The following is a 125,617-nucleotide window of genomic DNA, read 5'->3' as shown; positions in this document are numbered from 1 at the left end:
ATAATAATAATAATAATACATTTTATTTATATAGCGCTTTTACAGCTCTCAAAGACGCTTTACATTTAAAACAAAGAAAAGAAGTACATATAAAAAAGGGGGGGTACATGAGAAACAGAGAATGAAAAGCTAATGTTTAAAGGTTAAAAGCGGATTTGAAAAGGTGGGTTTTGAGGAGTGATTTGAAGGTGGATGGATCTGGACAGTCACGGATGTGTATAGGGAGGGTGTTCCAGAGGGAGGGGGCGGCTATGGAGAATGCTCTGTCGCCCCAGGTTCGGTGCTTGGTCCTGTGTAGAGGTGAGAGGAGGTTTTTGTTGGATGAGCGAAGGTTGCGGGAGGGAATGTGGTGGTGGAGCATGTCCGTGAGGTAGGAGGGGGCCTGGCAGTGGAGGACTTTGTGGGTGAGGAGGAGGATCTTAAAGTTGATTCTGTACGGGACAGGGAGCCAGTGTAGGTTTTGCAGGACAGGGGTTACATGTTCACGGGAGCTGGTGTGGCTGAGGAGGCGGGCAGCAGAGTTCTGGATGTACTGAAGTTTGTTGAGGACTTTGGATGATGAGCCGTAAAGGATGCTGTTGCAGTAGTCGAGTCTTGAGGTGATGAAAGCATGGATGAGAGTTTCAGTGGCAGAGAAGGAGAGTAATGGACGGAGACGGGCAATATTTCTGAGGTGAAAGAAGGCAGTTTGGGTGAGGCGGCTGATGTGATGTTCAAATGAGAGGTTATTGTCGAAGATGATACCAAGGTTGCGGATGAATGGGGAGGAAGAGAGGGGGGTGTTGTCGATGCTGAGGGTGAAGTTTTGTGTTGATGTAGAGAGGGATTTTGGGCCGATGAGTATTATTTCAGATTTGTCACAGTTCAGTTTGAGGAAGCTGGTGTGCAGCCATGATTGGAGTTCAGTCAGACAGTTGGTGATGGTCGAGCGGGTGGCCGGGGTGATGGATTTTGTGGAGATGTAGATCTGGATGTTGTCAGCGGAGCATTGGAAATGGAGACCATGACGACGAATGATAGAACCAAGGGGGAGTAGGTAGATGATGAAGAGGAGAGGACCAAGCACCGAGCCCTGAGGGACACCTTGAAGCAGGGGGACGGTGGAGGAGGTGCAGTTGTTGACATGGATGAACTGATGTCTGTCAGTGAGGTTTGATTTGAGCCAGGAGAGAGCAGAGCCAGTGATGTTCAGGGAAGTTTGTAGGCGGGATAGCAGAGTGGTGTGGTTGATTGTGTCAAAGGCAGCAGTGAGGTCAAGGAGGATGAGTATGCTGAGGTGGCCAGAGTTGGTAGAGAGGAGGAGGTCGTTAGTGATTTTGAGGAGAGCGGTTTCGGTGCTGTGTTGAGGGCGGAGTCCGGATTGAAATGGTTCATATAGTTCATGATAGCAGAGGTAGGTGATTTGAGAGGCGACAACATATTCCAGAATTTTTGACAGAAAGGGAAGGTTCGAGATGGGACGTAAATTTGAGATGATGTCAGGGTCCAGGCTGGGTGTTTTGAGGATGAGGGTGACAGCAGCCAGTTTCAGGGATAGAGGGACAGAGCCAGAGGTGAGGGAGGAGTTAATGATGGTAGTGATGAGTAGGGAGATTGTTGGGAGGCAGACTGTGATGATGGGGGATGGTATGGGGTCCAGGACAGAGGTGGAGCTCTTCATCTTGGAGATGATGGGGAGGAGTTCCAGGGGGAGACAGGGGAGAAGTGTGACAGTATTTGAGTGGTGGTGGAGGTGGTGAGCAGCGGAGAGACTGAGATGGGGGGGGGGGGGGGGGGGGTTGCTGAGTTGAGTGTAAATGGTTTCGATCTTTGATTGAAAAAATGCCAGAAAGGAGTTGCATTTGTCAGTTGTGATGGAGGAGAGGGTGTTGTTGCAGTGTTTGAGGAGTTTATTGACAGTGGAAAAGAGAGTCTTGGGGTTTTTGGACCCAGAGTGAATGAGTTGTGAGTAGTAGTTGGACGGGGCGGCAGTGAGGGTGTCTTTGTAATTTGAAAGGTGGTCTGTATAGGCATGGAGATGGATTGTGAGACTGTTTTTTTTGCAAAGTCTTTCAAGCTGGCACTTACAGGTTTTCATGTGACGGAGTTCAGTAGTGTACCAGGGAGATGAGTGAGTGAATGAGACAGTTTCGGTCTTTAAAGGAGCCAGTTTTTCGAGGCAGAGGGACAGTGTGTTGTTGTAGTGGGTGACCAGTCAGAGGGGTTTGGGGTCAGCGGGGTGGTGGATGCGGACAGCGTGTTTGCCAGTGAGTCAGAGAAAGCTGAGGGGGAGATGGACTTGATATTTCTGAAGGATATGTTGCGTGTGAGTTTTGGGGGAGGGAGTGGGGTCTTGAAGTCCACAGTGATGGCCAGATGATCCGAGATGTGGAGGTTGGTACTGGAGAGTTGGTGGAGGGTGAGACCGGTGGAGCAGACTAGGTCCAGGATGTGGCCGCGACAGTGGGTGGGGAAGTTGACATGCTGGGTGAAGTGAAGGCAGTGGAGCAGTTCCAGGAGGTCTATTGCACTTTTACAGTTTGGATCATCAATGTGGATACTGAAGTCCCCAAGCAGGAGAACTGAGGAGGATACGGCAGATAGCTGGGTGAGGAATTTGGCGAGGTCTGAGAGGAAGGAGTTGTTAGGTTTGGGAGGGCAGTAGATGATGGTGATGACCAGGGAAGTGAGACCAGACAGTTTGAGGGCTATATGTTCGAAGGACTAAGCAGGAGGTATGGAGATTGTGGACATTCTAAAGTATTTCCTGTAGATGGCAGCAACGCCACCACCCCGTCCGTCTGGGCGGGGTTTGTCAGTGTAGGTGTAGTCAGTGGGTGTGGTCTGGTTTAAGGAGAAGTAATCCAGGGGTTTGTGCCAGGTTTTGGTGAGGCAGAGGAAGTCCAGTTTATTGTCAGTGATGAAGTCATGTAGGATGGCACTTTTGTTGGTCAGTGAGCAGGTGTTGAGTAGAGCCAGTTTCAGGTGTTGTAGGGTTTGAGTAGCACAGGGGGTGGCAGGAAAGCAGAAGATGGGGCACAAGTTTTTGTTATTCACAGTCTTAGTGCGGTAAGGGCGGGGTGGTCTGTGCTTTATGATGGACTGTATGGGGAATGTCTCAGGTGGGAGGGTTAATGATAGATATGGTCAGATGGGGGTGCTGGTGAGGGGGCTGTGCTCTGTGCTGCTGTTTGCACGGGGAGAGGAAGAGTGTCAGTGGAGGGGGCGTGTGATGTAAATAGTCATGCATGTGGCGCGTGATGTACAGCATGCTGAATATTGGCTGCCAGTGTGCAGCTTCCCAGGGTGGTAGGGTGAATGCCATCGTGTTTGAAGAAGGAAGGACGGTTCCAGAAAAGATTAAAATTGTCCACGAAGCTGAAGCCTCAAGCGTAGCAGGCAGGCATGAGCCAAGTATTCAGCAGGAGCAGTCTGGAGAAGTGCGCGTCCCCGCGACCAAGTGTGGGAATGGGACCGGAGATAAAAACGGACTTTCCACAAGTGCGTAGGAGGTCCAGGAGGGAGGTGAAAGCACTTTTGGTCAGCTCAGAGGCACCCCGAGCCAGATCGTTGGTCCCTACGTGCACCACGATGCGGGTAATGGAGGATGGGAGTGACTGCAGCAGCCCAGGGAGTTTTCCCAGGATTACCGGGACTGTGGCTCCGGGGAAACAACAGGTGGTGGCGTTGAAGAAGCGGATATCCCTTGTGATGGAGTCTCCGATGATCAGGGTGGTTGGAGGGAAGAGCGGGCGAGGAAGGGTTTTTGCTGGGTTGGATGGTGTCAAACCAGCGTCCGGGCCGTGTGCTGGCCGCGGGATCGGTGACCGTGCACAGCCAGACAGGTGCGGCGGTGATTCGGTCCCAGGAGGAGGAGAGTCTGCCGGCGGTGTGGGGTGGAGAAAGCCTCCAGAGCATCTGAGGACGGCCTCCTTCAGGAATTTGCGACGTGTGGTAGAGGTAGTTGTCCTGGAGGAGAGCTGGCGATCCCGGACCGCAGCAGAGCCACTCTGGGCACCGGCAGGAGCTGGCGGGGAGGAGGGCTCCACGTCACCCATGGGCGCTGGGCCATTGGGGCGGTGAGCCGCGGGGACACCAGCAGCTGCCAGTGTGGAGCCAGCCGCAATGATCCCAGAGGCAGGGCAGCTGGAGCGGGGAGACAGCTCACCAGAAGCCGCTGAGGCACCGGGGACCGTGGGGCCATTGGAGCGGGAAGCCGCGGGGATGCCATCAGCTGCAGGTGTAAGACCAGCTACCCAAGACGTGGAGCCACCTGAGCCCGAGGGCGAAGCACCAGCCGCAGGTGGAGAGGGGCCAACGGCCTTTCCAGAGCCAGGTGTTGCACAACCACCAGCAGCCGTGTGCAGAGAGGTAGCGGTGGGGCTAGCACATTGGCTAGCTTGAGCTATGCTAACCGGGCGGAGATCTGGTTTTTCTGCTAGCGCCTCGAAGCAGTTGGAGAGGCTCAGGCGAGGAGGAGAGGCAGTCGCATCGTGGAGTCTCTTTCTGTTGCAGATCGCAACTTCAGCCCAGGATGTCTGGAGGCTGGGTGTGGAGGAGGAGGAAGGCCGCGGACATGTGGAGGTATCCCATGGGACAGTGTCCCGGAGGGCCGCTTTGAGGGAGACAATGTGCAAGGACTGTTCGTGAGCCAGGTCCAAGCAGGTCAGCATGGCCTGTTTATCTTGCAGTTCCTGAGAGTCGGCGGATGTCTTCCTTAAAGTCTGTAATCTGTTTGTTTGCTTTTGTGAGCATTGTGCTGTCACAGGCCATGGATGTAGCACGTTGGCTAGCTTGAGCTATGCTAACGGCTAGGTGCAAGGGTAGGAGGTGCCGATAGTCTAGGCTTACCAAACGTCCTCTTTTGCCCGGACATGTCCACTTTTCAAGTCCCGTCCGGGGTGTCCGGGCGGTTTTTATAAACTGATGATAATGTCCGGTTTTCCGTGTGTTTGTGTGTGTGTGTTAGAGTGCGGCACGGGCAGCATATTTCTGTCCAAATCCGAACCGAGCCCAACATTATTTAATGACCGAAGTACTGAGTTTGTGTCACACAGTGGTAACAGTCTATTTAACAGGCTGGGCGTGCGCCTTGGGTGCTCAGCTGCGGAGAGGGAGACCTCCGTGTTTGAGACGGGAGCGGGAGGCGTGAGGTCCGACGCTTCTAGCGAGAGGAGAGGGAGAAATAAAACAAAATAAGATAAAATAGGAAAAACCTGTCTCCCTCTTTTATTTTATTTTCAGCGTTCATTCAAGGCAGAGGTGGGCGGCTGGAGGTCCGAGACTTCCAGAGAGGGAAGAGGTAGAAACAAACAGCCACTGTGTGTCTGTGTGTGTTATGTTCAGGTGTTGTCACATAAATAACAGTGCCCAAGCAATAAACAGGACAGACAATAGGATTTTATTTATTTTTACACTACATTTTAACTGAAAGCTGACCGAATCCGACCCGAGCCCGAATACAATTTATAGCTACATTTTTGACCAAACCTGGACTGACCCGTCGGGTACCGTCGGGCTCAGATCGCCACACTCTAGTGTGTGTATGTGTCCGCTATTGGGGCCTATCTGAATTTCTGTCTTTGAGAGATATTATTTTGTTATATAACTGAATTTTCTATCCATACATATAAATTTTAAATATATTAAAATTATAAGGCATCTTTGAGTAAACTGCGAGTATCATTTAAGTAGGCTATGTCGTGGCCAGCCAAGTGTCCTCTTTTTTGGAAATCAAAATATGGTCACTCTACGGTAGTCGGTGGATAGATGCAAAACTAGGACAACAGTCAGTGCAGCCAGCAGGGTTGTGATGAGTCTTTAAGTCTTAACAATGACACTTTGCTCAGAATTTAGCAGTCTAGAGTCTTGTTGATGATCCATGAGCTTCACGTTTTCAGAACTGTGTGTATAGTTTCATTTTTGTGTGTGTGTAATAGAGAAATACTAATGTAAGCACATCATCTAAGCGGAGAGAATGTGGCTCAGAGGTAGAGCAGGTCGTCCACTAATCGGAAGATCAGCAGTTCGATCCCTTGCTCCTTAAGTCTGCATGTTGAACTATCCTTGGGCAAGATACTGAATCCCAAATTGCTCCTGATGGCTGTTCCATCAGTGTGTTAATGTTTACTGAGTAGCATGTGTCATCATGTATATGCACCAGTGTCTGAATTTGTGTGTGAATGGATGAATGTCACATATAGTGTAAAAGTGCTTTGAGTAGATGAAAGAATAGAAAGGCACTATTTAAGTGCTGGACCATTTGTGTTTTTAATGTTATTGCCCTCTATTTTATACAGTATTTTTGGAAATGTTATATCCATTTTGACTTGCATCGTTGTCTTTGTCTGATTTAATTTCATAATTTCATTTCAATTTCAGGATTTTTCTGATAAATAAGCTCTATTTTGATGCTTTTTAATGCACTCTAGCACTTTATTTACCCAAAACCCCCCCGCTATATATTGAACCTTACATTTTAAAGCCCACGAGTCCCACATTTTGTTGATTGACTTTTCCAACAAATGTTTACATTTTTTCTTGAAGTATTCATTATTAAATCAAATATCTGATTCAACGTTTCTACTAAAATCTGCTAAGTAGTTCTTTTAGCCTGTCGAGGCAATTTTAGGTTTTATTTTTTATTTTGTTTATTTTTGTTCAGAAACAATTGTTATAATATATGTAAACGGTTTATCACATTACAAGCAAAAAACAAACAAATCCACAGAATTACGCAGATTGTCATTTTGGATAACCACTGAAAACAAAACAAAAAATCCACAGATTCCATTTGGGCCTGGTAATTAATATTAAGTAGAAACAGAATACTTAACAACTGCTATCATTAAAATTTAGAGAATTATGAGGTGTTTGTACTTGAGTATTTCCATTTTAAGATACTTCATACTTCTCTACATCTCAGAGGGAAACATTGTATTTTTTACTCCACTACATTTATTTATCTGCTTTAGTTACTTTGAAAACTTAGAGAGTTAATACAAAATATAATCAACTAATAAAAGATAACGCATTATTATAAAACTACCCAGCAGTATTTATACAAAGCCTTTAACATTTAAGTGATTACTGGTGCACTCTCTTTTCTTGCATGTTATCACACAAAATGAACTGCTTAAATGACACAGAGGACACAAAACTTGCATCTGTGATCACCGTTGGGGGGCTTTGATAAATGAATTAAATGACAAATGATCTAGTAGATCAGGGGCTTTTTGTTTTTATTTGGGCTATTCTTATTTTTGAAATAGCCTATATATTTAGTTTCAGGGCTATTAATAATACATTCAGGGCTGAAGCCACTGACACCCAGGCCCAACAATGCCACTGTCTGCTATTAATCACACTGCTGTCACTTTACCTTGTCATTTTGTATTCAAATGCTCTTGCAACCAAATTTCAATAAAGGCTTATCGTAATGTAAGGATTTAGTACACTGAGTTTGTCAAATAAATTGACTCTATCTCATTGTTTTAGATAAAAATTCCCACAGACACCCCCAGATTTTGTGCAATTTGGATTGCAGGAACCTCGTACGCTAGTGGGGTGGCATAGCTATAAAATGGTTCATTTTTGTGATAAAAGCACCAAATTTGGCAGATGTGTTGACAAATATATTTAGAACAAATCTTGATACTGGGGCATCAGAAACTCGCCCCCTGGTGGCCAGAGCAGGCAATTGAATCCTACCTTGCCCATGGACCCATCCCATTAAAGAAGCAACAGACAGCATTTTTGCCTATATATATCATTATGAAAATAATGTGGGTTGCACAGGGTAGTATACACAGTAAAATCAGACTATCAGCGTTTACATAGGTTACTTAGTGACTTTGTAATAAGCTTCTGCCACCAGGGACGAATTTTCGCGTAAAAAAATCTGCTTCATGGCAGGAAACGCGTCATGTTTTGCCAAACTGGTCGGTCAGCCAATCAGGGACTGGAGCTGGTCCTTATGAGGAACTGGCCGTGGCATGAGATAGTTGAGTCAGGAGCACAATGGCAGACGGACAAAGTTTGGAGATAAGTGAAAAACGGCCTCCCAAAAGAAAACGAGCTAATCTGTCTGAGGAGGAGAGGATGCACAAAAAGGAAAGTGATAAAAGAAGAGGAAAAAAAGAGTAAACCTCAGTCAGGCGTACAAGAGATGGAGGGAGTTCCGTGACCAAAGAGGCTTCAGAACTGATGTCCAGCTAGCTTTCTTTCTAATGGATCAGTAAGTAACACGGCTAAATGTTAGCTAGCCGAGAGAGGACTGTACCGTACTGGCTGCTAGTTCATTCCTAGCTGGCCATCATCGCAAATCGCTGCAACCAGGGACCGGGTAGCGAGTGTTGGTCGGCTGACATCTTCGTTGCCATTCTACGGCAGCCCTCGGACAGTGGGCACCCAGCCTCTCCCACTGGGAGAAGTGGAGTAAGATCCTCTCCTCCACTCTCGTTTGTCTGGTGAACACCTCTCCTCTGTCAACACACTCTGCCAGCAGTTTAATAATACTGATGCCAGTTGTAACATTTGAATGTTTTAGTAGTGAGTGTGTGTGTGTGTGAGAATGTATAGTGAGCCGGTGACTGTTGAAAAATAACTCCGCTGTGCGTTGGGGTTCCATTCCCCTGTCGGAATTATTTTTCAACAGTCACCGGCTCACTATACATTATCCCTTAAGTGTCTACTGTTGTTTGAACTGATACTGTGCATATTGGTATCATTTACTGTGAGCTGTTTGTACTGGTACTGTGCATTCTGGTATAATTATTTGCATTACTATTTGTTTTTTTCTTCAGATAAATCTGATAATTGTTGCTCGGTCTCTTTACTCATTTATTTAGTAGAGTGTCCACACACACTTTCTCATTCTACATACACATAGAGGTATACTGGTGGCTTTACAGCCTACATTTTATTGATTATCTCTGATCCCCACGGTCAATTTGGTCTTTGCGACAGTGCGAGCAACACCGCTGATGCTAGGTGGTGCCAAGCTAAAAAAAAACCCGAATCCTATCTGTTGCCTCTTTAAGGTCTGCTCAAAGATAATCAAAGTCCAGCAGAGAGACTGAAGCTGTCTTTGGGATAAATATGAAGGCCAGAAAGCAAAAAGAATTACTAGCCAATCTAATCACGTCCTGTCTAACGTGCCAGTGTGCATCTTTTGCCCATGTATCGATCTCTGACATATTACTACTGCTGCTGCTGCTTGTTTCTGCCTGTGAGTTTGTGTATGGTCTGGGTAGACTGTAAAACAGAATTGCCCTTCTGGGATAAACAAAGTTGTCTGAACTGAACTAAACTAAATAGATCTAATCTCACAGTAAGGCTGCAGGTGCAGTTTAATTTCTTCTGGTAAACAGATAAACAGAAACCAGACAAAGTAAACTTTACTTATTTACTAAATATCATTAATCTTTCAAAGCCATTGTACAATCCAAGTAATCCAATCAAAGTAATTTGTGTTGACAAAACACAGATTTTAAAGTAAGAAAGTTTACAGTATACAATCCAGTAGTTACTGCTGCACACATTTTCCAGTGGCAGTGACAAAAACACCTGTAGCAAAGGTCTGAAGTTAATCACTCCTTAAAAACATGTCTGATCACAAAAGCTGCCATGGCCTAAGAGGTCTGCAACAAAGTGTTATTCTGCATCATGTCACATACAGATGTGTATAAAATAATATACTCTTCAATTACTGAAGTGAAATTATGAGCCTATTACATTTGATCACATATGTGAGGTATTAGCAAAATTACCATGATACATGCTACCACATTTGTTCAAATACCTAGACAAATAATAGTCTAGATTATACAGGCTCATCAGTAAAGTTAGATAGAACTGACCTCCACTAAAGTCAATGTATGCAATGAGTAGCATGCATCCGCTTTAACAAAAAAAAACAAAAAAAACCAACAACAATCCATTTAAACCTTTTTATAAATTCACGTCCGTGTTTTTTTTTTCTCACATACAACTTCAATAAATTTTAAATTTCAGTTATCATCTACTGTCCTGAAAACTCTAAGTGTGTGTGCCAAAAGTACCTGATTGTGAATCTAAAGTGATTTACTGACTCACACCCACCCTGAGCATCGACCTAAGACCAATTCATACGAAAAAAAAGTGGAAGATTAGTGTATGTGACAGTGGTTTTGTTTGGTCAGATTGGTGTTGTATTAATGTACAGTAGTACAAATTCCATCTCGTCACAAAACAGGACATCAACAGTTGGCTTTGTTCAGGAAGATAAATTAGTCCATTTTCTCTGCAATTCGTCCCATTTTGGTACGCATGTTTCGTGCTAGGAAGAAGCCAATGGTGGCCATGGCCATTATCACCTCGGCTACCCAGAAAGCAAAGTCCCAGCTGTGCTGTTTAGCAATAGTGCTGAAGGGAAGCCCCGCCATAAAAGCCCCCACTGCAACAAAAGAAAGCTTGTTTAATAACAATAACAATAACAATAACAATAATAATAATACATTTGATTGATGGGCTCGTTTCAAAGCACTCAGACACCTTACAAGACACAGTTATAAAACAAGCAGCAATCTAGCCATGTATCATTAAGTCAAACAAATCAGTAATATACAATAATAAGTTATAAAATAACTAGACAAAAATATAATTATGAAAAATTAGGTATAAAATCATCACCATAAAGTCATCATCAGTGGAAGTCTAAATATGTGTGTCACCATTAAATCAGACCGAACAGGCCAGTTTGAAAAGGTGTGTTTTCAGATGGGATTTAAAAGTGGAAATAGAGTCAATATTGTGAATGTCTTGTGGGAGAGAGTTCCAAAGGCTCTAGACCCCATGGTAGTCAAGCAGGCAGATGGTGATGTGAGCTGGATTGCAGAAGATAAAGAGTACGGGAGGGTGTGTAGATATGATAGAGTTCGGACAGGTAGGAAGGGGCTTGATCATGAAGGGCAGTAAAGGTGAGACAAAGAAACTTAAAATCGATGCAATATTTAAGAGGAAGCCAGTGAAGCTTCTGGAAGCAGGATTGACATAATCTTTGGAGGAGATGATATGGTCGGTTGAATTATGGACCAACTGGAGTTTATGAAGACACTTGAGACAAAGACAGAGATGCAATAATCGATGCGAGATGTAAGAGTGAACAAGAAGGGCGGTGCTGTTTCGTGTAAGAGATGAGCGAAGAAGACAATCAATATTATGTAGATGAAAATATGTAGACTGAGTAACATTATTGATATGAGCCTCAAATGACAATGTACTGTCCAGGGTGACACCCAGACTCTTAACCTGAGAGGCATGATGGACTTTGGAGTTGTCAGTGGTCAGGGCAGTGCCAGCAAGTGGCATAAGCTGTATGGGCAAATGCTTAGCTGTATTGTTGTCAAAATGACAAAAAAACTCTCTGGTGCCCACTCAACTATCACTACACTACTGAGAGGAGTGGATGTGGAGAGAGAGAGAACATGAAGAAAAAAATGGGCAGGAGGAGAGCTAGTTACTGTTACCTATAAAGCAGCCAGTGGCCGCATCCAGCAGCTCACAGAGGTTACATTGATTTTCATTGTGAAGCATTCAAGCGCTATTCAGTAAAAATAAGTATTGGGTGAAGGTAAATCATACTGCTCTCATGATGTGTTCACCATAATCTTGTAAATTTAGCTTTTGGTGAGAAACTTAAATAAATCCAGCTTTTTGAAGGAGGAATTTGTGGGTGTTTTCACAAGTACTATAAAATAAGTAAGGATAAGGAAATTATGATGTAACATATATAGTTAAAAAGGCTTTTTATTTTTAAGATGTTTTTCATGACAGAAGATTATGTTAAAGGTTGTTTCATAAATGTGTATCATTGATTTTGTGCCCATTCAAAGGTAGTGTAACAAAGGACTGAATGACTTTAAAACTGTTCATTTATTTTTTATAGTGTAGATTTCTGTTTTTTCCCTGGTACAAAAGAAGAATAAATAAAAAAAAAACAAAGAAAGACCAATATAAAAACATCAGTGTCAGCTATTGGCCAAATTGTCATTTAAAACACTGGTATCAGTATTGGCCCAGAATTTCAAAATCGGTGCATCCCTAGTTCAATTAGTTAATTAATTAATGTGTATATTTTATTATTATTCTAAAATGTTATATATCATTTTATTTATTCTTCTGAGTTAATTTGAAATTCTTTTTTTATTTATTATTGATTTATATGATAATTACAACACATGTACAACATGTTACTGAAAACAAATTAGAACATATTTTAATTAGAACTTATTTTTTTATTGTTAGCTAAGTTGTTTATTTACTTTTTGGTAAAAAGCGTGCAATAGTTTGACTGTTAAAGGGGGCTCACATAAGGCACTAAATTTGCTAGAACCGCCACTGTTTCAGGGAGAGACTATGCGGTTAAGCAAAAACAAATGTAGTACCTACACACCTCCCAACATTCAAGACCATGCTCAAAACTCACCTTTTTAAATTAGCTTTTAATGTATAAGTTTGTGTTTTACACTGTTTTATTGCTTTTTCGAGTTTTATTTTATTCTGACTTAGCTCTATTCTATGGTTTTTCAAAACTGTAAAGTGTCTAGTAAAGTGTGAACATTTGTAAAAGTGCTTACAAATAAAATGTATTATTATCATTTATTATTATTATTATTATTACTACTACAAGGAGTCATATGAATCTATGAATGCTGAAATACTACAGGACATGATACAGATGTTTCTACTGGTCATGTGAATCTGTAGCTTACCATTAGCCATCAGCGCTACAACAGCATGAGAGGTTCCACAAAAATTTGAAGGAGCACTTTCACTGGCTATCACCCCAAACAAAGCAATTGGTCCGTAAGAAGAAAATCCAAACATTGCACCAAGGAACAGGATCCAGATCTGTGTAGGACAATATGAAAATGTAGAACAGTGCTCTTGAAAGCTACAATTTTGATACCCATGAACCCAAAACATTTTTAACATACCTCTTTTTCTGGTACACCAATGAGAATGGAGACAGGATGAAGGACTTGGACCCAAACAGGAGCCTCCTGAGCAAACATAATAATCTCTCATGATATTTTCAACATGGACAACACGATTTCAAGCATTTTACACAGTAATAAAAGAAACTGTGTTGCAATTACCTTCGCAATTTCAGGTGTGATAGTGACCCTGAAGAGGTACATGGACACATACATGCCAGCCATCATGAGAATGAGCAGGCCATGACGAGGGTTGCCGTAAGTGTCCAAGCCTTGCTGGAGGGAGTCAAAGAGAGGATGTTTTTTAACACTGACCCCGGCTGAATAAACCCAGTCATATCTGCCCAATTCATCCCAGCCTATCACTTACCCTGGCTACAGCTCTGTCAGAGAGGAAGCCTGCTGCAAGGCTGCCCACAAAACCTCCTACCTCCAAGGCACTTGTGTAGGTACTGCCTGTGAGCAACACAGCTGATGTCAGCACCCATAACCAGTTAGACAGAGTGAAAATCAGTGAGAAGCAATGGACAATTAAAATGCATACCCATCAGAGCAGTCTGGCCTTTCTCCTGCATGAGGAACAGCTGTCCCCAGTCAGTGGCAGCTGTCTTCACCCCAAACACCACCAAGTAGCCCAGAGACAGCACCCACAGAAAAGGAGAGAGGATGAACTCACTCAGGGTGCTCTCATTGTTGCCTGGTGAATTCAAGTACAGACAGTGAGTTACTAACATGCTCAAATAAACTAGACATCAGCAGTGGGTCAATATACAAGCAGTACAGTATACAGGAAATGCAGTAGTATGTGTGTGGGTTAAAAACATATTTCAGTTATATTCTATACATCCCCATCACATGGTGTAGCCAAGTCCCATTGAAATCAGTACAAATTATGCGTATGGACTGGGTACTGCAGTTGTGTGTTGATGATGGTATCTGGCTGCTTATACTGTACATCAGTTCTGAAAGATTCAATCTCAGAGAGTCACACAGATCTGTTAAAAATTTCAAAAACATAGTAATGTCCAGCCAACCACACAGAGACTGAAAGATCTGTTTGTCACATACTTATATGAACAATATGGTCAGTAAAATGCAGAGGTGGCATACTCTTGAGCAGGGGCACTCAGATACAAGTCTTTAGGTCCACTTGCAAAATTTCCAGTGTCACAGTTCCAAGAAGGAAGGATTAAATCACTGATATTTGAAGTACCAGTGACTCTAGGACTATGTGCACAATATAAATGTCTATATTCAATGAAGAAATGACACCTTTGTGTCATAGCTAAGTCCTGGGCACAAAAGGTATGACAAAGGAGAAACTGATCTCATTGTTCACTGGTGATTTACTGCTGTAAAACTTTTTCACCGTATTCATGGTGGAAAATGCCATTTCTCTTGATTTTACAATTTCTACCAGTAGCTTGATGTGACAACTTCAGCTTGTGAAATTTTGTGCTTTTTACATGTGAGCTCTGCATTATTCAAAATGGCCAGAGTTACATTAAGAAAATTGGTCTCTTGCTTTTTCCATGGGAAAATGAGCACGTACTTCTGGGCAGTGGTGTAAGGTAGTTACAACGGGCCCCAATGCATGCTATTATGACAGGCTCTAGTGAACTCTAATTACTGTTTATGCTCCTAAACTAAAAACTGTGTAATCTTATCATCTTGTCACATGATCAAATGGAGACTTGATAACACCAACATACCCAGATATAATCATTGCATATATGTATATGAGAAAAACACCAAAGAAATTAAGGAATTTATCATTTAATTGAATCTTTTTCTTATAGATTATTTATAGTTTCTGTATAATAAGCATATATTTGATAACATATTTTGTTATAGATTGCTTCCGACTGTTAAGAAGTACAACAAAGGAAAACCATGATGGGGATGGGCTTGACATTTCAAGCAAGAGTACCCAACTGCAGGCAAGATGGCGCCATATACACTGCACCGCCATATATCCAGTCCATACCGGAAGTTAATCTTCTTCGTGTATACATACCGGAAGTCAGTTTTTTGTTTTTTTTTCCCCAAGAAGTCGGTTTTCAGTCTGTCTTTTTTTCATATATATTTTAGCAATGTATTTACAAACTTTGAAACAGTCAACAATTATAAATATATATATATATATATATATGTAGAGCGAGAGAGAGAGAGAGAGAGAGAGATAGATAGATAGATAGATATGTGTGTGTGTGTGTGTGTGTGTGTGTGTGTGATAAAAATAAATAATGATAATAATAATAATAATAATAATAATAATAATTAAAGCTGCAAGCAGTTGTGATCAGGCCCTCGCTCCCCCATACAACCGTGGGGGCCTGATGCACGTGGGGGCTGTGGTGCGAAACGAGAAGGGAGAAAAACCTGGCAGGAGCACAAAAAGGCAAAGTTTCGTTCATCCACCAGGTGGCGCTACGAGCGTAACAAGATGTGTTAGAAGTTGACACAGTGAAGTTGATGTTCCCGTGGCCGCCACGGCAGCCTGCAACATGACAGCACACGTGTGTCACTGTGGAGATTCATCAACTTGATCATCGTGTAGCCACAAAATGTAGTTGATCAGGTCAGGAGCTTGAGGTTGGTGTTTGTCGGTGTAAAAGATGGCATTTCCTGTTTCCACAAGGGGGCGCCATGAGCAAGATTGCCTACGAGCATATGGAGGTGTTGAGGGCGGGGCTCTTACCATGTACAGAAATTTTTAAGCAGTTTGGATGAAGTATGTGGGAGAGAGAGCTGCTTCAATATGCATGGCGATGCATCAACAATGGCAGTGCCATAGCAGCCACACCCTTTGACCTACAGACATGCAGAGCACAACTTTTAATCAGCATGGTCACTGGATGATCTGTAAAAAATTTGAAGTCGACTGGATGAAATCCCTAGGACTAGTTCGTTAAAATACAATATGTGGAAATCACGCCAAAATGACAAGTCAAAATCAAAATGGCCGACTTCCCTTTTGGAGTAGACCATTGGTGCCAGAGACTTTTATGTGCGTCTGGACAATATACACATGTGTACCAATTTTCATGTTCCAACTATAAAAAAAACCCTATGGGGAGGGTTATTTGAAAATTTCAAGGGGGAGCTATAGAGGCATTTTATCCACCCCATGGGCGACGCCCCTATCAGATGCAAGCGCTCGCCATTCTTGACCTGTGTATCAATTTTCATGAGGATATGAGATCCCTGAAGCCATCAAAAAGCCAAACGTATTTTGTGGCGAGGGATCGACAGTCGCCACGCTGCCACACGGACACCATTAGACGTAGGTTTACAGCGTTCATAAGGTAGCTTCACCAACTTCTTCTGCATGCATTAGAAGTGGAATGAAGTTGATGCAGTCAAGTTTGTGTCATCAGTACATGTAAAAGTAAACTGGTCACTTCCTGTTACCACCGGGTGGCGCTATGAGATAGATGGGATATTAATATATCTGGCCGTTCAGGGCGGAGCCATCATCATGTCCAGCAAGTTTGAAGCTGCTGAGATCAAGTATGTGGGCGTGAGGTCTGTTCGAAATTCGATGGCGAGAAAACGAAAAGTTGCCAAAGTTTGTCATGCCCTAGCGGCCACGCCCCTTGACATAGTGTAAAGCTTTTAATAACTTTTGATCAGCATGTTCTCAGGATGATCTGTACCAACTTTGAAGTCAATCAGACGAAATCCCTAGGAGGAGTTCGTTCAAACATGTCAAAAATTCAAATCAAATTGGCTGACTTCCTGTTGGATTTACGGCATGGCTCCAAGAGGATTTTTTGTGCGTCTTGGCATGTTCTATGAGCCCACCAATTTTCATGCCTGTAGGTGAAACTCACAGGCGGGGCTCGAGGCACAAAATTTTCTAGGGGGCGCTATGTCGCCATTTGGCCCCATCCACATACAACACTGCCAAAATATCAAATTTTTCGCCAGACCAAACGCATGCCAAATTTGGTGAGTTTTTGAAATTGGGAAAGGGGCCAAATTGGAGATTACATATTTGTAATAATAATAATAATAACAATAATAATAATAATAATAATAATAATAATAATAATGAACAGCGTGATTATAATAGGGTCCTACACGGACGACTTTGTCGTCACTCGGGCCCTAATAATTAAAACTGCAAGCAGCAATGAACGGGCCCTCGCACCTTCACACAACGCAGGACGCCTTCTGATGCGTCAGTTCATTTCTGTCAAAGTTAGACATCGCATGCAGGACTGACTCTGCATATCCTTGATACAGTGCTGGAATGACATATTTCACATTTTGTGTCACTTCCTCTTTCCACTAGAGGGAGTTGGAGAGAGCACAAATTATACATCATGTTTGTGTACATCAAATATACACCACAGCATGTAACTTTCAGATAAATTGAAAGTTAAGTGTTTGATGAGACCTACTTCCTGTTGCCACTAGGTGGGTCTATGAGTATCAGGAAATATGGTAATGAAAATGTGTTCAGGGCGGGACTAATATGAATCATGTGAAGTTTGGTGGACAACGGACCATTTACTCCAAATTTATAGCAATTTCCTGTTTCATAGCAAGACATCAAAAGTAAACCCTCTGCAGCACGCATCAACACTAATGATATGTCATGTTTGTGTACATCAAATACACACCACAGAACTGAAATTTCAGGTGAATCTAAAGATAAGTGTCTGGTAAGAAGTACTTCCTTTCACCACTAGGTGGCGCTATGACGATCACGGAATATTGTCATATAAATGTGTTCAGAGTGGGACTAATATGAATCATGTCAAGTTTGGTGGACAACGGACCATTTACTCCAAATTTATAGCAATTTCCTGTTTCATGGCGAGACATCAAAAGTAAACCCTCTGCAGCGCGCATAGACACTAATGATATGTCACGTGTGTGTACATCAAATATAGACCACAGCACTGAAATTTCAGGTGAATCCAAAGATAAGTGTCTGATAGGAAGTACTTCCTTTCGACACTAGGTGGCACTATGATTATCAGGAAATATGCTAATGAGAATGTGTTCAGGGCGGGACTAATATGAATCATGAGAAGTTTGGTGGAGACAGGACCATTTATGCCAGAGCTACAGCAATTTCGTTTTTCATGGCGAGACCTCAAGATTCAACGCTCAGCAGCGGGCGCGCCATTCAACATTGGGCAAATCCTGTGATAACTTTTGGTCACAACGTAGTCACGCTTACATACAGCAAGTTTGGAGCCAATCTGATTAAATCTGTAGGACAAGTTTGTTCATTTACAAGCCCTGGAAATGCACAAAAGTGGCACAAGTAAATTCAAAACGGCGGACTTCCTGTTGGGTTTGGAGCATGGCTCCAACAGACTTTTCTGTACGTAATAGAGTGTTACAGGTGCCTACCAAGTTTCATACATGCAGGTCAAAGCAGCTTTGGGGGCTGCTTAATTGAAATATTCCAGGGGGCGCTGTTGAGCCATCTTGGTGCATCAAAGCACAAAAATCACATCAGACAACAGGACTTGTGACCTGTGATGTGTATGCCACGTTTGGTGAGTTTTCAAGCATCCCTTGTCCCTTCAAAACAACATCGTGTTTGATGGCGAACAAGGTGGCGCCACGGTGACAGTGTTTGATGAAAACTCAAAAGCTTCATTTTTAAGCATCATCAAGGTCTAAGGACTTAGACCAGCAAGTTTGAAGTGGGTCTGATTAACCTGCTAGAAGCGGGACATCAAAGAATGTATAAAGTAGCTTTCTGTTGCCAGAAGGTGGCGCTATGGCGGTGATTCAAAATTCCTCTGTGACTGTGTTCAGGGCTGGACTATCATCATATGTGTGAAGTTTTGGCAAGATATTCCCATGTGGAGTCAAGTTACAGCAACGTTTATCATCATGACGAAACATCAAAGTTCGCCACCAGGCCGTGGCCACGCCCTTCGACGAAAACTCAAAGTTTCCACAATAAAGCGTCATCAACGTCTTATGACTTTTTTCACCAAGTTTGAAGTGGATCTGGTCAAGTCTGTAGGAGATGTACATTAAAGTCTAAAACATGACATTTCCCTTTGCCAGTAGGGGGCGCTATGTTTAGCTCTAATTATTGGCATGTAGATGTGTTCAGGGTGGGACTGTCATCAATCCTGTGAAGTTTGGGCAAGATTGGACCATGTATGCTGGAGTTATAAACTACTTCCTGTTTAGTGGCGAGACCCCTAAATTTGACGCCATCCCACGGTCACACGCATTGACGAAAACTCAAGCTTTTGATAACTTTTCATCTTCAAGGTCTTGGGATGGGACAGACCATGGTTTGAAGTCGATCGGATGAAATCTCTAGGACTAGTTCGTTCATTTATGACCCCTGGAAATGGCCAAAAATGCACCAAAATTGCACAGTAAATTCAAAATGGCCAACTTCCTGTTGGGTTTAGAGCATACCTCCAAGAGGCTTTTTTATACATCTCTGGGCGTTACATAAGCCTGCCGAGTTTCATACATGTAGGTTAAATGAGCTTCAGGGGCTGTTTCCTCAAACTTTTGTAGGGGGCGCTACTGAGCCATTTTTTGGAACCCACACACGAGACCATTAAAATATCAAATTTTTCACCACTTCTGAGATGTGTGCAAAGTTTCATGAGTTTTTGGGTATGTTAAGCCTCCCAAAAAGGCGATTCATTTGGAGGAAGAAGAAGAATAATAATAATTAAAGCTGCAAGCAGCGATGAATGGGCCCTCGCACCTTCACGCAACTCGGGGGAGCTGGCAGTATGCCTTCTGACGCGTCAGTTCATTTCTGTCAAAGTTAGACATCGCATGCAGGAGTGACTTTGCATATCTTTGATACAGTGCTGGAATGACATATTTCACATTTTGTATCACTTCCTCTTTCCACTAGAGGGAGCTGGAGAGTGCAATAATTATACATCATATTTTTGTACATCAAATATACACCACAGCATTTAACTTCAAGATAAATCAAAAGATAAGTGTTTGATGAGACCTACTTCTTGTTGCCACTAGGTGGGTCTATGAGTATCAGGCAATATGGTAATGAAAATGTGTTCAGGGCGGGACTAATATGAATCATGTGAAGTTTGGTGGACAACGGACCATTTACTCCAAATTTATAGCAATTTCCTGTTTCATAGCAAGACATCAAAAGTAAACCCTCTGCAGCACGCATCAACACTAATGATATGTCATGTTTGTGTACATCAAATACACACCACAGCACTGAAATTTCAGGTGAATCCAAAGATAAGTGTCTGGTAAGAAGTACTTCCTTTCACCACTAGGTGGCGCTATGACTATCACAGAATATTGTCATATAAATGTGTTCAGGGTGGGACAAATATGAATCATGTCTAGTTCGTTCATTTATGACCCCTGGAAATGGCAAAAAATGCATCAAAATTGCACAGAAAATTCAAAATGGCTGACTTTCTGTTGGGTTTAGAGCATGCCTCCAAGAGGCTTTTTTGTACGTCTCTGGGCGTTACATAAGCGTCCCGAGTTTCATACATGTAGGTTAAACTAGCTTCAGGGGCTGTTTCCTCAAACTTTTGTAGGGGGCGCTCCTGAGACATTTTTTGGAACCTGCACACGAGACCCTTAAAATATCAAATTTTTCACCACTTCTGAGATGTGTGCAAAGTTTCATGAGTTTTCGGCTTTGTTAAGCCTCCCAAAAAGGCAATTCATTTGGAGGAAGAATAATAACAATAATAATAATAATAATAATAATAATAATAATAAATCCTTGCATTTCAATAGGGTCCTCACACCGCTAGGTGCTCGGGCCCTAATAATAACGATAATAATAATAATAATAATAATAATAATAATAATAATAAATCCTTGCATTTCAATAGGGTCCTCGCACCGCTAGGTGCTTGGGCCCTAATTACTGTTACATGTAGAAGTATATGATCTCAAACAGATACTTCTCATCAACATACCATGGAAATGAACTGCTTTTTCTGTATGGTTTTTCAGGTGCCTCTGGATCGCACTCTCATTTTTGGTTTTAAATTTGGGGCAGAGAGGACACCCAAACTCGGATGGTGAAAGGGTTGTGTGCCCCAGACTGGCTTTGTCACTCAAAATAGAGGGGTGCATCTGAAAAAAGGAGAAGTCAATCAACATTGATAGCTGGAAAACATATTGCACATCAACCATATTTTACCGATCTGAAGGACTCACGGTGGGGGAGGCACTACAGCTATTTATGTATCCACGTGTATGTGCACTAGTGCTCTGCATTACTAAAACATAATACAAATGTATTTTTTTGCAGACACCCAGGGCTTTGTTGCTATTAATGAGAGTACAGTTTTTATTTATTTAGTGTTGTTTTTAAATTCATATTCTGGTTATTATAATGGTTTTACATGCCCTTTTTGATCCTGCACTTTGATATGACGCACTGATGGCACTTTACCTTTTTACTGTTATTATGTTACTGTGTCTGACCTGTTTGTCTGTTTTGTGTGGATGAAGCCAAATCACTTAAACTGTGAACCAAATCTACCTTTGGGTACAAATAAAGTTACCTTACCTTACCTTATGTATACGTTATTTATCTGAACCGGTTAAATCTCGGAGGTCGCTCATGACGACTCTCGTTACTATTTTTAGAATATCTCCAGAAAAAAAGATGTATAGAACTTGATTGAGCAGTACAGGATTGAGGTTATACAAGCATTAATACACAAGGAGACCAGGCGAACCAAAAATTGTAAAAAAAAATGGCTTGTGTGCAGTGAGTGGGTGCACAGATGTTTTACACCACAACACACCAAAAATCAGAGGAACACATATTAACACTGCTGCAAACTACACATCTAAATTAACCAACACATCAAGCGAGGGCAGTAATAGTCTCTGACCAGCATTAACACTCTTTATACACAGACATTGATGAAGGGGAGCACAACAGACCTTGAGCAGCTAACGTTAAGTTAATGCCAATCATGCCCTTGTTTTTACACAACAAATGTGGCCAAACCCACCATCTGGTAGTAGTAATTTGTGCATGCCGAGATTCCCCACATAGAAGTCCCCCTAATTATTTGATACATTACGCATTATTGCATCTTACAGAATATAACACACGTGTTTAAAGATAATGAAAATGGCGGTTTGTGTAAAGACTGCGGTTTGGTAGTCTGTGCTAGTGCTAGCTACTAGCTAGTACTGCTAGTGCTAAGTACCGAACAGAATTTTGTTGAACAATGTACAATGACAATAAAGTTGTCTAATTCTAATAATTAAAAGACTTGTTCCCTTACCGTTCTTTCTCTTACTTGTGCGTGTATTGTTTGTATTCTTCTCTTCTTTTTCTTCTGCAAATAATATACATAAAGAAGACCAACTTCTGCTAGGGACTGTGGATATCCATCCCATCCCTTGTCTGCCATCTTGTCTGCAGTTGGGTCCCTCTCTTTTCAAAGGCATATAGCCCAGCAAATGGCACCATTTTTCATTATATGTGTTTTGTTTTGTTTTTTAACACAGGCATTATTCTAAGGTGGCAACATGAATTACCCACGAGGCCCCATTTTTGACCCTACATTTTGTAAGAGAGCTTGCTCTCTCTTTGGGCCCCTTTATCTCACGGGCCCCAGTGAAACCACCCTACCTGCACTGTCTATATTTACGCCCCCTGCTTCTGAGTGTATGTTTTTTTTTTTTAATCCAACCTTCCAACTCTGATAATGTTCTTGCAAATTCTGGCATACTAGCAGCTCAAAGCTGTGTGATTGAGGTGACATGATAGCTGTTTGTCACTCGGAAGTGATCAAGCAGGTTGTGCTGAAACTTTGCAAATAAATTTTACTTTCGTCTTGATCTGTCCCAGAGTCGGCATATTAGGTATGTGAGCTTTGTGCTAAAAGAAATACATGTAAAATATAAGAAATGTAAAGATAAAAAATCAATGATAAAAATTAAAAATATATCTTTGTATGAAAATGTTTAAGTGCATATTTTTATTGTAGGAAAAATGCCAAATGTAAATAGGTAACAATTGTAGGCAGACTGTATAATCAAAGAAATTGTACATACTCAGAGAAAGACGCTCTGGACAGAGATAGTTATCCTATTTGCCTTAGAGGAGAAGCTTTTTTAAGAAGTCTCTCTGTTTTGAACTTGTGGCTACACAGGCATTGGAGTATGGAAGCAGAAATTGTCCATAAGTCAGTAAGAGATCTGAGCTGCATTTCTTAAAACCCTTTGTCACCCAACGATGGCCCTATATCCACTTAGAAGAACACAATTTTTGGAGTTTAGGCATCTCTGACAACTATGCCTGAGATGTAATTACTGTTTGTGATTGGCTCAAGGGTTTTAGTTTAAAGCTACAACAGGTAAGTTTTATAAAAAATATAACTTTGTGTCATATTTGCTGACACTGTCACTGTATCCTAACAGAAGTAGCCTACATAAAACAGATAATCTTTGAAAAAAAAAAATCAGGTTCGCATGGCTCGCATGTAGTGTTCCTAATGGTATTTGCAAGAATCCACAAACAAAAACAACCAATCAGAGTCAGGAGTCTCTAATGTAATGTCAATCATGTCAGCATTTTTGCCTATATCAATCAATCAATCAATCAATCAATCAATCAATCAATCAATCAATTTTATTTATAAAGCCCAATATCACAAATCACAATTTGCCTCACAGGGCTTTACAGCATACGACATCCCTCTGTCCTTAAGACCCTCACAGCGGATAAGGAAAAACTCCCCAAAAAAAACCCTTTAACGGGGAAAAAAAAACGGTAGAAACCTCAGGAAGAGCAACTGAGGAGGGATCCCTCTTCCAGGACGGACAGACGTGCAATAGATGTCGTACAGAACAGATCAGCATAATAAATTAACAGTAATCCATATGACACAGAGAGAGAGAGAGAGAGAGAGAGAGAGATGCAGGTAATGACAGTAGCTTACAACAACATTAATGAAAGTAATAATATTATAGTTATAGTTCTGGTTACTGCGGTACAATATGTTGAAAGTATGTATTAATACCTGGCAGTATACATGTGTGACAATAATCATATGTGTATAATAACAGAAGAAGTATGACTAATGACTAATGATGGCAGCAGCAGGAGGCATCTGGCGGGACCACGGCAGCAGCACAACCACACACGTCACGCTGTCCAGGCACCGCTGTGATATGATTTAATCTGAGAGACAGTGGAGCACAAAGGCTCCGGAGAAGAAGCCGAGTTAGTGACATCCAGAATGGCCGAGTTAGCTAGATGCAGTAATAGGATACGAGAGAGAGAGAGAGAGAGAGAGAGAGAGAGAGAGAGAGAGAGAGAGAGAGAGAGAGAGAGAGAGAGAAGGGGCCCGGTGTATTATAGGGGGGTCCTCCGGCAGACTAGGCCTAAGTCAGCCTAACTAAGGGCTGGTACAAGGCAAGCCTGAGCCAGCCCTAACTATAAGCTTTATCAAAGAGGAAAGTCTTAAGTCTAGTCTTAAATGTGGAGACGGTGTCTGCCTCCCGGACTGTAACAGGAAGATGATTCCACAGGAGAGGAGCCTGATAGCTAAAGGCTCTGGCTCCTGATCTACTTTTGGAGACTTTAGGGACCACGAGTAACCCTGCGTTCTCAGAGCGCAGTGTTCTGGTGGGAAAATATGGCACTATGAGCTCTCTAAGATATGACGGAGCCTGACCATTTAGAGCTTTAAAGAGTAACAGTAGGATTTTAAATTCAATTCTGGATTTTACAGGGAGCCAGTGCAGAGAAGCTAAAACAGGAGAAATATGATCACGTTTCTTAGTTCCTGTTAGTACATGTGCTGCTGCATTCTGAATTAGCTGGAGAGTTTTTAAGGACTTACTAGAGCTACCTGATAATAGAGAGTTACAGTAATCCAGCCTTGAGGTAACAAAAGCGTGGACCAATTTTTTTGCATCTTTTCGGGTCAGGATAGGCCTAATTTTCGCAATATTACGCAGATGAAAAAATGCAGTCCGTGAGGTTTGCTTTAAATGAGAATTAAAAGACAAATCTTGATCAAATATTACTCCGAGGTTTCTTACGGTAGTGGCAGGGGCCAGAGCAATGCCATCTAGAGAAACTATGTCATCAGATAAAGAGTCTCTGAGTTGTTTGGGGCCAAGAACAATAACTTCAGTTTTGTCTGAATTTAACATCAGGAAATTGGTGCTCATCCAAGTTTTTATGTCTTTAAGGCAATTATGGAGTTTAGGTAATTGATTTCTTTCTTCTGGCTTCATTGATAAATACAACTGAGTATCATCCATAACAATGGAAATTTATAGAGTGATTTCTAGTGATGTTACCTAAAGGAAGCATATATAGAGTAAACAGGATTGGTCCGAGCACAGAACCTCGCGGAACTCCAAAACAAACTTTGAAATGCGTAAGGATGGTTCATTGCGACGTCAACAAATTGAAAGCGATCAGATAAATAAGATTTAAACCAGCTTAGTGCTGAACCTTTTAAGCCAATTAAGTGATCCAGTCTCTGCAGTAGAATTTGATGGTCAATTGTGTCAAGCGCCACTAAGATCTAATAAAACAAGTACAGAGAGTCCTTTGTCTGAAGCAATCAGAAGGTCATTTGTAATTTTAACTAGAGCTGTCTCAGTGCTATGATGCACTCTAAATCCTGACTGAAATTCCTCAAATAAATTATTATCCTGGAGAAAATCACACAGCTGGTCTGCGACTAATTTCTCAAGGATCTTTGACATAAAGGGAAGATTAGATATTGGTCTATAATTGGCTAACACCTCTGGATCCAGGGTGGGCTTTTTTTAGTAGAGGTTTAATTACAGCTATCTTAAAGACTGTGGTACATAGCCTGTTAATAAGGATATATTGATCATATCTAATATATGAGTGTTAACTAAAGGAAAGACCTCCTTAAGTAGCCTAGTTGGAATGGGGTCTAAGAGACACGTTGATGATTTAGATGAAGAAATCACTGCAGTCAATTCTTGAAGAGAAATTGGAGAGAAGCAATCTAAATATATATTAGATTTTACAGCTGTGTTTGAGGTTAGATAGGTACTATCTGAGGGCAAGAGGTCATGAATTTTGCCTCTAATAGTTAGAATTTTGTCATTAAAAAAGCTCATAAAATCATTACTGCTAAGGGCTAAGGGAATACAAGGCTCAATAGAGCTTTGACTCTCAGTCAGCCTGGCTACAGTGCTGAAAAGAAACCTGGGGTTGTTCTTATTGTCTTCTATTAGAGCTGAGTAATAGTTTGCTCTGGCATTGCGGAGGCCCCTCTTATAAGTTTTGAGACTGTCTGTCCAGATTAAACGGGATTCTTCCAGTTTGGTTAATCGCCAATTCCTTTCAAATTTTATATTTGTTTTAACTTACGGGTTTGACAGTTATACCAAGGAGCGAACTTTCTTTGCTTTTAACTTCTTTTTAAGAGGAGCTACAGAGTCGGCGTTGTTAAGTAGCGAGCCTCACGGTGCTATCAACAAAATGATCAATTCGGGAGAGGTTAAACCTCTGTTACTGAAGGTATTGGTATTGAATTTAACGACGAAGTAATCTTTTCCTTAAGTTTTGCGACAGCACTATCTGATAAACATCTAGTATAGTAACTGTTGCTGAGTGGCGTGTAATCGAGTAAAAAGTAATCAGATAATGATCCGATAGCGAGGGATTCTGTGGAAAGACTTTTAGGTTATCAATTTCAATTCCATACGTCAGAACTAGATCAAGGGTATGGTTAAAACAATGAGTAGGTTCATGTACACCCTGACTGAAGCCAATGGAGTCTAATAAACGCGGTAGCCAGGGAGTCATTATCAACGTCGACATGAATGTTAAAATCGCCTACAATAATAACTTCATCTGATTTAAGAACTAAACTGGATAAAAACTCTGAGAATTCAGATAAAAATTCAGAATACGGGCCAGGAGCACGGTACACTATAACAAATAAAAGTGGCTGCGAGGTTTTCCAGGTCGGATGTAAAAGACTAAGAACGAGGCTTTCAAATGAATTATAATCTAGTTTAGGTTTAGGAGTGATTAACAGGCTAGAGTTAAAAATGGCTGCAACTCCCCCTCCTCGGCCGCTGCCTCGAGGAATGTGGGTATTATTATGACTGGGAGGAGTGGACTCATTTAGACTAACATATTCATCTTGACACAGCCAGGTTTCAGTGAGACTGAGTAAATCAATATGATTATCTGATATTAATTCATTTACTGACACTGCTTTAGACGATAGAGACCTGATATTTAACAGTCCGCATTTAATTCTCCTGTTTTGTCTTTCTGTCACAGAAGACGTTTTAATTTTTATGAGGTTGTTATGCACAACTCCTCTTTGTTTAATTTTAGATTTAGATAATTTAGGCGGTCGGGGGACAGACACCGTTTGTATAAAACTATTAAAACTATGGCTGGGTAACTGAACTAGAAGCTCAGAGAGGCGTTTAGGACTGCGTATATATATCATTATGAAAATAATGTGGGTTGCACAGGGTAGTATACACGGTAAAATCAGACTATCAGCGTTTACATAGGTTACTTAGTGACTTTGTAATAAGCTTCTGCCACCAGGGACGAATTTTTGCGGAAAATATCTGCTTCATGGCAGGAAATGCGTCATGTATTGCCAAACTGGTCGGTCAGCCAATCAGGGACTAGAGCTGGTCCTTATGAGGAACTGGCCGTGGCATGAGATAGTTGGGTCAGGAGCACAATGGCAGACGGACAAAGTTGGGGAGGCGAGGATGCACAAAAAGGAGAGTGATAAAAGAAGAAGAAAAACAAGAGTAAACCTCAGTCAGGCGTTCAAGAGATGGAGGGAGTTCCGTGACCAAAGAGGCTTCAGAACTGATGTCCAGCTAGCTTTCTTTCTAATGGATCAGTAAGTAACACTGCTAAATGTTAGCTAGCCGAGAGAAGACTGTACTGTACTGGCTGCTAGTTCATTCCTAGCTGGCCATCATCGCAAATCGCCGCAACCAGGGACCGGGTAGCAAGTGTTGGTCGGCTGACATCCTCGTTGCCATTCTACGGCAGCCCTCGGACAGTGATTACCCCCACCCCCCCGCCGCAGCTACTGGGCACCCAGCCTCTCCGACCGGGAGAAGTGGAGTAAGATCCTCTCCTCCGCTCTCGTTTGTCTGGTGAACGCCTCTCCTCTGTCAACACACTCTGCCGGCAGTTTAATAATATTGATGCCAGTTGTAACATTTGAATGTTTTAGTAGTGAGTGTGTGTGTGTGTGTGTGTGTGTGTGTGTGTGTGTGTGTGTGTGTGAGAATGTATAGTGAGCCCGTGACTGTTGAAAAATAACTCTGCTGTGCGTCGGGGTTCCATTCCTCTGTCAGGAGTTATTTTTCAACAGTCACCAGCTCACTATACATTATCCCTTACGTGTCTACTGTTGTTTGAACTGATACTGTGCATATTGGTATCATTTACTGTGAGCTGTTTGTCTGGTACTGTGCATTCTGGTATAATTATTTGCATTACTATTTGTGTTTTTCTTCAGATAAATCTGATAATTGTTGCTCGGTCTCTTGACTCATTTATTTAGTAGAGTAATGAGTTTGATCATTTTGTCGATAGCGCCGTAGGCTCGCTGCGAACAACACTTGACTCTGTAGCTCCTCTTAAAAAGAAGTTAAAAAAGCAAAGAAAGTTCACTCCTTGGTATAACTCTCAAACCCGTAAGTTAAAACAAATATCGCGAAAATTTGAAAGGAATTGGCGATTAACCAAACTGGACAAATCTCGTTTAATCTGGACAGACAGTCTCAAAACTTATAAGAGGGGCCTCCGCAATGCCAGAGCAAACTATTACTCAGCCTTAATAGAAGACAATAAGAACAACCCCAGGTTTCTTTTCAGCACTATAGCCAGGCTGACTGAGAGTCAAAGCTCTATTGAGCCTTGTATTCCCTTAGCCCTTAGCAGTAATGATTTTATGAGCTTTTTTAATGACAAAATTCTAACTATTAGAGGCAAAATTCATGACCTCCTGTCCTCAGATAGTACCTATCTAACCTCAAACACAGCTGTAAAACCTAATATATATTTAGATTGCTTCTCCCCAATTTCTCTTCAAGAATTGACCGCACTGATTTCTTCATCTAAATCATCAACGTGTCTCTTAGACCCCATCCCAACTAGGCTACTTAAGGAGGTCTTTCCTTCAGTTAACACTCATATATTAGATATGATCAATATATCCTTATTAACAGGCTATGTACCACAGTCTTTTAAGGTAGCTGTAATTAAACCTCTACTAAAAAAGCCCACCCTGGATCCAGAGGTGTTAGCCAACTATAGACCAATATCTAATTTTCCCTTTATATCAAAGATCCTTGAGAAAGTAGTCGCAGACCAGCTGTGTGATTTTCTCCATGATAATAATTTATTTCAGGAATTTCAGTCAGGATTTAGAGTGCATCATAGCACTGAGACAGCACTAGTCAAAATTACAAATGACCTTCTGATTGCTTCAGACAAAGGACTTGTCTCTGTACTTGTTTTATTAGATCTTAGTGCAGCGTTTGACACTATTGACCATCAAATTCTACTGCTGAGACTGGAACACTTAATTGGCCTAAAAGGTTCTGCACTGAGCTGGTTTAAATCTTATTTATCTGATCGTTTTCAGTTTGTTCACGTTCATAATGAATTATCCTCACGTACCAAAGTTTGTTTTGGAGTTCCACAAGGTTCCGTGCTCGGACCAATCCTATTTACTCTATATATGCTTCCTTTAGGTAACATCATTAGAAATCACTCTATAAATCTCCATTGTTATGCGGATGATACTCAGTTGTATTTATCGATGAAGCCAGAAGAAACTAATCAATTAACTAAACTCCATAACTGCCTTAAAGACATAAAAACCTGGATGAGCACCAATTTCCTGATGTTAAATTCAGACAAAACTGAAGTTATTGTTCTTGGCCCCAGACAACTCATTGACTCTTTATCCGATGACATAGTTTCTCTAGATGGCATTGCTCTGGCCTCTAGTACTACCGTAAGAAACCTCGGAGTGATATTTGATCAAGATTTGTCTTTTAATTCTCATTTAAAACAAACCTCACGGACTGCATTTTTTCATCTGCGTAATATTGCAAAAATTAGGCCTATCCTGACCCGAAAAGATGCAGAAAAATTGGTCCACACTTTTGTTACCTCTAGGCTGGATTACTGTAACTCTCTATTATCAGGTAGCTCTAGTAAGTCCTTAAAAACTCTCCAGCTAATTCAGAATGCAGCAGCACATGTACGAACAGGAACTAAGAAACGTGATCATATTTCTCCTGTTTTAGCTTCTCTGCACTGGCTCCCTGTAAAATCCAGAATTGAATTTAAAATCCTACTGTTAACTTATAAAGCTCTAAATGGTCAAGCTCCATCATATCTTAGAGAGCTCATAGTGTCATATTATCCCACCAGAACACTGCGCTCTGAGAACGCAGGGTTACTCGTGGTCTCTAAAGTCTCCAAAAGTAGATCAGGAGCCAGAGCCTTCAGCTATCGGGCTCCTCTCCTGTGGAATCATCTTCCTGTTACGGTCCGGGAGGCAGACACCATCTCCACATTTGAGACTAGACTTAAGACTTTCCTCTTTGATGAAGCTTATAGTTAGGGCTGGCTCAGGCTTGCCCTGTACCAGCCCCTAGTTAGGCTGACTTAGGCCTAGTCTGCCGGAGGACCCTCCTATAATACACCGGGCACCTTCTCTCCTTCTCTCTTTCTCTCTCTCTGTCTCTCGTATTCTATTACTGCATCTTCCTAACTCGGCCATTCTGGATGTCACTAACTCGGCTTCTTCTCCGGAGCCTTTGTGCTCCACTGTCTCTCAGATTAACTCATATCGCAACGGTGCCTGGACAGCGTGACGTGTGTGGTTGTGCTGCTGCCATGGTCCTGCCAGATGCCTCCTGCTGCTGCTGCCATCATTAGTCATTAGTCATACTTCTACTGTTATTATACACATATGACTATTGTCACACATGTATACTGCCAGATATTAATACATACCTTCAACGTATTGTACCACAGTAGCCAGAACTATAACTATATTATTACTTTCAACAATGTTGTTGTAAGCTACTGTCATTACCTGCATCTATCTCTCTCTCTCTCTCTCTCTCTCTCTCTCTGTGTCTCATTGTGTCATGTGGATTACTGTTAATTTGTTATGCTGATCTGTTCTGTACGACATCTATTGCACGTCTGTCCGTCCTGGAAGAGGGATCCCTCCTCAGTTGCTCCTCCTGAGGTTTCTACCATTTTTTTCCCCATTAAAGGGTTTTTTTTGGGGAGTTTTTCCTTATCTGCTGTGAGGGTCATAAGGACAGAGGGATGTCGTATACTGTAAAGCCCTGTGAGGCAAATTGTGATTTGGGCTTTATAAATAAAAACTGAATTGAATTGAATTGAGAGTGTCCACACACTTTCTCATTCTACATATACATAGAGGTATACTGGTGGCTTTACAGCCTACATTTTATTGATTATCTCTGATCCCCACGGTCAATTTGTCTTTGCGACAGTGCGAGCAACACCGCTGATGCTAGGTGGCGCCAAGCTAAAAAAAAAACAACGAATCCTATCTGTTGCCTCTTTAATTCTCCTGACAGACACCGTTTGTATAAACCTATGGGTGGGTAACTGCACTAGAAGCTCAGATAAGCATCTAAGACTTCAACTCTGAGTCCTGGTCTCAACTCTGGGTTGTCAGGGTTTTGAATTACTAATAAACTTGGCCAGGTTCCTAGATATGAGAGCAGCTCCATTCAAAGTGGGATGAATGCCGTCTCTCCTACTAAGACCAGGTTTTCCCCAGAAAGTCTGCCAATGATTAACGAAACCCACATTGTTTGCTGGACACCACCTTGACAGCCAGCGATGAAATGATGACACGCAGCTAAACATATCATCAGTGGTCAGATTTGGGAGGGGTCCAGAGAAATCTATGGAGTCCAACATAGTTTCTGCGCAGAATTTATCTGAAATAGGGACCACGGAACAAATGTTCCAATTCATTAAGTTAAGAACGGAAAACGATTATCTGTTTACTGGGGCTACAAATACTGCAGCTGATGGATACAGGTGAGTAGTTTGCTCCATCATTTCTTTTGATTGATGTCTTTATTTCGAACATGACAATTATTACAAAACAGTAGTTAACTTATTTAATCCTACCCCTTTTATTCACTAATTAATAATCTTTAACTTTCCTTTAGATATCCAACGTAGTGTTATATATGCCAGCATACTGACTTCCTTAAATGCATGTAATGGAAATATTTAATGAGAGGGTATTCTTTACTGTTACTGCCATGAGAGTGATGTGGTCAGGAATGATGCTCTTGCATTAGCCATCTTTGAAGAAGGAACAGAAACTGTTTCCTGTTTAGACCATTTCTGTACTGAAATAAGTGAAAAAATAAGTGAAAAAATAACTAAAAAAATAAATAATGGTAGAAATAATGGCCTTGATGTATAGGACAGGCAGAGCGTACTTGCTGTAGCTCTGGTTGAGGGTGAGAGGCTGCCAGCAAATAGTTTGTTGGGCACAGGGAAACGGAGATCTGTGTGGGTACATGAGACCATAAAAAGAGGGTGGATCACTAGGAGTACCACCAGTTGGTCCAGGAGCTTCACCTCCATGATGGCCATTTCCTGGTGTATTTTAGGATGACTTGGGGGCAGTTTGACAACCTGCTGTCTATCGTCAGGCTACAGCTCTAGGTATCCAGCAACCACTACCACCTGTTTCTCCTCCATTGTTTAACAACTGTAAACTTGTTGTCATGACCACCACCAGAAAGCAAATCATCTGATTGAACGATGGGAAAAAAGTGGAGATGGCCTGGGGCGTGTTTCCACGCTGAGTTTAAGATTTTTCAACTCGAGGAGTTCAGTGCATTCTAGCAAAAATGCCAGGCGTCTAGAGTGCTGAAACATGAGGCGTGTAACAACGCCAAAACAGTGAACAAAAGCTTCATTCTCATTAAAAACAGTTACAAAAGGCCACCTCCAGCTACTAAAATGCTTTCTCTTTAATCAGGGCCTGAAGAGGTACTTGGGTCTGTGGAAGTTACCAGAAGTTGTCATACATACTGATCACATATATCATAACTTTGGATGTTGGGGCACACCCATTGCTAAGATGTTATAACCAAAAGGGAGTTAACATGGCACCATGTGATTGACATGCTTTGAGGTTACCATTCTCAGCTACACAGGGAGTGGCCTATATATCAACTGTAATCCACGGACTCACCAACTCTATTTACTTACCTCCCTTAGCCCCCTTGTTGGCTGCTGCCTCGATGCTAGGCAGGCCCACATTTTTTGGCTCATTCTTTACAAACACCAAACAAATAAATGAGAAAGCAGCACAGATAATGCCTGACATAGTCAGGATATTCCTCCAGGTGTAGTACTGCAGAAGCACTGTGACCAGGATTGGTCCCAGACTTCCAGCTAGGTTCATACTGCAGGACAGCACAGACCACCATGTTCCAAACCGGGAGGGCTCAAACCACTGTTTGAAAAGAGACACAGGAGAAAACAAAGCAGAGCAGAGTAAATATTTCTAAATTACTACAATGCAGGCAGAGAATGCAGACTTACTTTTCCTTCACATGGATGTTTACCACTATCATATATTGTAACATCTACGGTTACTTTCCATGTTGCACTTTCCTGAAGAAACCCACAAGTCATGTTCCAAAACAAGCTTATTCACATCATTTAATTATCTTTCAGAGAGGGGAGGCAAGACTTTGATTTACAGCACTCTCTTTTGAGAACAACACTGTTCAGATTCTTCTTATATTTTACTGCTGGCACATGCAGTCACGCACCTTCATGATGTACTACAGCTGAAGGCAGCAATAAACATTTGTGACAGCATACCTAACAGAGGAACCAGTAACTCGAGAAGCCACGAGGCAAACACTTAAAGCAGCCCACAAGCTGATTGAACACTGTGTTGATCCAAATATTGTGGATGCCAAGCCATGAAACAGGAGCTGCACAACTGCAGCAAACTGGTAAAAACTTAAAGTTATGAAAAATAAGTCACCAAATAAGAAAAAACATTTAGTCAAAATAGTTTTTCTTTTGTAAAGATCTAATGAGGACAGTCTATAAATACTTTCTCCTGCAATCTGATCCCTTTCACTCATTGCATATATTCCAAAGCCTATTTATTCTTCACCTTTTGAACACTCCTACTTTTAAGCCAGCTTCTCACAAGCTTCAAGTTGTCTCTAAGCATAGAATAGCTGAACGTGTTACGGTTTGCTCAAAGAGTATATGCTTTCCAAGTTCTGCCTATAATATAAACCATTCACAAGATCTTTACGATCCAAAAGCTATTTGTGAATGAGCCCTTGCAGATTGTTAGCAAGGGACCGTGTACTTTGTGGCCATTCGTTATTTGTTTTGAAGTAGGTAAACAAAAAAAAGGGAAACAATCCTATTTTCCTTTTTCGTTTTGATGTAGGTAAACAAAAAACGGGAAACGAGTCGTCTCCCATTTCTTGTTTGGAAATTGGAAATTGAAAAACTAAAAACAAGTCTTTACCTGATTTTCTATTATGTGTTTATTAACCACAAGTCGGGAAATAAAATACGACCGTAATTCTTTTAAGCAAACTTGCTCTGCCTTAACCCGGAAACCATTCTTATTCTTCTCCTTCTTTGTTTGCGATGGCAGACTAGACTACGAACCCTGCTGATACTACTGGTTTGCCGCGCTTGTGCCGTGCCCCGTTACAGCAGCCTACAAGCATGCTGTGTCAATAAATCAGCTCAGACATTGTTAGAAATGTAGTATTTAGCCTAATAACATCATGCCACAGCAGTAATAACGTCAGCTTTAGTCAAATGGCTCTAGTAGGACCGCCAGGATTACAGCGGCCCTCCAAGCGCTGCAACCGTCATATCTAACTTCACTGTCTGCCCGTGCGCTCAGAAGCACACAAAAAATGCATTTTTGAGTAATTTCTGAGAAGTTATGATAAAATAAAATAAAAAATGACATATAGGACTGACAAACTCTCCAATGTCTCATGTCAATTAATTAACACTATTTGTCTGCTATTTATAATGTAGGGATATCCCGATCCGAATCGGCCGCCGATATTAGCAAAAAACAGGCATGGGCATCCGATTGGACTGCATGGAAAAATGCAGATCCATGAACTCTGATCCAGTTTTTTCACGGAATCCGTGCCAGGTTTTCCAGCCCAGCGCTCCGTGATTCAAGCAGTCTATTCCAGTGATCCGCTCCAGCTCTTACTATCAATCCACCAGGCCAGCATGCAGACGGCAGATACACAGAGGGTAGGAAGAGTAGCGGTCAATTTAGTTAACTGACTATTTGTTTTCTGCTCTGGTTTTTTGAGAGTGATATTTTTATTTGGTTTACACTCTTACTGTTTAAGTAAAGAGCACTGATGGCATTGTTTTGGGCACAACTAGTGAAATTGGAGCCATGGATGGACTTTTGCCTGTTTAAACAGTTGTACAATATGGTGTGTGGTTTTTTTGTCCCCTCTGTTGGTCCCAGGAAACAGCAGCACCAGGCTTGCACTGACACTACTAAAATAACTGAAAAGGAAAGGCTGCATTGTTTGTTAAATGTCAACAATGTCTTGTGGTGTTAATCTATTTTTTTATTTATTAGGGGGCAAAGTGTGTGGAGTCTCGCTGCTGTTTTAATTTCATTGTTAGACATTTTAAAGATTTCTTGTGTTGATTCATTTTCTATTTATTAAGGGGCCAAAGCAGCCAAAGCACACTAGCTATATTTTTTAATTAATGTTAATGTTCAAGTTTAAAGTTTATTTATTTAACCCTGTTAACAATAAACAGGTCAGTTTCTCATACCAACTGTTGTGGATCATTCTAACTAACCTGATTAAGTAGTTGTTCTTTGCTTGATCAAACTTTTTCTAACATGACTGACAACAAAATAAGTGAATATGTATAATATGTGCTTGGATCGGATCGTATCGGGATCAGCCAAAACTCAAGGCTGTAATATCGGTATCGGATCGGAAGTGAAAAAGCTGGATTGGGACATCCCTATTATAATGTTTATTTTTTGTTTGTTTTTTTGCTGCTGCGCTGCTGCTGCGCTGCTGCTGCGCTGTGTCTCCAGTTGAAAGTGGTGATTTGCTAAATACATTCTGCAATAATAAATAACATTAACTTTTGGTCTATAATATTGTTGACTATAATATTTTAATTAAAAAAAAAACTTAAGAATAAAAGAAATAAACACCGAAATAATTAGTGGAAACTTTTTTTTATTGATAATAATAAGACGAAAATTAAGTAGGCTGTGTGTGACTTATGCGCTGATGAAGTGGTGGGTGATCATTGTGCCTGACATCGATTGATTTCGAGTTTCAGCACCGCGGTAGTGGCCAGCTCCTGTTAAGATATAAACAGAATGAAGGCGGACAAGGTAAATACAGAACTTGTCTTGAGAAATAACTTTCAAATTGAATCAGAGATTAAATGCATTTTCAATAGAGGCTTTTTAAATTAGGCTATTGCTTTCTTTTCACTTTCTGCATCCATTTAAGATTTTACTTGAGATCACTCTTTAAGAAACTCTTAACAAGAGGGTTACACCAAGCAGCAACCTCCAGAGCTGAAAAATGAGGCCAATGCAGAAGTGCCAAAAACTACAGTCCCTCAGACTGCCACTTGAGGCTGGCTCCAGAAGCGAATTAATACCCATAGACCTCCATGTTAAAATGCCAAACTTTACAGCAGAAATTAACATGTTTACAGCCATGGAGTTTGTATCGAGTATAGTCCTTAAATCAGATTAAATTTTTATTGTGGGTAATTTAAATGTTCATGTGGATGACAGTTATGCTGCATTTATCTCATTATTAGACTCAACTGGCTTCAGTCAGGTTGTAGCTGCATAAACCCACTCACTGTTTTAACCACACCCTCAGTCTTGTTCTATATTGAAGACTTAATAGTCTTTCCTGAGAATCCCTCTTCATCAGACCATTTGATATATTTGATTTCTTATTACTCGATTACACGCCACTTGGCAAAAGCTACTATACTAGATGTCTACCTGATATTGCTGTGGCTAAATTTAAGGAGGTGAATCCATTGGCTTTAAATTAAATACCATGTCTCAATGTCAAAGAGGTCACCTATACTAACGTTTGTCCCTCCGTAATTGATTATCTTGTTGACAGTACTGCAGGCTAGCACTTAACTCTGTCGCACCTCTTAAAATGAAGATAATGAAACAAAGAAAGTTAGCTCAGTGGTATTACTGCCAAACCAAAGTTAAACAAATATCGCAAAAAAATTTCAAAGGACTTGGCATTCAACCAATCTGGAGGAATCTCGTTTAGTCTGCCAAGACAAAAAATAAGGCTATCAGCAGTGCCAGGGCAAACTATTACTCATCATTAATAAAGAAAAATAACAATTTTTTCAGCACTGTAGCCAGAGTCACAGCTCTGTCTTGTATTATTTTAGTCCTCAACAGTAATGACTTTATGAGTTTCTTTAATGACAAAAATCCAACTATTAGAGTCAGAATTCATCACTTCCTGCCTAGGCTTTGGAGTACCAACCTGTCTTCCAATACAGGGACCTTAGATACAGCTGTGAGACCTGAAATATATTTAGACTGTTTTCTCCTTTCAACCTTCAACAACTAACCTAAATGATTTTCTCATCTAAACCATCAACATGTCTCTTAGATCCCATCTCAACTAGGTTACTTAAATAAGTTTAATCCTTAGGTAATACTTCTTTATTAGATATGATCAATGTTTCTTTATTAACAGGTTACAAACCAATCTTTTAAAGTAGCTGTAATTAAAACTCTTCTATCATTTTTCATGTTTTGATAACTATTGTTATAATTGTTTATTATCAGTGGCGACTGTTCATTAGGGGCAGGTGGGGCAGAGCCCCACTTGTTACAATGTGCAGACAGACTGTTATTATATTAATTATCAATGGTTATTATTTTCTATAATTTATACGAATATATAGCATATTTCTAAATTGCATATAATTTGTGTTAGGATTTTAGTTCATGTTTATTGGTCCCTGCCTTGCTGCTTCAGACTGTAGACCCCTGATTTTGCCTTTGTAGTATGTCTATGGAAGCGCGAAGGTGGGGCACTGCTGGGAATGCCCCTGGCTCTCGATGCAGCATACTGTACATGGGAAAACATGAATGTGCATGCTCAGAGTGTTTGTATTAATTTATATCACACGAATCTGTTGACCAGTGGGGCAGTCAGCCCGATGCCCCAGGACAGCTTCATTTCATATTTGATTGGCTCTCCGTCTGTGACGTCGGGCATAAACACTTTTGTAAGTGTAAAGTTACAGCCGGCAAGAAGAGGAAAACTGTAGCTAACCAAAGTGAACGAGGTGGACTCTTTACTGAACCGGAGGTTTGACAGCCTTACTTTGGAGGAAAAATCGGAGATAAAGCGACTTGGTGCCCATCAGCCGAGGGATGTTATTATCACACAGACTGCCGGTAAAGTTAACCGTGGGTTTAACGTGGAGTGGTTTTCGAGGAAAAAGTGGGTAATAGTTAGCATACAAAAGAAGGCGCTCTTCTGCTTCCCCTGTCTGCTATTTGGTGGAGATGGTACATGGTCAGGGACGGGTTTCAAGGACCTGAAACATCTCTCTGAGAGGATTGCAAAAAAGTAGCGGGAGTCATCTGAATAATGCTGTTAAACTGGGCTTACTTGGAAGAGTAAATGTCGCTGCGCAAATTGACAGTGCGTACAGGCGCTCCATTGAGCAGCATGACAGACAGGTGGAGGAAAACAGGTACGTCCTCAGTCGGATCATAACATGTATTAAACTATGTGGAAAATGTGAGACAGCACTGTGGGGCCATGACGAGTCGGCAGACTCTCTGAATCCGGGAATATTCAGGTGCATTTTTGAGACGATGTGCGAGGGAGATACGAGGCTCCAGAGGCACTATGACGCACAACCGATCTTCAAAGGGACATCCAGCATTGTACAAAATCAACTATTAGACTGTATGTATGAAGTGTACAGAGATGAGATAGCCAAGCAAGTGGACAAGACATCATTTGTCACCATACAAGCAGACGAGACAACTGATGTCTCTTGTAAATCCCAAATGGTGGTTGTGCTGCGTTACATGTTGCCCAACAATACAGTAACAGAGAGGTTTTTGGAGTTTGTTGAGGTCAAAGATAAAACTGGACTGGGACTCTGTAATAGCATTAAAGATGTGCTGGAACCACTGAAGTTGGGAGAAAAGCTGATCACTCAAACTTATGACGGAGCGGCTGTTATGAGTGGGAACGTCCGTGGGGTACAGACACTCATGAGACAGACATACCCACATGCCCAGTTTGTTCACTGCTACGCCCACCAGCTGAACCTGACCTTGCAGCAACTTTGTTCAGCATGGATGAGCATCCTGAAGGTGTTTTTTGCTGATTTAACTGCTTTTGCCACATTTTTTTCTGGCGCCCCAAAACATGTTGCGGCTCTTGCAGAGGCAACCCAGGGACGCATCCCAAGGCCACCGGCAGTGCGCTGGAACTTTAAAAGCAGAACTGTCCGTGCAGTTTGGGAGAACCGTGCTGCGCTGCTATAGTGTATGGAGGACATATGCACACAACCGGGATGAGGCCACTATAAGTGAAGCTTATGGCCTGTCAAAGAAACTTCGGGACAGAGCCTTTCTGCAGCTGTTGGAATTCTTTTCCATGCTTATGCCAGAAGTGGATATTTTGTACAACACTCTGCAAAAACGGAGCATTGATGGACCCGGGATTAACAGTGCGCTCTCCCTTTTCGAGGAGAATGTGCAGAAGATGCGGGAGCAAACTGATGAATTGGCTGCCACCGTGCACGATGGAGCAGACGAGTCAGGCCGACGAGTAACCAACACAGCGCCGGTGATGAAGGAGGCATGCGACACAGTCATCTCTCAGGTGGAGCAGAGGTTTTCACAGAGTGATCACCTGATCGCTGCAAAGCTGGTTGACACCTCGCTCTTCCCAGACTTTGTCCAGTCATTCCCTACACCTGAGTCTGACTGCTGTGAAAATATGGCCTGTGGGAAACACGGAAAAGTTGAAGTCTGAGCTGACCACTCTGTACCGCCACACTGAGCTTCATACTGGTAAGACTGCCTTGTCTCTGTTAACGTCCATCCACGACAACAACTTAGAGGAGGCTTTTGCTGAGACCGTCACTCTGCTGAAAATTATCATAACAACTCCCATGACGACATCTGAGTCCGAGAGGAACTTTTCCACTTTGAAAAGGATAAAAACTTTCACTCGCAATACAATGGGACAGCCGCGACTCAACGCTTTGGCCATGCTGTCCATCGAAAACCAGCTGATTCAGCAGCTACCAGACTTCATCCCCAAAGTCATCGAGAAGTTTGCCCAGAGGAAGAACCGCTGGGCCGCCTTTCTCTTCAAATGAGTCCTCAGCTTTGGTGAGTGAAAGCATATTTTATCATCCTCCCTTTGTGGTGCTGGTCTGTGCATTGGTAGGCTAATGTTATTTATTTTATTTAAACAGAACAACACATAGATTTATAGCAGTGTGATAATTCACATCTTTAATTGTAATCCGCTATTGTTGTGCTGGATCGCTGCAGATGGTAAAGAGTGTCATGGGGTTGTTGTCGTTGTCAAAAGGTTGTTGTTGTCCTAAGGTTGTCGTCATAGAATGGACCCGTATCCCTAAAAGTTGTCTGTGTGCTTCGTTGTGGCCTTCAGTGGCATTGAGCTCCTTGCTGTTCCCTCCCTGTTGTCTCATTTGCTCTGAGCTTGGTTTTGTCAGTTTATGACATGGAATATTGCATTGTTAATTTAGGTCACTCACTCACTCACTCACTCTCACACACGCACACACTCTCACACACTCTGTACAAGATATGTAAGACCTGCTAGAGGCAAGCCATTTTGTCTTAAAAAAAAGTGTTTTATGGAGCCATGCTTGCAATGCTGTATCAAGAGAGAGCACTGTAGTTTTCCTGGTATCATTAAGTGATTGGTGCCCCACCATTTTTTTACATGTAAAAACGCCACTGTTTGTTATATGGATTACTGTCATACTTCTATTTTTCTTTCAACGTTCAAAGGGTATGTTGGAGAGGGAGTTTTTCCTTAACTGCTATTAGGGATAAAGGGATGTCGTGTGCTGAGCCCTCTGAGGTAAATTTGTGGAGCTACATTTGTTTCTTTATTATTCAATCAAACAGAGTAGGTTTTGCAATCAAAAAAAAAGATTTGAGAGCAAAAGTATCAATATTACAATCAAAAAATGTTTTATTGCAAGTAAAAAATGATTGATTAAAAAATGCAGATCATAAAGTTTTGTTTGCAAATCCTGAAGTTTTGTTTGCAAATCCTAAAGTTTTATTTGCAAGTCATTTTTTTTTTCGTTTGCAAGTCAAAAAGTTTTGCGAGTAAAAAGTTGAACCTGGCGGGCGGGGCCTAAGCTAGGCCAGTCTCAATCGGAATGACAGCATGCAAAGCAATTTTTTTTTTCTTTTTCTCTCGGTTTATTGGCAGATTGCAAACAATTTAAAGGTGAATATCGCCATCTACTGTACAAAATTGTGCAACATCATGTCATTTAGCCTGTTTCTTAAATTCTACTCATCAGCCTAGTACGCCTGCAGAGCAACATGGGAGTTCTGTAGTTCACGTGGAATTCAGTGCGGGAGCTGTGGCGAAAACCAATTCTGAAACCGAAGTTTTTCGGGCTGCGGTTTAAAAAAAAAATTCATCCACACGAGTGGTGTGATGATATCCACACGAAACTGCAAAACCTGCTACCAAGTGATGTAATACACATGCCAAAGCACTAGGTGGCGATGTAACTTCTAATGGAAAGGCCATTTTAACCAATCAGGAGTCAATACCAGAATAGGGAAGTGCGGAAAATAAAAACTACCCGATCCACAAAAATGGCCCGACCTAATTCAACAACAGACGCGCCTGAACAGCCAAATACACTACCACGAAATCAGCGGCCCGTCGCCTGTAGTGTATTTGGGGTAGCAAGCAACAGGAGCAGCCTCCTTCGTTGGTCGTTAGGTCAAGCAGCTGGATATGCCATCCAAAGAGAGCAGATAGCATGCTCACAAATAAAGTTAGTGTGACATATAGGGTATTGATGTGTATCCACCCGCTCAATTGTGACATTATTTTATGCATATGATATCGATTTTGTATCTTTACAGATACCATACAGATACCCCTCATTCAATTTAAAGCATAACTGACTTTGAGTAAAGGCATGAGAGCAAATCTGGGTATATAAATGGGTGGTTTGCGCTACCTTCTTCAGTTGGCAGTTACATCTAGAGTAAAGCTACTGAAGACCAGCAAAATCACTGTTTGTTTTCATTTATTTTTCAGGTGGCTAAATGTCACCAAACACCTTCAGAATTTAGTAGTGTACCCTTAATAGATAATTTGTTTATAGCCTATAGTTTGTATTGTGCTTCGTGATATTGTTTGAGGGAACTGTAACATAAGGTTACATACGAGTGGATGCAACCGTCACCAGTGCTAGCGTAGGGATTTAAGCTGTTATTACTGTAATTTTGACAATCTAACCTGTGACAACACATTAGCTGAGGTTGTAAGGACTGTAACTGTTGGTAGCTGTTGTTGATTTTATTTAAATATGTTGAATTATAATTTTATGGGTTATTGTTTGTCGGACAATTGAGCTAAGCTAACTAACGCTAACGTCAGCTGTCAATTGTTGCAATAGCAAAGGTAAACAGTCACATACAGGCTAAGTGCAGAGTGCAGAATCAAGCTTCATTGTAAAAATAGTTAAGATACATTGTATTTAACACAGGATGTGGGATTTTAGTAGTTTGTAAACTTTTAGAAAAGAGCTATTTACCGTCGCTCCGACGTCAAACAATGGAGACAGGTAATGAAATACTACGGTTATCCTATCTACACACAACCGCTGGCACCGGAGTCTTCCAAAAACTTCACCCTGGAATCCGATTTCAAAGAATCGTGGTTTCGGAGGCCCAAAAGTGCAGTTGCGTGTGGCCAAACAGCCAAATCGCATAGAGTAATACACAGTTTCAGAAGTACATGGGTCCATGTGGACTGGAATGTTTTATTTGAACTGGTGCATGTAGATTGCTTTTGTTTAGCCAGGGAAGAACTATTCAACAGCATAACGGTCAGTACCGTTGATGCCCCGGGGAGTAGCAGTAATGCCGACTGTCAAGCGTTTCCAGTGGGAGAGAGGGAATCATGGGTGTGGCCTGCTCTGTATGTAGCCACGTCAAACCGACCAACAGAAACTCTTCTCTCATCCATCAGCGTAGGCCCCGCCCATTAAGTGCAGTTGAACTTGCAAACAAAACTTTAACTCGCAAGCAAAGAGGTCTGATCTGCAAGCAAAGCTTTTTAACTCGCAAGCAAAGAGGACTGATCTGCAAGCAAAAGTTTTTAACTCGCAAGCAAAGAGGACTGATCTGCAAGCAAAAGTTTTTAACTCGCAAGCAAAGAGGACTGATCTGCAAGCAAAACTTGCAAGCAAAGAGGACTGATTTGCAAGCAAAACGTTTTAACTCGCAAGCAAAGAGGACTGATTTATAAGCAAAATGATCATGCATTTTTACTTACAAACTTGATTTTTGACTGAAGTTCAAGAAATATGCTCTCAAAACCGTTTTATATGATTGCAACAAAAAGACACAAAAATACCCCCATATATATTGTGATTTGTGATATAGGGCTTTCTAAAAATTGAACTGAACTCAATAGGTGAGTCATTACAGGATAGAGGTGTCACAAAACTGGAGTCACTTGAATTAGAGCTCGGAGATATGGCTGCATATGTAGCCTATTAAAAAGATATTTAAGTCCCAAAATAATTATCTTGGCTCATAATTGAGTCTAAAAATGCATTGAGGGAGGCCTAACGTGGAAATGACAATGATTTTATCTGTTTCCAGTATTTTGTGGGATTATAGATTTTCAATAATATTCTGACTTGAATATCTAATTTTAGATTGTGCATTTATTTCTCATAACTATAAAGGCAGTCCAGTCAGCAAGGGAGTTAGTGGATCTAGCTTTGGCCCAGGAGGCATTCCTTCCCCTGATCAGGTTAGAAAGTTCCTCTGTGAAACAAGGGTTGTTCCTCCCAGAAATCCTTGCAAGTCCACATAAAGCACTGTAAAAAGTATTTCTAAGTATACTTAACATCATGGATTATACTTACTGTGACATCTCAATGAGATCACTTATATTGTTATAAAAAGAAATGTTTCATGTTATATTGTTGTTATAACATAGAATGTCTTACGTTTAATGTTATAACATATTGTTTTAAACATGTTTGAATAAGGAAACAATGTGCAGAGAAGGATAAATTGAGAAATGTTGAGTAAAACATGATTTGATTGTTCCACTTCATGCATCGGTTGACACATGGTGAGACTGCGCTGTTATTGAGCGCGGTGGATGATACTGTGCCAAGGATGCATACTGTAGGCCTACACCAAGAGGGATTCTAACAATTCCCTTTTAAAATTAGCAGGGGAAGGCATGTGGAAACAGCAGTGTCTAATGGATTTTTGTTGGCAGGGACTGATAAAGTGATAATGTAACTTTTCAAAAGTGTAATTCATTCATTCATTCATCTTCTAACCGCTTCATCCTCTTGAGGGTCGTGGGGGGGCTGGAGCCTATCCCAGCTGACATCGGGCGAGAGGCAGGGTACACCCTGGACAGGTCGCCAGACTATCGCAGGGCTGACACATAGAGACAAACAACCATTCACGCTCACATTCACACCTATGAACAATTTAGAGTTACCAATTAACCTAGTCCCCAATCTGCATGTCTTTGGACTGTGGGAGGAAGCCGGAGTGCCCGGAGAGAACCCACGCTGACACGGGAAGAAGTTGCAAACTCCGCACAGAAGGGCTCCCACGCCCGGGATCAAACCGGCAACCCTCTTGCTGTGAGGCGAGAGTGCTAACCACCACACCACCGTGCTGCCCTCAAAAGTGTAATGAGCCATAAATTACATTTTTATGAGTCATAAGCCTAATCCTGGTGCTGTGAGTGGGACTTTTATTAGATCTGAACATTACACTGAATGAGTAATCTGTGTTGCATCAGGTGGCCGAAAGGATGGAATTACCTTGCGCAGCACTTTCCCACATGGAGGCCAGCCACAGCCTTGTCCCAGGCCATTGATGAACCAAAGCAGAGAGAACATGAAGACAGTGGAGGACCAGGAGAAAGCTACGTTAATGCCCCCCACCAAGAAGAGGCCGATGGAGAAGAGCCAGCGGGCACTGATCTTGTCCGACAGCACGCCGCTGATGAATTTACTGATGGCATAGGCCATGGTCTGGCTGCTAGTGATCAGACCTGCAGAGAGACCATGAAGGTCAGTATTAATGCAAGGATTATATAAAAGGAAACACAAGCTGTAGCTTTGTACATATGCAATTTAAGAATTTGAGGTTTTCTTTGAAGAAATAAATAATGCATATCCTGAAATTATCTATTTTACTGATGCTCAGAAAGTGCCCTTTCTATGTAGGGAGAAAAGCCAATGTCCAATAGTAGCTGCAAACTATGTTGAGTAATGCCACACACACTAAGAGAAAGCTCTGTAGTAACTGTATCTATGGGGTAAAAGAATATGGTACAGATGCTGCCGTGTTAACTTGTGCTAACTGGGTTAGGAGTAGCGCTGCATGATTAATCTAATCGCAATTGCGATTTCAGGCTGTGCGATTACATAACTGCATAAAAGGCTGCGATTTGCGATTTAATGTAGGCTAAATAAATGTTAATGTGTGTGCCTGTGAATGTGGCTGCCACTCCTGTAGTGTGTGGAGTTTGTTGACATCACATCCACAAGCTATCCTGGTGCGTGCAGCCAGAGTTGGTGTCGAAAAACATCTGTTACATGGCGATACTTTAGATTCAGGTACGGCCACGTTGAACAGAAAGATGTGCCGTGTAAGTGTAAAAGTTAAAGTCGCCACGTCCCGCGGCAACACGACCAATCTATATCAGCACTTGAGACGGGACGTGGCGACTTCAACTTTTAAAGTTTTACACAGCACGTCTTTCTGTCCAAAGTCGCCGTACCTGAAAGACGTGCTGTGTAAAAGTTTAAAAGTTGAAGTCGCCGCGTCCCGCAGCAACACGACCAATCTATATCAACACTTGAGACAGCACAGCACAGGGAAAAGTAGGAAGAGTGCATGCGAGAGAAAGACAATGTTAAAGACAATGAGACAACTGAAAGCCGCCAGAGCCTCATAAAACAACATCCAAGCACTGTTAAGCAAACATTTGTAAGTGTCACAGGGAGACATATGGACTCCATAACAAATGAAAAATTGAGCAATCTGCTGTGCGAGCAGCGTGTTTGACTGTGCTCAGTCTGTTGATGGTCATTGACACACTGTCTGTCCATAACAATAACTATGTCAGGTCAGTGCCCCCCTAATATAATGTAGGGGAAACTCTGAATCAAGCAAAAAGACTCATGATACCATTTATTTATTATATTTTATTGTAATTATATTGTAATCGCAATCGCAAATCGCGATATTGTCCACCATAATCACAATCGCACAATCGAACCGGTTCTGTTCATAACTTTTATGGACAGAATTTCTAGTCGCAGCCGAGGGGTGGAGGGTATCAGGTTTGGTGACGGGAGGATCTCGTCCCTGCTTTTTGCGGATGACGTGGTCCTCCTAGCTCCATTGAACAGTGACCTCCAGCTCTCACTGGGGTGGTTCGCAGCCGAGTGTGAAGCGGCTGGGATTAGAATCAGCACCTCCAAGTCTGAGGCCATGGTCCTCAGCCGGAAAAGGGTAGATTGCCCACTCCAGGTCAGGGGGGAGGTCCTTCCTCAGGTGGAGGAGTCTAAGTATCTTGGGGTCTTGTTCACGAGTGAGGGTAGGATGGAGCGGGAGATTGACAGACGGATTGGGGCAGCGTCAGCAGTGATGCGGGCGCTTAACCGGTCCGTTTTGGTGAAGAGGGAGCTTAGCCAGAAAGCGACGCTCTCAATTTACCGGTCAATCTTCGTTCCAACCCTCACCTATGGTCACGAGCTCTGGGTAGTGACCGAAAGAATGAGATCGCGAGTACAAGCGGCCGAAATGAGTTTCCTCCGCAGGGTGGCTGGGCTCAGCCTTAGGGATAGGGTGAGGAGCTCAGACATCCGGGAGGAACTCGGAGTAGAGCTGCTGCTCCTCCACATCGAGAGGAGCCAGTTGAGGTGGTTCGGGCATCTGGCAAGGATGCCTTCCGGACGCCTCCCTTGGGAGGTGTTTCGGGCATGTCCAACCGGGAGGAGACCTCGGGGCCGCCCCAGAACACGCTGGAGGGACTACATCACCCGGCTGGCCTGGGAACGCCTCGGGGTTCCCGCGGAAGAGCTGACGGAAGTGGCTGGGGAGAGGACTGTCTGGGCTTCTTTGCTGAGGCTGCTGCCCCCACGACCCGGACCCGGATAAGCGGAGGACGACGAGCAGACGAATCACAATTGCACATTTTTATCAAATCATGCAGCACTAGTTGGGAGGATTACCTGTGTAACACCAGCAACAAAAAGTTTGCTGATGTGGTACTGCAGGGAATCAAACCCCGAGCACTCAACCCCCCCAACCCTACCCACTGAGCTAACCATCACAAACAGTTTACATGACATTAGAGAAAATTGATTTGTTGCGCTAGACAGAATAAAGCAAGACTTTTAAAATACATGTGCACATGTTAATCCGACCGAAATCATACTAAATCAAAAAGAGAAGAAAAGAAAAAGTAAAGTATACAGCATGTACGTAGTGTACAGTGCTGTAAAGTTGTCCACCATTGTCCCAGTTTGCCACTAGCTAACTGTAGCTAACTTGTTTGTCGATTGTTTGGTCTGTGACGTAACAGGTCAACCAGAAAAAGGTCTAATACTAACAAGCTGCAAGGGGGCATATCGCCACCTATCGTAGCTGGACATACTTTTGTCAATAAATCGGTTCTCCTGCCGTGATTGTATACTGGGACAAGGACAGTACTCCAGTTAAATTAAATTAAGTTGCCTAGTTGAGCTATAATTGTAGCTCGACTTAACTGTGCATGTAAACGTACTGACTGAGTGCACAAGAGCTTCACTGTAGACCTAATGGCCTAATGGCTGACATTGCTACTTACTTACCCAGGTCATCTTTGTCCAGTTCAATCTCATCCATCACAGAGGGCATGACAAAGGAGAAGGTCTTCCTGTTAAAGAAGTACAGCGCGTAGCCAATGAACATGCAGAGGAAGATGGTTGCACGATAGTAGCCATAGCTCGAAGCCCCCATTGTTGCAGTCGACTGAACAAAAACAAAAGACACACAACTTTAGGGGTAATGAGGACAAAAAATTATTACATCCTCAGTTTTTCCTTTGGTGAAGTCTTGTGTTTGGGTCCTCCGGCATCTAGATTATAGCCAATCGAGTTGAGAACTGCACTGGGACGATGGGGATATGAAACAAGATGTAGCATTGACTGGACAGCACTGATTAAATCTTTTCCATGAGGAGTAACACTCTTCATGCAGGCTGGATGCTCAGTCTATCCATGAGGCTGCTGCTTGAAATGTCAAGGACAGAGGAAGGAAACGTTACACCGACCTGAAAATGAAAGCAAAGTAATAAATACCAGGAGTATTCGAAAACTGTAGATATTTTACACATACTATGGTCACTTAGTTTTAATAGGCTATAAATGGGCAAATAAATGAGGCATCCCTGAGAGCTCAATGCACTGCAAATTAAGAAAACACATTTAACTAGACAACACAAGAAAATGAATAAACATTTTTACCAACTTGGCAGCACATGGGAGCATTTAGAAAACATTCACCAATTTGCTGATACGACAAGGCATTTACACTGTAAGAAACTCACAACACAATAGACAAAACAACAAAACTGTTTGCTGTGAATACTAAAAAGTGATGCACATGGCTGGGATATGCTTGGGGTACAGCCCAAGGTTTTAATTTGATATTTTCTCGCTCCTTGATCCTTCATTGAACCGTAAGTCATTCTGGTGCACCTTTTTTCGAAAACCATCCCAAAGCTCTTCTTCTTCTGCACTGAGGAACGTGGAGCAAGGAGGGATCTCTGAGGAGCGAGGACAGACAAGAGCAGCCTTCACGCAAGTCTTTACATAGCCAAAACGCCCCGCAAACATTTAGCCCAATAAAAAAAGTACCTACAGATACTACTAATGAATAAATCACATAAGATCATTCTGCACCTCGAGACAGGACATATTATAGATTCAGAGTCTGTTAAACAGAGAGAAAACATTGTTCCTCTGTCAGTGATAACTGTGTGCCTTTATTAATAGTAGCTAGGGTTGCAGTGGTATACTGGTTTTAAGTGATAAAGTGATATGAAAGTTGACGGCTATCATACTGTGCACATTTACACAACCCTAACACTAGCAGTGCACATGTGACACAAACTCCATTGAAGTTACAGTCTCAACAGCTGTTAAAGATGACTGAAAGCTGATCCAGCTGTGATCTGCTGCCGCCATCATTAGATGATAGCCATCGCTTCACCTGATGCTTCTGAACAAAGGATGTCTCATTTCTCGTAAAATATATTACATATTTCCTCGATTCTTCTATTCTCACATAGTTTCCTTGCGTTTCTCCTAAAGGCTCATTTATGCTCAGTGTTAGATACGGAGATGGGGTCTTATGTCTGTAGCCTTTGCTCATTTTGTCTGTATTTGTGCACCTTTTTTTTGGTTTTTGTTTTTTTTAAAAAGGTTCATTTATACTCCCTTTACATACAAAAACAGATGACTGTAATAACGGAAACGTCAGTATCCTCATACTTCCATACATCCTTTATGTTGGCAAAGATACAGCCAATAGATGGCAATAGAAGGCGGAGTCAAAAGTTTAACACAACAACAAATGAGGCAACAGTGGAGGAGGTCATAATATTGTACCTTTAAACAGAGGCAGCGTTGTAGACGGTGAAGGTCTGTGAGGCCATTAAATAAATTGCAACATGTGGACGGAGGATCCTTTTCACTATATTCCTTTCCACCATTATTTAAATTTCATCTCCTACAGTCATATCACACTTGAACTAGGCTACACTGCCTCCATGATCTCAAGTGGTTCTGCTCAGTTTTGTCTATACCTGTAAACTTTAAGAAAGTGATTTGATTTATTTATTTCGAACATTTAAAAAAAAATAAAAAAACAACCAGGGCCGCCCCTCCCTAAACGCAGAACACGCATTGTGCGTAGGGCCTCATCTTCCATGGGTGGGCCACATTTTGCGCGAGGGGACGCATTTGCGCATATGCGCAATGGATGCACACATGCGCTACCATGAGGCGCGCGTAGAATCAGCGCGAGGAAGGAGAGAAGAGACCTGACCGCCCATGTGTCGCTGCAATGATTGACAGCAGAGGGAGAGAGGGAGAGGGAGAAATATAGCTAAATAAGATGAAAATAGAAAATAATGTCTCTGCGTTTTATTTCTGTTTTCAGTGTTTAATTAAGGTGGGAGAGGCGGAGGGCTGAGGGAGATCAGATGCCTCCAGAGAGGGGAGAGGGAGAAATATAACAAAATAAGATTAAATAGGAAAAACCTGTGCCCCTCTTTTATTTTATTTTCAGTGTTTAATCAAGGGTGGGGGATTGAAGTGGTGGAAGTTAATTTCTTTTGATGAGTAATTGATGGCTATTTGTGACTCAGATTTGTTTATTTATTTATTTCAGTTTGAAGTTATTTTTATTTAATATTTATTTATTTATTTCAGGTTGAATTTTTTATTTTATTTGACTCATACAGCCAAACTACTGTATCTACAGTACATTTGTTATTGCCAGTAAAGGTTGTCAAGTTAAATGGCAAGTTGTTATACGGTCATTTTGTACCTATGATACATTTGGGATGGTGGCCTCCAAATAAAATTTCACTTAGGGCCCCAATTTGGTCAGTGGCAGTCCTGAAAACAACAAGAGTATCACCCTGAGTGTGTTTTACCTTCTCTCTAATCATTTTTGTACCTTACGAAAATACTGTCTTTGTACCTCATTTTAAACTGTTATCTTTACTTTGTTTGATTTCTTCACCCAGTGCATTCCACAAAATCACCCCACAAATTGATATGCACATACTTTTCAGAGTGGTGCGAAAACGATCTCAAATTTAATTTTCCTCTGAAGTCATACCCCCCCCCCCCCGTCCAAGAACATGTCACAACACACAACTAGAGCAACTTAAGTCTGTCTAATACATAAGATTGTCACATAGTGGTGAGGTTTGTCTCGTTCTGGGTTTTTGTTTCGTGGCTTCCTGTTTTATTTTGAAAAGTAACTCTCCTCTCGTTTCAGGTCACCTGCCCTTCCTCATGTGTCACCGGTCTGATCGTCTCCCCTGATTCCTGACTGTGTCCACCTGTTCCCCATTACCCTTATGTGTCTTATAGTCTGCGTCTCCCTTTGTCCTGTGCCAGAGTGTCTCGTTCTACTGTGCACCCCAGCCCTCGTCTCGTCCAAGTCGTGATCTCTTGTTGTTAATTCTGTATTCTTTTTCCTCTTTACGAGTAATTTTTTGTTTGATAGTTTTATAGCGCAGCTCTGTCTCGCAGTTTATGTTTATAGCCTTTTCTTTCCTCCGTTGGAGTGATCTTTTGTTTGGTAAGTTTCACAGCTCGGCCTATAGTGTAGTTTTGTTTCATAGCTGTTTTGCTTTCCTCCGTTGGAGTGATTTTTTTGTTGTACATTGTTCATAGCCTAGTTTTGTAGTGCAGTTAGATTGTAGTTTTCGTGCGTAAAAGTGCACGCAATTCCTTGTCCTCTCACCACGGATGCTGTGATTTAATGGCGGGTACTCATTGTAGCCCACTCTTATAAGACCCAACAACAATAATAATAATAATAATAATAATAATAATAATAATAAGCTACTGTGGACCTATATGCCATGCCTTTTAATAAAATTACCAGAGGAGTTGAAAAGCAGGTAATGTCAGCCTGAATTACTTGCGTGCGTCCCCAGTGAAAATCGCTGACATACACAGGAAATACGGCTTCTACAGGCTCGCCATAGCTCACTTTCAGGACTCAGGGACCAGAATTCGAGATGGTGGACCGTCGGAATGGCGATATTTCAGTGTGGCGGCCTGTAACCGTTGGTTAAATGGCCCGTTTGGTTGATATTTGGATAACTGGGGCTTCACTGGTATAATGCAATAGCACCACCCAGTGGTGAAACCCGTATACACGCGTGTACATGAAAAAAATGACCCACTCTAAACGTTTACAGATTTTTATACAAAAACTCACCTCTACCTTACACAGTATTTTTACACTTAAAACATACTGGACAGGAACTGTAACCAAATAACGGCCTGGTGCAGGTCGGTGCAAAAAAAAAAACAAAAACAAAAAAAAAAACAGTTGGGACTCTGGGTGCAAGCGATGCAGTAACGAGACGTCAGTTTTTTTGTCTTTCATGTGGCTCAGAATCGCCTTCTCCCCCACGTTGGCAATGTCAAACGATTTCACACAAAGCTTGCATCTAGCTCTGTGCATGAATTGGGAATCTTTGACCAACGAGTATTTATATACAGTATTGTCAAGCCATCCATCCAAAAAACTTGCATCTACCCATTGTGAACCACATGAAATTCATCTTCTTGTTGAAGGTGCAGTGTTGGAGTGAAACTTGATACGTGGGGGGGCTGGAGGAGGGTCATGGGGCAGTGGACTGGACATACCACTTGTCAATCAGGTAAAAGGGGCAGTATGTTTTCTGAGACGTTTGCTCTCACACAAACTGTGCTTGGCCCGGCATAAAACACGATCCGGATTCATTAAATTATTTTTGGAAATACCTAATTTTCAGTTTTAGAAAACAGTATTTTAGAACAGTGGTAATAGTCTGGAAACATAAATATTTTTCCATACTTTATTTTTCATTTTCCATACTTTATAATACCTGGAAATTGATCAAATTTATTTCCATACTTTTCCATACTTTCCATACTTGCGTAGGAACCCTGCATATAGGTCCACAGTAGCTTATTATTATTATTATTATTGGGTCTTACAAGAGTGGGCTACAGTGAGTACCGGGCCATCATGACACAGAATTGTGTGCACTTTTATGCACGCGGGTGTAGGTGATCACGGATATTTGATGTGGGAAAGATGTAGCCAGATGTATTACCTGTTTTAGATACATGGTTGTCTGTCCGTCCATCCATCCATAGCACGAGTCATGTGCTACGGATGGCAACGAAATAATTAATTTGTTATCACGAGATGACAATCTTTGTTATATTGATTTAACGAAATAATAAGTCGTTATCACGACATAACAGTGCACAAAAAAAAAAAAAATACATGGCCGTTCTCGTCTTGCGTAGTTTTGAGCTACCTGTAACCTTTTTGAATTATTTTCTTTTGTATTGGACCAGATTACTGAACAATAATCTATCTGTGATAACACTAATGCTTGCACTAATTGCTTAGTCAACTATCTAGGCATGTATTTCCTACAGTGTTTTATCACAGCCATTCCTCTTCCCATTTTTACCACCATTTGATCGATTTGGCTGTTCCAAGACATTTGACGATCAACAGTGATCCCTAATAATTTTGCTTCTGTTACTTGTTCAATATCTGTGTCTCCTATAGTTATGTGCAAAATTGGTGCATGTTTTAATGACCGTTTTAAACTACATCGCGATGCATACATCGCGATGGCATAATTCAAAATTAAAGGTAAATCATTTGTAAAAATGGAAAACAAAAGCGGTCCTAAACAACTCCCTTGGGGCACTCCACAACTTACTGCTCTTACCTCAGAATAACTACCATTAAAATGAACAGTATATTTCCTGTGGGTGAGATAACTCTCAATCCATGCTGTAGCAGATGCTTCAAAACCATAACATTTTAGCTTATTGAATAACAACTTATGATCAAGTACATCAAATGCTGCACTCAAATCCAACAATAGAGCAACAACTTTTTTCTCATCCATATTCGTCATCCAGTCATCCATCATCTGAGTTAAATCTGTAGCTGTAGAGTGCCCATTTTTATATGCATGTTGATACACAGTATTTAAATCATTTAAAAAAAATACTTCTGTACTTGTTCATATACTATTTTCTCCATTACTTTACTTAAAGTGGGTAGTATGCTTATTGGTCGACTATTTTTTCCTGAAAAAGGTTCCTTACTATTCATGGCTAGTGGAACAATTTTAGCAATTTTCCATTCAGAAGGACAAAGACACTTTTCTAAACTTAAATTAATGATATAAGAATTTAAACTTGCATGATTTATTATTCATTATTCTGTTTTTTATTAACCTACTTGAAAGCCCATCTTCTCCATTTCTGAGATCCATATTATCACGTAAATCTTTCATTTTCTTACCAAAATAGTAACTCAAATAATTTGCAATATCCATAGGTTTAGTAAGAAATTTTCCATCTGCTTCCAAAAAAGATGGTGTTGGTTTAACTTTTCTTCCCATTCATTCCATACTTTTCTACTGTCTAATTTAGCATCTTTGATTCTGTTTTGACAGTAAATTCTTTTTTTTTCTTTTTGTTCAATTTTGTTACACAATTCCTCAATTTACGATATTTACACCACTGTGATGCATCACCTGATTTGATTGCTTCTGCCTTGGCTTGGTGCATCATATATTCTTTAAGTTCATCATCCAGCCATGGAGCCATAACACTTCTCACAGTTTGCTTTCTCACAGGGGCATGTTTGTCAAGAACTGGTATTAACAAGTTAGTAAAAACATCCAAAGCCAAATCAGGATCTTTCTCCTGCAAAACCATTGACCAGTCAATATTGCTTACTTCACGATAGTAATTATTTCCATTAAAGTATTTAAAAGTTCTCTTTAATAGTATTTTTTGACCAGATTTTGGAACTTTTGTCCACCTTCCAATTGCAATTAGATTGTGGTCACTACAGCCTACCGGGATTGATATTGCTTTTGAACATAAATCAGCAACATTTGTAAATATTAAATCAATACAAGATGATGATTTTGAACCATCAGCTCTGCAACATATTTTAGTTGGCTTTGTAATAACTTGTGACAAATTACATGTATCTGCAAGAGAAAGCAACTTATTTCTGAGTGGACAATCTTTTGAGTTTCAGTTAATATTTAGATCTCCTAGGAAATAAATCTCATTATTTATATCACACACCCTATCTAACATTTCACATATTTGATCAAGATACATTATTGGTGCATTTGGAGGTCTGTAACAGCACCCAATAATTACTGACTTTAGATGAGGTAGCTGAACTTGTAACCAGATTACTTACTTACTTACTTACTACTTACTTCAACTCCTAAACTTCTTAAATCATCCCTAACAATTACCAGTATTTGGCTCTGAACATAAATTGCTACTCCACCTCCATTTATATTCCTATATTTTCTGTAACAATATCCTTCTATATTCAATAAAGAGCTGTCTATTGTTGAATCCAAATGTGTTTCTGAAATCGCCAAAATAGATTCTGTTCTCTGAGAATTTCTGAAATGTCTTGTATTTTATTTCTTAAACTGCAATTATTCAAATGAGCTATTCTTAAACTCCCTTTTGGTAATGAGAAATTAATTTGCATCATAATTTTATCAATGAGAGTTTCATCACTTTCAGAGCCATCACATGAACAACAGAAAGACAAACTAAACACATAGAGACACGTACACACACAATATAATCCAGCCATACAGACATCCACACACATACACACACCCATTTCACCCCCAGTTCAGTATTACACATGTAGCTGAAGCTCAAAAAAAGCCACACCATCTCCCATTTTAACTCATATTCCTGATGGCCATCAACTTGCTTCTAAGAGCATACTTATTACTGAGAAACCTAAATTCAAATTCATTTCAACACGAAATCAATGTTCACCAGCAAAGTTCACAAAACAAACTTCAATACATTTATCATATAGTTAATTCTTGTAGTTTCTTCTCTCTCTCATTTATGTCCATACCTGGTGACAGGCGCCATTCCATTCACTCCTTTTACCTGTTGTTTTGAAGTCCAGGTTCAATCACCTCTTTCCAGTAAGCTTCTGCAGCTACATGATCAGTGAATCTTTTTGATTCTTCTTTATAATCAATGTAGCCAAATGAATGATGCCATGCTTCACACGTGCGCTCCTCAGTCTTACTTCACGAAAGCGGGTCCTCTTTTTAGCCATATCCGACGTCAGATCAGGAAAAATCTGAATCTTCATTCTACGAAACTCCAGCAGACCTTCCTTCCTCGAAATCCGGAAAATGTCCTCTCTCGCCATGGATCTCTGTATCTTCACATTCATTGCCCTGTTAAAAGATTTCACCACAGGTCCAACTCGATGCGCAATCTCCATGTCTGGTTCCACCATGAGTTTGTTTTCATTAAACAACTCCTTAAAAAGAGAGGACATGTAACTTCTAGGATTTCCTTTTCCGATGTCTTTGGTCAGGCCAAACACTTGTAAGCAGGGCGTAAAATTAACATTTTACCTCATCTGCCACTGGCTAGTGACCTCCAAAAATTTACTGGCCAAACATATTTTTCACCAGCCAAATAAAAAAATTGTGCCTTACTTGACGAAAAATAATTACTTTACGTTTTTAGTATGAAAATCCAACTTTAGGAAAATCCAACCCTGTCCTCTGTGTTTCTTTGGCGTGCTTGCAGCAAAGGCTGCAGTAGTAGTAGGCCAATCACGATACCACAGCAAAAATGAGGCAGATGTGCCTTTTGTCATTTATAAAAAGATAAATCACTTTTCTATAATACATCAGTGATATTTCAATGGAATAAATTACTTATTGACTTATTCATACTTCAAAAACAGCATCAATAAGTGATTAACATAGGGGGGATCAAAATAAAATAAAAATCAACCAGCCACCCTCCTCCCCTGACAGTCCCTCCATAAGGGAGTGAGGTTTGTGGAAATGTGAATGGCTCGTTTCTCCTCTGACACGCCACATACCTGTGTACCGCGACGGCTCGGTTGTCCAGGTACTACTGGGCAGTCATGACACCAACGAAAGAGGAAATTACTGGACCTGGAGTTGGACTTAGTTGGAGACGGCCGGTAAGCCGTTATCTTGCGCCGCAGAGCTTCCGCCGTGTTCTGTCTGTGACCCCCGTTCAACCCACAACCTCCAAGATTCGCCTTTCCTTTCTGCTGCTGGTTGAAACGTGATAATAGAGGCGCCCCAGCGCCCACTCCACTAACTTGACGTGGAAATGAGCGGTAGTCTAGAAAACTGGCAAGTTTTTGTTGTTGTTGTTGTTTTGTTTTTTTTCGAGGGCGCTCGTGCGCCCTCACATAGATTGCGCCCTGGGCAGTCGCCCACATTGCCCATAGCAAAAACCATCCCTGGACACAGCTGGCAGAAATGGTCGAAGCACATAAAAAACCCACATGCAATTCAAAATTTTCCATCGGCCACTGGTGGCCCACCATTGGCGCTTGGTGGGTGTTAATTTTACGCCCTGCTCGTAAGTTGTATTTTCTGCTGTGGCTTTCCAACCGCTCAGCCCTTTCTTTGAGTTCATCGTTTTCCTGGCGGAGCAACTGATTAGCTGTCTCCAATTTTGTAATCCGACTGTCCATATTGCATAATGCTTCTTCGACATCTCCGATTTTGCGGCTGCACACAGATATGTCCTCTTTAAGTACATTTAGCTGCAGTTGCAGTTTGTCTATGACCACACTGATTTCTTCTCTCATAATCATGCGAATTAATGCAGGCAATTCATGTTGCTTGGTCTCTTTACCTGCCTTGCCCATTGTCGTCACCTGTTCAACAGTTTCACTCTCTACTGTCCGCGCCTTTGTCTTCTTTGAAGGCATGACACGACAATCAAACGAGCAGTGTTAAACAACTTTCATTCTTAGTTGACATCGCTTAAATCCTTGTTGTAGCTGTATTTCAGCTTCATTTTGTTGGAGCTTGGCATTCTTGGCATTTCCACCGTGTGCTCAGCTTCAGCGCATGCGCATACAGACATACACACACCAGTGATGTCAGGTAGTAAATTATTCCTTGCTTCGTACATGATTTGAGCAGTTTTAAAGCCCACCAGATCCATAAATTTCACTTCATATGACTTCAAAAACAGCTTATTAGCGTGTTCCCTATATCCAATGTTATTCGTATGGCTCTTTTTTGCAGTATTAAAAATGGTTGTAGGGTGGTTTTGTAGGTTTCCCCAGACCTCAACCCAATAATTTAAATATGGCAATATCAAAGAACAGTACAGTGTGCAAGTGTGCAGAAATACGGACAGAATGATGGCAGAATATGGGCAGATGACTCCTTCAATCTCTGTCTTCGTATCTAAAGTTGAGTATAAATGAGCCCTCATGGATACTGAAGAAATGGAGCAGTACCACCTGAGATCATGGAGACAGTGTAGCGTAATATAATGTGCAGACAAGTTTTTCATGAATTCACAACACAAACTTTCTTGTCATAGCAGTTTAGTATCTGGAAATGCCTGTCTTTAGATAAAGATTTTTTTTTTTTTTTCCCATGTTGGTATTTGTGATGTTGTGTGATAGTCAGTTGACAGCCAGCGACCTTGTTATTTCCCCTCATCTCTCATAGGCTAAGGATAAAGTGGCATTCTGGAACTGCCGCTCAGTTTAGTCCAGTAGACTGTCAAATGTCAATGTCAAGTTGTTTGTTTGTTTTCATTTATTTAAATTCAGATTTTTTTTTTTATATATTTTTGTCGTATTTTTACTAATTTATTTCATTGTCCTCTACATTCATGTTTCTTGATTTCTCCAAAACTTTGATTTAACTTTTAATTTCATTTCTCTTACTGTTTATGTTATGCACCACTAGGGTGAAGGTTGGTCATTTGGGACATTGGGCAAAAAGGGACAAATGAGGTTTTACATCTTGGGCTCTTTAAATAATAAAAGCCAAACAGCAAAGATATTATTGAATAGTTTCTACAAATGTGTTTTAAATTATACAATAATTTTTATAGGTATAAGATAACTAGCCCATACAGATCACCCATCCATTCTAATAATCTGGAGAACAAAATTTGTGTTTAAACCGTGTTTAAAGTAAACATAAGATGCTATATTATACATGTCAAAATATCATGAGAAAGATTTATTGCTTTTACTCAGGGTTTTTTCAAAAATATCCCTCCATTAGAATGGATGGTGGATCTGAGTGTCACTGGAAAATAAATAGGAAATACAGTTTATACAGGGAAATACTGTTCTAATTTGATTTTCTAACTAAACAATTAGCTTATAATGCATCCTATTAACAATGTCAACAGAATAATCATCTCAGTAGGTTCAACATCCCATTTTCTGGAGATACTTCAGAAATTAAGGATATTTTGAGTCATGATGATGAATACAATGCAAAATATATACGTTATATATATTCAGGAGACTGAGGCAGCTCTTAGGCATGCAGAGATTATAGGTAATATTCAGTTTGGCCAGGGAGGCCTGGGGCTTGGCTCAGGCAAACTGGTATGGAATACAGCAGGTCTCAAAGATAAAAGAAAGCTGGTCGTGGAACAGATACGTAGACAGGAGGAGATATTAAGGGTGCAAAGGTAGTGACCCAGACTAAACAGGGACAGTGGTTGAATTGGAAAAGTGTAGAGAAGAGGAAGCTTAGTTGGAGGGACCTGTGGAGTATGGAGGAGAATCGTATTAGATTCCTGGTAGGGGCTACATACGATGTGTTACCAACCCCCCAGAACCTAAAACTGTGGGTAAATGGGGACCCATCATGCCCATTGTGTTCAGCTACCACAACCTTAAAGCATATTTTGTCAGGCTGTAAAGTTAGCTTGTCACAAGGCCGATATACATGGCGACATAACCAGGTGTTGAAATGTTTAGCTGCAGACATCGAAGGGAAACGAAGAATTCAGAAGGTGTTAAGCATAGGAGTTTAGCAATTCAGTTTGTCCGTGAGGGAGAGAAACAAAGAAGGGATAAGTTTGTAAGGAGGCAAGGGTGTGGCTGCCTAGAAGGTGCTTGCGATTGGGAAATGCAAGTAGATTTAGGGGGAAAGCTTGCTGTTCCCCAGGAAATAGTGTGTACCAAGCAGAGGCCTGACATAGTGTTGTGGTCAGTGAGTCAACGGATAGTGTATTTCACTGAGCTGACACTTCCTTGGGAAGACTCAGTGGAAGAAGCCAATGAAAGAAAAAAGCTTAGATATGCAGACTTAGGAGCAGAAGCTGAGCAGCGAGGACGGAAAACTAGGATTTGGACTTCCGGGTGGTGCTATGGAGCGATAAAACGCACACTCAAGTAGCTCTGCATACTTTTCGATCAAAATATCGTAATAACAGAACTAGAGGCGTCTGCTGCCACTCAAAACCTCGCAATAACGCGAGATAAACCCTCTGGCTTCAGTTAGCGTTGGAAAAAAATTCCAAATGCCGCTCAGGTCCGGACTAAGGAAAGATGAGGGTGAAGGCCCCGCCGAAGCCTCGGGTCCGCATAAGGGACCGTCTCCCAAGGAAAAAACTAGCCAGGTGCAGGTCCTGCAAGCTACTGATATCCTCCGACAAGAACTCTCTTCAGTAAAGCAAGATATTTGTGCCAAAATAGACTCTCGGATTGAAGACGTAAATGCCACTCTGAGAGAGGAGATTCAACGACTGGAGACTGACATCAACACCAAGCTGGAAAATATCCAGACAACCTCGCTAGCTCACGACAAGGCTATCCAGGAGCTAGAGCTAGCAGCCTCAGCTAGCTCCGATGCTACCGTCGAGCTGAAAGCCGAAGTGGAGTGCATCTCCGGCGTAGTAGCAAAACTATCAGAAAAGTGTCTCGACTTGGAGGGGCACTCAAAACGTCAAAACTTGTGAATAGCTAGAGTAAAGGAAGGCATGGAACACGGCCAGAATGTCCGGGATTTTATGGCACAACTGCTGAAAGATACGCTGGCCCTGGACGAGAAGCTGGTGCTGGACCGAGCACATAGAACGCTGAGAACCCAACCAGAAGACAACCCCCTCCCCCCGCGACACCTTATCCTCTGGGTGCACCACTGTCACGTCCTGGAAGAAATCCTCCGCAAAGTGGCAAAGGACAGGAATTTATCTTTCCAAGGACAACTAAAACGGATCTTCCAGGATTATCCCCCGGAAATTGTCAGGCGAAGAGGACTCTTTTCCAAGACCAGAGGGATCCTGAGGGACATCCCAGGGGTCCGGTTCGGACTCCTGTACTCAGCTAAACTCCGTATTACATACGACGGCACTGACTCCCTCTTTACCGATCCCAAAGAGGCACAGAAATACGCCGAGGAAATCGCCAGAACAGCCAGAGATTAAGCATTATAACTTCTGAACTATGATTAGTCTCTGGCACTCACCTGTGTGTTAAAAACGCCATTTACTGAGAGTTATCTATAACGGGGCTTAGGCCTCTTGTCATTTGACTTGGCCATGCTTTTGGGTATATTATTACAAACTGTGCTGAACTGTTGTGTTCATTTAAAGCACAGGTGTTCCCTGTTAGTTTGTATTACTGTCTAATAAACAGATTAGTTCATTATTCTACGATGTGTGGGTTAATATCATGGAACTGGACATTTTTCACTTCTTGTTCTGTTTAGTTCATATACTCGTCAAGGTTGCAGAGTTATTCAGTCATTAGGAATAGTGAATAGTTATTAATACGGAAGATTGCCTGAAGATCATAGTTTGAGCTTTTGAGGTGCCTTACCCCTCATTTTTGTGCACTATCTACCTCTTTAACATGCACTTAATGCTCCCTTTCTTTTCTTGTTTGATCTCAGGTTTTGTTTTTCCAATCCTTTTGGGTATCTATTTCGTGGGCGGGCTTGGGGGGGTACCCAGACTACACTTTAAAATACATATGAATAATCTGAAATGGACCAACTAATTCAGCAAATAGCAGAACTCTAGATAAGGAATGCTACATAATGTAGCAACTAAAACAAAAGGAAAGGGAATCACGTTTTGCAGTTGGAATATTAAAGGTGCAAATAAACCAATTAAACAGGGCAAAATCTTATCCCATCTGAAATCTCTTAATGCTGACGTAATATTCCTCCAAGAGACGTACCTTAAGAATGATTCACACAATAGGCTGAGATGTGGATGGATAGGACAGATATACCACTCCAATTTCTCGTCTAAAGCGAGGGGCACTGCAATTTTAATTCGGAAAGGAATCCCTTTTAAACATAAAGAGACAATAGTGGATAAGGAGGGAAGGTACATTATGGTGACAGGGGAACTGCATTCGACCTCGCTGACATTGGTTAATATATACGGGCCAAATTTTGACATCCCACAGTTTTTCCAGAAAGTATTTGGACTAATTCCAAATATGTCCCAGTCTAGTTTAATAATCGGGGATGACCTGAATTGTGTGTTAGACCAATACTTGGCTAGGTCCTCATGTAGATGAGTGAACACATCAAAATCTAGCGAATTACTGAACACCTAGTACATAAAGAACACACATATTCATGATGTATGGAGGACCGCTAATCCAGCTGGAGGAGAATATTCATTCTACTCCAGCGTCCATAAAGTGTATTCAAGAATTTATTATTTTTTAGCCAATTCCAACCTTATTCCATACATTCATAATCCAAAATATCACAACATAATCATTTCAGATCACTGCCCTCTTACATTTTCAGTGGCTTTGGAGGGGAAAGGTAGAGGTCAGACAAGCTGGAGGCTCAACCCTCAAATGTTTACAGACTCTAAATTCTGTGAATACTTGAAACCTCAAATAGAATTTTTTTTCGAAACGAACGACACACTTGGGATTTCTCTGGCACTGCTCTGGGAAACCTTTAAAGCCTTCCTCAGAGGCTGCATTATTTCATTTCAGGCTGCTCAAAATAAGAGAAGAAAGGCAGAACAGGTTGAACTAGAAAAACAAATAAAACAATTAGACGCAGAAAATGCGGCCCACCCTTCAATAGAAAAACATAACAAAATCTCGGCGCTTAAATACAAACTAAATCAGATTCTTTCACTCAAAATCAGCAGAGCTTTTCAGTACACCAAACAAAGACAATTTGAATTCGGTGATAAACCCCAAAAATCATCAGCAAGACAACTCCATAAATTAGAAAATGATCGAGCCATCCACAAAATCAGGTCTGATAAGGAAGACTTACTCGCATTGCCTAAAGACATTAATTAAAGACTCAAACAGTGTTATCAAAAACTATACTCATCTCAGTCAACAGCGGCTCCAGGCTCAATACAGTCCTTCTTGGACTCGTGCAATCCAACACTTAGTGAGATGGAACGACAAGAATTAGGCTCAAAAATAATGTTAAGGGACGTCTCAGAATCTATTAAAACACTAAAAACTGGAAAAACTCCTGGCCCTGATGGGTTAGGTAATGAACTATATAAAAAGTATAACGATTTGATTTCCCCTCAGCTAAAAGCTGTGTTTCCACAGTCATTTGAAGAGCAGTCCTTACCTCCTACTTTTGAAGAGTCAATTATCTCTCTAATTCACAAAAAAGATAAAGACCTGGATGAAGCGGGTTCCTACAAGGCAATTGCTCTTCTGAACACAGACCAAAAAATTCTCGCCAAAATCCTAGCTCGCAGACTCAGCCTAGTTGTTAGCAAACTAATACACCCAGACCAAACAGGGTTTTTACGACGACACTCATTCTCCAACCTGAGGCGCGTTTTCAATATAATTTATACACACAGAACACCCAAAGAACCCCTTACAATCATTGCGCTGGATGCAGAAAAGGCGTTCGATCAGGTCGAATGGCCCTATCTCTTTGCGGTGCTGGAGAAATTCCAATTAGGTGTAAACTTCATTTCGTGGTTAAAGCTTCTGTATGCAAATCCAAGTGCCAGAATATTAACCAACCAAACGTGATCACAAAAATTTCATCTGTTCAGAGGGAATAGACAAGGGTGCGTCCTCTCTCCGATACTATTTGCGTTAGCCATAGAGCCACTCGCAGAGAGTATCAGGCGCCATGCAGGTATACACGGCTGTAATACCAATACCGCCACAAATAAAATTTCCCTTTACGCGGATGACGTCTTGGTGTACATCATGAAGCCCCAAATTAGTATCCCAAACCTACTTTCCACAATAGACCAATTCGGCACATTCTCCGGCTATAGAATTAATTGGAACAAAAGCGAAATTATGCCAATTAACATTCAGGATATCACCCCATTCCAACAGTTCTCTTTCAGAATAGTAACAGACAAACTTAAATAGGCCTACCTAGGAGTATATATTACTAAGAAACACTCTCTTCTATTTGAAGCAAATTACCCTCCTTTAATTACTAAACTTACATCCAGGATCCAATTTTGGAAAACGCTGCCCATTTCACTCCTCAGCAGAATAAATGCTATAAAAATGATCTATCTCCCGCAACTGCTTTACTTGTTTCAGACAGCACCAACATATCTACCCAAATCATTTTTTAAGAAACTTGACTCCATGGTCACCAACTTTATTTGGGACTTTAAGACACATAGAATACATAAACAACATTTATGTAAATCCAAAGAAAGTGGAGGACTATCTCTACCCAATTTCTCCCATTACTATTGGGCAGTGATTATCAAAACTACAATTGTGTGGTTGGATGACTCCCCTCATCAAGCCGACTGGCTAAAGATGGAGAAGGAAGACTGTTCACCCTTTAATATTGGTGCAATAATATTATCACCTACACCTCTGAATAAATCAATATACAACTACAATCCTTTAATACAGGATGCCATCCGCACCTGGAAACAGATAAGAACTGGGATCAAATTGAGAAATGTATCCTTTCTTCTTCCCATTGCAAACAACCCGACTTTCAAAGCTTCTACCTTGGACGCTGTTTTTACCCAATGGGAAAGACTGGGAATTAAAAATGTGGGAGATCTATATGTAAATGGCATATTTGCCTCCTTCCAGGAATTGCGCAAGAAATACAATCTGAATGCTAATAATTTTTTCAGACTTCTCCAGGTCAGGGACAATGTAAAATCACACAAGCAGGGCTACATCTCTGCTCGTCCAGATGTACTGGATGATTGTTTGGCAAAACAGGCAGACTCAGAGAAGCTGATATCTTACATCTATGATGTGTTAAAACATTTAAATGCACCTTTATGCGAAATTTATAAATGCTCATGGGAGGAGGAGTTGGACCTTCAGATTTCTCAAGACAGATGGGACAAGAGTCTACAGTATATTCATTCCTGTTCAATAAGTGCCAGGCATCGCTTAATACAGTTTAAAGTGCTGCACAGGTTATATTATTCCAAATCTAAACTCAGCAAAATATTCCCCAATACCTCTCCCATTTGTGACAAATGTAAGCTCCAAGATGCCACTTTAACCCATAACTTTGTACTCTGTCCTAAGATAGAAAACTTCTGGACTCAAATATTTAACATCTTTTCTGCTACCCTGAATGTATCTTTGGAGCCAGACCCTGAAATGAATGTCTTGGGAATATCAGAGACTTCCCAGAGATTAAGCACCTCTCAACAGCACTTTGTCTCATATGGGTTAATAACAGCTAAAAAACTTAAATTTTGGAAGAATACTGAAGCCCCCACAGTGAAGCTGTGGATCATGGAATTAACTGAAACACTCCACATAGAATGAATCAGATATGTTTTGAATGACAGACTGAAGCATTTCATGAAGATTTGGTCACCATTTATTTCTTTTCTTGAAAAATATTCAACATAAACTTGAGAATTACAAGTAGTGCTGGGGACGTGGGGGGGGTGGGCTGATGGGTGGGGCGGGGTTTTTTGTTTGTTTTTTCTGGGGAGGGAGCCTTTCCTCTCTCTCCCTGTTATTTTGTTTTTTGTATTTTTTTCTTTGCATCTGTATTGATGTTTTGTATGTTATTTGATATTGTAAAATCTGAAGCCATCTGAATGCATACTTTGAATAGCTGTACCGTACTAATGCTTCAATAAAAATACTTGAAACGGACAGGATTTGTCCAGTGGAAGTGGGGTGTAGGGGATTCATAGCAAGATCAGCTGTCTCACTCCTGGGGGAACTCGGAGTGCAGTGACAGAGTTTGAGGAAGACAGTGAAGGAAATGTCAGATGAAGCAGCCAGAGCCAGCCAGTTTATCTATAAGAGAAGAAATAATGTCAGTTGGGGGCCAGCAGGGGGAACTACTAAGCAGGGTACATAACTCCTTGAGATCAGGTGGAGAGATCCACTTCCTCTCAGGAGGAAATCCAGAAAGAGGAAGGTTATTTAAGTGTGGGAGTGGCCTATTTGAATCCCTTTTGTTTGAGGCCATGCTGCAAGGTGAGTGTGTTTGCTGATCCTGTAAGTTTATTTAGCTCCTTTAACTTTAGCTTATATTGTAGTTATGCTATGTAGCGTGTGAAATAGAGTGTGGTGAATGTGCTTGGAAAGGTAGTATCAGCCCTGCTTCTACCTAGAACTCACATATACGGAGCCTGGGTTTGTTGAAGGTGGCAGTGCTGTTTGGGCTGAGAAAGCCATGCGTAAGTAGGGTAAAGGAGGTTATTGGGTTGGTGCAGGGAGCAGTGAGACCTGGCATTAGGGGAGTGTCTCTGGGACGCCAGAGATCACTGTCTAGCCTCCTGGAGGTGTCGTGGGACCAACTAGACGAAACACTGGTGAAAGGAGGTTCCCACCCAATGACCCCAAAGACATGTTAATTATCACTGCTCACTGGTCTGTATAGTCAAGCCTTGCCATAATAGCTTATCATAGGGCTTAGGAGGTTATTCACTGAGTGCTGATCCTTTTCTAGAGCACAAACTTCTTGTGTTTAGTTGAATATATGCAATGTGTTTTAAAGCATTATTTTAAATTTATTGATATTAGTTAATTAATTAAAAAAAAAAACAAAACATGTTTTTGTATGTATATTAAGACCAGGGGCGTGTTCAGGGAGTGGCCTGAGGTGGCACGGGCCACCCCTGAAATATGATTGGCCACTCCAGGTGCCACCCCAATATCTTAAAATTTGATTAGCTATTTGCCCATTCAGAGGCAGGCCACCACAATGCTGAATGTAAACCGCACTTTTTAAGTTGCAGTTCCACCTTAAACCTGAGAGGCAGTAATGCGCTAATGTAGTAAATGACCTTCAAAAAAGAAAAACGGGACGGGAAGGAGAAGTTGTGATTGACAGGAGCAACCGCAGGAGCAACACCAGAAGCAACGCATGTGTCTGGAGCACCCTACATTTTTTGATAACTATACTTACTGTGCCTGTGGTTAAAAGCTGTAACGGCAATGAGCTAAAAAGTTCCCCCAGTCTTATTGGGTTTTTTTTTTCTTGTATTGTATTTGGCACAAGTCTGTAATCATCTCATCTCATTAGCAAACACTGTTTGGACTGTCAACGATGCTAAAGCTAACAGTTAGCTATGTAAATCTGTACTGCCTAACATTGTTATGTTAGACCTGAGTAACATCAATTACATTACGTTTTCATTTGTGTATGCATAAGTATCTATTGCACAATACATAGAGTGATGTGCATTATGGGACTATTACAGTATGTAAAGAAATCAGAAGAATATGGAGGATTTCTTCAAAAGAAAGAAATCAAAAATAGCAGAGCCAGAGCAGTCAGTCAGAGGATGAGAGCCAGCTTGTCATTAAAGATGTACAGCAGGAGCCTTCAGCTTCACCTGTACAAATAGGCTAGGTATGTAAAATCCTGATAGTTTCAGATTTTTCTCATGTTTGAACTTATTTAATTTATGAACTCATTTGCCCTAATACCAATGATACTGTGGTAATTTAGAAACTTGTCTATTATATGTGTTAAGGTGCAGTAGTCTTAAATTCATCTAGGTTATCTAAATTGGCTAAGTCAATAAGTAAGGTAAGGTAAGTGTTACTTAGGAAAAGGCTGATTTTATTATCATTCTAATCACAGCTTTTGTATTATTATAGAGTCACATGTGGATGGTGAAGATGAAAGACTCTCAACGTCAGATACACACCAGGGTATGTATGCATTTACCTTCTTTAAAACATTATGTACACTGATTTGGACTGAGATATTTCACTTACACTACAGTGGCTTATACTGTCATTAGGGATGTCCCGATCACATTTTTTTTTGCATCCAATCCCATACCAAGTCCTTTATTTTGACGCTGAGTCCGATACCGAGTCTGATCCGATACTTCGCAAAGCATTAAGAAAGAAAAGACAAAGAATGCATCCAAGTTGTCCCATAAGGTTTGTTTTTTATTTAAATAGTGTCCAAAAAGCTCATTGGTGGTTCAGGAACACAAAATGTAAACAAATTCAATATCTTCTTCTTGTTGTCAACAAACAAAATAGGCCTACATCTTTTGTAGCGGTGTGACACATGAAACATATTTTTCTTTTACTCAGTCAAACCCCACAAAGAAACCATAAAACCCATAAAACAGGTCCCTTAATACCAAAATTAAATTTTTACCTGGTTTCTGTAGAACAAAAGAATTATACTCAGTTTTCAAAAATACAAATACAACTGTAATCAGTTTCAAGAAAGTATTTTTTTCACCAAAGAAAAGAAATGTTCCGTCCCGTTCAGTCAATTCAATCCAGTTCAAACAAAAAACTCCACTCCGGGATTTCTAAATAATATATCACAGTTCAATTCAGTTCAATCCACACAGTTCGCTAAACAAAAGAAAACTCCACCCCAGGTTTTCTCGTAAACAAGGAAGTAAAGAAAATCCACTGTTCGCTCTGACTCAGTTCAGTTTCAAAACAATAAATCAACCCGGCCCGAAGGTTCCAAATAAGGAATAATGAAACGAAAAGTAACCCCCAGCTTTTGCCAACTCACGGGACCGTGGGTGAATGCCGTAACGCCCTGGCTTTGTTTCGGGCGCGGAGACTCCGTAGGATCCCTTGATATATCCGTGGCGGGGAATCTGAGGTGAGGCCTATTTCGCACCTATTTTGCGTACTTTGAGCGGTGTAAAATGCCATGGTAGGCCAAATACGCAGAGGACTTCTGGCTCATTTCTCACTCGCCGGCGTCTCTCGCCATACTGCCAGGAGTGGCATAATGTAGGGGCCGGTCTACCTGGGCTCAGCTGATCTTATGAAGGGACTGCTCTTTACTTGTCAGGGGAGGAGGGTGGCTGGTTGATTTTTATTTTATTAATTTATTTTATTTTATTTTGATCCCCCCTATGTTAATCACTTATTGATGCTGTTTTTGAAGTATGAATAAGTCAATAAGTAATTTATTCCACTGAAATATCATTGATGTATTATAGAAAAGTGATGTATCTTTTTATAAATGACAAAAGGCACACCTGCCTCATTTTTGCTGTGGTATCGTGATACTACTCAGAACCATGATACTGTCACTGGTATCATACCGTGGGTCCCAATTTTGGTACCGTGACAACACTATCTCACACACACACAGACACGCTCGCTCTCTCTCTCTCTCTCTCTCTCTCTTTCTCTCTTCTAATATGAGATAAAAGAACAACTGAACCTCATTTACCTTAGTGAAAAGGTATTCATTTGAATGGAACCATAAGCCAAAATTCTTTAAACTTATTTTTTTGTTACTGTGGAATGTACTTTTTCAGTTTGTTTACATAGACAAGTCTAACTTGTTCAGTGCAATCATTTTCTATATATATATTTATTTTTTTTAACTTCTGGAATGAACATTTTCAGTTTGTAATCCCAATGCATGTATATGCATCAGTTCAAGGGGCCTTTATTTTTATATCAGTGAGTAATGCACCTTATTTAAATTGATGTTCATTTGAGATATCAAATAGTTTTTTGTTTGATATCTTTTTGAAAATGTTTGAGATGCTTGCCAAATTTTTTCGTTGGAAAAAATAATATCTCTTCATCTAAAGAGTCAAAACTGTTTTGGTTTTGTTCATAGTATTGATGTCAAGATCTTAGGTATATATAAATATACTGTATATGTGTGTGTGTTATCGGTTATCGGTATCTGCCTTTAGGAGCTGAAAGTTATCGGTTATCGGTATCGGTTTAACAGAAAAGTTATCGTGCATCCCTACAATTTGACATATAAATAAACTGCAGCAATCCCTGTATTGCTTCAGGTGTGACCAGTGCTGACAATGAGGAGGGGACAACAGGCCATGCACCGGGGGATAGTGTTGTGGCAGCCCCTGTTGCCCCACCATTTCATATGAAGTATAATGTGCTTAATATTTTAGGCAAAATTTATTAGCATTGTAACGACAACCTATGTGTTATTGTAGAGTCAGATGAGGATTCCTGTGATGAAGGCCCCTTATTGTCACATACACATCAGAGTATGTATGCTTTACCTTTTTTTAAACATTACAGTACTTGCCTTTATTTGGATCAGGATATTTCACTTATGGCCTACTACAGCGGCTTACACTGGCGTTAAAGGCAAAGCCCCCTTTTTAATAGTACTGGTGTTTTAAAGATAAATGTGACAAGCTGACACAAGTAAACTGATATAATCCCTGTATTACTTCAGGTGTGTCCAGTGTTGACAATCCTGCAGGCCATGCACAGGGGGATTGTGGTGTGGCAGCCCCTTTTGGCCGGCCCTGATCTACTATGTCCGCTGCGAGGGTCATAAGGACAGAGGGATGTCGTATGCTGTAAAGCCCTGTGAGGCAAATTGTGATTTGTGATATTGGGCTGTATAAATAAAATCGATTGATTGATTGATGTCTAAACAATTAATTTAACTCCAATCAGTGGCTTAAATGACACTTAAAGGTTCTGATTCTCATACTTTTGTGACTTCCAGATATTTCACAGTCAAGAGCAGCAGGACCCACTCAATCTGACAACAAAGGGAATTTCTTAGAAATTCTAGAAATGATTGCTAAACACAATCCTGTGGTAGCCAAAGAAACGAAGGGAAAAAGCAATGCAAAATACACTTGCAATACCATACTAGTGCTGCACGATTTGATAAAAATGTGCGATTGCGATTTGAGTGGACAATATAGCAATTTGCGATTGCGATTACAATATAATAAAAAAACAGGTATCATTAGTCATTAGTGTGTGTATATATCCACACACATACACACACACACACACACACACACACACACATATATATATATATATATATATATATATACAGTGGTGGAAAAAAGTTTTCAGACACCCTTAAAATTTTACACAATCTCAAATATTATCATGAAATATTTGTGGAAAAATCTTTTTTGTGTTTCAAAAGGTGTGGCTGCATTAGACAGATACAAACAAATACAAATTATATTTTTTTGTTTATTGTTTACAAGAAAAATTAACAAAACTAAATTCTTGACAGTTTCAATATGTCAGTTCTCAACATTGTCGGTATCAAAGTCAACAAATAACAGAGAATGTGCTCAAAACTGAACAAAAAATAAATAAACCATCACATCATCAAATTAATATTTAGTAGTCCTGCCATTGGCACGTAGTAGAGCTCTAATCCTGGCTGGCATGTTCCCCAAGAGCCTTTCACACTGTTGAGGGGTAATCTTGTCCCATTCTTCTTGAATTACTGCTTTTAATTCTTCTAAATTCTTTGGTTTATGCTTTGAAACAGACCTTTTGATAATCCACCACAGATTTTCAATGGGGCTCATGTCCGGGGATTGAGCTGGCCACTCTAAGACCTGGATACTGTGCTCCTGCAGCCAAGTTCTACTGGCCTTGGATGTGTGGCAAGGGGCATTACCTTGTTGAAACATCCAGTTTTTACCTCGACGGAACACTGGACACCAGTTTGGTTTGACCACTGCTGCTGAAGCTCCTGTGATGTCATTCGGCGGTTTTGCCTGCACATGCGGATCAGGATATTTCTGCAGCGTGTATCCAACTGCTGAAGGACTGCTTCTGCTCTTCCTGGCTATCTGACGGCAGCTGTACCCTTCCTGGCTGAGAATCTTTATCTTCAGGCGTGTTTCCTGCGTTAGGTTCCTTGTTTTAGCCATTTTTGGTCTGAAGAACTTTCAAATGTGCTGGCTTTATGTAGACACGAAGCTTGGCAACAAAAATTGTGTCTTTTAATAAAAAGAACGACCTTCATCACTGGTATGAAAATGACCCAATACTCAAAATTTCTTATGTATTTTTATGGAACCAATCAATTTTAAATTTTAATGACTTTTTTAGGATTTATTTAGTATTTTGGCTGTGACTATACTAAAAGAAATTGCACTTGAAGACCTAAGAGTGATTCTTAATGCAATATTTCACAAATGCATGGGGTGTCCGAAAACTTTTTTCCACCACTGTGTACATATATATATATATATATATATATATACACTGTGTATTGTTTTTCGGCACTTCCTTGTTCTCTATAGCTGATGTAACGTGAATTACTCCTGTGTGGGATCAATAAAGTTCTTATCTTAGCCATCTGAGAAGATCAAATACATTGTTTGTGGTGCCTAACTGTTTCCCAAGTATATTAGTGCGTGTGTGAATGAATAAACGAGAGGCATTAACGTAAATTTCTTTGTAGAAAGGCACTTTATGAAATTAAGTCCATTTACTTGTATTAGTTTACAAAGCAGCCTTGCCACATCCAATATGGCGGCGACGATGACATATCGCAGCAGCAGGCAAACCCACTCAATGCAGCGTCTACATATATATGTCTATGCTTACGAGGAACTGGCCGGGGCATGAGATAGTTGAATCAGGAGCACAATGGCAGACGGACAAAGTTTGGAGATAAGTGAAAAACGGCCTCCCAAAAGAAAATGAGCTAATCTGTCTGAGGAGGCGAGGATGCACAAAAAGGAGAGTGATAAAAGAAGAGGAAAAACAAGAGTAAACCTCAGTCAGGCGTTCAAGAGATGGAGGGAGCTCCTTGACCAAAGAGGCTTCAAAACCGGTGTCCAGCTAGCTTTCTTTCTAATGGATCAGTAAGTAACACAGTTAAATGTTAGCTAGCCGAGAGAGGACTGTACTGTACTGGCTGCTAGTTCATTCCTAGCTGGCCAGCATCGAAAATCGCCGCAACCAGGGACCGGGTAACGCGTGTTGGTCGGCTGACATCCTCGTTGCCATTCTACGGCAGCCCTCGGACAGTGATTACACCCCGGTCTCTTTACTCATTTATTTAGTAGAGTGTCCACACACTTTCTCATTCTACATATACATATAGGTAAACTGGTGGCTTTACAGCCTACATTTTATTGATTATCTCTGATCCCCACAGTCAATTTGGTCTTTGCGACAGTGCGAGCAACACCGCTGACGCTAGGTGGCGCCAAGCTAAAAAAAAAAAAAAAAAACCCGAATCCTATCTGTTGCCTCTTTAAACCCTAAAAGCAGTATGTTCCTTCAAGATAACCAGGTGTTTGGCTTGGGTGAAATATATGGGTGTGATAAGGAAGATGTTACTATGAGCTTCACCAGGCTAGAAGAATTTTGTCAAGGAAGCTGAGAATGGGTCGGCGCAATTGGGAAACATCCTCGATTTAGCTTTAGAACCATACCAAGAGGTGTTTGTTGAGCTCTTCAGACTGTGAAAAATAGCTCTAGCCCTCCCAGTCAGCAGTGCTGCATGTAAGCGGAGTTTTTCAGCTCGAAAGCTCATTAAAAATAATTTGTGGACAACCATGCTAGATAGCAGCCTAAGCCATTTAGGTTTGTTAAGTACTGAGTCAAGAAGAGCAAGGGCACTCAGCATGGATAGTTTTTTCAAAGTATTTGCAAGCCAACACAAGAACATACTGTTTTAAATTACCCAGGGCTGTGCTGCAAGAGGCAGCACTCATCTTAGCAAACAAAGCACATATCAAGACGAAAGTTATATAGTACTGGAAGGAAGTATTTTTTATCAAAACAATATGCTGTGATGACAAATTGCAACTATCTCCCCAAAGCAAGGAAAAGACATCAGTTTATAGCTCAAATTTTTTATTACTGTGGTACAAAGCCAAATGTGACCTATGTTCAATTGTGCGCAGTTAACAGAGAAAAAAAAAAAGCTGTTTTAATTTTTTTTTTCCTTCTTTCCTATTCTTTTTCACAACTGCACAGATCATATTAGAGTGTTGAGACAAGATTTGCTGGTTAGGAGTGATGTGACTCTACTAGGGGTGAGTTCTCTAAACGTTTAGAGTGGGTAATTTTTTTCGTGTAAACGTGTACACGGGTTTCACCGCTGGGTGGTACTACTGAATTATACCAGTAAAGCCCCAGTTATCCGAATACCAACTGGATGGGCCATTTAACCAACGGTTACAGGCTGCCACTCCAAAATATCACCATTCTGATGGTCCGCCATCCCAAATTCTGGTCCTTGAGTCCTGACAGTAAGCTATGGCGAGCCTGTAGAAGCTGTATTTCCCATGCATGTCAGCGATTTTCACCGGGGACGCCAGGAGTAATTCAGGCTGACATTACCTGTTTTTCAGCGAACTCCTCTGGTAATTTTATTAAAAAGCATGGTATATAGGTCCACAGTAACTTATTATTATTATTATTATTATTATCATTATTATTATCGGGCCATCAAATCACAGCATGGGTAAGAGGACACGGAACTGTGTGTGCTTTTACACACGCGGGTGTAGGCGATCACAGATATTTGATGTGGGAAAGATGTAGCCAGATGTATTACCTGTTTTTAAGCAGCACTGAGATACATGGCTCGTCCGTCCATCCGTAGCACGAGTCATGTGCGCCACTTCACTACCGACCTGTGCGTAAAAGCACAAACAATTCCATGTCCTGTCACCGTGGATGCTGTGATTTGATGGCCCGGTACTCACTGTAGCCCACTGGCGAACGACCCCCTTAACGAACGCGCTGTTCTAATAGAACGGAGCACGTAGGCTACTGATCTGCTGCCAAACCCGGTCTCACACCATTTCTTGTCATATTCACAGTCTATCTCAGTTAGTCAACAATAAGTATCACCCCCCTCCCCCCTAAAAAAAAAACGTTTTTCGTGTACTAATTTTTCATTACTGTTCATGATCTCAAACACATGTAAACGTGTACACTGACTCACCCCTAGACTCTACTCAAGTAAGTTAGCAAAGTCTCTCAGATGGTAAGAATACTAGAGTAACCAAGACTGTAGCACGTTTAAGGTTTTGCACAGTTTCTTTAAATAATTTGTACAAAGGAGCTTACCTATTTTAAATAATTATGTTTGCAGTGCACTTTATAGACAGTGACTGTGTCACAGGTTATTGTAACATTATTAACAAGTCAGTGTTGAAACAAGATTTGTTAAAAGTGATGTAAGCTTTTTTATGGCACATAAGCTCTGGTGAAGTCAGCTTTCTCTGTTGATAAAAAATATTATACATTGTCTGTAACTCCAACCATTTACATTATTGCACATGTAAAGTTTTGTCAAGTAAATATTTTGCCCAAAGAGGCTTAAACTTTAAACTTTTTTTGCACTTTATACTGTGACTGTTTTTGAATGTGGATTTTCTTTTGCATGTAGCCTACTTTGGGAATTTACAAATCATTTAAGCAGTATTTAACAGGTCACTTTACAATGTTAAAACAAGATTTGCTGGTCTAGAAGGAGAGATGTGAGGAGGGATGTGACTTTTTTTTAATTCAAATTAGCTGTGAGTTCAGGTTTCTCTGTTGGTGAGAAGAATGGAAGGTTTTTTTTTTTCAAGAATAAAGTATGGAAGGTTTCTATCACATTTGTATGTTGCCACTAGGCTTGTGCCGATTTCCGGTTTAACCGGTTCGGTCCGGTTTAACAGCTCCACCCGGTTTTATTCACGTCAACCAGATAAACCGGGGGGAGGGGAAAAAAAAAAAGCTTTTCACATCAGCGGCAGACGTAGATTCAGTAAGATTGTTATTCACGTCGGTGGCAATGACACCCGGTTACACCAATCGGAGGTCACTAAAATTAACATTGCCTCAGTGTGTGAATATGCAAAAACTATGTCGGACTCCGTAGTTTTCTCTGGACCCCTCCCAAATCTGACCACTGATGACATGTTTAGCCGCATGTCATCATTTAATCGCTGGCTGTCCAGATGGTGTCCAGCAAACGATGTGGGTTTTCTTAATAATTGGCAAACTTTCTGGGGAAAACCTGGTCTTATTAGGAGAGACGGCATTCATCCCACTTTGGATGGAGCTGCTCTCATTTCTAGGAACCTAGCAAATTTTATTAGTAATTCAAATCCCTGACAACCCAGAGTTGAGATCAGGACTCAGAGTCGCAGTCCTATACGCCTCTCTGAGCTTCTAGTGCAGTTACCCAGCCATAGTTTTCATAGTTCTATACAAACGGTGTTTGTCCCCCGACCACCTAAATTATTTAAATCTAAAATTAAACAAAGAGGAGCTGTGCATAACAACCTCATAAAAATTAAAACCTCTTCTGTGACAGAAAGACAAAACAGGAGAATTAAATGCGGACTGTTAAATATCAGGTCTCCATCGTCTAAAGCAGTGTTAGTAAACGAATTAATATCAGATAATCATATTGATTTACTCAGTCTCACTGAAACCTGGCTGTGTCAGGATGAATATGTTAGTCTAAATGAGTCCACTCCTCCCAGTCATAATATTACCCACATTCCTTGAGGCAGTGGCCGAGGAGGGGGAGTTGCAGCCATTTTTAACTCTAGCCTGTTAATCAGCCCTAAACCTAAACTAGATTATAATTCATTTGAAAGCCTCATTCTAAGTCTTTTACATCCGACCTGGAAAACCTTGCAGCCACTTTTATTTGTTATAGTGTACCGTGCTCCTGGCCCATATTCTGAATTTGTATCTGAATTCTCAGAGTTTTTATCCAGTTTAGTTCTTAAATCAGATAAAGTTATTATTGTAGGTGATTTAACATTTATGTCGACGTTGATAATGACTCCCTGGCTACCGCATTTATCTCATTATTAGACTCCACTGGCTTCAGTCAGGGTGTACATGAACCCACTCATTGTTTTAACCATACTCTCGATCTAGTTCTGACGTATGGAATTGAAATTGATAACCTAACAGTCTTTCCACAGAATTCCTCGCTATCGGATCATTATCTGATTACTTTTGATTTTTTTTTTTTACTCGATTACACGCCACTCAGCAACAGTTACTATACTAGATGTTTATCAGATAGTGCTGTTGCAAAATTTAAGGAAATGATTACTCCGTTGTTAAATTCAATACCAAGTCCTTCAGTAACAGAGGTTTCCCATACCGACTTTAACCTCTCCTGAATTGATCATTTGTCTATAGCGCCGTAGGCTCGCTGCGAACAACACTCAACTCTGTAGCTCCTCTTAAAAAGAAGTTAACAAAGCAAAGAAAGTTCGCTCCTTGGTATAACTCTCAAACCCGTAAGTTAAAACAAATATCGCGAAAATTTGAAAGGAATTGGCGATTAACCAAACTGGAAGAATCTCGTTTGATCTGGGCAGACAGTCTCAAAACTTAAAAGAGGGGCCTCCGCAATGCCAGAGCAAACTATTACTCAGCACTAATAGAAGAAAACAAGAATAACCCCAGGTTTCTTTTCAGCACTGTAGCCAGGCTGACTGACAGTCAAAGCTCTATTGAGCCTTGTATTCCTTTAGCCCTTAGCAGTAATGATTTTATGAGCTTTTTTAATGACAAAATTCTAACTATTAGAGGCAAAATTCATGACCTCCTGTCCTCAGATAGTACCTATCTAACCTCAAACACAGCTGTAAGACCTAATATATATTTAGATTGCTTCTCCCCAATTTCTCTTCAAGAATTAACCACAGTGATTTCTTCATCTAAATCATCAACGTGTCTCTTAGACCCCATCCCAACTAGGCTACTTAAGGAGGTCTTACCTTTAGTTAACACTCATATATTAGATATGATCAATATATCCTTATTAACAGGCTATGTACCACAGTCGTTTAAGGTAGCTGTAATTAAACCTCTACTAAAAAAGCCCACCCTGGATCCAGAGCTGTTAGCCAACTATAGACCAATATCTAATCTTCCCTTTCTGTCAAAGATCCTTGAGAAAGTAGTCACAGACCAGCTGTGTGATTTTCTCCATGATAATAATTTATTTGAGGAAATTCAGTCAGGATTTAGAGTGCATCATAGCACTGAGACAGCACTAGTTAAAATTACAAATGACCTTCTGATTGCTTCAGACAAAGGACTTGTCTCTGTACTTGTTTTATTAGATCTTAGTGCGGCGTTTGACACTACTGACCATCAAATTCTACTGCAGAGACTGGATCACTTAATTGGCCTAAAAGGTTCTGCACTAAGCTGGTTTAAATCTTATTTATCTAATCGTTTTCAGTTTGTTGATGTTCATAATAAATCATCCTTATCCTAAAGTTTGTTTTGGAGTTCCGCAAGGTTCTGTGCTCGGACCAATCCTATTTACTCTATGCTTCCTTTAGGTAACATCATTAGAAATCACTCTATAAATTTCCATTGTTATGCGGATGATACACAGTTGTATTTATCGATTAAGGCAGAAGAAAGTAATCAATTAACTAAACTCCATAAGTGCCTTAAAGACATAAAAACCTGGATGAGCACCAATTTCCTGATGTTAAATTCAGACAAAACTGAAGTTATTGTTCTTGGCCCCAAACAACTCAGAGACTCTTTATCTGATGACATAGTTTCTCTCGATGGCATTGCTCTGGCCTCTAGCACTACCGTAAGAAACCTCGGAGTAACATTTGATCAAGATCTGTCTTTTAATTCTCATTTAAAACAAACCTCACGGACTGCAAGAAGAAGACTATATATTGCGAAAATTAGGCCTATCCTGACCCGAAAAGATGCAGAAAAATTGGTCCACGCTTTTGTTACCTCTAGGCTGGATTACTGTAACTCTCTATTATCAGGTAGCTCTAGTAAGTCCTTAAAAACTCTCCAGCTAATTCAGAATGCAGCAGCACGTGTACTAACAGGAACTAAGAAACGTGATCATATTTCTCCTGTTTTAGCTTCGCTGCACTGGCTCCCTGTAAAATCCAGAATTGAATATATGTTGTGCTGCTGCCATGGTCCTGCCAGATGCCTCCTGCTGCTGCTGCCATCATTAGTCATTAGTCATACTTCTACTGTTATTACACATGATTATTGTCACACATGTATACTGCCAGATATTAATATATACTTTCAACATATTGTACCACAGTAGCCAGAACTATAACTATAATATTATTACTTTCATTAATGCTGTTGTAAGCTACTGTCATTACCGTCTGTCCTGCATCTCTCTCTCTCTCCCTTTCTGTCTCTCTTTCTGTCTCATTGTGTCATACGGATTACTGTTAATTTATTATGTTGATCTGTTCTAGACGACATCTATTGCACGTCTGTCCGTCCTGGAAGAGGGATCCCTCCTCAGTTGCTCTTCCTGAGGTTTCTACCGTTTTTTTCCCCCGTTAAAGGGGTTTTTTTGGGGAGTTTTTCCTTATCCGCTGTGAGGGTCCAAAGGACAGAGGGATGTTGTATGCTGTAAAGCCCTGTGAGGCAAATTGTGATTTGTGATATTGGGCTTTATAAATAAAATTGACTGAACTGATTGATACTATACAGTTTATACTGTACTGTACTATTACTACTATTATTACTGGTTTATCCACCATCTTTGCCCTGATGTCTTGGTGTCCTTCTGCTTCTTCTTCTTCTTCTTGTGTAACCTTGTGTGTATTGGCGGTTAATACAGCATTACCGCCACCTAGTGGATTGGAAGCACATTACACCTATAATGGGCTTTTATTGTGAAAAATAGCTCAAATGCGACCCCCAGTGGTAAAATTAGGTATATAATTTGATATATCAGTTTGGTTAGATATTTGGCTTTAAATCAAACCGGTTGGAAAATTTTCAAACCGGCACAAGCCTGTATGTTGTGACCAGTAGGTCTATTTTTTCTTGCAGTGTTAATAATTGAAGCAGACATGAGTTGTGGAGAGAAAAATGGTAAATGAATGTTATGCCGACACCTCTGTGTGTGTGTGTGTGTGTGTGTGTGTGTGTGTGTTTGTGTTTGCGCGTTCATACGTGAGTGCATATGTGTGCGTACAAGCGCTCCTGCTCACACTTCATGCCACCCCTGCAAAAGTCAGTGCCACCCCTGTCAAAAATGTCTAGGCACACCCAATTAAGACAATTTATTGTCATTTTATCTATTATGTGATTTCTGTGTTAAGAATCTATTAAAAATACATGGAATTTAGTATCCTAATCCAAAACAATATTTTGCTTTTTTATTAAAAGGTGCATTTAGGGTAGAAATCCACCATTACAATATTGTTTTTTAATGTCTGGAATATAATTGGGTTCTGAACGGGGCAGAGCAAAAAGTCAAAACCCACTGTTCCTTGGTCTTGAAAGAAAAGCCAAGTGTAGGGATGTGCCATTTCATATCCCTCACAATAATATCAGTATAATTTTTAACATGACATGAAAAATTCATATCTTGAAACTCACAATATTTCGACTTGTTGACATATTGATGTCATACTGTCACGCACGGCAACAACAAGCATGTCTAAAAGCAAAATTATTACCGACTCCACAGTGGTTCCAGAAACATCAACAGCATCAGTGGTGTAGAATAAATGGTGGCATCCTGAATGTTTTATGAACCAACCCAGGACTTCTCAGACTCTTTTAGAGACTTACCGCTCAGAGGGAACTCATTCAATTGCTCCTCTGGCAGCAGCATGGCGTCTCTACCTCTCCTCTCTCGCCATGTGCACAAAAGAGTCATGTCGTCAACTGATTTTGTCATAAACCTTTAGTGATGTAAACCTACGTAACGCTCGCAGCTCAACAAAAAACTACATATGTGAATGTGCAATTGTCATGGTAACATAACACGCTGTAACAGGTTACAGTGGGATGATGAGAGGAAAAAATGGCAGAACATAAAGGTCCAGGTGGAAAAAAAAACAACTCAATCATTTAAGATTTAGCTAAAAGAGAAGGAAATTACCTGTTGACTTAAATATATACATAGATCCCAAGGTCCATTTCTTTGAATTTCGGAACTGTTTAAACGCGGAATTTGTGGTAGATTTTATTTTGTTGTACTATATACAGAATCTGACTCTCACTCTGAGTTAATGTTGTTGTTGACAAACTAAAGAAATTAGATAATTTTTCTTTAGTTTTTACTGAATATTTGTGGGCAAACTGTTAGTTTAAACTGCTAAAGTTATATCACTTATTTTGAAGCAATTCTATGTTCTTAAATTAACAGTAAAATATTATTTTACCAATTTGTTATATCGTCAAGAATATCATTATCGCAAAAATACCCTGAAATATTGTGATATTATTTTAAGGCCATATCGCCCACACCTAGCCATGTAGCGCATTTACTTTCTCCTTCTGGTAATAAGAGTTCTGCAGCTAAAATAGGCTGTGCCAACAAAACTGTTTGTAGAGTGTTGCATTTTATTACATGTTTGACTTTTGTTCAAAAAAATTTCACAGTAGACTTTACTTTTTATAGGAAAGGGTTTTGAGTGAATAATTAATGCATTCACGTAGGGCTGGGCGATCATACAATCTCAATTTGGGATCGCGATAAAATTTTGATCAATCTCAATTATCAGCATGGCACATTTTGAATTGATATCATATGGCAAGAGTAAGCGCGACAACAGCATATCAGAGTCTGCCGGCTACCGTATGCCATGCAGGCAGGACACGCCCACTTCTCATTGTAAGCGTGGCTACAGTTGTAACGGGAGGTAAACAGAGAGAGAAGTTGAAGAGAGAAGTTGGAAAAAGGAGAAAAAATGAGTGAAACTGAAGTCGAGGATGGCGAAAATAATGCAGAATGTGAAAGCGACATCACTATATCATCCAGAAACAAAGATATTGTTGAAAAAAAGGTAACGCGACGTCAGTTGTGTGGAAGTGGTTTGGATACCTCAAAAGTGACGAGGAGCAGATGAAGCCGTTCTGCAAAATATGCTGGCGGTTGGTACCAACCAGGTCGGGAAACACCACAAACCTTTTCCATCACCTGAGACGGCACCATCCCAGTGACCACACAGAGAGTCTAACTCAAGTTGCCCCGGCTCCACACACACAGCCTAGCAAGTAACCTCTTTGTCTGCTGTTAGCGTCGCTAGCGGCAGCTTAGCAGAACAACAGTCTATCCAGTTGTGTTTTGCAGCCACAGAGTGTATACCCCACATTTTTACTTAGTATATTTTTGTCAGACATTTGAGATTATTATTATTTAATAAGTGATTTTTAAGTTGTTTACATTGTTTACAAAATCAAAAAATGTAAAATATAGTGAAAACTGACTATTCACTTAGTTTGCACTTGTTTGAAAACATAATTATATGATTCTGTAAAAGCTTAAGAGTGCTGCTCTTAATTTTATTTTGCCAGTTGTGGGCCCTGCTGCTCTCTTGACCAGTGGAGGGCAATTCATTCATACAATGTGAGAGTGTAATGTGAATCCTATGTCTGCATGAAGACCTTAAAAACATTTTGTTCTCAATATTGGAAAAGCATATTATTTAGTGTTTTATGTTATTAAACTTTTATTGATAAGTTTCAATGAATCTCTTGTTTCTTCAAGCTCCAATCAGAATGCTCCCCGAACTGGCAGAATCAGCAAAAACTACATATTGTGATAAAAATCAAGATTGATCAATATGAAAAAATATATTGTGATAAAATTTTTTGCCATATCGTCCAGCCCTACATTCAGGTAAAATGAGACAAATAAATTAAGCTGACATGCAGCATTTTCCTGAAGATAAAATTGCAGGATTTTAGGCTCCCAGGCACCATAAAATCACGACTTGCTGTTGTGTGCCATCCTACCATATAACAGACATTTTAGTATTTTTTTCACTTAAAAATACTAAAGATGATGTAGTGAGTTCATGTCAGACACAGTAGTCCAGAATTAGCCATAATTGTTACACATTGTAGACAACGTGGCAGCAACAAAACAATCAGCTAGAAGACTGGAAAAGCATGGCAGAAAAGATGGACTGTTTTTTAAATGAATAGCTACAAGTTACATGAATGATTCTTTTAAAATTAATGTCTGAACTAATACATGGATTTAACAATTTAAAAAACAAACAAACATGAAAGTCCCATTTTTACCTCACCAGCTGTCCCATTTCACCTTAACATGTCATCAATGCGAAGTAGGGGTTCTTAATGTGTTTGAAGGTCCAAAGTTTCTCAAGTATTTTACTTGACAACATATTTTCTTTACAGAAATATAGGCTAATAGAAAAACGTAACAATTTCTAAAAGTAAAACTGAAGGTAGCCTTCAGAGTTTTAGGTGGTTTTCTTTGTTATCTACAAGGGAGTATCCCACATTACCTGACTTCACCCTACACTAAGGCAAATTTCTTGAATGTGAAAAACTACTTGGCAATAAGGATCGTGTTACTTTACGTGCCTGGAGCATCTGGTTTGGAAGTCTCCAGTCAGCAACCCTGAAAATATCAGGTGTCTCTTACAGTGGAAAATTAGAAGACGGACGTGGTTGTAGGCCTAGTCTTATTTTAGAAATATAAAAGTTACAGAGGAAGTCCGGAGACCTCATATGACCGCTAAGTATCGTTTCCAGACATCAGTCAGCCAAAGGTTTTCTCTGCGTCGCGGTGACAAGATCTATATCCACTAAGGTTGTAGCTAAACTTTACTACTGTCTGAGGTGGGACTCTGACAGATAGAGACCGTGATGACACACATGTAGTACAGATGGTAATGGACTGAGAAACTCACTGAACAGGACTAGCATTGATTCAAAATCCCCCCACTAAGTTAACGTTACTCGTGGCGAACTGATTTGTCGGGCGGATCCTTCCAGCCTACATATGACCACATGTCGACATAACACACCCTGATGCTAGGTGCCGCCTGACACCGCGCTTTATCATCTCACTGCAACACTGAATAATGAATTGTCCAAAAAGCTGGTTACCTTTCATTCGCGTCCCTCTCGCTGACCTCAAGGACGACGCGCGTTCATGAATCTGCAGCCCTTGAGCGCGTCACCGTGACACACTACGTAGGCAATACGCAGAGGCTACGCCATAGCCTACGCAACTAACCTACGCCGGTGTGAGCATAGTTGTGGAGAGTGTGCGTCTATAGTGTGGCCAGTGACCAACAAGGTTCTCAAGGTGACCTAAAATTAGAATTAAAACTGCACATGAAAGCGGTTTTGGCCTTTTCAAAGTGTTGTGTTTTCATTGAGAAGCATATGACGACTCCAGAACAATGTCATAAGATAAGATAAACTTTATTGATCTTATACTGGGGAAATTCACGTCACAGCAGTTGAAAGCACAGATAGAAAGTGGAGAGTGACAATGTAGGCTATACTTAAAAAAAAGATTAAAAATAGAAAATATGTATATACAGTAGGCCTATATGCATATTATAGCTATAAATATATGTACATATTTCTGTATTAAAATATTTTAAAAAATCTGTATAGAAAAAAGTAAGGCACTAAAAACTGTACACACAAGATTATTTACTATATACACAATGGATGCGGAATATTGCACAGAGTATATAAATTGCACAGTCTTCTTAGCAGCGATGATCTTATACAGTGTTACATATGAGATAACGTAGTGAAATTCTTAAAATACTGTAAGTAGATAAAGTGAGGTAGTAACCAATTTTTAACCCATTCAGAACCCAGTTATGTTCCAACCACACAATGATGAAGATTCTTAAAACAGAAATCGCCTTATCTTAACCTTCTTTCAACAAAGAAAACATGAGATTATTTATTTTTCATAAATGGTTGATGATGCCTTTAAAAACATTTTGCACTGTGTTCATCATCACAACTCAAAATATCCATAATTCCTAAAGTATCTCCAGAAAACAGTATGTTGTAAACCTCCTGAGATGAATAGGATGCATTGTAAGCTAATTGTTTAGTTAGAAAATCAAAAACAGTATTCCCCTGTTTAAACTGTTTTTCCCCTATTCATTGTCCAGTGACACTGAGATCCACCGTCCATTCTAATGGACTGATATTTCGGAAAAAATCCAAAGTAAAAGCCATATATCTTTCAAATGATATTTTGACATGGCTCAGTAATATAACATCTCATGCTTACTTAAAACACAGTTTAAACACAAATTATGATTAATAGACTGAGAGGTGCCTTGTGCTTCCTCCTTGCCTCACAGCTGGCCATGCTTATTAAAAAAGGGGCGTGGCACTACTGCAGTCCACTTTAGGTGATGTGGAACACTGTGATTGGTTTATAAACATCCCATTAGATAACTGTGTGTTCCAATACTCAAACTATCATTCTATATAGTATGCCAGAAAAGATTTAGTATGTTCCAATATGTAGTGTCAAATACAGTAGGCCAAAATTACCAAGATTTTCTACTACATCTGGTCAGATTTTGCAGTATGCAAGCAAGCATGCTTTTCTGGCTATTCTGACCCCCAATCCTCTGCACAGCAGATGGTATGTCACACCAACTGAGTTGCAAACAGATGGCAACTTGAAAGCTCAATGACAGCATGTTCCCAGCTGTCTGACAGCTGTCATAGGTGGCAATGACGGATGACAGCGCATTCAAGTAATGGTTGACCAGTCAAATAGTAATAATAGGAATATTAATTAAGTCAACAAAATAATCATAAATATTACAAACAAAAAGGACATAACTATAAAAAGTGTGTGGCTCTACCGCTCAGACGCAGAACGGGTTGTCCACCAATCGGAAGATCGACGGCTCGATCGCTGGCTCCTCCAGCCTGCATATTGAAGTATCCTTGGGCAAGATACTGAACCCCAAATTGCTCCCGATGGCTGTTCCATGAGTGTTGTCACGAACCGGGCCACACGGCCATGACAAAGAGGGAGACACATACACAAGGAAAGCCAATTAAAGGATTTTATTTACTGAAGAATAAACATAACTGTGCGTTCACACCAGACGCGAGTGAAGCGAATTGCACGGGCGTGACGCGAGTAACGTGCTGCGCGTAACGCGTGGGTTTAGACGCCTGACCATTTTGTTAATTCACGTTTATCGTGTCGCGCGAGTAGCGAGCCCGCCCATTTTCACTAGATAACAACATCTTGCCCGCCATTCTCTCCTCAACCATGGCTGAGATAACCACCATTGCTGCGTTGTAGCTGCTCTGGAAGTCCCAGATGCGTCGGAGGGCCAAACGCTGTCGTTTTTGGGTTCACCCTATCCTGCAGAAGCGCATCCAGCTCGGCGAGTTTCACCACCTCCTCCAGGAACTCAGTCTGGATGATTGCCGCTTTCAGCGGTACTTCAGGCTGACTGGGGCCCAGTTTGAGGATCTGTTGGCGAGGGTTGGTGCCAGGATCTCCCGGCAGGACACCAACTACAGGCGCTCCATTTCAGCTGCGGAGCGCCTGTCCATCTGTCTCCGGTGAGTTGCAGTTTATTGTTTATTGTCAATATCATTAAATATTCACTGTATCTAGCAAGTCATACGTCGGCTTATCTGACACTATAGTGGTATGAACCCACATGTTGCTGTGATTCAATTTCAATAAACGGATCAAAAGTATAATAATGTAATAACGGCATAATATAATGATAATCTTTATTTGTATAACACCTGTCATATCCGAAATGCAGCTCAAAGTGCTTTACAACAAAAAAAAACATGCACTGTGTGCTTCACTTTAAAAATAGACATGAAATGAACAAAAAACATGTTAAAAACGTAATGTTACATAAAATTATACACACACATACATATACAGTATATAAGATAAGCATGTAAAAGGCTGATGAAATTACTAGTCTACTTCATGATGTCGATTTATGAAAAGTCTGAATTCATGTGCAATTTGTACAATTTATGGGTAAATCCTAGATCTTGACCTGCTTGTCATGCATTTCAATAGAAAATTAGCTCATTTTATCCACTGCAATAATGTAATAGCATAAATACTTGAGTACTTTCACCTGTTCAGCCATATCAATAAAATAGTACAAGTAACAACAGATTTGATGTAGACTGCCACCTACATTCACTTCAACTCAGCTAAATTTAATGTTTTCTTCTATGCTGCAGATACCTGGCCACTGGATGGGAAGCATGTGGTCCTGAAAGCCCCTGCACATTCGGGATCCCAGTACCACAACTACAAGGGGACATTCTCAATAGTCCTCCTTGCTGTTGTGGATTCCCGGTATTGCTTCAGGGTGATCGATGTCGGGGGCTACGGCAGGACCAGTGATGGCGGTATCCTGGCCAACTCAGCCTTTGGTCGAGCGCTTTGCTCTGGTACCCTCCAGATGCCTGCTGACCGGCTGTTACCAGGAGCTGACCACAGGGGACCCCAGCCACATGTGTTTGTCGCGGATGAGGCCTTTCCACTCTGGAGAAACCTCATGAGGCCATTCCCTGGGCGGACACTTACCAGAGACCGGCAGATCTACAACTACCGTCTGTCCCGGGCACGGCTGGTGGTGGAGAACGCCTTTGGGATCCTTGCATCCCAGTGGCGGATGTACCGGTGTGCCATGGAGCTCCAGCCCGACATTGCGGAGAAGAGTGTGAAGGCGACCTGTGTCCTGCACAACTTCCTGTGGAAGACGACCCCAGCGCCTGCAATGAGGGGGAGCAACTCCGATGGTGTGGTGGAGCCTCTGCCAGGTCTGGGAAGACTGGCTGCGAACAACTCAGCAAGAGAGGCCATCAGGGTTCGGGAGACCTTCGCAGCTTACTTCTCGGCAGAGGGAACGGTCCCGTGGCAGGCCAACGTCTAGTGTGCAAGCACTCACAAAACGGCTCTTTTTTTTTTTTTTTTCTCTCCTACTTGTCTGCATTGGTCTTCATAGCTTAGCGCCACAAAAGGGTGTAAGCTTCTTGTGAAGATTGATGCACTGTTAATCTTGCAGTCAAGTATTTTATACCCATAATGCGTGGTTGTGACCGTCACCCACCCTCCCTGGAGACTAGCCTAACAGCCTTTATTGGAAAAACTTCCTAATATGAGCCAGAGAGGGCCGTGATACACCAAAGTGTGTCAAGGGGAAAGTAAGGAAACAAGCAAGGGGGAGGGGGCAGGTGCTTAAGTCCTGAGTTGTATAGTGACAGTGCATGCGGAGAAGAAGGAGGAAAAACAAACAAACAAATAAACAAACAAACAAAAAAAAAACGGGAGAAACAGGCAGTGTAGCTGATGTATTGTGGCCTTGAGGTGGTTGTGCTCCATGCAGATTATCAAAAATAAACATATACATGTCTACTATACTGTACGGAAAAACAAAAACAAAAGAGAAGTCTATACTGAACACCAAAAATGTGAGAGTCTTGGTGGAGGGGGAAAGCCCGATTGTAGAGAAGAGCTGCCAGCGCAGTGTGGTAGGTTTGAGAAGCAAGTGGGCCTCTTTGGAGTGATCCTATCGGTTCTTTGCGATGCGTCACGGAGCTGAAGTATCAAACATGCATGCGTGTATTTGAACCCTCCCAATGTGTTTATGAAAACCATCATCAGGGTCCAGGGCCAGCCCTGCGGTGGAAGGGGGGCGGTATGGCACCCCAAGACCGCAGGAGCGCCCAGACCCCAAGACCAGGGAGCCGCAGAGGCCACAGGACACCACGCAGGCCCAGGGACCCGGGGCGGCAATGGCCGGCACCCCCAGAGAGCCAGAGACACACCCCAGACAGGCGGGGTAGGAGGGCCCACCCACCCACCACCCGACGCGGACCGCCCCCACCCCCCAACCACCACCCACCCCCCGACCACCCGTGGTTCGTTCCCTGCAGAGATTGTTGCACCATTAGCTAAAAAGCTACTCACAATGATCAAAATTTAGCACAACAGGGCTGGCTTCAAAAATTAATTTGTGTATGTGAAATTTCACATACTCCTTCCGCTGGGGCGACAATCTCTGCAGGGAAGGAACCAGGCTGAGGAGGAACATTTCATCCTCTGAGGGAGGCTGACGAGGAGGATCAGGTGGAGCAGGTGGACCAGGCTGCGCCTGCCTCTTGAGGGCCTCCAGGAGCAGCTCCTCAATTTGGTTCTGCCTGGTCTCTCCGTCCTCTCTCCCTCTCTTCCTGGCCCTTCTCGTCACTGTGTGAAATGGAAACATATTTTTTGGAAACATAAACTGCTGCGTCCAATCAGTTCAAAAGGTCTAAGTTACACAATATCTAAGTGAATATTTGTTAAAATATTGAAATCAGGCAACAGACAAAAAGATATGAGTCAAACTGAAAGTAACTTTGAAAGGTACTTTTCATGGTGAAAAACACCATGCAAAAATTATACTCATACCGTTGGGTGCTCTCCCTCGTGCAGCAGCAGGGGCAGTGGCAGGGCCAGAAGAAGAGCCAGAAGCAGGGCCGTCAGCGGGAGAGGCAGCAGGAGCAGGTTCTGTGTCACTGCTGTTGGGAGAGTCCAGTGCTTGGTGGTCTGTAGTAGTGACAAAGGTGTCTTTAGTTTTTTGTTACATTTTAATTGTCTCAATCATTCTAGCTTTCACTGTCAATTACAGCACAAAAAGCATTTTACAAATGCACCCATATTAACACATGATACAGTTCCAGCCATGGTAATATCTAGCCTCCACAACCCTTTAATGCAGTGATGACTTCTGGTGTTTTTGTGTTCTTCCATGGGCTTGTTCCATTCAATATCCAAGTGTTTTAATTTCAGGTTTTGTAGGTGAGAATACATATTAGCATAGGGTATTTTCTTTGTCAGTATTTATAGTACAGGCTGTGAAAAGAAATCTCTGTACTGAGACATCTATACAAGTCAGTTATCCATCGATACAGAAATGTCTTCTATAAGTTTGCAATGCTTTATCTGTGTGCATCTTCATCTGTCAACAAACCTCCGGACTCAATCCCTGAGGGGCCTGCTGCCTCTCCCTGGTCCTCGACCGGCCCTGCTTCCGACTCTCTGTACTCTGCGGCCCTATCCTCGACCCCCCCGACCCATGTTGCCGCTGGTCTCCCTCATGGTTATGAAGGGGTCAAGGAAAGAAAGGACCGCAGAGTACTTCCACCTCTTCACTGGCCCTGCCGCTGCCCCGCTCCTCTTCTCTGCCTCCTTTCTCCTTTCCTTTAAATAAGTGTCCCTGAGGCTCTTCCATTTCTTTCGACATTGATCCACTGACAAAAAACACAATCGGTAATGTTAACAGACAAGTACGTTATGGCGGGGAAGCCGGCTGTGCTAACTGGAGCTAAGCTAGTGCTAACATTAACGTTCATAATACAACCATTCTGAAAGCAGACACATATTTACAGAACTTACCAGGTACACCAGTCTCCTCGGCAACTTTCACCCAAGCCTGCTCCTTTTTTGTTGCGGTCTCTGTAGAGTTGACACATTGTGTCATAGAGCTCCGGGTAGCCGCACACCGCGATTACAATCTTCTCCTCCATCTTGGCATCAACAACTGAACGTCAGAGCGTCAAGACGTCACTGACGTCAGTGACGTCGGGAGAATCTCAACGCTGATTGGCTTTTGCGGTACAGAGTCACGCAAATTCGCCTCAAAAGTTCAATATTTTCAACTCAAGCCATGAGGCATTGGACGCGAATTTCGTCTATCGCACCGCGTCCATCGCGTCCATCGCGTCGCGCTAGATGCGTCCATTGCGCTGCCCGGCGCGAATTCGCGTCTAATCGCATCTTTGCATTCACTTTGTATGTAATCTTGACGCGCGAATTCGCGTTTGGTGTGAACGCACAGTAAGAAAAAGAACCTAACTAAACATGGCGTTTGCAATCAGTAAAGTCGGTGGTGTAGGTGAGGGCATGAGTGAAACAATGTATGTGTGTGATGTTGTAGGGTGTAGAAACTAAGATAAAACCAAACCCAAAACCAAATGCTGCCTCAGGAAGGAGAAGAGAAAGAACAGTGAGTAGCCAGAGCTTTTAAAAGCTCACTGAGCTCAGGTGCTACCACTTCCCTGATTACCCCCCCCCCCCCACCCACCCATAAGACGGGGGTCCCACAGGATCTCTGTTCCAACAACAACAAAATAATGTTTACATATTAGAAAGCTAATGGAAAAAGTACACCATAAACTAACTGTCACAACTTACGCCCCACAGCCTGCAAATCCACAAGTCACTCCCATAGCAACCACTCAACCTATTGGAAGCACATTTAAAGGGATGCAAAGGGAAAGGGGATAACAAGAGGGAAACATACAGGTGACATTAAACTGGAGCCCGCGACAATGCATCCGCCACCACATTATCACGGCCTTTAATGTGTCAGATGTCCAGATCATAAGACTGAAGAAACAGTGACCACCTAATCAGCCTCAGGTTGGGGCATTGCAGGGTATGCAGAAAGGTCAGTGGATTGTGATCTGTATAGACCACCATTGTGTCATTCCAGATCCCACAGACTGCAAAATGCTGCAGGGCCCAGATCAAAGCAAGGGCTTCCTTTTCAACCACTGAGTAATTTAACTGATGTCGATTAAATTTTTTAGAAAAGAAACTGCTCTGTCAACTCCCTGCTCATCTGCCTGCATCAGCACAGCCCCTGCTCCTACATGGCTCGCATCCGCCTGTAAGACAAAAGGCTGGTCAAAACAGGGTGCAGCCAGCACTGGTGCTGCACACAGAAGAGACACATTCACATTGCCAAAAGCTTCCTGGCACATTGGCGACCACACAAACTGAGCCCTGGCCTTCAGCAAGTCAGTTAACGGTGCCACAACAGTAGAAAAATTCTTACAGAAACACCTGTAATAACCCACCATCCCAAGAAATCTCATGAGTTCTTTTTTAGTGGTAGGCTACGGAAACTGCTCAACTGCCAACACTTTAGCATGCACAGGAGCCACCCACCCCTGTCCAGCCACCCGACCCAAGTAAGTCACAGTTGCACGAGCAAACACCCATGCCAGATTAATTGTGAGCTTCGCCTCTGCCAACCGGTCAAACAGAGCTCTCACGTGTGAGAAAACCAGGTATCACTGTAGACAACTAAATCATCCAAGTAAACTGCACAACCAGCCAGCCCAGCCACCACACGGTTCATCAAACGCTGAAAAGTTGCCGGTGCATTTCTCAACCCAAATGGCATCACTTTATAGGAGTACAGCCCAGATGGAGTAATGAAAGCTGCCACTTCCTGTGCTCTTTTGGACAAGGGCACCTGCCAGTAACCCTTCAACAGATCAAACTTGCTGACATACCTAACAGCACCCACCTGCTCTACACAATCCTCCATTCGAGGCAATGGAAAAGAATCTGGCTTCATCACCTTGTTAACCTTTTGGAAATCCGAATAAAACCTGGGCGTGTTGTCACTTTTAGGCACCAACAAACATGGAGAAGCCCAGCTTGACAGAGAAGGCACTGAAATATTATTATCAACCATATACTTCACCTCAGCATCTAAATATTTACGCTTCTCAGGAGAAACTCTATAAAAATGCTGACGGATAGGCTGTGCATCACCCACATCAATATCGTGCTCAGCCCAATCAGTACGGGAGGGCACATCACCGAACAGACCAGGATACTTAAAAATAAGCTCTTCAAACTCCACAGCCTGTGCTGCTGGCAAATGGCTGAACTGGCCCTTTAAGGTCTTGAGAGTCTCTGAATTTTTCAGCCGACCAGAGAACAACCCCTCATCAGGCTCAAAAACAGCCTCGCCCACACCCTCATCAGAAAACTCTCCAACTGTGCCAGCTACCAAGGCAGGACTCCCCGCCACTGACTCCTGCTGGACAGCACTGGATGGACTAGAAGAGTGAGCATAATAGGGTTTCAACAGATTTACATGGAACAGTTTCTCAGGCTTCCTACGGCCCGGAGTTGAAATCAAATATTTCTGGTCTGAGACCCATTTAACCACTGTATATGGACCAGAAAACTTGGCCTAGAAGGGAGAACTAACCAGCGGACAAAGAGACAAAAGTCCAGTACCAGTACTAAACTCACGAACCTCAGCCCGACGATCATACTTTTTCTTCATTTTAGCTTGTGAAGCAGCTAACATTTGTTTTGCAAACTCCCCTGCAGAATACAGACGGTGCTTAAAGCCATTTACATAATCAATAAGGTTGGTGGGTAGGTCTGACCCCTTCCACCCATTCTTAAACAGAGACAGGGGACCCCGCACAGTGTGGCGAAACACTAAATCTTTTGGGCTAAACCCCTGTACTTTCTTGCACTACCTCCCGTGCAGCCAAAAGCAACCAGGGTAGCCCCTCCTCCCAGTCCCCAACCAGCTCTACACAATAAGCCCGCAAAAGAGCCTTGAGAGTTTGGTGGAAACGCTCCAGAGCCCCTTGACTCTGAGCTCCAACACATGGCTACACAACTTGGATGGAACTGCCACTTGAAAAATGGGGTCACCAACAAAATCCTCACCATGGGGCAACCACTTCCTCAGCAAAATACCATCCTGAATAAAGTAACCACTGGCAACATTTTTCACCTCACTGGCTGACAACACAGACCCAAACAGCTCTTCCAAAGATGGATCTGCTCTCTGCTCACTCCACAGGTCACTGTGAGACACAGACAAAGGGAAATCAGGCAAACATGGCAACACAGTCTCCACTTCCCCTTCCCCCTCAGCCCGACTCTTGGCCCATGTAATCGCACATGCCGGGAAAACTTCAGGAAAACACACAGCACTTTCATCAGGCTGCTCTGAACTCAAAGGAGAAGCAGTGACCACTGGAGCCGGTGGCTCACTCGCCCAAACACGACTGCCAGCCAAATCATTACCCTGAATGATATCAATCCCTTCAACTGGTAATGCTGGTCTCACAGCAATAGGCACCTCGCCCTGCACCAAGCCACAGTCTAAGGTCATCTTATGTAATGGGACAGGCACCAACCCCAACCCCATTCCTCGCATAAGGATCTTATCCCCAGTATCAGTTTTCTCTGAAAACGGCAAAACAGATTCCACAATATAAGAATTAACAGCACCGGTATCCCTCAAGATCTTAACGGGAACCTTAGTGTCACTACCAGCCTGTGTTACAAACCCATCAGAGACAAAAGGCCGATACACCGAAAAAATGGGAAATAGCAGGTCTTTCAATTTACAAAAATGAAGTACATGTAAGTAACACAATTCATTTATATTCCTCTTGTGAACATGATTTCATCAATTAAACCCCAGGTGTTTATTGCTGATGTTGAATGCACATGATTCTCTTGTGTTATTGAATCGTGATTGAATTGAGTACTAAAATAAAAATAACTGGCACATATTCAAAAAAGGGCGCAATGACATGTCATTGGCCCTCGGGTGACGGGAATGCACCAATGGCAAATACCAACGACAACAGGAAGAGGTGTCGCACAGTCGCTGCCCGCGCAAGGAAGTTTCAAGTTTCTGCAGCCAGCCAGCCACACATCCCTCTCTGCAGAGATTCGATTACTGAAGAAGTAAGTACATTAAATTGATTTATGGTCGTGTTAAGTACATTGACATGGTGTATGCTATTGAAACAAATACAACTGACTGTCTTTAAAGCAAGTTTCCGCCTTGCGCAGTGCCGAGGGTGGTTATCTGAGTTTGGGGAAAGGGTGAAATTTCTCAGCCCTCAGCTAGCTTGTAATGTTATAGCTTGTTAGTGTTGGGAATAGAATGATTTTATGTGTTTTACTATCAGTTGTGTTTCACTATATAAGTTTTAGATATGTGAACAATGAGAATACTGAGATGATTTCAGCTGATCTGAATGTGTTTGCTTTGCAGAAGTGGAGAAGTACAGGAGAGGAAGAGACATGAAGTCTGAGGAGCACATACCACAATGCTTAGATAATTAGTTTCATATATGGTAAAAAGAATAGAAAGTGATGTACAGATAGTAAGGTACAGCACGTGTAGGGAGTTGTGTTGTTCTCTTGTCTTTCAAAACAGGAACCACGCCCCCACCGCCAGCGGGAAGGAGTCAGATTAACACGAGGCAGGGGCGTGGTGTGGTGAAGGAGGAAGTTGAACTGCCAATGAGAAGAGGACAACGCCTTGCGTGCACAATGACACTCTGTTACGCTCAAATATACTGGGTCAGGGAAAGGACAGGAGGTCAGACTTCGTGAACTGACACACCTTTGTTGTTCGTCAGGGACGTGAAGTTGAGACCCAGAGCTCTGTAATTTTATTCCTTTACTGCTTAATAAACTACATTAACTGAGACCGAATATCTTCTCCTATTGCTTCATTAAAGAACACGCAGGACTGAGCTCACACATAGCACATTAGAGAGTAGGATGAGACTCCCAGTCCATCATTAGCCATTCGGCATAGCACTGCAATGCCTTACTGCCTTTCGGTTTAATCAAGAGCATTAAAAAAGGAGTTGTCAGATGGTCTTATAAACACGGCACAGTCCGCCACAGAGAGCGAGGAGCGAGCGGCGCTGCCAAGAAAACGCCATTAAACAGAGAACACGCACTGAATGAGGGTACCTTCAACACGCTACGGCGGCTCCCCTCCTCCTCCGTGAGACCGCTAACAGACCGCTAACGGCTAACAGTTAGCGGCTAACTAGCTAACTCTCCCTTCGACCCTCTCAGTTCGGTCAGTTAGTGTTCTTCACTATCGATTTTCTCCGCGACTGTGTGTCATAGTGAGAAGCCACGCATATCACGTGAAACAGCGGAATCGTAGCTTTCCGTTTCCTTGTCGCTAGTCCATGTTTTCATAGCGAAAAACAATGATAAATTCCGCCTAAAATGATGTATAACAGAGCTTTCATACAGCTTTGCACACACATTATTCTTGGATGGATTACTCGCAAAGACAGGCTCGTACAAAAATGCCACACATATCACATGAAAGTGCAGGACCACCATCATTGTGCTGTCATCCCATCATGCTATAAATCCAGATTAATTGTCCACAAAATAAAAGCCTGACGAATTTCTTTACAACCCATTATTCAGATCTTGTTATCAGTCACTTCATATAGTGAGGAATATCGTATCTTACCACGTCTTAGGCTTGCATGTGTTTCTCCCTGTCTATCCACATTTGTAGTTCGGCTTTCAAGATGCAAATATCTCCATATTGTCCAGCTGACACTCCATCAAACTTTGTGTGACAAGACCAGCCACTTCACCTTTGCGCACCCAGACAACTGTAGCCTAATTATGCATGCTGACAAGGCAGTAGTCACCATATACATTGGGGGGGACTGAGTCAGTGGAATTTCTTGCAATAATGAAAAGATACTGGCAATAATTTTCCGCCTGGCACAAACCACATGTTTTGGACAGCTGTGAAGTGACAGAATGTCCCAGCATCATGGTTCTTATATTGCCAGATTCCAGAGAGTCTCCCTCTTTATACATGGCAGAATATGTCAACTTCCAACTTGCTATGCTGAGATACATGTAAAAATGTAAGAATTTAGTCACACGGATTTGTTTTTTTCATTGATATAAAAATTAATATAAAATACAAGCACACAGCAGGACACATAAAAATAGCAAATCCGGTTAGCCCAGATTGTCCTGAAAAAAACACAATACAGCATGTGAATGTAGCCTTTATAATGACTGTGATATGGGCTTAAAAGTAAAGGCAGTAAAAATACCCCAAAAACGCCTAGGGCCCATAGGGTTAATGTCTGAGTTTTTATAACTGATAGTGTGCGCGTGTGTGTGCAGAAATAAACGTTCTGAGTTCTCCTCATAACTTTAGTCAACAGATCAACACGTTTAGATCACGTGTCAACTCTTCCTCATTCATTTAAAGGGCTCTGTTCGTCACGTCATTTCTTCTCACTTCTCTCTCTAAACTCCACAAAACCACCTACTGTCTGACTAGCGCGGCCTAGTGACTGAAACTAACACAAAGCTGACATTATGACAGGAAACAACAAATGAGGAGATTATGACTGAAACATCATGTAATGACAGCAACTAAATTAAGCCCTTATATAGCCCAAACCATACACATAATGCAATGCAATTTAAAGCAGGATGTCTGAAAATAGGGCCAGAGTTCAAGCGGTTAAGTCGGTTTGAAATTATTTTCAGATTGCCATTGTGTCCAATATTGTGCTGTATTACAGAAAATGCTTCATAGTACTATTTAATAGTTAATGCCTGTTGCATCGTCACTTTATCATTTTGTCCGTTTGTAGTCATTTAATTAACTAAGCAAACCACTGAGTTCACATTACTGATGCTAAATATTTTCTTTCATAGATCCATCATTCTATATTTGCACAGCATACACACTCAAAGGCTTTATAGTGGTAAGTGTTGTCATTTTTCTCTTTGTTTGTGTTGGTGTTCAAGCCTGAAATCTGCATTTTTGTGGCACTTTGAGGTTCATTTTCCATAATAATTGAAGTGTTCATATTTTGGCTGGAAAATATCAATTGTTTGTTTCTTAATTGATTATAACTCAAAATATGGATCTGTTTTACTCGGACAAATATTCCATTTTAAGTAAACCTTTATTTAAAACAAATTTAATTGTTGTTTAATGTTAGACCATATCTTTAAAGACCTGTTATTTCATTTGTAACTTTTCACGTTTTGAATTTTCTTTCTTGCAGTGAACCTTTTTGTTTATACCTGAAATGCAGATTTGAGCTTTAATAATGTGACTAATGATGATCTTATGTGTGTTACAGGACATGAAAAGTGGAGTTGTAAGGGGTGCAAAGAAACTGTGACAAGTAGGTCCAAGCTTTTGCATCACTACAAGTTAAGGCATCCACATTTTGGACGTAGTTCTCGTTTTCCATGTACATACCTGCACTGTCCATGCACATTTAAGACGTGGAATGCCCTTATCGTCCACCAAAGTAAAATCCATTCAACAGGGGTTAGTCACAAAGAGGAAGCAATATTCAGTTGCCACCTTTGTGCTTGTAGTGATTTAGCATCAGAGAGGGATTATTTTGCTCACATAAATGCACATCTCAAAAGAAGTGAGACGGTCAGTTGTATGTTTTTAGGTTGTGACTATAAAACAAATGTTTATAGTACATTTTTTGCAATTTAAATCGCATAAAAACCGAAAACACTGCCATCACACATTGGTTGATTTTAAACCTGAAGTAGTTGTAACTACGAGGATATCATCTATGAATGAATTGGAGGCTAATAGTCTAGATTGTGTTGAGCAGTCAGATACTGTGGTTCCTTTAAATAGTCATTCTCATACTAAGGACTTGCAGAAGGTCATTGAGCAAAGATTTGCAGCTGCTTTGCTGAACTTGGAGCGTTTAGTTCATGTGCCAAGCACAGCTGTTGATGTCTTTTTAGGGGAACTCCATCATTTGATTTGTTCTGCACCTTTTCCATTATCTTGTGACATTGTGAGAGACATCTTTCGTCAGAGAAACCTCCCTGTTGATGAAGTAATAATCAGAGAGGCTGTTGAAGCAGTGTGTTCTGGTAATCCTGTGCAAAGGTCCATACAAAAAGGTGGCCCTCTAAGTACTGCTCATCTGCGGAAGAAGCAGTATTACGAGGAGAACTTCAGTGTTGTAGAGCCAGTGGAATACATTCTTGATGTTAAAAACAACAATATGTTTCAATATTGAAGTCCTTACAGCAGCTGTTAAGTAGAAGGGATATCATTGATGAAGTTGTTGAGGGCCATCAAAAACAGGAAGGCACAGATTCTGGAGTGTCGTATCAGTACAAATCCCCAAGAGATGGTTCCCTCTTTAAGGAAAATAGTTTCCTCACTGGGGAAAAAAGCAAGGATCCTCCTAAATTTTTATGTGGACGATTTTGAAACCTGTAACCCCCTTGGCACCTCACGCAAGAAACACAAGCTTTGTGCCGTGTACTGGGTATTAGCCAACTTGCCTCCAGGGTCTCATTCCTCGTTATCCTCTATTTGTCAGTTTTATGCAATAGCGATGATGTTAAAACCTACAGTTATGATAAATGCTTGGAACCTCTTGTGCAAGATCTGAAAACTCTGGAGGAGCTGGGTGATTATATCCTGCTGTTAGGTGAGTCAGTTAAAGGTACAATACTCACTATAGTGGCTGACAACCTGGGAGCACACAGCGTTGCCGGATTTATAAAGAGAGTTTTTCGGTGGAGTACTACTGCAGATTTTGCACAGGAAAGAGCCATGATATTCAGCTACATTCTGTTGCATCTGGTGCTTTTAGTCTGAGAACCAAAAAGCTTCATGAGACCCATGTCAAACAAGCCCAAGCTACAGGTACAAGTTGTTGTGGAGTGAAAAGGGAATGCATTTCCACAAAAAATCTGTCTCATTTTCATGTCATCTTTGGCTATCCACCTGATCTTGCCCATGATGTTTTTGAGGGTATAATCCCAGTGGAGGTAGCACACTGCTTAACAGTGCTTATATCCAGACAGTATTTCACATTAGTTTACCTGAACAGTGCCATTCTGCAGTTCACCTACAAATGGGCTGACAGGACAAACAAACCTCACATAGTGTCACAAAATTTCTCCAGCAGAAAAACAGTGGGGGAAGCGCTCACGAAAACTGGAGCTTTCTCCGGTTTTTACCTTTTTTTGGTTGGATCACTTGTACCTGAAGATGAGCCTGCATGGCATCTGCTCATGGATCTAAAGGACATCATGGAGCTTATTGTTGCCCCTGTGCATAGTGATGACTCACTGGCTTTTTTAGAAAGTAAAATCATAGAGCACAGGCAGAGATACAAAGAGTTGTTCCCTGACATCAAGCTGCTACCAAAACACCATTATTTGGAGCACTACCCCCAGATGATTAGGCTGTTTGGTCCAGTTGTCGAGCAGTGGACAATGCGCTTTGAGGCAAAGCACAGCTTTTTTAAGCAAGTTATCAGACACACAAAGTGTTTTAAGAATGTGCCTCTCTCATTAGCCTCAAAGCATCAGGTGATGATTGCTTACCATCTGAGCTCTCCATGTTTGAGCAAGTCTGACCTAGAGGTCTCGGCTGTATCTACTCTATCAGTAGACTTACTCAAAGAGGACATTGCACAAGCCATCAGGCAAAAGTTCCCTGACGCACATGAGGTTCACCTTGCACAGAGTGTGACTACCAAGGGCATAACCTATAGGAAGGGAATGATACTGGCCCACAGAGCAGTACATGGATTGCCTGAATTCAGTGAAATTGACCAAATCTGCATTTTACATGATAGTGTATTCTATATTGTCAAAGAGCTCTGTGGTTGGTACAGAGAGCATTATAGAGCCTTTGAACTCACACCCACAAGAACATTTACTCTTATGGCATTCACTGAACTCCTTGATACTTATCCACTTGTTGGCTACAAGATTGGATCCGCCCACATGGTGACTTTGAAAAGACATATTGAAATAAAAGGTGAGGTATCAACTAGGATTTTTTGACAATTGTAATAAGTTATTTGTGTGTCAAATTAAAAATTTGTTTACTTCAATATAAACATGCTTTTGAAATAATTAAAAAAGTCATATTTCAACTCATTAGGTCATAATTTCATATTTCATAAGTTCTTCTGCACCAGAGGTAGCATTTCTGATGTTAAAACTCTGAAGTGAATCCTGCTTTTATGCAGGGCTGCTACCCTTGCCTGTCCCAGGAAAAGGTCCTGGTTAGATTTATACCAGCAGCTAACCCTATATAAATCAACTTAACAGTGCATACAATCATCTAGTTACCAACCCACGATTTTCTACCAAACAAAGACTTCTGACATGGGGCAGATATACAGTACTGACCTTTATACTGACCTGCAGTGAGGGTTTGAATTTGAGAAAAGAGAGATTTTACTAAAAAAAAATCAGCCTGAAGTGTAAAATTAAAATGTATCTTTAAAAAGTATTTAAAAATATTCAGTTTAACTCTACCATATGTGCAGCCACCGTGTAATCTGCTGTTTTTCTTCTTCATCTTCATATTTGTTTCTTTTCTCCTTTGTTTGTGTGTCTGCAGAGTAACCGGCCTAGAAGATGGGGACTCCTGTGAACCTTGAGATCATCTTGACTGATGGCAGCTCTCAGAGGTTGACTCTGACCCATGGACTTCCTCCATCTATTGATGACCTTATGGCAGAAGTGAAGAAACAGTGTGGACTTGAGGGCAATTTTAGACTTCAGTTTCAGGATTCCTTGTTTGGAAATGAGTTCCTTAACCTTACCTCACTTTCAGAGGTAGAAGACAAAGGTACTCTTAGAATTATTGATATGTCAAGGCCCACCACTATGCAGCATGATGAAACATCTACTGTTTTCAATCCAGTCCCACACTGCAACCCATTCAGTCCTTCCTCTGAAAGTGACTCTGCCTCCGGATCAAGTGGAACTGTGGATACAGATATACATTCCTCATGTGAATCTACAAGCTCACAGTCTTCTTGGCCTGCCGTTTTTCATATTCCCAAGTTCTCCTACGATGTGGAATTAAAACTTCAGCAAGCAAATTTAGCTTGCGCTCAAAGTGGCACTGTACTTTTTCCAGATCCCAAGTTGAAGTCAACCATCCTCAGTGGTTTAGTAGAGGAAATTGTGACTTACAAAGTCTATGTCACTGATAAGGAGATGGAACAGGTAGCCCAGAGTCTCATCAAGACATATCCATGTTTAACTGAGATGGGGTCCTGCACTGGATATGGCGGATGGAAAACCAGTTTAAAATATAAACTGTCTAACTACCAAACACACCTGAGAAAACTTGGATGCCCAGAAGTGACTGTGAACTCATTAAAAAACAAAGATGTAGGAAAGCGCTTTGCAGCCTTCGGTGTCAAAAAGGCAAAGAGAGCAGAAGTGAATTTTTGCCTGACATACCCAGCCACAGAAACTGAGGAAACTCTTGAGGCAATGCAGAAAGATCTACTCTTGGATGTAAAGAAGAAGAACAATAGAGAAGTTGTAAAACACAAGATGGAAAAGACGTTTGCACTCAGAAGACATGACGTTGTGCGTGATGCACCAGTGGTGGAGGATTTCATGGCAAGGTGGCCTGCTCTTTTTCAAGTCAGCGAGGTAAGGCTTACCTCATGCTGGATTTTTCATTTTGGATTTGCTGTTGATAAAAGGAAAATCTTGACTACATTGGCAAACTGCAAATAAACCTAATTGTGTATTACTCATCTGTGCTTTATCTCCCTTCTAGATTGTCCTGGTCTGTCGTATGTGTAATTGTGACTTTCTTCCTGATGTTTAGGGTTTTAACCTGGTTTCCTTTGTGCTTTTTACCTATTTTAGATCAACGCTGAATTCAAGAGAATCACCACCATCCCACTTCAATCCAAGTTCCTGTCTCAACTGGATCTCCACTCTAACAGCCTGATGAAGCTGTTCCAAAAAAGAGGAGGTCAGCTGGGGCAAAGGCTCAAAAAAGTCGTAGCACAAATGGATGATGTAAGTGATACAGGTGTCCCACAGTCATGAAAAACCATACCAAACCATTGTAGAAAAGTTATGGAAAATTGTAGAATGTTTTGTTGGGATAGTTCACCCAAAAATTTAAATTCACTCATTATCTACTCACCCTCATGCCAATGGGTGAAGTTTTTTGGTTCAAACAACACAGCTGGAGTTTCACAGGAAAATAGTCATCTCCCAAACAATGGAAGTGAAAGGTGACGATCATTCAAACGAGAAAAAAAAAAAAGAAGCTTATAATAAATCCACATAATGCCTCCATACTTTGATCTAAAGTAATCAGTGTCCTAAAGTGTCAACAGGCCAGTTTTTTGTTTGTTTGTTTTTTTTTTTGTTGAAAAATGTCACTGTCACTATGTTTGTAGTCTTTATGTTTGTTGTGGCCTGTAGCTCCTCAGCGTTAACATATGCATGGTTGCATGCACACCTATTCAAGCCAAAGAGGTAAAAGTCCCCACCTTTGGCTCATGGAGGGGGGCTCAGAGAGGACTGTGTCTGGGATAGAGCACTCTGAGGCGGGCAGGTGGAAGCATAACCCCCCTCCTTCTCACTTGTATTCATGCAGACTACCAGGACCACTAACAACAAAAAAAGACTTAAGTCAGACCTCCAGGGCACTTCATTGTTTGAAGAGGTGTACGTGTGACTGAGTATACATGAATGCTGAGGAGCTACAGTAAACAGTAAGGCTAAAAACATAGCGTCAGTGACGTTTTTCAGAAAACAAAAAATGAAAGAACATTTGGATTACTTTGGATGAGCAGTATGGAGGCATTTTATGGATTTATTATGTACTTTTTGACATTTGAATGCTAATCAAAGTTTGCTTCAATTGATTGGGAGATGACTGTAATGCTCTTTTCCTGTGAAACTCCGGTTGTGTTCTGTGGATTATAAAACTTAACCTGAGCATCCACCGGCATAAGGATGAGTAGATGAAAAGTGAATTTTGGGTGAACTATCCCTTTTAGTTAAGCACAAGGGCTCAATTAAGGCATTAAATATGATTTTTTTTTCTTTCAGTGTGATGATATAGATGCTGGACGAGAGTGTGTCATTAAGGGAGTCTGCATCTACATGGGTGAAGATCCAGAAAACCTGATACGGGAATATGTGGTATGTACATGAGTCAGTGCTTACTTTCCACCCCTTATCTTCCACTTTTCGTTTGATCTCCTACTTGATCACTGAGGCTGAAATGATTGATTAATAGAAAATGCATTGATTATTATTTTGATGATCTATTTAAACATTTCTGTTTCACAACATTGTAAAATCAATGGTGTTTCTTGGTTACTGGTTAAACTAAGAACTTGACGACATGACTGTAGACTGGCTATTTGTGGTAGATATTTATCATTATTTCCAATGACTAACCCTTTTTCAAGACTTATTTTTGGAAAACGGCTTAAAACTCTGTTTAAATTCGTCTTACTGGCTTTTTAGTCGTGAAACATTTATTGCACATCAATTACAGTACTTGCTTATTGTTTGACTATATTTTCTATCATTTGATATTTTCTCTATTGCTTATTGTCACATCATGCTCTTTACAAGAAGATTTTTCATTGTGTAATCCATTTTTGTTGCACTTATGCCGGGAACACACTGCTTGCGAATGCGCCGCGAAGCGCATGTGCGAAGCGATTTACTCGCGCCCAGAAGCACAACCGGACCAGAGCTTGTAGCTGCTGCTAAGTGCGCGAGCCGGAACGCAGCTCCGCTACGCAGAGTGGGTGGTGTAAAAGGACACATGATTAACATGGGAGTGTATTTGAAGCGGGCTTCGCTATGCAGCGCTGCGTGAGTAAATCACGGGCAGTATGTTTCCAGCCGTAGAGTATTGGACTAAAAACAATTAATTTCATAGAATTTAAAGAAAATGTAACATATTATGTATCATTACCTAGATATGAAATGACATATTGGAATATGAGATTTTGATCATATTGCACAACTCTAATGCCCAATTTTATATGTATTTATTCTTTTCTAGATATGGCTTGGTTAATAGGTCTTATATACTTCGCTTTATTTACCTATGTTTCTCTGTTTTGTACAGGGCATGGATGAAGACACCACTATTGGGATTTATGTTCTTAAAGAACATGCTTCGAGTGATGAACCAGAGTACATTGGAATTGTCCTTGAAGGCAACAAGGTGTTGCAAGATCTGGATAACGTAGCATTAGCTGTTGCTATGCTGTTCGGACTGATGTATGCCCTGAACCTTAGCTACCCTGCTGACCTCCACTACACTTTCGAAGTGATCCAGAAAATTTTCATGGAACTAGATGGCGGTAAACTTTCTAACAAAGCAACCACTCTAAAGAACAGGCTCTTTCAGTGAAAAAGAGCCTTCACTGAAATGATCTGAGAGATTTTCTTTTATGAATCCCTTAAAAAAACAAACTGTTTAAAATGGGGTTTGTAACCATTTTTGCTGTTCTGCGTAGGGTTGCAGAGTATACTGATACTAGAAAAGTAAGTTTACAATCTCTTTTATGAATCCCTTGCAAAAAAAAGTTTGCAAGCACTGCACTTTATGCAAATTTGCTGTATTTCATTTAAAGTTAACTAAAATTAATGTTTAAAGATTCACTACAAGAAAATGTTGGTACAGAACTCTGACTGCTTTTTTTGTCAATGCAATTTATGATTTTGTACTGTTTAAAATGGGGTTTGTAAACATTTTGCTGTTCTGCATAGGGTTGCACAGTATACCGATACTAGAAAAGTACGGTGGTACTACGCTACTACGCTCATATCATAGTACGGTACTATGATATGAGGTCATGTCCATGTATCATTTTTTGTTGTTTATCACTGTAAATCAGAAGACCTTTTAATTGTCCACAAAGGCATTTTGTCATTAATGTACCATTTGAATGATTTTTCATTTCTTCTGCCAGGTCATTGTTGTAAGTTAATATTCTCTTTTATGAATCACTTGCAAAAAAAAGTTTGCAAGCACTGCACTTTATGCAAATTTGCTGTGTACTGTAACGTTTAAAGATTCAATACAAAAAAAATTTGGTGCAGAACTCTGACTGCTTGTTTTGTCAATGCAAATCAGTTTACATTTATGATTTTGTAATTGCACACACTTAAATTTTAGAAACAGTGTCTAATATATTTGGATAGGGTTAACAAAATCAAGTTGGATTTACAGACATAATACGGGTAACAGGGACATAATGAAATTGCTTTAAAGTAACATAATACCTTTGAGTAATATTACCATGAAGAAATCAAGTTAGAATTACAGATGTAAATCAGATACCCTTGAAATGAAATTTATTGAGTAATGTGAATGTAATTCAGTTACATTCACATTACTCAATAAATTAGTTTTACAGTAACTAATAAAAATCATGTTGAATCAACATGATTAATTTAAACAGTCTTAATGTGAATTAAATATTTTTGATTCACAAGCAATAATTGATTGAAGGGAAGAGGAAAAAGTCACTTTGCCTTATTTTGATCATGTGGGACAGATGTCCACATTAAAATTATGTAAATTCAATGGACTTTTTCTTTCAGTGTACGACTCACTGCCTTCCCACCTTGACACACTACCACATCCACAGGACCAGGAACACTTGCAGCCAGAGCAGCAGGTTTTACCCAGCCGCTTCCTGCGTGCTGCTTCCTAGCCCTAAGTATTGGGCAGTCTGACTTCCAGTGGCCTGGCTCATGGCAGTAATGGCACAAATTCTCTCCTTTTCCTGGTGTTCCCTGGGCCCCCTTACCCAAAGGAACCCCCAAAGCGAACAGGTGACCTACCACCAGCATCCTTGTGCCTCACAGACTCCTGCACAGGCTCACCGGACTGGCTTTTATAAATGAGGACATATTCATCTGCTAGTTCCGCAGCCTCAGCCGCAGTCTTAACCTTACACTCAGTAAGATGTGTAGCCACCCAACTGGGCAGAGAGTTCTTAAACTGCTCCAAGATGATCAAATCACACAAGCTGTCCAAATCTTCAACATCAGAGGACATACACCAATGATTGAAATGAGTAGTCAGCTCCCTCACAAACTCCATATGCGACTGGTTAGCCCTTTTTTCCCACGTCCTAAAACGCTGGCGATAGGCTTCCGGGACTAACTCATACGTCTTTAGTACAGCAGTCTTGACTGACTTATAAGTAAGATTGTCACTACTTAAAGATGCATAAGCCTCCTGTGCCTTCCCAGACAACACACACTGCAACAGCAAAACTTGGTCCAAGTCTGACCAACCCCCTGCCTATGCAACCCGCTCAAACAGAGAGAAAAAAACATCTGGATCCTTCTCAGTGAACTTCGGCAAAAGCCACAGATTCCTCACAACATCAGGAGCCCTAGAGAGCGAAGATGAACCTTCCTCGCCTTGCAAGACATCCTCAGAAAGCTTACCATCTCTGACTAAACCCAACCTAGCAGCTCCTTTTGCTGCTCAAAGGTCAAACTTCCCACTGGAACTGAAAGTGACTGTGCTGCTAGTGCCTGACCAAGTCCTTTTTCTTTGCACCCAACACCCCTTTCTCAACTAACTGCAGCTTAAGCATAGCCTTCACACTGTCTTTACGTTAGTCACTAAGATCACTCAGATCAACTTCATACTCCTCTGCAATTTTCGTCAGCTGATCCTGAGTGCATCAATCCAAAAAACCCTCATTTGGGGCAGCAAGAAATTTTTCTATCCCTGCCATCCTATAGTAAACACTGTCTTAAGCCCAGCAAAAGAAAACAGGACAACAGAGCCACACACAGTGCTGCCCAGGCCAACTAGTGCACAAAAGAGACACTACTAGTTAATGTGAAGTTCCCCTCTATCTAGACTGCCTATACCAAACTTACCTAATCTCACTGAACCCTAGTCTTCATGCAGATTAGCGGTGGGATATTTAAACACTCAAACCAGTAGCCTGGCAAAGCCCCCAACCAAGCTGGTTACCCACCTAACAGCTACGGATGTGTCCCCGAGACAACTGCTCTACCAGCACACCACACAAAAATAACAAGCTAAAATTAAAACTGCAAGCAGCGATGAACGGGCCCTCGCACCTTCACGCAACTTGGAGGGACTGGCAGGACGCCTTCTGGCGCGTCGGATCATTTCTGTTAAAGTTAGACATCGCATGCACAAGTAACTTCGCATATCCTTGATACAGTGCTGGAATGACATATTTCACATTTTGTATCACTTCGTCTTTCCACAAGAGGGAGTTGGAGAGCGCACTAATTATACATCATGTTTTTATACATCAAATATACACCACAGCATGTAACTTTCAGATGAATTGAAAGATAAGTGTTTGATGAGACCTACTTCCTGTCGTCACTAGGTGGTACTATGAGTATCAGGAAATATGGTAATGAAAATGTGTTCAGGGCGGGACTGTCATCAATCCTGTGAAGTTTGGGCAAGATTGGACCATGTTTGCTGGAGTTATACACTACTATCTGTTTAGTGGAGAGACCCCGAACTTTGACACCATCCCACGGCCACACGCATTGACGAAAACTCAAACTTTTGATAACTTTTCATCTTCAAGGTCTTGAGATGGGACAGACCAAGGTTTGAAGTTGATCAGATGAAATCTCTAAGACTAGTTCGTTCATTTATGACCCCTGGAAATGGCCACCTACTGACCTACTACTTCCTGTAACCACTAGGTAGCACTATGAGTATCAGGAAATATGGTCATATAAATGTTTTCAGGATAGGACTAATATGAATCATCTGAAGTTTGATGGAGATCAGAACATTTACGGCAAAAATATAGCAATTTCCTGTTTCATGGCGAGACATCAAAATTAAACCCTCTGCAGCACGCATAGACACTAATGATATGTCATGTTTGTGTACATCAAATACACACTGCAGCACTGAAATTTCAGGTTAATCCAAAGATAAGTGTCTGGTAAGAAGTACTTCCTTTCACCACTAGGTGGCGCTATGACTATCACAGAACATTGTCATATAAATGTGTTCAGAGTGGGACAAATATGAATCATGTCAAGTTTGGTGGACAACGGACCATTCACTCCAAATTTATAGCAATTTCCTGTTTCATGGCGAGACATCAAAAGTAAACCCTCTGCAGCGCGCATAGACACTAATGATATGTCACGTTTGTGTACATCAAATATAGACCACAGCACTGAAATTTCAGTTGAATCCAAAGATAAGTGTCTGGTAAGAAGTACTTCCTTTCGACACTAGGTGGCGCTATGACTGTCACGGAATATTGTCATATAAATGTGTTCAGGGCGGGACAAATATGAATCATGTCAAGTTTGGTGGACAACGGACCATTTACTTCAAATTTATAGCAATTTCCTGTTTCATGGCGAGACATCAAAAGTAAACCCTCTGCAGCGCGCATAGACACTAATGATATGTCAGGTTTGTGTACATCAAATATAGACCACAGCACTGAAATTTCAGGTGAATCCAAAGATAAGTGTCTGATAAGAAGTACTTCCTTTCGACACTAGGTGGCGCTATGATTATAAGGAAATGTGCTAATGAGAATGTGTTCAGGGCGGGACTAATATGAATCATGAGAAGTTTGGTGGAGACAGGACCATTTATGCCAAAGCTACAGCAATTTCGTTTTTCATGGCGAGACCTCAAGATTCAACGCTCAGCAGCGGGCGCGCCATTCAACATTGGGCAAATCCTGTGATAACTTTTGGTCACAACATAGTCACGCTTACATACAGCAAGTTTGGAGCCAATCTGATTAAATCTGTAGGTCAAGTTTGTTAATTTACAAGCCCTGGAAATTGGCAAAAATGCACAAAAGTGGCACAAGTAAATTCAAAATGGCAGACTTCCTGTTGGGTTTGGAGCATGGCTCCAAGAGGCTTTCTTGTACGTAATAGACTGTTACAGGTGCCTATCAAATTTCATACATGCAGGTCAAACCAGCTTTGGGGGCTGCTTAATTGAAACATTCTAGGGGGCGCTGTTGAGCCATCTTGGTTTATCAAAGCACAAAAATCACATCAGACAACAAGACTTGCGACCTGTGATGTGTATGCCATGTTTGGTGAGTTTTCAAGCATCCCTTGTCCCTTCAAAACAACATCGTGTTTGATGGCGAACAAGGCGGCGCCACTGTGACAGCGTTTGATGAAAACTAAAAAGCTTCATTTTTAAGTATCATCAGGGTCTAAGGACTTAGACCATCAAGTTTGAAGTGGGTCTGCTAGAAGAGGGACATCAAAGAATGTATAAAGTAACTTTCTGTTGCCAGTAGGTGGCGCTATGGCGGTGATTCAAAATTCCTCTGTAGATGTGTTCAGGGCTGGACTGTCATCATATGTGTGAAGTTTTGGCAAGATATTCCCACGTGGAGTCAAGTTACAGCAACGTTTATCATCATGACGAAACATCAAAGTTCGCCACCAGGCCGTGGCCACGCCCTTCGACGAAAACTCGCAGTTTCCACAGTAAGGCGCCATCAACGTCTTATGACTTTTTTCACCAAGTTTGAGATGGATCTGGTCAATTCTGTAGGAGATGTACATTAAAGTCTAAAACATGACATTTCCTGCTTCCAGTAGGGGGCGCTATATATATATATATCTCTAATTACTGACATGTACATGTGTTCAGGGCGGGACTGTCATCAATCCTGTGAAGTTTGGCCAAAATTGGACCATGTATGCTGGAGTTATAAACTACTTCCTGTTTAGTGGCGAGACCCCTAACTTTGACGCCATCCCACGGTCACACGCATTGACGAAAACTCAAGCTTTTGATAACTTTTCATCTTCAAGGTCTTGGGATGGGACAGACCAAGGATTGAAGTCAATCGGATGAAATCTCTAGGACAAGTTCGTTCATTGATGACCCCTGGAAATGGCCAAAAATGCACCAAAATTGCACAGAAAATTCAAAATGTCTGACTTCCTGTTGGGTTAAGAGCATGCCTCCAAGAGGCTTTTTTGTACGTCTCTGGGCGTTACATAAGCCTGCCGAGTTTCATACATGTAGGTTAAACTAACTAATAATAATAAAAAATCCTTGCATTTCAATAGGGACCTCGCACCGCTTTGCATTCAATAGGGTCCTCGCACCGCTAGGTGCTCGGGCCCTAATAATAATAATAAAAATAATAATAATGATAATAATAATAAAAAATCCTTGCATTTCAATAGAGTCCTTGCACCGCTAGGTGCTCGGGCCCTAATAATAATGATAATAACAATAAAAAATCCTTGTTTTTCAATAGGGTCCTCGCAATGCTAGGTGCTCGGGCCCTAATAATAAAAAATCCTTGCATTTCAATAGGGTCCTCGCACTGCTAGGTGCTCGGGCCCTAAAAATCCTTGCATTTCAATAGGGTCCTCGCACCGCTAGGTGCTCCGGCCCTAATAATAAAAAATCCTTGCATTTCAATAGGGTCCTAGCACCGCTTTGCATTTCAATAGGGTCCTCGCACCGCTAGGTGCTCGGGCCCTAATAATACTAAAAAATCCTTGCATTTCAATAGGGTCCTCGCACCGCTAGGTGCTCGGGCCCTAATAATAATAATAATAATAATAATGATAATAATAATAAAAAATCCTTGCATTTCAATAGAGTCCTCGCACCGCTAGGTGCTCGGGCCCTAATAATAATGATAATAACAATAAAAAATCCTTGTTTTTCAATAGGGTCCTCGCAATGCTAGGTGCTCGGGCCCTAATAATAAAAAATCCTTGCATTTCAATAGGGTCCTCGCACCGCTAGGTGCTCAGGCCCTAAAAATCCTTGCATTTCAATCGGGTCCTTGCACTGCTAGGTGCTCGGGCCCTAGTAATAAAAAATCCTTGCATTTCAATAGGGTCCTCGCACCGCTAGGTGCTCGGACCCTAATAATAATAATGATAATGATAAAAAATCCTTGCATTTCAATAGGGTCCTTGCACCGCTAGGTGCTCGGGCCCTAATAATAATAATAATAATAAAAAATCCTTGCATTTCAATAGGGTCCTCGCAATGCTAGGTGCTCGGGCCTTATAATAAAAAATCCTTGCATTTCAATCGGGTCCTCGCACCGCTAGGTGCTCGGGCCTAATAATAATAATAGTAAAACATCCTTGCATTTCAATAGGGTCCGAGCACTGCTAGGTGCTCGGGCCCTAATAATAATAATAATGATAAAAAAATCCTTGCATTTCAATAGGGTCCTCGCACCGCAAGGTGCTCGGGCCCTAATAATAAAAAATCCTTGCATTTCAATAGGGTCCTCGCACCGCTAGGTGCTCGGGCCCTAATAATAATGATAATAACAATAAAAAATCCTTGTTTTTCAATAGGGTCCTCGCAATGCTAGGTGCTCGGGCCCTAATAATAAAAAATCCTTGCATTTCAATAGGGTCCTCGCACCGCTAGGTGCTCGGGCCCTAGTAATAAAAAATCCTTGCATTTCAATAGGGTCCTCGCACCGCTAGGTGCTCAGGCCCTAAAAATCCTTGCATTTCAATCGGGTCCTTGCACTGCTAGGTGCTCGGGCCCTAGTAATAAAAAATCCTTGCATTTCAATATAGGTGCTCGGACCCTAATAATAATAATGATAATGATAAAAAATCCTTGCATTTCAATAGGGTCCTTGCACCGCTAGGTGCTCGGGCCCTAATAATAATAATAATAATAAAAAATCCTTGCATTTCAATAGGGTCCTCGCAATGCTAGGTGCTTGGGCCTTATAATAAAAAATCCTTGCATTTCAATCGGGTCCTCGCACCGCTAGGTGCTCGGGCCTAATAATAATAATAGTAAAACATCCTTGCATTTCAATAGGGTCCGAGCACTGCTAGGTGCTCGGGCCCTAATAATAATGATAAAAATCCTTGCATTTCAATGGGTCCTCGCACCGCCAGGTGCTCGGGCCGTAATAATAATAATAGTAAAACATCCTTGCATTTCAATAGGGTCCGAGCACTGCTAGGTGCTCGGGCCCTAATAATAATAATAATGATAAAAAAATCCTTGCATTTCAATAGGGTCCTCGCACCGCGAGGTGCTCGGGCCCTAATAATAAAAAATCCTTGCATTTCAATAGGGTCCTCGCACCGCTAGGTGCTTGGGCCCTAATAATAATAATAAAAAATCCTTGCATTTCAATAGGGTCCTTGCACCGCTAAGTGCTCGGGCCCTAATAAAAAATCTGTGCATTTCAATAGGGTCCTCGCACCGCTAGGTGCTCGGCCCCTAATTATAAAAAATCCTTGCATTTCAATAGGGTCCTCACACCGCTAGGTGCTCGGGCCCTAATAATCAGCGCAATTACAATAGGGTCCTACGCGGACGACTTTGACGTCGCTCGGGCCGTAATAAACAGCGCGATTACAAAAGGGTCCTCACGGACGACTTCGTCGTCTCTTGGGCCCTAATAATTAAAGCTGCAAGCAGCGATGAACGGGCCCTCGCAGTCCACGCACGTCGGGGCATGCTGCCGTCGAGGGGCGTGCACCTAGAGGTCTTGTCAGCTGTAATAAATAAAAAAATAAACTTTACCTCTTCCTTACATTTCCAATATACAGGTAGGCATCCAACCCACGCATGTATTTTTCCAAAAAGTAGAAGCTGAATACATGCCCAATAGTTCAAGGTCTTCTGACTCTTTAAAAGTTTACATCGTGTCTCTAGCTCAAAGTATGAGGGACAAGAAGAGGTTGAAAGTCGATGAGTATTGAAGAGGATTTGAAGATTTTCCAATTTACTTCCATTCACACTCATTAGACTGCCACCACCCATTGGCCGATTTGCACCAAATTTTGCCCACACCCTCATCGGGCCACGGAAGACAATTAGCAAAAGTGTTGTGGTAATTGGACTGTATTTGGTCAAGCTATGAAAGACTGTCTGTTTTGAAAACAATGTGCAGGAATTTGTTGTTTTATATTTTGGCCGTTTTTTGGACAATCAAAATTCTGTTAATAACTTTTTGTCAGGAGGGTTGACAGATGCTACATGTAAAGTTTGGTGTAAATCGATCAAATCGCCTAGGAGGAGTTCGAAAAAGTACGTTTTTCATTTGTCGCGATTTAGCAAATGGAAAGTTACTGCGAAAGTGGGCATGGCTTACACCACACAATTCAGCTGAATTCAGAGAACACGTAAATAGAAGGTTTAACAATGTGCGAAATATTATATGGGAGTTATTAGCCAAAAACGCTTTTGCATTGAAAATAGCACCACCTGCTGGTCATTTTTGGTGTGCAAGTTACAGGGGCCAGTCTATACCACCCCTATCAATGTCATTTCCATGAGTGTTATGGTGTTGGCACAGTGCCAAATATTAAATTAGACGGCCACCAGAGTGCCACCTAGTGGTGGATCGGTAAGTCCTTCCTCAGATATCCTCAGGAGGGCACTAACAATAATTATACCAAGTTTTGTGTTAATCTGCCCAACCGATGTTGAGATATAAAATACTTCAATTTAAAGAGCGCCACGTTGTGGTCATCATTCGAAATTTTGCACAGAGCCTCAGGGGCTCATGGGGAAGTGGTAACCTGAGTTTCATGTCATTCGGATACACCAATGTGGCAATATGCAGCACTTCCTGTTTAGAACAAAATTTGCAGGAAGTTGTTATTTAATAACTTGAGTATTGTTTGGAATATCTATTTTTCTTTTAATAACTTTTTGTCGAGAGGGTCCACAGATGCTGTGTGCAAAGTTTCATGCCAATCAGTGAAATTGCCTGGGAGGAGTTCAAAAAAGTAGGTTTGCAACATTTTGCGAATTTGCAGAAAAAAAAGGTAGGCAGAAATGGGTGTGGCCTATACCACAACATTCAGCACAATTCACTGATCGTGGTTTTTGAATGTGCAAAAAAGTATGTGGGTGTTATGAGCCAAAACGCACTTTTCTTAATAATAGCGCCACCTAGTGGTGGAAATTCAGGAGAACAATAGATTATAAAATTTTTCGCCAGGTGTTAGTTGTATTCCAAGTTTGGTGAGTTTTGGGATATGTTCAGGCAGTGAAAAATGCAATCCTTTTCTTTTAGTAGGAAAGCCTTTGTCCTTTTAAATCCAGCTTTTATTTCCTTTTCCTATTAACATTTTAAAGTTTTAGTCACTGATGTTTTTGTTGCCGATGTGACATCCAGAGTAAAAATATATTAAGGACCAAGTGCAAGTAACATCTGTTGCTTCTGTCGAACGCAACTTGAATACTACACACTGAAGTTTATATTTAGTACCGGAGATTATCGTTTCAGATGTTTTTCTTTCTCACTCGATGTGATCTGAGATAGAAGACATCCTGTGTGCGATTGTTGGGCCGTCGTCTCTGTTCCATCCACTGTGTAGATGATTCAGAAGCCATATGTTCCATTTAACCTGAGTAGTGTTGTGATTGGATGTTACCATTTCAGAGTTACACAAATTAAGATTATTGATTATTTAATAATAATCATTCGAAAAACAGTCGGGACCTCACAGGTCTGTGACCTGCTCTGGCCCTAATAATAAACAGCGTGATTACAATAGGGTCCTCATGGACGACTTCGTCGTCGCTCGGACCCTAAAAATAAACCGAGCCCAAAAGGACCACATTGCTATCCCTATCAAAAGAAACTCCACAAAAACAACACTCAATACAATAGAGGACCCTGCCACACTGCTGATAGCCCACACCTGCCCTCTCAGTCAACACACTGAGCACAGGACCAAACTCCTCTAACCGAAACAACAACCAAACCAAAAAAAAAAACAAAATGAACTTTCCTATTCAAAATACATCTCCCAAGCACAAGGCACAATAGACATCACTATCACTATAGCCTACGTCTAAGCCAACCCCATGCACCAACAAACAAAACCCCAGATCAATAAGGGCACCAAACAACGGCTTCAAACCAATCAAATTTGAACGGACAAGCCCCCACTTGTCACGAACCGGGCCACACGGCCATGACAAAGAGGGAGACACATACACAAGGAAAGCCAATTAAAGGATTTTATTTACTGAAGAATAAACATAAGAAAAAGAACCTAACTAAACATGGCGTTTGCAATCAGTAAAGTCAGTGGTGTAGGTGAGGGCATGAGTGAAACAATGTATGTGTGTGATGTTGTAGGGTGTAGAAACTAAGATAAAACCAAACCCAAAACCAAATGCTGCCTCAAAGGCTGTTTACACATACACGGTGATTTTGATAAACGGAGACATCTTCCTTCGTTTGTGCCCTTCGTTTACACGCAAATGGAGATTTCTCCTCTGAAAACGAGTCTTTCTAAAAACTCCGGCCAGAGTGGAGATTTTGGAAAACTCCGGTGGCACGTTTGCATGTAAACTGAGATAAACGGAGTTATAGGCAGTCGACGTCACAGTATGCGGCAGAAGTTGCGCCTGTGTCAAAAGTGCAACCTATGTTACTATGGTGACAATGGATACATGGAAGACTTGAGCTTCTCGTTACACTGCCACCTACAGGTTTGGCATGCTCCTGTGTATATATACACGGGTAAGTGTAAACGAAGATCTTTTTGAAAACGGAGACGGTGAAATGTCCGTTTATGAAAATAGCCGGCAACGTGTAAACGGCCTCTCAGTAAGGAGAAGAGAAAGAGCAGTGAGCAGCCAGAGCTTTTAAAAGCTCACTGAGCTCAGGTGCTACCACTTCCCTGATTACCCGCAGCCACGCCCACTGCTGCCTGCAAGGGAGAACACAACAAGGCAGGCAGGGCAGAGAGGGTCGTCACAGTGTGAGAGAGTCAATCAATCAAGAGTGTGAATGGTTACTGAGTAGCAGGTGGCACCTTGCATGGTAGCCTTGGCCACGAGCGTGTGATTGGCTGAGTGTGACTCAATAGTGTAAAAAGAGCTTTGAGAGGTCAAAGACGCTTTACAAGTCCAGGTCCATTTACCATAAAAATAGGTTAACAATGACAGAGAACTGCAGATAATTTCACTGTCACAAATATAATCTGTTAGAACCTACAATCTGTTCAGTCATAACTTATAAGTTAAATGACATACATTGCAAAGTAACAACAGCAGGGCTCTCTGGGTTGATCTTCATCTCTGGCAAACTCAATAGGCTCATTCGAGATGAACTGCGCCTCGCCTGGAAAGTTAACGAGGCCAGGCGGCCGCAGCAGAGGGGGGTCACAAAAAGCTGCGGTGGAGCTGGACAGTTTCCCAATGCCCTTTGGACCCTCGCAGCAGATAAGGAAAAACTTCCCAAAAAAACCCTTTAACGGAGGGAAAACAATGGTAGAAACCTCAGGAAGAGCAACTGAGGAGGGATCCCTCTTCCAGGACGGACAGACGTGCAATATGTTGTACAGAACAGATCAACATAATAGATTAACAGCAATCCGTATGACAGAATAAGACAGAAAGAGAGACAGAGAGAGATGCAGGACAGACAGTAATGACAGTAATTTACAAAAACATTAATGAAAGTAATATTATTATCTTATGTTCTGATATTATATATTAATATCTGATAGTATACATATGTGACAATAACCATATGTGTATAATAACAGTAGAAGTATGACTAATGATAACAACAGCAGCAGGAGGCATCAGGCAGGACCACGGCAGCGGCACAACCACACACGTCACACTATCGAGGCACCGCTGCGATATAAGTTATCCTGTGAGACAGTGGAGCACAAAGGCTCCGGAGAAGAAGCCGAGTTAGTGACATGCAGTACAGCCGAGTTAGCAAGATGCAGTACCAGGACATGACTGTTAGCAAAAGGGAGAGAGAGAGAGAGACAGACAGACAGAGAGAGAGAGAGAGAGAGAGAGAGAGAGAGAGAGAGAGAGAGAGACAGAGAGAGAGAGAAGGAGAGAAGGTGCCCGGTGTATTATAGGAGGTCCCCTGGCAGACTAGGCCTAAGTCAGCCTAACTAAGGGCTGGTACAAGGTAAGCCTGAGCCAGCCCTAACTATAAGCTTTTTTAAAGAGGAAAGTCTTAAGTCTAGTCTTAAATGTGGAGACGGTGTCTGCCTCCCGGACCGCAACAGGAAGATGATTCCACAGGAGAGGACCCTGATAGCTGAAGGCTCTGGCTCCTGATCTACTTTCCTTCTGCGTCTTCTTCTTCTTGTGTAACCTTGTGTGTATTGGCGGTTAATACAGCATTACCGCCACCTAGTGGATTGGAAGCGCATTACACCTATAATGGGCTTTTATTGGGAAAAATAGCTCAAATGCGACCCCCAGTGGTAAAATTAGGTATATAATTTGATATATCGGTTCGGTTAGATATTTGGCTTGAAATCAAACCGGTTGGAAGATTTTCAAACCGGCACAAGCCTAGTTCTCGCCTCTAAGTTCCTGTCAGTCCACGTGCCGTTGCGTCCTGAATTAGCTGAGAGAGAGAGTTTTTAACCCTTTAAAACCAGAGGGAGTGCCCGCGATGCCATTTGCATATTGATTTTTTTTTTTAAAGATATTTTTTGCCTTTAATGGACAGGACAGTTCAATGTGAAAGGGGGAGAGAGAGAGAGGGGATGACATGCAGCAAAGGGCCACAGGCTGGACTCGAACCCGGACCGCTGCGGCAACAGCCTTGTACATGGGACGCCTGCTCTACCACTAAGCCACCAACGCCCTGCATATTGATTTTTAAATGCCGGTAGAATTGCAACCAAATAAGATAGAGCAATAATTCTTTTTGCATTTAAAACTGGAGGAGTTACTCTAACTTACCATGCATTCATCATGTCCCAGAGTGCTGTTTCCTTGCATTGACAGGTTTGTAGAATAACAGTAAAGAGCGATAAGCACAAAAACATCATAATCCTGATCGCGGGTATTCACAGCACTTCCTATGTTGGACTAAACGTCATCACGTTGTGAGCATGAACTATCACGTTATTTTCTTGTGTGTCTTTCTCGCGACACTACCCGCGGCAACAAGGAGTGACGTCATTTCCCGGGAAATTCTTCTCTTTCTTCCGCGGTAAATATTTCTCTCAGCTTGCAGTCACACACTCGCTCTCGCTCTCGTTTTGTAGTTTACTCTTTCACAACAACACTTAGACACACACACACACACACACACACACACACACACACACCAGACACTCACCACACACTCGCACACATATATTTATGGAACCACAACAACCCGCGAAACGGCTTTTCTCCCGGCGCGAAGCTTTCAAGCTAATTACAGCGTCGGATGAAGATTCACTCCACTCATCTGGTCCGGATTCTGCCGACAGTGGAGATGACGCCGACCTCATCCAAGGGAGAGATCCCTCCTATGACATGTGTGTATATATTCATGAAATATTGTTTGTTTATGAGTTAGAGTAAAGTAAAGAAAATATACATGTAACACAACTGAAAAGATTTTGCACTGAATACGCACCATTATTGTATTACTCTTATGTTGAGCACATCTAACACCCTGTGTAACATCTGTGTGCAGAGTTGACGATGATGAGGAGGAGGAAGTGGGGGGGTCTCCTCGCCCTGCACCCCGAAGGGAAGCAGAGGGGGAGGAAAGAGTCGGTCTCCAGCAAACAGAGGCTCCAGGTCAGAGACACTCCCTGGTGATGCAGCTGGCTGGAGAACCGAAAAGGAGTCTGACATCTTGCCACATCCCCTACCACATTTTCTGCCCAAAAGGAGGCCAGCTATGCAGCCACCTTTATCACAGTATGTGGACAATCCCTCTCCATCTGAGCTGTTCAGGATGTACTTTCACCAGGCTGCCATCAAAACACTGTGTGCTAACACCAATAAAAATGCAGCAAAAATATTGCTCATTGTGGACAGACAACTGACGTAAGACCTATCACAGCTCCCCTGGTGCTATTGAAAAGTAATGTTTGACTTTGAACTTTGGTTGTTCTATTGTAAATAGTTTATTTTGATGTACATGTTGTACTTTTGCTAATTGTGCACAATGTGCATTTAACTTTCGTTTTTGTCACATTTGATAAAAATGAATGTATCTCAAAAATTAAGTTATGAAAACACTCAAAATAAATTTTCTGTGGTTTGAAAGGATTTTGTGCAACTTTTTTACATTTACAATTTTGAGGGATACAGCCATGATATTTCTGTATTTAGAAAAATATGTGTAGAAACAAAAACAATTTTCATTTTTTTTAGTGGTTTATTGCACTTTTTAGCAATTTCTTTCATTAGTTTGGACATATGTCCACACATATTATTAAAATTTGGGATTTAAGGGTTGTATTGATGCATAGCATATTAAAACATTCCAAAAAATGGCCCTACAGCAGGTAAAATTGAAAAAGATATGCTCTGGCGGACTTGTTCTGTGGTAGGTCATAAAGGGTTAAAGACTTATTAGAGCTACCTGATAATAGGGAATTACAGTAATCCAGCCTAGAGGTAACAAAAACGTGGACCAATTTTTCTGCATCTTTTCAGGTCAGGATAGGCCTAATTTTCGCAATAATACGCAGATGAAAAAGTGCAGTCTGTAAGTTAAAAGACAAATCTTCATCAAATATTACTCTGAGGTTTTTTACGGTAGTTCTAGAGGCCAGAGCAATGCCATCCAGAGAATCCATGTCATCAGATAAAGAGTCTCTGAGTTGTTTGGGGCCAAGAACAATAACTTCAGTTTTGTCTGAATTTAACATCAGGAAATTGGTGCTCATCCAGGTTTTTATGTCTTTAAGGCAGTTTTGAAGTTTAGTTAATTGATTACTTTCTTCTGGCTTCATCGACAAATACAACTGTGTATCATCCGCATCGCGATGGAAATTTACAGAGTGATTTCTTATGATGTTACCTAAGGGAAGCATATATGGAGTGAATAGGATTGGTCTGAGCACAAAACCTTGTGGAACTCAGAAACAAACTTTAGTAGTTAGAGATGATTCATCATGAACATGAACAAACTGAAAACGATCAGATAAATCAGATTTAAACCAGCTTAGTGCTGAACCTTTTAGGCCAATTAAATGTTCCAGTCTCTGTAGCAGAATTTGATGGTCAATTGTGTCAAACGCCGCACTAAGATCTAATAAAACAAGTACAGAGACGAGTCCTTTGTCTGAAGCAATCAGAAGATCATTTGTAATTTTAACTAGTGCTGTCTCAGTGCTATAACTCTAAATCCTGACTGAAATTCCTCAAATAAATTATTATCATGGAGAAAATCACACAGCTGGTCTGCGACTACTTTCTCAAGGATCTTTGAAAGAAAGGGAAGATTAGATATTGGTCTATAGTTGGCTAACAGCTCTGGATCCAGGGTGGGCTTTTTTAGTAGAGGTTTAATTACAGCTACCTTAAAAGACTGTGGTACATAGCCAGTTAATAAAGATATATTGATCATGTCTAATAAGTGAGTGTTAACTAAAGGTAAGACTTCCTTAAGTAGCCTAGTGTCTAAGTGTCTAAGAGACACATTGATGAATTAGATGAAGAAATCACTGCGGTCAATTGTTGAAGAGAAACTGGGGAGAAGCTATCTAAATATATATTAGGTCTTACAGCTGTGTGTTGTGAGTTGTAATGGAGCCAGATTGTGTGCCGGTACCTTTGTCAAATGTTGCTGTTGTCCCTGGTTTTATATGAGAAGATGAAAAGATCGCTAGTTGCTAGGCTAATTTACACAATGTAAAATGCCATAGGCTTCTGCTAATAACGTTAGCATGTTGTATTTGTGGGGAAAATGTGTCCGGATTAACACAAGTGTTTATCTGTGAATGCTGCGAGTTGTAGTGAAGCCAGTTTGTGTACTTGTGTTTGAAACTGTCTCTATTAAGCTATGTTTAATGCAGTGGTGGCTGCTGGTCTTTCAAACAGGGGAAGCTCACTTTAAGTTTACATCATTAAATTTGTCAAATTGTAGCGAGGCAGTAACTTATAAAAGGAACATTTAATTGAAGCAGTTTTTCAACTACACTCATGCCATAGAACCAAAGCAAAATACACCTCAAAGATTTTTTGAAATGGGTTTAAACACCTGAACTGTGTCTAGACCACCAGAACAGATTTTCTCTCAAAATAAGTTTCCCTGAAAGGAGCAGCACATTAACACTGGCCCAGGTAACAAACAGTGCTTTATAAAGGGATCAAAATTAGCAGTCGCCAGTCGCCAGAGGTGACTAATTTTAACCCTTTGGCCAGTAAATGAAGTCACCTAACCAGCCACTCTGACAAGTGAAAAAAATAGGGCCAAACTACTGTTATTGTTGTTTCTCCCGCCCCTGGCTGTGTGTACGTGATGTCATTGGTTGCGCACCGGTGTCGTACAACAGATCTTGAGCTTGTACGTGAGCTTGTAGTTGGAGATCCGTGGTCCGCCATTTCCACGCCCTAGAAAGACTGATAAGATCCACCGGCACACTGCGTGTTGGAAACAACAGTTGGAAACACGGAGCGAGGGAATTTTAAAAGCCTACAACAAGAAAGTGGCCAGTTAACCAATGTAAGCGTTCCCGTTTGAAAATGTGTCGGCATATTCCGGGTGTGGCCCCCCCCCCTTCTAAATCCAGGAAAATGGATACACAACAACAAGCTAACCGTTACATGGAGACCACTGGTTCTGCGTTAGGTTATGCTAGGAAATTCAGCCAGAGGTGGTACACAACAGAGTCCGGACAACCAAGAGATTGGCTGAAGTTTGAAGATGGGGTAATGCACTGTGTTCACTGCAGTGTCAAAGCAACGGGTAAAAGACGATTAAACTCATTTGTTACTGGGACGTCCACTATGAAACTTGAAAACATAAAAATACACGAAACATCAAAACTCCACAAAGACTGCTTCTCCACGTACACGGTACACACTACCCCTCACTGAGTCGACGCTGGCTAAAATGAGGATACTGTTCAGAAATGGGCACGCCATCACCAAGAAATCCAGACCTCACACGGACTTCGTTTGGATGTGCAAGTAAGTTTGAAATATTTTTGTTTGTAGCCTTCTTCATATGATCATCTATATAGTAGCTATGTGTGATAGATGTGTTGGCTTTTCACTGTATTCTACCTTCATGTTTGTTAAGCATGGGCGCTATGGTCAACGTGTGTCTCATGTGTCCATATACAGAAATAACTATACAGGGTTCCCACACAGTTTCACAGACACAATTCAAACCTTTTCCATGACTTTTCTAGGATCCATAATATAATTTCAGTGACCTGGAGAAGGTTTTAGATGTTCTGGGAAGTTTTTGGGGGGCCTGGAGAAAGTTTTAGAGGTCCTGGAGTAGGTTTTAGGGGTCCTAGAGAAAGTTAGAGAGGTTCTAGAGGACGTTTTAGAGGATTTAGAGGAAGGGCCTGGGAATAGTTATAGGGACTGTCTTGAGAGGGTTTTAGGGTAGGTAGATGGGCAAAATTACTTTAAGATAGCCTAATTTATTACATTACAGACAAAATTCCATGACTTTTCCAAAACTTCTGATTATTTTACTTAATTTCATGACTTTTCCAGGCATAGAAAATTACTTTTTAAAATTCCATGACTTTTCCAGGTTTTTCATGTCTGTGGGAACCCTGACTATAACAATAATGATGTGACAAAACTTTTAAGACGTTATGTATTTCAACATATCTCATTATGTGAAGGTATTATGAAAGACAATTATTCATGAACATGCTAAATGACATTCCTACTGAACCACCAGAAAAAATATTCCTTGAATAAATTCAGATCAGATAATTAATTTTGAATTTAAATTAATTATTTAAAGATTAAAACTTTATATTAAAGTGTCACTTATTATAAAATAGCGGTATAATTTTCTATAAAGGACACAAGGCAAATATCTGTACATTGTTATCTTAATGTGCTTTTCTTTTTTTGTCATTACAGTTTAGATGAGAAGAAAGGGGTGACAGTGGGGCAGATCTACAGGAATGATGTAGAGTGTAGGCTGTTTGTGCACTACATTGCCAAAGTTGAAAGGCAGAAGACACAGGAGCTTTTGGAGGGCTCAAAACTCCTGTCTATCCTTACTGATGGCTCAACTGAAAGTGGAGTGATGGAGGAGGAGCTTCTTTATGTTCAGCTGTGCAAATTAGGAAATGTGAGTGTCAGGTTTATAGGGATAGATGCAGTTGAGAAGGCTGATGCAGCCCACATCACAGCTGCCATTAGAGGGCTCATGGATCCTGTTTCTACTGGCTGGGAGTCGAAGCTGGTAGCCTGTGCCACGGATGGAGCAGCCGTGATGACCAGAGCCATCAACGGTGTGGTCAGCAGGTTGCGGGGAGACAGGAAGTATATAGTCGGTATGCACTGCATGGCCCATCAACCTTAGTTGGCGTTCCACGATTCCATCAAGACCAGTATCACGTTCCAGAAGGTGGAGGACTTGCTTGCTGGCCTGTACAGCTTTTACCATCAACGCCCCCTGAACAGAGCCAACTTGCTGAGCACCTGTGAGCTCCTCAACAAGACTCCCTTGATGCCCACCAGAACTGGGGGGACTCGATGGGTTGGCCACCTCCCACGGGCATTGGACAACTTCCTAAGAGGATACACGCCCATTGTACAGCACCTGAAACAGGTGATTTTCATTGAAATGACCATTGTGTCTCATTGAATATTATAATGTATCATATAGGCCATTGTTCTTCCATATTTTTAGCCTACAGCATCATTTTTAATTTGTTGTTGCTTGTTTTGTTTTTATGTGTATATTCCAGCTTCAGTCGCCTGATACCCAGGGTGCCCGTTGGATCCAGCAGGCAAAAGCGAAGAGATACTTCAACTCTGCCGGGGATAGCTCTCTGCTGAGATTCTGTGGTTTCCTGCATGACACCTTGTCCCACTTGAGCAGCCTCTCTGCAACACTTCAGAAGTCTGGGGTCACTCTTGCAGAAGCACACAGCTCCATTGTTGCCACCAAGACTGTGCTTGAAAAGTACAGAACCAGGTTTGTCATTATTCTGCGCTTTGTAATTTCATAGGCTAAATCTAGTGTGGATGTCTCAATTATTGGTCTTCATTAATTTATAAAGTTTGAGAAGAAACATGTTTATAAAATGTGAACATTTTATATTAATGTAATAATTCACTAAATAATCATGTCTACTCATGATTAGAGAGGGGCCCATGCTGAAGGCCACTAGTGGCCTGATGTATGAAGGAGTGGAATTGACCGGAACAAGTGACAGCAAAACAGTCAAGTCCTGTCAAGACCACTTGCTGGCCAAACTCATCAGTAGCCTGAAGGACTTCAGTGCAGGATTTCTGTCAGCCACAAAACTGTCCTGTTTCCATAATTTGTTCAGAGCCAGCAAATGCAGCAGGTTTGTTCAGGATCATGCTAGTAAGAATCTTCTGAATGTAGGTTACATCAAAAAGTAATAGCAGTAACTACATAAGCTTAAAAAGTGAAGATGTGGGGCTGGCTGGCTCGTTGAAATGTGTTCAAATTGGGTAATATGCCATTATATTATTTAAGCAATGGTTGATATGCAGTATATCAGGCTTGGAAATAGGGTAATGAAAGTTTAAATTTAGTTAGCAGTTAAATTTAGTTTCAATTTATTCAGGATGAAATGAAATTAAAAAAATGCACTCTGACTGATATGGAATTTATTCCATGTAATTTTTCAGACTTTGGTGACCAAGAGATTGAGGCCCTTTGTCATCGTTTCAAAGAAGCCCTGAATTTTGCTGGTGTCTGTGAGGAACTAATACCGGACCAGTGGACCATCTTGAAATCAAGACTGTACCAAGAGGGAAATCTACAAATGCTGTCCTGGCCTGAAGTGAACAGATGCCACAGAGACCATTGCCCTGACGTGCTGGATCTGAGGGACCTTGTCCTGTCCATGCCAGCATCCACAGTGGACTGTGAACGAGGCTTCAGCTCCATGAAGCAGGTAAACTTGCACTGCAAACACTACCGTTTTAAGCTGCTGTCTGTGAGTGCCGCCAGTAAACTAAACATTCACTCACTGCTATTTTTCCTCTGCTCTTTATTTTATTTTTCTGTTTAGGTGAAGTCTGATTGGAGGTCAAGACTGACCCCTGCCTTGCTGTCAGATCTCCTAACAGTGCAGCTGATGTCTGCTGAAATCAAGAGCTTTGACCCCAACCCCGCAATAGACTTGTGGTCCACTGAGGGAGCACGCACAAGAAGGCCTGACTCTCTGAGACTGACTCACTGTATCCTGTTTAGTTAAATCAAAGTGGAGTGCTTTGATTCATCTGCTTATGATATCAATACCACAAAAGTTTTCCTGTTCCATGGAGTCTCAAAATATTAAAGACAAAGGATGTTACATGTTCT

General features: G+C 41.3%; 1 protein-coding gene and 1 long non-coding RNA gene across 3 annotated transcripts; both read right to left on the bottom strand.

The window, feature by feature from the left end:
- Nucleotides 1-9,371: 9,371 nt before the first annotated feature.
- LOC125897984 (glucose-6-phosphate exchanger SLC37A4-like) lies at nt 9,372-118,219 on the bottom strand. 2 transcript variants are annotated; one of them, XM_049591559.1, is made up of 10 exons: nt 118,084-118,219; nt 48,208-48,367; nt 45,163-45,395; nt 33,235-33,481; nt 13,501-13,653; nt 13,327-13,412; nt 13,119-13,232; nt 12,957-13,022; nt 12,732-12,870; nt 9,372-10,414 (listed from the first exon to the last, which is right to left on the bottom strand). In XM_049591559.1, the coding sequence occupies exons 1-10, from the start codon at nt 118,120-118,122 to the stop codon at nt 10,248-10,250; spliced, it is 1,404 nt and encodes a 467-aa protein (XP_049447516.1). In that variant the 5' UTR covers nt 118,123-118,219; the 3' UTR covers nt 9,372-10,247. The 2 variants fall into 2 exon arrangements, with proteins under 2 accessions (XP_049447516.1, XP_049447518.1); XM_049591561.1 differs by lacking the exon at nt 118,084-118,219 and adding an exon at nt 84,029-84,154.
- Nucleotides 88,916-90,179, bottom strand: LOC125898048 (uncharacterized). Its single transcript, XR_007450570.1, has 3 exons — nt 89,926-90,179; nt 89,364-89,501; nt 88,916-89,159 (listed from the first exon to the last, which is right to left on the bottom strand). It is a non-coding gene; the product is annotated as an uncharacterized LOC125898048 (long non-coding RNA).
- Nucleotides 118,220-125,617: the final 7,398 nt, after the last annotated feature.

This window comes from Epinephelus fuscoguttatus, linkage group LG12, assembly GCF_011397635.1.
Source record: "Epinephelus fuscoguttatus linkage group LG12, E.fuscoguttatus.final_Chr_v1".
Lineage (NCBI taxonomy): Eukaryota > Metazoa > Chordata > Actinopteri > Perciformes > Serranidae > Epinephelus > Epinephelus fuscoguttatus.
This window is presented reverse-complemented; position numbering and strand designations above follow the sequence as displayed.

Excerpts from the sequence above, each read along its gene's own strand:
- LOC125897984 (XM_049591559.1), bottom strand. The coding sequence starts at position 118,122 with ATGCAAGGAAACAGCACTCTGGGACATGATGAATGCATG. Across the intron at positions 13,233-13,326 it reads CTGACAGAGCTGTAGCCAGG|CAAGGCTTGGACACTTACGG; the intron begins GTAAGTGATAGG and ends GACTCCCTCCAG. Across the intron at positions 12,871-12,956 it reads TTGGTGTACCAGAAAAAGAG|ATCTGGATCCTGTTCCTTGG; the intron begins GTATGTTAAAAA and ends TGTCCTACACAG.